Source organism: Salvia splendens, chromosome 16 (assembly GCF_004379255.2).
Source record: "Salvia splendens isolate huo1 chromosome 16, SspV2, whole genome shotgun sequence".
Lineage (NCBI taxonomy): Eukaryota > Viridiplantae > Streptophyta > Magnoliopsida > Lamiales > Lamiaceae > Salvia > Salvia splendens.
The window spans coordinates 12852696-12996874 of NC_056047.1; the positions used below are offsets into that span (position 1 = coordinate 12852696).

Below are 144179 nucleotides of genomic sequence, written 5' to 3' on the forward strand. Positions count from 1 at the left end.
TAGCTTCTAGGCATGCGATCGACGCCAGGATATGTTCCAAGGCGAGCGACGACGTGTCCACAACCCCACTCGGCGATGACTGTGAGTCCAAGCCGCCGTTGATGCAGGCCGACGTTGCCACCATCGGTTCCGTTCGATTACCCACGCGATTCACCATGAATGACTGAGTACGTCAATGAAGGCACCAGTTGTTAAGGATGAATTTCTTAACTCGATTCAATTCCTCCGTGAAGTCGCGAGAATCTTTGCCCGTCGATCAACCATGATAAGAATTACGTTTGCGTGGAGAAGAAGACAGAAAATTAGCGTAAAAATATCTTATTTCATTAAGAGTGAAATAAAATACACACCTATTTATACTAGGACCCTAGGATTGATTCAACCTACGATCCCGAAAAGAATCAACGAAGAAAACCCGGAAAGGAGCTTATAATTCGCTCGACGCAAAATAATTAAATAAGTCCGCAAAATACTAAATAAGTCAGAAGAATACTAAAGGCAATAAAATATGGAAAATAATAAAATAAGTACTAAACTCTTCCTCATGACTTGGATCCGTCAGCTAGGCGAGCCGGAGGTCGTCTTTGCCGACGAGTGCGATCTCTGGCGATGCTTCTCTCCGTCTCCTTGCCTCCTCTCTCTCTCGTGTCCCCAGCCAGCTCTTCTATCAACTCGTCGTTGAAGGTCTCCTCTGGTTGCTCAGACGAATGATCCGTAACATCTACCCTACAAATTTCCCATTTAATACAAATCATGAATTAAAATGATAAATTTGTTGTGAATCGTAAAAAAAATTTATGGGTATTGTGCTGGAAAAAATACAGAATTGAAATGTTGTGATGTTTATATTAAATGTTGTGATCATTTTATTTAGCTTATAAAAGACATTTTTTCAAAATTATAGAGAAATAGTAATGATTATAATATCCATTTAGTTTAAATGGCAAAGTTTGAAATATCTCAAACCTTCATTGAGACTAGATCTTTTAATGAGTCAATGCTATTATATCTAACTTCTTTCCGTTCAGATTCTATTAACTCATTTTACTAACATACATAAAAACGAGACTAACATTTCATTAATTTTTTTATTTCTTTTTTTTATAAAATTAAATAATTTCTTATAACTCGCGCTGAGTCAAAATATATCTTTAATTGGCAATAGCAGGGAGTAGGACATTGGAAACTTCAATTGAGAAATGCAAAACTTGCATAAAAAATGATGTGATGGATTGTTTCTAGATCATCCTTGTAGAAAGCACATGATACGTTTATTATTTCATATACATTTCATATCTTGCATTATTTAGTTAGACATTTAGGGAGTGCATATCTTTTTCACATCTTTTGTCTTGCTCATTAAGTTAGTATCCACTATTTACATTGTTATTCATTTCAATCAATCAAGAAATATCAATTATCCTTCTATTTTATTCTCACACCCTCTTCTCTTTTTCATCGTGCACAAACGCACAAACCCTAATTTCGACGCCGGATTGATCGACGGGCAAAAGCTCCCGCGACGTTCGATGCGAAATCTATAATTGAGGAACTTCTTCCTTAACAGCACACATATTATCTTCCAATCCCATTATCCAAATATGTAGATCGTTGTTCCTTAGTATTTAATCTGTCCTGCAAGACAAACCAAACAAGGAGTTATGCATGTGATCAGACATTTTTCTCCTAGTCACTTGCAAATATCATCGTCCAAGTTACGAGTCACTTGCAAATATCATTATGTATTTTTTTAATCACTAACTAGTTTTGAATTGTGAGATTTTGAATCTCACGAAAATATTAAATTTTATTTATAAAAAAAGCATAATTTAAACAAGCGAAAATTTTACTCCCTTCATTCCATTTAAAATGTCCACGTTCTTAAATGTCACGGAATATTAGGTGGACTAGTTGGGTATAATAAAGTAAAGTAATGAAAGTGATTAAATATTTTAATGATGAGAGATGAGACAATAATATGTTTCAAATATTCTTGTTGGACATATTAGGTGGACTAGTTGGACATCTTGAATAGAACGGATGTTATGAAAGTATGCAAAGGATCGATGATGACAACAACCATGCGAAAAAGAAAGAACACTAGAGTTTTACGTGGTTCGATCGTAAGATCTACGTCCACGGCCAAAGGCAATATGATTCAGTATATTGAGAAATATGCAGAGATTTACAATCACTCAAGAACTCTCTCCAAGAACTCAACACCTCTAATCTAATTCTAAACCAAGAACTAATCAAGTGATAGTTTGGAGACTCTTTTCTTGAATATCGAAGTAGCTGATTAACTATTTCAGATGCAGCCTTCGTCTGCTTTATATCAGTCCCTTCATCCTCCAACGGCTCTCTTGAGATGTTAGTTAACAAACCAGTTATAACTGTTCCAACGGCTACTTCCCGTTTCTTGGTTTGCATCAACATGCCGAAGTGCTGCATAATGCCGAGCTCAGTAAAATGCCGAGCTCAATGAAATGCCGAGCTCAATAAAACGCCGAGCTCAATAAAACGCCGAGCTCAATAAAACGCCGAGCTCAATAAAACGCCGAGCTCAACCTCTAACAAATCTGCAGCTGTTGAGAATGACATTGATTTTAGCTTGCTGCATCCAACGGTGATTGTGAGATTATACTCCAACAAACTCCACCTTAATCTCAGAATCAACAATGAATCATAATCCTCTGACAAAACCTCAAACTCATCACTCCACAAGTCCCACCAGCCCCAAGCAGTATTTAAACTTCATGGCTGGCAACGGCTTTGTCAACATATCAGCCGCATTATGCTCAGTAGATATTTTCACCATCTTGACTTCACCTCTCTGTATTTCATCCCTTATGAAGTGCATCCGCACATCTATGTGCTTACTTCTTTCGTGAAACACTTGGTGTTTGGCAAGGCATAAGGCGCTGCTGCTGTCACAGTTTATCTCCACTGTGTCTTGCTTCTCCCCAAAATCTTCTAGGATTCCCTTCAGCCATATTGCTTCTTTCACAGCCTCTGTCATTGCCATGTACTCAGCTTCCGTAGTAGATAAAGCAACCACATGTTGTAATCCAGATTTCCAGCTTATAGCAGTGCCATTTAGGGTGAACACATATCCAGTTTGAGATCTCCTATTATCTCTATTTGATGCATAATCAGAATCGCAAAACCCCACCAGTGCTCCACCTTGATCCTTACAATCTGCCTTGTACAACAGACCATAATCTGAAGCACCCTTCAAGTATCTGAGCAACCACTTCAATGCTATCCAATGCTCTCTCCCATGGTCTGACATAAATCGGCTAGTAACACTTATAGCCTGAGCCAAATCTGGTCTTGTGCATAGCATTGTGTACATTATGCTTCCTATGATGTTTGCATAAGGTATCTTGCTCAGCTCTTTCCTCTCTGAGTCATTCTTTGGTTTCTGATCCATGCTCAACTTAAAGTGAGCAGCCAATGGTGTAGAGACAGGTTTGAAGTCATCAGCCTGAAATTTCTTCAAAACTCTCTGGATGTAATTCCTCTGCAACAACCTGAGCTCTCTCTTTGGCCTATCCCTCAGTATATCCATGCCAAGGATTCTCCTTGCATTTCCAAGATCCTTCATTTCAAACTTGGATTCCAGTTCAGCTTTGATTCTCTCAATCACTCCCAGATCTGCTCCTGCCACAAGCATATCATCAACATACAAAAGTAGAAAAGCAATTGGTACACCATTCCTTTCTCTGATGTAAACACAGCTATCATACTGCGATTTTCTGAAACCAATACTCATCATATGCTCATCAAACTTGAGATACCACTGCCTACTACTTTGCTTCAATCCATACAAACTTCTCTTGAGCAAACACACTTTGTCTTCATTCCCAGCCTCCATGAACCCCTCGGGTTGATGCATATATATTGTTTCTTCAAGTTCACCATGCAAGAAGGCTGTCTTGACATCGAGTTGGTGTAACTCCCAATCATACTTTGCAACAAGAGCAAGCAATATCCTGATGGAACTGTGTTTTACAACCGGAGAGAACACATCATTATAATCAATCCCCTCTTCTTGAGTGAATCCTCTAGCAACAAGCCGTGCCTTAAATCTGACACTCTCAACTTCACCAACTTCAATCTTCATCTTGAAGATCCATTTGCAGCTAATAAGCTTTTGGGTCCCTGGATTCTTCACCAAAATCCAAGTATGGTTTTTGAGTAGTGACTGGATCTCTTCTCTCATAGCTGCAAGCCATTTCTCCTTTTCCTTACTCGACATAGCTTCAGCATAGGTGGATGGCTCTAAGCACTCCAATACCTCAGCAACACAGAGAGCAAAAAAACTCATCTCATAATCACTGAACCTGGCTGGCTTTCTGATCTCTCTTCTATTTCTGTCCCTGGCTATAATATGTGATCTCTGACCATCATCAATCTGATCTCGTTGCTGGGGTTGCTGTGGACTTGAAGCTTTATGGGAGCTTGAAGCTCCACCTCCATTCTGATCATCTGGATCACTAGGTGGTGGCTGGCCATGCTGAACTTCTTGATCAATAGATACTCTTTCACCCATCTGATCCTCAGTCTTCAAGAATGGCATATGATGCTCATGGAAGACCACATCTCGGCTCACAATTATCTTCTTGTTCCCCTCTTCAGTGCACCACAACCTGTACCCTTTTACTCCATGTTGGTACCCAACCATCACACATTTCTGAGCCCTTGCATCAAGCTTTCCCTGCTTGCAGTGGGCATATGCTCTACAACCGAACACCTTGAACTGATTGTACTCTCTATCTCCACCATACCATCTGACATCTGGGATTTCATTTCCTATAGCTGATGATGGAGAACTGTTAATTAGCACTGCAGCAGTACACACTGCCTCCCCCCAGAACATCTTTGGCAAGCCTGATGATAAAAGCATGCATCTGACTCTATCGAGGAGTGTTCGGTTCATTCTTTCAGCAACTCCGTTTTGTTGCGGATTGGCCGGGACTGTCCTATGCCTTTGTATCCCATTTGATTTGCAGAAAGACTCAAAATCTTCAGATAAGAACTCCAGCCCGTTATCAGTCCTCAAGCACTTGAGAGTGGTGGATTTCTTCAGCTTCATCTCTGTGCACCATTCTCTGAATTTTTCAAATGCTTGTGACTTCTGCTTTAGGATGTATATCCAGACTTTTCTGCTATAATCATCTATTATCGACATGAAATACCTGCCTCCTCCCATAGAAGCAGGCTGAGCTGGACCCCATAAATCACAATGCGCATAGTCAAGAGGTAATTTGGAGGTGTGTTTACCAGCCTTGTATGGTAGCTTCTTGCTCTTTCCCTATTGTATGGTAGCTTCTTGCTCTTTCCCAGAGCACAGTGTTCACATTCCTTGAACCTCTGATCACTTCCAGCCGGAATGACCCCTTTCTGGATCAGTTCTCTCATCCCACTTTCTCCAAGATGGCCGAGCCTCTTGTGCCACAGACTCATATCAGAGTCCTCTGCAAGATTCACTGAAGCAACAACAGTTTCTGCTACTAGATAGTATAAACTGTTTCTTCTCTCAGCAATCAGCAAGATTTTTCCATTAAGTGAGACATTCATATAGCCTTTCTCAGAAGAAAACCTGAAACCTCTAGATTCAAGCATGCCAAGTGAAATCAAATTCCTCTTAATCTCAGGAATGTACCTGACTTGAGTAAGCAGTTTTGTTGATCCATCATGAGCTCTCAATCTGATATCTCCAATGCCTTTGATGTAGCACATCTGATCATTCCCCAACATTACTGACCCGGTTGCCTCAGAAAGGTTTTCAAACCAAGCTTTGTTGGAACAAATATGGAAGCTGCACCCGGAGTCCATTATCCAAGAACTCTCTATCCCACCACTCACCACGTTCATGATCTGGGGTGGATCTGTGTCTTCTGCAAGATCAGCCTGATTTTGGGTAGCCTTCTCTTCGTTTTGCTTCCTTTTCCACGAGTAGCAATCCCTTTTGAGATGCCCAGGTTTCTTGCAGTAATGACAGCTTCGCTTCTCCTCATTTTGCTTCTGATACTTAGGCTTTTGATTCTGATTGAATTTCTTTTTCTTGCCTTTGAAAGCCTTTACATTCAAGGCTTGACTGCCACTTCCTTCATTTGTCGTCGAAGAGTTCTTTTCCAGCTCCTTTGATCGAAGAGCACACTGAACTTCTTCATATGTGATGCCAGATTCTGCATTCCGGCCAAACAGCATTGCATCTTTAAGATGCTGGAATGTTTTGGGAAGAGCATTCAAGAGCAAGATGGCCTTGTCTTCATTCTTCATGGGGCCATCTACATTCTCCAAATCATCCAGATTCTTGCTGAAATCATCAATCTGCTCTGCGAAGGGTCGGTCTTCAAGAATCTTGTATGAAAAGAGGCGCTGCTTCATGTATAGGCGATTAGCAAGCGACTTGGTCATGTACAGCGCTTCGAGCTTCGTCCATACCCCATGCGCTGTGGTTTCCTTCGCAACCTCGCGTAACACCTTGTCCGTGAGATTGAGAATAATGGCGCTATGGGCTTTCTTGGCAATCTCAGCCTTCTTCCTCACGCTCTTCTCATCGAGATCTTCTTTTTCTTTCCCCTTCGGATCAATTGGCTCGATTGCTTCATCGAGCCCTTGCTGGATCAACAGAGCCTTCATCTTGATCTGCCACAGACCAAAGTCATTCTTCCCCGAGAATTTCTCCGCTTCGAACCTCGTCGTCATCGATATCTACTCCGATTGCGCTTCCCACAGACGGCGCCACTTGTTATGAAAGTATGCAAAGGATCGATGATGACAACAACCATGCGAAAAAGAAAGAACACTAGAGTTTTACGTGGTTCGATCGTAAGATCTACGTCCACGGCCAAAGGCAATATGATTCAGTATATTGAGAAATATGCAGAGATTTACAATCACTCAAGAACTCTCTCCAAGAACTCAACACCTCTAATCTAATTCTAAACCAAGAACTAATCAAGTGATAGTTTGGAGACTCTTTTCTTGAATATCGAAGTAGCTGATTAACTATTTCAGATGCAGCCTTCGTCTGCTTTATATCAGTCCCTTCATCCTCCAACGGCTCTCTTGAGATGTTAGTTAACAAACCAGTTATAACTGTTCCAACGGCTACTTCCCGTTTCTTGGTTTGCATCAACATGCCGAAGTGCTGCATAATGCCGAGCTCAGTAAAATGCCGAGCTCAATGAAATGCCGAGCTCAATAAAACGCCGAGCTCAATAAAACGCCGAGCTCAATAAAACGCCGAGCTCAATAAAACGCCGAGCTCAATAAAACGCCGAGCTCAACCTCTAACAAATCTGCAGCTGTTGAGAATGACATTGATTTTAGCTTGCTGCATCCAACGGTGATTGTGAGATTATACTCCAACAACGGAGGACCTCTTGAGTGGGGCGGAGGGAGTATATTAAAAGCATGTTTTAGAATTCGTTTAAATATCGAATTCGTTGTCAAATAATACAAAAATTAGACAAGTTAGAGCATCTCCAATGGCGGCGAGCGGACAGGCTAGCCGATTCCTGGCGCTGGCCGGTCCGCTCACGCCGAACCATTGGAACCGGCGAGCGCCATTTCGGCGAAAAAATCGGCGACCCGACGCCGATTTTCGGGTGCTGGCCGATCCGCTCGCCGGTCGGCTGGCATCCATTGTAGGCTCCCGATCGGCGAGCGATCGGCCAGCTCAATTTTTTTTAAAATTTTTTGAAACACTATATATACGCGGTTTGCATGTTATTTTCATTCGCACCACTTGTTTTAACGAGTTTTCTCTCCATCTTAATTTCTGTACAAGAGGGAGTACCTCACGATGAAGTAGGCTGACTCAAGGCACATGCCGATATGCGCCAAGTGGATGCTCATATTCGACTCCAAAAGGATTTAATTGAAGAGTTGTGGGCGCGGAGGACAGCATCTCCAAAAGTAGTAGAATTGTGACTTGGATGCGTCGAATGTTCGTTGTAATGACTAAGATAACTTTATTGATTAATTATACTCTCGCCGTCTCACTATAAGTGAGGCGTTTCTTTTCAGCCGTTGTGTTTGCAAAAATGATATACTAAATAATTAAAGTGGATAGAAAGTAAAGTAAGTAAGAAAGTAATGTAGATATGACTCTCTTCAATACTATTCTTTTTCTTACTTTATTTTCTAGTATTTAGTATCATCTTCGCAAATTAACTGCCAAAAAAAACATCTCACCTATAGTGGGAAGTATGGAAAATTCCAGATGATAAGGGCACCCGCAACGCTGTGCCGTTGCGGTTCCTATGCCGTTCCGTCGGAACGATTCCGCGGCGGCACGCGTTGCAGCCTACGTCCCGTCGCCATTCCGTGCCGCCCCCGTTCCTATGCCGTGCCGCGTTCCGTTCCGGAGGAACGCGGAACGAAACGTTCCGCCATGCGCCTAGGCGACGTGGCGGCCTCCCATTCGACGCGTGAAGCCCACTCGCTGCCCCGCGAGTGGGCTTCGTCCCGGTGACGCAATAATTCATTTTTTTTAAAAAAAATACGAATTTAATAATTTTTTTTTGCAACGGTAATGTGACCGTTTTTTTATATCCGTTTTATATATTTTATTTATTTATTTATTTACTCTATAAATACTCCTATTTCATACTCATTTCAATCACAAACACACATCTATTCTGTGACATCCCTAACCCGAAACATGCATTATTTTGCATATTATCATATTATATTGTCATTTCATATTAAATTATCATTTTTACTACATAGATATTAAGTGTGTGTCATAGATGATATATTTAGTGTTACGATCAATCAGTATAGTCGAATAAATAGAGAGTTTCGATTCACGAGAATTTTATTTAATAGATAAATGAATATTTTATATAATTATAAATTATGTTGGTATATATATTAAATATATAATATATATGTGGGTGTGTATGTTGAATGTATGTATGTGTTGTAACGTGTGCATGTGTGAATGGGATTATATAGTACTATTGCATGATATATTTTTTTGTACTTATCTTCACTTCACAATTAGAGATGTAGGACATGCCACTTGGTTTAATTACTTTCCATTTGTTTGGTTGAGTCGGCAAAGTAGCCGACATACATATTTATGTACAAATATATATACTATATAGTTTATCAGTTTTGGAAGAAAAAAAAAAGAGGAAAGGGTTTGAGAAAGATTAGAGGAAAAACAAAAGTAATGAGAAAAGTTTCGGATCGAGAGTCATAAATCAAGGGTTGGAATCAGGAACTCAATAAGTTTACCTATCGTGATAAGGTGTGTATAAATTACACTTTTAATTTTACATGTGTTATGTGGTTGATTGTTATATGTTGAATTGGAGTGAATTATTGTATTATATGGTGTGAAATTGATATGATCATGAATTATTTGATTTTGATGGTCGAATATGATATGAATATTTGATTGCTGAATTGGACATGTTTGTTTAGATATATTGGATAATTTGATGGAATATGATATGGATATGTTATGGGTGCAAAGGATATGTTTATGATACCGATTATGTGAACCATTGGATTAAAGAGGATCTGTGACAGTTTTGCCCTGGATCTGAAATCACAGTGGGACCTTCGGGTCAATCATATTGGGACCTTCGGGTCAATCATATTGGGACCTTCGGGTCAAACATATTGGGGACCTTCGGGTCAAATTACAGTGGGACCTTCGAGTCAAATCATATTGGGACCTATGGGTCAATCATATTGGAAATCCCGGGTATATACCAGGCTTGACTGTTACAGAATAATAAACTGAATAGAGTGGCATATGCATATGAATAGGAGACGGTTTGTTTTTAGATTATGTTATATATTGTTTCTGATTATATGTATTGACAAAAGAATATGCTTGTTGTTGTATCATGTGAGATTAAAGGTGGAAATTTATACATACTGAGTTGTGGCTCATATAAACCACTAAATTTTTCAGGAATAAGATAGCAGTAAAGTTTTGACTAACGTGGGTCATTGGAACTCCACGTGTTATCAGGTTTGGCGGCTGACGCATATTGACAACCTTCTCCTCCTCATCATTTTGCATGTAGATAAATGTATAGTATATAGAGTGGTGAGAGGGTTTCACTTCTGTGTAGAATGTTTTGAAATATGTACTTGATAAATATTGAATTTTAAAATTTTATAATATGTGTGTTCTATGAATTAGACACGTGTATTGATTGCTTTTATGATAAAGATTTATTCATAGTAAGTGCATATGTCAGAAGGGTTGGGGTGTGTCAGTTTAGGTGGTATCAGAGCAGGGATTAGGATCCCGCTGGGACATTGCATCCATGCATTGCATATGATACGTAGTGGTTATAAGTTGCATTTGCATTTGAATTATCAGGAACATGGACATTCCTGAACATATGTCATCGAGGAGAGAAGGGTCAGCCGCCCCGCATAATTCATTTACTGCAGAAGCATCTCATACACCTGTTGCATCATCTGGGGGTAGCCAACCAATACATAGGCAGGTTGAACAAGAAGTACAGGGGCTAGAAATGAGACCAATGGGTAGAAATTTTAAAGAACTACGAAAGATGGGAGCCGTTGACTTTGTTGGGACTACTGATCCTGCCGAGGCTGAGATATGGTTGAAGAGGACAGAGCGGGTGTTTAATCAGATGGGTTGTATTGCAGAAGAACGTTTTGATTACGCAGTGTCTCTTCTTCAGGGCGATGCTTACTATTGGTGGGAGACTGTCCCACGAGCTATAATACATCCTCCAGTACTCAGTTGGGATGACTTCTTGAGAGAGTTCAGTGATAAGTATATGCCACCAGTGTATCGCGATGAGAAGCAAAGAGAGTTTTTGTCCCTTAAACAAGGATCTATGTCAGTTGCAGATTATGAAGTGAAGTTTACTCAGCTTTCTCGTTATGCATCGGCATTGCTACCTACAGAACAAGATAAGTGTAGACGTTTTGAAGAAGGATTGATATATGAGATAAGAAGCAAAATCACACCTTCAGACCTTCGTACTTATAATGATTCCATTGGGTCAAAGAGGCGGACGTGCACCACCTTTCAGTTATGAGTGGGGACGAGGATCTGGTATGACAGCACGTGCACGACCTTTATGCGTGCACTGTGGACGACCACATATAGAGGAATGTCGAACAATTACAGGAGGTTGTTTTCACTGCGGACAACAAGGACACTATTATAGGGAATGCCCACTGCGGTCTAACATGATATCAAGTGGAGGAGCAATGACGGAACCAACAGTACAGAATGTGCGACCCACAGCATCGAGTGCAAGCATTAATCGAGGTCGCGGAAGAGGACAAGCTATGAGTGCACCTATGGGACGAGGGCGAGGACAGTCAGAGGCACATGGATCTACACCCCAGGGACATGCTCGTGTCTTTGCTATGACACAGGATGAGGCATCTAGAGCACCAGAGGTCATTACTGGTACACTTTATTTAGTTGATACTATGATATATACCTTGATAGATCCAGGATCTACTCATTCATTTATATCACCTGTCATCACATCACATATGCATAAAGAACCTGAACCTCTAGATCACAGACTAGGTGTACACACACCCTTGGGTGAAGTTATTTCAGTATATACGTTATATCGAGATTGTGCGGTGAGAATCAATTCAGTAGAACTATTGGCAGATTTGATTCCCTTGTTCATACATGAGTTTGATGTTATCTTGGGTATGGATTGGTTGTCACGTCACCGGGCTAAGATAGACTGTTATGCTAAAGAAGTGGTAATAGAGTCACCAGGACGAGATCGAGTGATATTCTACGGTAATCGACAGATTGTTCCCTCCTGTCTAATATCCGCTACAACGGCTTTTCAACTGATTCAAAGTGGATGTGAAGCATATCTTGCCCATGTTGTAGATTGTGCTACGGTTAATGATCAAGTTAAGGAAATTTCCGTTGTTAAAGAATTTCCTGACGTCTTTCCTGAAGATTTACCTGGACTGCCACCTGATCGAGAAACAGAGTTCACTATTGAGTTGTTACCAGGTACTGCACCTATTTCAATTCCTCCTTATCGAATATCGCCGATGGAGTTACAAGAGTTGAAGAAACAGTTACAAGAGTTGTTGGATAAGGGATTTATACGGCCCAGTGTTTCACCTTGGGGAGCGCCAGTGTTGTTTGTGAAAAAGAAAGACGGTACATTGCGACTTTGTATAGACTATCGAAAACTGAATCAAGCGACGGTGAAGAATAAATATCCATTGCCGAGAATAGAAGATTTGTTTGATCAACTTCAGGGTGCACAAGTGTTTTCAAAAATAGATCTCCGATCAGGGTACCATCAGTTGAAGATTGCTAAAGATGATATTCCGAAAACAGCCTTTCGAACTCGATACGGCCATTATGAGTTTTTGGTTATGCCTTTTGGATTGACGAATGCACCTGCAGCTTTTATGGCACTGATGAATAAAGTATTTCAACCATTTATGGATCAGTTTGTGATTGTTTTTATCGATGACATATTGGTCTACTCGCGAAGTACAGAGGATCATGTTAATCACTTACAGTCAGTATTACAAGTTCTACGAGATAAACAGCTTTATGCAAAGTTGAGTAAATGTGAATTTTGGTTAGATCATGTGGTATTTTTGGGACACGTGGTGTCAGGTCGAGGAATAGAAGTGGATCCACAGAAAATTGAAGCAATTGTCAACTGGAAAGTGCCAACTACAGTCACAGAGGTTCGAAGCTTCCTGGGTATGGCTGGATACTATAGACGTTTTGTGGAAGGGTTCTCGATTATTGCGGGATCAATGACAAAATTGTTACGGAAGAATGCCCCTTTCATATGGAGTGAAGAATGTCAGAAGAGTTTTGATGAGTTGAAGCATCGATTGACTACAACACCCATATTGACTATTCCGACAGGTATATGAGGATTCGTTGTGTACAGTGATGCTTCTAGGCAGGGACTTGGTTGTGTTTTGATGCAAAATGGAAAGGTTGTTGCTTATGCGTCACGACAGCTAAGAGTACATGAAGTTTCATATCCTGTTCATGATCTGGAATTGGCAGCTGTTGTTTTTGCTTTAAAGATTTGGCCTCATCATTTATATGGAGAAACTTTTCGAATCTTGACCGATCACAAGAGTTTAAAATATTCAATGAGTTAGAAAGAGTTGAATATGAGACAAAGACGGTGGATGGAGTTGCTTAAAGATTATGATTGTACCATTGAATACCATCCGGGAAAGGCAAACGTCGTTGCAGACGCGTTAAGTCGGAAGTCAAGTAGTATGGTAGCACACATGCAGATGACCCCATTATCAGAGTTGATTGCTCTTCGAAGTTTGAATGTAAGATTACATCTAGATACGAGTGAAGGGTTAATAGCGACTCTTGAAATCCGACCAGTGTTGAGACAACGAATTCAAGATGCTCAAATGAAAGATGAAAAGTTTGTAGAGTTGATTAATGAGGTACGAAAAGGTAAAGAAACACCGTTCATTCTACAAAATGATACATTGATGTTTGGCACTAGATTGTGTGTACCAGATGTTGATAATCTGCGGAGAGAGATTCTATATGAAGCACATAATGCTCCTTATGCAATGCATCCAGGAACAACAAAAATGTATCACACTATGAGGCAACATTATTGGTGGCCAAAGATGAAGAAAGAAGTGGCAGAATTTGTTTCAAAGTGTTTGACGTGTCAACAGGTAAAAGCAGAACATCAAGCACCTGTCGGTTTATTGAAACCTTTATCTATTCCAGTTTGGAAATGGGAGCGTATCACGATGGATTTTGTAACGGGTTTACCGAGGACACAGAAAGGGAATGATGCTAGTTGGATTATTGTAGACAGATTAACTAAATCAGCACATTTCTTGCCTATCCGATGGGGTTGTTCGTTAGACCAGTTGGCTGAAATGTACGTGAGGGAAGTAGTACGCTTGCATGGTATTCCGATATCCATTGTATCAGACAGAGATCCGCGATTCACATCCCGATTTTGGGAAAGTTTTCAGACAGCCATGGGAACCTGGCTACATTTTAGTACTGCTTTTCATCCCCAGACAGATGGTCAGTCAGAAAGAACTATTCAGACGTTAGAACAAATGCTTCGTGCTTGTGTTATTGATTTTCAGGGTTCATGGGATAAGTATATTCCGCTGATGGAGTTTGCTTACAACAACCAATATCACAGCAGTATTGGAATGGCACCGTATGAAGCATTGTATGGCAGAAAATGCAGGAGTCCGGTATATTGGGACAAAGAAGGCTTGGAGATTCTAGAAGGACCAGAAATTATTCAGGAAACTGATTCTAAGATTGATATCATTAAAAGCAGATTGAAGGCGACACAAGACAGACAGAAGAGTTATTATGATCAGCATCGGAAAGAGATGGAATATGAGGTTGGAGATAAAGTTTTCTTGCGAGTCTCACCTTGGAAAGGAGTAATGCGATTTGGACATAAAGGTAAGCTGAGTCCTCGTTATATTGGGCCATATGATATTGTCGAAAGAGTTGGACCGTTAGCCTACAGGTTAGCATTACCTCCAGAGTTAGAGCAGATTCATAATGTTTTCCACGTCAGTATGCTTCGACGTTATCGATCTGATCCTTCCCATGTTCTGAAAGATCCTGATATACAGATTTCTGAGAATCTGAGTTACATAGAGGAACCAATTAATATTGTAGACCGACAGGTTAAACAATTGCGAAGAAAAGAAATCCCGATGGTTAAAGTTAGTTGGCGGAATCACGGGGTCGAAGAGGCTACTTGGGAAACAGAGGAAAAAATGAGAAAGAACTATCCACATCTGTTTACGGGTTAGCAATTTTATTACGCACAACAAATTAGAAAGAAATGAATTTTGCGGACAAAATTCTTAAAGATGGGAAGAGTTGTGACATCCCTAACCCGAAACATGCATTATTTTGCATATTATCATATTATATTGTCATTTCATATTAAATTATCATTTTTACTACATAGATATTAAGTGTGTGTCATAGATGATATATTTAGTGTTACGATCAATCAGTATAGTCGAATAAATAGAGAGTTTCGATTCACGAGAATTTTATTTAATAGATAAATGAATATTTTATATAATTATAAATTATGTTGGTATATATATTAAATATATAATATATATGTGGGTGTGTATGTTGAATGTATGTATGTGTTGTAACGTGTGCATGTGTGAATGGGATTATATAGTACTATTGCATGATATATTTTTTTTGTACTTATCTTCACTTCACAATTAGAGATGTAGGACATGCCACTTGGTTTAATTACTTTCCATTTGTTTGGTTGAGTCGGCAAAGTAGCCGACATACATATTTATGTACAAATATATATACTATATAGTTTATCAGTTTTGGAAGAAAAAAAAAAGAGGAAAGGGTTTGAGAAAGATTAGAGGAAAAACAAAAGTAATGAGAAAAGTTTCGGATCGAGAGTCATAAATCAAGGGTTGGAATCAGGAGCTCAATAAGTTTACCTATCGTGATAAGGTGTGTATAAATTACACTTTTAATTTTACATGTGTTATGTGGTTGATTGTTATATGTTGAATTGGAGATAATTATTGTATTATATGGTGTGAAATTGATATGATCATGAATTATTTGATTTTGATGGTCGAATATGATATGAATATTTGATTGCTGAATTGGACGTGTTTGTTTAGATATATTGGATAATTTGATGGAATATGATATGGATATGTTATGGGTGCAAAGGATATGTTTATGATACCGATTATGTGAACCATTGGATTAAAGAGGATCTGTGACAGTTTTGCCCTGGATCTGAAATCACAGTGGGACCTTCGGGTCAATCATATTGGGACCTTCGGGTCAATCATATTGGGACCTTCGGGTCAAACATATTGGGGACCTTCGGGTCAAATTACAGTGGGACCTTCGAGTCAAATCATATTGGGACCTATGGGTCAATCATATTGGAAATCCCGGGTATATACCAGGCTTGACTGTTACAGAATAATAAACTGAATAGAGTGTCATATGCATATGAATAGGAGATGGTTTGTTTTTAGATTATGTTATATATTGTTTCTGATTGTATGTATTGACAAAAGAATATGCTTGTTGTTGTATCATGTGAGATTAAAGGTGGAAATTTATACATACTGAGTTGTGGCTCATATAAACCACTAAATTTTTCAGGAATAAGATAGCAGTAAAGTTTTGACTAACGTGGGTCATTGGAACTCCACGTGTTATCAGGTTCGGCGGCTGACGCATATTGGCAACCTTCTCCTCCTCATCATTTTGCATGTAGATAAATGTATAGTATATAGAGTGGTGAGAGGGTTCCACTTCTGTGTAGAATGTTTTGAAATATGTACTTGATAAATATTGAATTTTAAAATTTTATAATATGTGTGTTCTATGAATTAGACACGTGTATTGATTGCTTTTATGATAAAGATTTATTCATAGTAAATGCATACGTCAGAAGGGTTGGGGTGTGACATATTCCTCTCTATTTCCACCCCAATTTCATCTCAAATCAACTAGCGTTTCCTTCTCCCAAATTTAATCAAACTAATGGATCCTTTTAAACAAATGCGTCAAATATTGCAACAATCACTTGAAGAAGATCGACGACGGGAGGCCGAAGAAGCCGCGCCGCCCCAACGACGCTCTCGTACGTACATCCATCGCCGCTGCAAGGTTAGTACGCGACTACTTCTGCGATATCATGTATACGTGCATAATCTTGCACAACATGATTGTCCAAGACGAAGGACCCGAGGCGGGAAATTGGTTCGACGACGAATCCCCCGGAAGCTCAACCGCAAGTAGTCCGCCTCGAAGTGGAGCGCATCCGTCTATACAAGAACGGTTATCTATTCGTGCAAGGACACGCGACTCTAGTGCCCACACCCAACTCCAACAGGATCTAATTGAGCACATTTGGGCAAATTTTGGCGGATGAAATTATTAAAATTGTGTACTTTTATTTTTTTAGGATTTTAATTGTGTGCTTTTTATTTTTTTAAGTTTAAGTTGTAATTTTTTTTAATGTTGTGTGTTTTTTAATAAAGTGTGTTTGTTTTTTAATAAAGTGTGTTTATTTAAATTGAATTGGGTTGGAAATAAAAAAAATGAAATTGAATGAATAGTAATTTAAGGAACGGTTAAGGAACGAAGGGTTGCAGGTTCCGTTCCTTAGTTAAGGAATGGAGTAAAAAAGTACAGTGGGGCCCTCAAATAGTGGTTTAAAGAACGGTATAGGAACATCGTTGTGGATGGCCTAATGACACTTTAGATTCAATTCCAAATGATATATATACTCCTAAATTATTTCATAAGCCAGTCCTAAAGCACGTGGTATCTACGTGAATACTGCTATCTCACCCCAATTTAAAAACTAAAATACCCAAATTCGTTTGTTTGATAGTGGTTGAAAATTTCGAAGTCGGCAAGAATGGAAGATATGAAAATAGACGAGACTTGAGAGAGTGGAGCTCCATGTAGCTTGGAAGGGAGAGCGAATGATTACCCAAATAAAATAAAATAAAATAAAATAAAATAAAATAAAATAAAATAAAATAAAATAAAATAAAATAAAATAAAATAAAATAAAAGTACTGGGAGTATAATTTTTGGATGAGATAGACAAATCACACATAGAATCAAATGTGCTACACTATGCTTACAATTCGGGGCCCACTAATCCAAAAGGATAAGCAAACAAGAAAGGGGATGTCCATCCATCTCTATCCATTTCCTGCAATAGCATTGCCAACTTCACCTTCTTTAATAAAATATCCAAATGTTAGCTATTTAGAATTTAGTTGTAGTAGTATCATAGATTCGTAGTATCAGAATGGGTGAGATGGGCAACGAAAATGCCTATTTCTACCACTATAGCATATATTCATGGAAGTGTGATGAGTTCTTATCTGAAAATGAAGATGTTAACTCATTTCAATTTGACTAATAATTATAGAATGAATAAATTTAGAATGTTTCAAATTGCGATTGTCCATTTTGCCATTGACATGAATTTAAACTTAATCCTCATTAATGGTAATTAAGTTTTATATTTACCTATGATTATGTCATCGTGATTATTCAAGCTTATAGTGATCACTATTATTGATCCAAAAACATTATTCAAATTTAATTTGGATAAACTAGTGGATTTTAATTAGATTAATCCAGATAGGAAAATATTATCAACACACATTGAATTCCAAATTAACATTAACTAAATTTAATTTGGATAAATTTTTATATAATTATATATGTGTCAAACTTTGATAGAAGCTTTCAATTTGAATGGGAAAATTATTAAAGAAATTATGAAGCTTGGTTAAAATTTGATATGTTCACAACTTTAAAAAGTAATCAGAAAAACTATAGTTATAATAATAATAAAAATTATTAGAAAAATTATAGGTATAATAAAAATAATAATTTATTATTAGTATTAAATTTGTTTTATATACATCTAAAAACATGTAAATATTTATAATAATAATTTCTAAAAATATATTATATATTTATATATAAACTAAAGATTTAAAAATATAGGTAATGGGAGATTTGAATTCTTAAAATATCAATGAATTTAGATTAAATAAGCTCTCAAGGAATTAGGAACAAATTGAGAAAAAATAAGTTTAGAAGGACCTAAAATGTGATTAACCATTTTTCAGATTTATGCGGTGATATTTTTCAAGTTTAGGGACCTAAAACGTGCGAACGTTCATTTTAGGGGCTAATTTTAGAGTTCACTTTAAAAATAATTCACAAACTACAGTACATTTTATTAAACCTCAATTGATGGTGAGATGGTTTTCCATTAAAGTAGAATGTTAAAAAAAGAATGTTTAATTTGGTCAATTTTTTTAAAATAAAAAAAATATATTCATATTTGGTGGTTTAAAATTTAATAGTATAAAACACGTGCTTCATTTTATTTCCATAATATAGCATTGTTGACCAAATAATGACATAGATATATCATCACAGCATCAACATCTGTGACATCTGATCATCTACATATGCATATGCTTCACGTTGCACCCAATCATTCTTTATGCAATTATTGTCTCTCTCAAAATAGTAAATAGAAAACGAAATTTGCAATAAAAAGAAGTTTTTTTCAACAATAAAAAAAGAAAGTATCAAGAAGGCAGGATTACGTTTTACTTATTCAAATTTAAACATAATTTTTCCTTATTCAAATTCATGTAACGTGATTTTATACTTTAAAGAGACCAAAAGATGCATCACGTCACGCTGATAAATGCATAACAAACTTTTACAAAATTAAAAAAAGAAAATGTTCCATTTAGGAAGACGATTTATCTAAATTTTGCTATTTTTAAGACACAAGAGGATCCACTCTTCAAATGGGTAGCACACCATAGGCCCAAGGGTTCGAGTTAGGGAGTGTTGGGCCAAACCCAAGTGCTGTCGATTTGAATCTAAAATATCCTGTAGCTATAGTTTTCAGTCGTTTTATTTCAGTTGCGCTGGTATGAGCTCAATAGCTTTGGTTGATAGTAATGAATTATGGTATGAAATCGCCATCTACTTCAACTCCAGCTCATCGTGCGAACCCGTCCAATTTTAAAAAATCCTACTTTCGCCGGACAGTGAGCATTTTTGCTGAGTTTCTCAATTTTAATTTTACACTTGTTTTCTTGTTGTAGTATGTTGTTTATACTCTCTCTATATCCGATTGAAGGTGTGTTTGGCGGATTGGTGGTTGGTTAACTCCGAAAATGAGGTCCAAGGAAGGCGACTCGCCGTTGGAGGGCTTACCGACCAGGGGTATGTTGCTTCTTTTTGCGTTCTTCATATCTTCAACAACATAGGCTTTTCAAATGCTCTTGAAATAGTTGGTTTGTTGTGGGGATAACTCAAGAACATATTTTGCTCATGTGATTATTTCTGAAGGGTTACAATCAATTGTTTTTACTTAAATTCTGGTTCCCCTTCGCCCAGCGTTCTCCCTAAACATTTCTAGCAGCTGTTTTTGGTTCCCCTTTGTATATTTTATAAAGAAACTTAGTTGCCTCAAAATAACAGTATTAATAATGCAGCTTGCTCGGCTTTCTATTCGAGGTTGTTTGCTCAGGTTGCTTTTCTATGAAATATATTTGCCAAGATTATGTGTGAGAGCTTCTATAGCATGAAGGTTTGAGTCCATGAAAAGTGACTATAAACTGCAAATGCTGACTGATTGCTAATCCATCAGCTCATAGTACCTAATTGCTTATGACCTTCAAGTATGTAAATGAGTTTTATTTTTATCTAATGTGGGAAAAGGCTAGCTCTAAATTGCCCAGTTTCATGAAATGGGTTTTATTGTTCTTTAGATTTCACCGTGAAACGAGCTTTGCTTGTGGGAAATACTTGACGGGTTGTGTGTTTTAATGGGCAAAGGATTTTATCGTTTTACACATCTATCACCTCTTAATAAGTGTGTAGCAAACAAGCTCTCAACATACTTGTTTTGCAGAATTCATGGTTCAGTGGGACTGTGGGAGCTTTATCTTATCTTCTTTCCTGATATGTCATTCTATGGCACCCTCGTGATCTAATAATGGTATTATTGTGGACATTTGACATGCTATGCAACTTTGCTTTGTTAGGTGGAATTCTAATAAGTTGATGATTTACATGATTTCTTCTCTTAAGAATTCCATCTGATTTAGTGCCATAGGAAACAAGCCAGGCGAGAGTTTACATCAGCACCGATCCTCAAAAGTTATGATGACTTCACTATTGAAACCGCTGATGGGATTTGTGTTATGCTTAAGGGCTTCATAAACAAAGATCGCACATTGGAACATGGGTTTCCATCTGATGTAAATTCCCATTGCTTTTCATGTCTTTTGAGAGGCATCATTGCCGTATCACATAACACAATGATTGTTATAAATCTGGTATCCACTTATTTTATTGTTATTCAACACAAGGATGAACTTTGTGTTACTAATGTGAATTCAGGAACATTATTTTGCACTTAAAACTTATAGCTGCTGTATCATCACATGCACATGTAAAATGCTGAAAGCTCAAGATAGAAGTTAATGATTCAGTTTAATTTCCCATATTTTCATGCTAGAATATGCTTAAACCTCTAAAAACATTCATATTTTGGTTGTCTTTATTTTAATTAGATAAGCATTTTGGGTTTGTAAATATAAGTTATTAATCTTTCATCATTCAATACTTTACAGGTTTTCAACCATTTTGTTTTTGGGTTTCCACTTTACTGGAAGGAGTATGATGAAAAGTTTTTGTGTAAAGAGCCTCCCTCCAAGGGCATTGTGACAGACAAATTCTCTGAGCAACTCTCGCAGGGACTTGGATGTATGTCTACCAGCTTATTTTTTTGAGTGCTGTGCAAATTGCAGAGAAATTTTTTATTTGATCATTGGAAAAAGTGAACTTTTGCACCCAAACTTCTCGACTGCAACTTGCCTACCCAATTTAGCAAGTTTTGGCAAGATGCCACATGGCCACACTGTTTCTGCTGGAAATCCACCGTGACTGGCATGCATAAAAATTTGAGGGCATGTTTTCTCTTTTGCATCTACACTAGTTGACGAAATAGTCCAAATAACATAAGTTAAACAGTTTTTGGTGTCGGTAGAAGAATATATGTTCAGTTCTAATTCATTTCCTACCTGAGATATTAATCCTTTTGTTTGGAAAAAAAACAGGCTCAAAAACCACCATGTATGTTTCATGAGAGTGAGCCGAAAAGTGTATTCTAGCTAAAAGTTTTACCTGCTGCAGCTTTAGTGGTAAAAAAATTTTGTGAAAATTAGTTTGTGTGTTTCAATTGGAAAAAATCTAGATGCATAGACCATTGTTCAATGGCAAAATTGTACTTGTTCCCGTTTAATCTTTATCCTTACTGTTTTCTGCTACTAATTGTTAAGCAATAGGAGGTGCACACCCACAATTAGACTGTCATGAAAAGGACTTGGGGTCACAAAGAAGAATTGAAGCCAAGGGTAGGTGGAAAGGCAAGCAAGATAAATCTTTGGGTGTTCAATTCCTTCGTAAACATATTGTTAGTGGTCTTCAGGACGAATCATATTGTGGAGACACCTGTGTTGAAGGCCATACTGCTCCTTATCTACCTGCGAATTGTCTTGAGAACAAGGTAAAATCATCTTCAGATTTAAGTTGCGATGGAATCATCAAGGTATCTGCCGATTATTCTCAACTCAGTGATAAAGGAGGAACACTGCTTGCATGTCACTTACGTAATAAGAAGATAAAACGGGGAGCTGATAACTCAAGGAAGATGGATGGCAAAAAAGCAAATACCAACTCTGACTGGGATATGAGCTCATCAGAGAAAATTCCGAGCCTTAATGAAGTAAGAGTCGTGACACCTTCAAAAAGAAAGTTCAGAGTGAAAGAGATGAAAAATCAAAGATCAACTGGAATATCAGATTGTGAGAAAATCAGGTTTAACTCTATTTCATCAGTCGGCTTCGGGGAACTAGAATCAGAACTAGTTGTTGACAAAGAACCAGTGAGTAGCAACAACTGTAATTCTGAGGTTAGTGGTCTCTACAAAACTGCATATATATAATAATATTTGGTTTGGCAGATGCACTGTTTCTAAATACATGGATCTGACCAATTCCTGATACTTGTGATTAGGACAAGGGTATCAGAGAAATTAAAACTAGAAGCAGCACCCGTATGGCCAAAACTAATGCTACAGAGTTACCTTCTACACCTGCTGTTTCATCCAAGTCACATGACTCACATCATACTCCAGCTTCCGCAGACAATCATAGGGGTACTTTAACTAATGGGAAAAGTAGTCTGTCGGAGAAGGCTAAGGCTTTGGGCAAGGCGACCAGACAAAAATCCATGCCTGTTAGTAAGGTTGGCGTCTATGTTAAACTTATTCCCTAAGTGGTGGTGTTTACATTGAGTGAGGATATATTATTTTCATTAATCCATCTCATCACTCCAGGCGCAACAAACACATTAGGTATATATGGTCCCAGGGATTGGGGGAGGGGAAGAACTAAAACATGATGTAATACACTCTAGTTTGTGTGTGGTTTCTTTCACATATATCTCCAATCATTCTTCCCTTTTTGCATTTACGATCATCAGAAAAGTTAATCTTTGTTGAGTCGGCAGATTTTCTGCTTGGGCGGGAAATTTCTTCCTGATCAGCGCTTGGTACTTGGGGCATGTCCATTTTGGCTTCTAGAGCATAAAATTTTATTGTCTATGCATTTGTATCAGATATCATTAGAGACTGGATACTAGCTATATGATGACCTTTATCTCTCTCTCCCTTTTTTATCACATACATGTTTGTTAAATTTAGTAGATCTCAATCTTGACTACTCAACATAACTCTTCTGTTTTAGTGTAGCCTGATCTGTAGTACTTGGTTTCTGTTACACAAAAGTAAACCATTTATTTTTCATCTACTTTTTGATCAGGAAACTCCAAAAACGGAAAAGGAAAAGGGTTGGAATGCATCACCCCAGTCATGTAGTTTCCGCAGATCTCGATCAGGTGAGTATATCTTCCATATCTTGAGTCGTAATAGACCTATACTATCACTCTATCAGTAGGAATAATTATTCCGGTTTTCTTCATATCTTAGCTTCACATTTATGAATTAATTGGTATTACTGTTTAATGCTTCTTCAAGCACTCTAAACCTATTCAATCATCTAGAGGGAAGTTTGATCTTCTAATGATGTTGGAAATCTTACAGGGAGATTGCTGATGCCTACCTTGGAATTTTGGCGCAATCAGAGGGCTATTTATGACACGGTTTGTTTTAACTTTTGTGATATACTTATGATATGGTTTGTCTTACCTTTTGTGATATACTTGCTACTTGTCCTGATTTATGAATCTCTGCGATGACTTGGTATAGAGTATTTATTAAATTCGTGAGCTTACTTGGTCATACATCAAAGATTTGTAGAGTTTTGAGAACACTGAGCAATCCAGTAATAGAGGGTCTACTTGCTTATAGTATGTTATTTGATCAATTTGGTAATATACTAATATTTGATGTAAGAGAAAAATTTGCATCCTCTATAGAAGAAGTATTTGACTTCTTTACTTGCTTCACATTAACATAGTATACTAATCTGTTTCCAAATTATAGTGTGTTATCGTTGGTTGTAAATTTATCCTTCGAAAATGAGAAGTAAGAAACTTATCTCCCTTCAAATTCCTCTTTTCCTTTTTTCTATCGATAAGAATTTGACCCCTTCATCATTTTCACTTCAACAAGGGATAATATTATCATGAGGTATTGGGGTGATAATATTATCCCTCACTGGAGTGAAAATGATCAATAAGAAATGGTAAATTCTTTTTATATAATAGGATGGAAATGAAAGGAGGAATTTAAGGGGTGATAAATTTACAACCAAACAGAGCACACCAATAATGGTCCAATTGTGAATATACAAACCTAATTGTGAAAGCTGATTAATGTTCCTACTTACTGAAGATGATAAATGACTGTCACGCCGCTGTTAGTTAACCTCTGAACTGGAAAAAGGTTATAGTATTGGCATAAACCACTTATACATCATTTCAGTAGCTAGCTATCTCTATTTTTTTGGGGTGTAGTGTATGTGTGTACAACTTTGTGCATTGTACGGATCTTTTACTCTTGTTTACATCACCATGCAATGCCTTCTGTTCACATTAGAAACCCCGACTGTTGGACTAATGTCAAAAATTAAAACATACATCAGGATCGAACAATCACTGGATTTGAGGAAGGCGTGCAGCCCTAACAGCTTAGAAATGGTATGTTGCTATAAAATCATCATATATGAGAACGTGGACCTGTTTTCTAAGCATTTTTTGTGGCAATATTCTGCGAATTCATGGAAGTTAGTATCTTGTAATAAATGGATAAATGTTGAAATATAGATATTTTCCTCACAGGAACATAATGTAGGAAGCAGTCCATTCTCAACGGAACTTCAGGGCTGATTGTGTTGATCCTTTCAACTGCAGTTGCTCTGGTCATCATGTTGATAAGCTGTATTAAGGTATGTATATGTAATCAGTAATTATGCATCAGCTGTAAATGCAATTTAGTTTAAAACTAGAGCTGTACCCTAATGAAATGCATTGTGGCCATAGGAGTATTTTGGACAGAGATACTAGTAGGTATGGTTTGGTGCCGATGTGTATTAATTTAGATATTGTGTCAAAACGATGTCGTTTTGGCTACTTGACTTCGACTTTTCTTCTCAAGAGCTAATGAAGCAAATAGAGTTTAAGTCGAAAGAATCTATAAATCAGAACTAACGTTAAGGTGTCAATTTTTAAAATTTGGTAAACGATGATAAAATTTTATCAATTGATAACGAAAAATAGTAATTAAACAAAATCAATAATACCTAGTCATGTGCATTCAAGCTAGTTGAGAAATTTTGAAATATTCATTTAAAAATTTTTATGGCTTTGAACATATAATTAAATACTCCATATGAAGCTAGTGCATAATAATATGATATAGCATCTAGATTCATGCGACTCCATTTAATATGGCGTATGACCAAAGCCAGAAGCATGCATGTGCACCTTTGCATCAATTTTGATACCTTGTCTCCCCATCTTCTCTACACCTTAACTTTTGTATTTACCCCTTTTATTTTATCTTTTGGTGATAAGAAAATGTATTTAAAAATGAATTTGAGCATGGTATATTTATCATTCCAACTATTGAATTTGGAAGTATTCTTACATATGCACGTTTGAGTCAGAGGTCTCCATTTCATTGCAGCAATATAGGGACTATTCTATGATTGAACTTTATAATTTTTTAATATTGAAATCATCCAATATAGATAGGTCTCCAGTCAATCTAGCAATCTCGGGACTGCGCTATGATTTCGACTTTATATTTTTTAATTTCAATATTGACTTGGCTTATAGCAACTCCATATGTTACTTTATTTTAGAGTTAACTATGTTTACCCTATCCTAATTAAAAATTTTCGTATTGCAATAATTGAGAACTATTTTAAGATCTACAAATGATGAATCTCCCTTGCTTGTTGAATGTAACCAGGGTTCATATCCATGAGGGGCGAAAAATTGTGTTTGTACATTTAATTTTTACTGCAAATGTAATTATTTTGAACGTTGAGTACAAAGAGAAGTGTGTTTTCATTACGCTCAACCTTTTTAAAGAGACGTGATTATCTCGGTAAATTTGATGAGTAACCTTAAAGTACTTTAATAACCGAAGTTAATTGAAATTCAGCGACATAAAATGGAGTATATATGGGACATATCAACTTGAATATTGTAAAAGTTTTGTGCAGATCTCATCATCGTAGTGAAGCACACTTTGTAATTATAACTCCAAACACTAAACCTAGCTTTTAGGGAAAGGGCAATAAACATTTGGTATGCAGATCCGACAGCATCGACACGATTCGACAGTAAGAGGAGACAAGATCTTGTAATGCCGCTAAACATTAAAAATCATATGAAAACTTTTTATCCCGCTTTACCAAAGTGATGCACAACTTTATAAAAGTGGATTATATGAGAATCGAGCTAGTATTGCTTTGGGAAATATGATGCCTCACATCAATAGGATATTTTATAGTAGTATTAGATTAAGTTATCTTTTAAAAATTGTCCTAAAAGGCGTAATTCATCCATGAGATACTAGTATTAATTAAGATTCTCCCTACACATGAATTAATAACGATAATCGACAAAATATACAATGACATTGAAATTTAAATAACGTAGGCATAAGATGGGGGATAACTAATTAAACCCCTCTTTTTTTAATTGAATGCACACATTTAGAGAGAGTGACAAACAAAATTCATTCTTAACCGATTAAATATTATGGTCCGTCCATTCAACTATTTTGCCTACTAATCGAAACTCGAACATCCTCATGGCAATGCTGGCATGATTTAGACACAAATCACAGGCACAGTTTCTATTTATCTAAATCAATGCAAATGCGATTCCAACACAAGATTTTATGCATATTTTGTTAATTAAGTAGTAAAATAAATAAAATTAGAGAAATAGAGAAAATTCTCTTTTCTAAATCAATATCAATGTAATACTCCCATCCTCATCATGTTTAATGCGAAATATTTCATTTTCAACACGATATTTTCTGCATAATTTTTATGAGTTAAGTATATAGAAAATAAAATTAGAGAAATACTCATAGAATAGAAAAAAAATAACATTTCAATTTTATGTAACATGTTATTAATGGGATATCTCAATAAAAATAATTAGATCACTTCAAATAGGATGGAAGGAATATAAAATTTAATCGAGTTTGCCAAATTTATTTAATTTTAGAGTGTTCGTTAATAACCTTCTTTTTTTCATACTCCATGAAATTTATTTATCATTGTACTTACTTACTCTTCATGAACATCTTTATATTTAAGATTATGTTACATTTAATTTTTTTTATATACTGATAAATACATGAAAAAATCACTGAAATATCATTTACACAACTCTACGTCCGGACATAATCATGAATAGAATAAATTGAAAAATACATTTAAAAAGTTTTGGAAAATGCATTTATGATAAAAATGGGAGGAAAATGGTAGAGTTGAAAAAAATGAGTAGTATTAAATATTAATGGCAGGATAACTATCTCTCATTTAATAGGAATATTATATCTAAGTTATAATTCCATGGGAGATGCCCTCAAAAAGCAAGAGGCAGTGATGATGGAAAAAAGGGTGCGTTTCTGAGTTTGGTGATGGTGTTGAGGACCTCGGGAGTGAGAAGGCGCCAGGGGATAATACTAATTTCTCAGGTGCTTACAACGCTGACGTCGGCGGCAGCTGCCCTCTTGTTCATGCCCGAGATCTTTCTCGGCGGTTATGATCAGAGCAGGATCTATTTTTTCGCGGAGGCCAACAGCGGCTCCGGCGGAGGGGGAAACGTCCTCATTCCCTCCTCTTTCAATGTCGGAATAGCCATCGCTGTCACGGCCATGGCCGGTCTCGCGCTCGCCGCTACCCTCGTCTACTCCTCCCGTAGGTAAAGACGAACACAAATCAAATCAATCATTACTTTTCATCATCCTTAGCTGTAACCCTAGCAGACGGATTTGGGAGATTTTTTTTTGTTATAGGTTTGAATTAGATCAAGTAATCAGATAATTAGGTTTATCATAAATGTTGGTACAAAAACAACCATTGATGAAGGCGCTGAGGCGGAGCCACATCTTTCTGGGGTCGAATAATAAGACGCCGTCTTCGTCATCTTCTTCGTGGAGTCATTTGAGATCGGTTTTGTTAGTCGTTGCTTCTTCATCATCATCCTCGTCTTCCTCACTGGTTTCTTCTAATCGGTTAGTTTTTTTTTCACTCTACTCCTTTCTTCTTCTTCTTCTTCTTCTTCTTCAGACTTTCGGGGTCTTGATCCTTTGTTTTTTTTCATCCATTGTCTAAAAATTTCTTTTTTTTCCGTATCTTTTTAGTTCCCTCTCCTAGCGTTTCCTTCCTCATTTCTCAATCCCGGAGGCTCTTGTCTAATACTAGTAGTGTAGTATAATCAAAGCCTATTTGTCTGTACTGACTATTGATATGGTGAATTAGAAGATTTCTGGTGACCAAAAGGTACCTGTGGCGATCAGAAAGTTGTTAGAATTGGGACTTTCTTACTAATATCTGGAAGGTGATAATCAAATTCCTAGAGTTAAGAGACAAATTAATTAGCATTTTGAATTCAGTAGAGGATAAAAAATGTAGCTTTTGCTATACCCTTCGGTTCGTACAGGTCTAATTTCTTACACTGACTCAAGATGTCATTCGAGCTACCTTCTAGGGAATAGTCAGGATTGTGCATAGTTGATGTGAAGATTATGTAGTTCCCATTCACCTTTTATTCATCTGCATTCTACTTACTGTTTCTTTTTCTTGCGATGGAATGTTATATTTTTTGATCAATTCTTTACAGCAGAAGCCTTACATCTCCTTGGTCTAGAAGGAGAAGGAAACATGCTCTCTTGGCCAAACAATGGAAGGGTTTGTTTGATGCTGATGGGAGACTTTCAGATGGAGGAGTCAAATTTTTGAAGAAAATCCGTACTGGGGTATGCTCCTAGTTTAGGAAAAAATTGTGTTACAACCTCAATGCAATTTTCTCAGGATCTTATTCTGTAGTATATTATTATTATTTACTAACTTCAATTAATTATCTAATTTGTTGCAGGGTGTTGAGCCTAGCATACGGATGGAGGTTTGGCCCTTCCTTCTTGGAATGTAAGCTTCCTCAGTTGTTGTTTTCACCGTTTTATTGCAACTTTGATTATCATTCAATTTGAGAAGTTCCAATTGATTTAGATCCATCATCCCTTGCACAAGCAATCTTTATAAGCTTATGATCTCGCTCTCAACATGCTGGCTGTAATTATTTATATTATATATAGCTTATGACAAGAACTGTTCAATGACATAATGATATGCACTTCACAGTTTTCTGATAAAAGATTGTGGATATTCTTTTGCCATGGCATTGTTTTCATATTCAGTCTGACAATTCACGTTCTTAAAGCTTTTAATGGTTTCTTTATGAGTCTACTTGGTGTTTACACTTCCTTTGTAATGAAAAGATAGAGCCTTCATTGGTCACTAGCTAAAAACTTCAGTTACTATATGACTCTAGATTGTAACCTAAAAAGAACCCCTCCCCCTCCCACCAAAAAAGAGAAAAAAATTCTAGGTTCTATGCTTGACGTTAATGAAGAGGGTGGTGAGCATGCTTGTTTTAAGACTAAATTGTAATTTTATTGATAATTGCTCTTGGGATGCGAAGATTATGTGCCGTTATTCATTATGAAACAATTATGCATTCCCAAAAGAAGAGTATATTCTTGCTGCATCTTATGGTAGTGCATTTTTCCCCTTTTCTGTCTCTCACCGTGATTTTGCATGCTAATTTTTATTAATTGGGCTGTTTGTCATCACAGGTATGATGTGAGAAGCTCAAAGAGTGAGAGAGATGCCACTAAAGCTCAAAAGAGGTACCCTCTCTGTCACATTATGAGTGATCTATTTGATTTGGGCATGTATATTAAGAAAGTTGTGTTTTTTTTGTGTGTAAAAAATTCCTTTTTTCCACTTATAAGTTGTATACAAGCCTCCTATGGGATGGAGGGAGTATGTTTTACTCTCACATGGTCCTATTTTGGTTGGAGCTGGAAAGGAGAATACCCCTGCAACCCACCCCTTAAAAAGCTAAATGTAAAGGAACCAATATTCTTGTATTGTTTTCTGGGAAGCTATTCTTTGTTTATGTTATGTCTTTATGCAGCTCTTTCACTGAGATCAGTAGGTAGATTCAAATGAGGTTAGGTCAAGCTAGGATCAATTTTTCTAAGTACTTGACATGCAAGGTTGATTAAAACAGTGAGTGAATGGCCTTTCTTCTTTTGTTTTTCATAATCACTAGATGCATCCTTAAAATCTGGTTTATGTAGGAATCGTTGGTTTGAAATTTGAACATCTGCATAAATGGCAAAGCTGTTTTTCAATCTTAATATTAGGTGATAATATTTTCATGTCTTTTTCTGTCACCGTGCCAGACACATGCCAAGGGTGTTGATGCAAAATGGGTCTGGTTTATTTTCTTTGATTTCCAAATTCCAACAAATGCATGTTTGCTCAAAACCTTCCATTATGATTCATCTTTTTTTTTCTCTTGCAACTTATTTATATTCATTGTATTACCACAGGAAAGAATATGCAGAGCTACGGAAACAGTGTCGTCAAATTTCCAAACGTGGTGAACAGAGTTTTAAATTAAAGGATACATCTGGAAACAATAGCGAAGAAGAAGATGGGGAAGATACCAGTCAAGTTTTTGATTCTTCAAGTCTGGATGAAGCTACAAGTACCAGACCTTCTCAATTGACAGAGGTTACTAGTTCGTCTGTTGAGGTGCGTGGACACAGGGAGTTAGTGGAGCAGGAAGAAGACAATGGTGAAATTACTAATGAAAACATCTCTGAAGCTGAAACGGACCCATTGGATTCTGATTCCTCTGATGATCTGGAGGACACCAAACCTCTTATCACATCAATGGAAATTGAAGATGATAATCTTTATGAGCCTGTGTATTCAGCTCTTGGCAATCTAATCACGAGGCCAGTCTCTTATAAAGTTGGAGATTTTGCAACATGGCAGCGGATCATACGCCTTGATGCTATACGGGCTAATGCTGAATGGGTAATTTATTCTCCTTGTCAAGCTTCAGTATCAAAAGACAAGGCCTGGCAACTAGCAGAGAGTGTTGGATTGAAGGACTATGATCATCTTGAGCCATCTAGAGTTTATCACGCAGGTCGCCTTGTCGCTATCCTAGAAGCTTATGCTTTGTACGATTCTGAGATCGGTTATTGTCAGGGTATGAGTGATTTGCTGTCTCCAATCGTATCCGTGATAGAGGAAGACTATGTGGCATTTTGGTGCTTTGTGGGTTTCATGCGGAGAGCTAGGCATAACTTCCGTCTTGATGAAATTGGAATCAGGAGACAGCTGAACATTGTTTCAAAAATCATAAAATGCAAGGATTCACATCTGTACAGGCACTTGGAGAATCTTCAAGCGGAAGACTGTTTTTTTGTTTATAGAATGGTGGTAGTGTTGTTTAGAAGGGAGCTAACGTTTGAGCAGACGCTTTGCCTGTGGGAAGTGATGTGGGCAGATCAAGCAGCAATTCGAGCAGGAATGATCAAATCTGCATGGCGACAAATGAGGCTAAAGGCTCCACCAACGGAGGATCTGCTACTGTATGCAATAGCTGCTTGTGTGCTTCAAAAGCGGAGGTTGATCATAGACAATTATAGCAGCATGGATGAAATCATGAAGGAGTGCAACAGCATGGCTGGTCATCTTGATGTTTGGAAACTCTTGGACGACGCACATGATTTGGTAGTCACCCTCCATGACAAGATTTAGCCCCATAGCTTTTTCTTTTTTACTTTTCTTTCTTTCATCCACACACAAAAAAGCACAACTTGTATCTTTTGCCTTATTTATGAATTTCACTCTGTATTATTGCCCGCGCTGTGGACTCCCTAGTGAAGTGGCAACATGCTCTTACAAGGAAATCATTTGAGTCGAGGTTGTGCTTTGAGTTTACGCAGACATATACATATACGGAGTAGTTGATTTCCAGAACATCAAAATGAAAGTAAGCTATTAACCTCATACTCCTTCCGTAGAAGTCTATGAATAGGAGTCTCATTTCTTTCCAGCGCGGATTTTAAGAAATGTTAAAAAAAAGTAGGCGGAAGAAAGTTGGTGGAACAGGGGTTCCACTTATATATATTAGTATAAAATGATATGTGAATGTAATGAGTTAGTAGAATGTGTATCTCTTTACCATTTATAGTAATTATGAACTGAGATTTTTATTTTCGGATGAACCAAAATGAAAAATGAGACTCTTATTCGCGGATGGAGGAGTATAAAACACTGTACTAGATTTTTTTTGGAAATGCAGCGATTAGCCATTTGATCTGTGTTCTTAATATCAATACTTTACTTGGACACTACAAAAATTAAGTTGCTTGCTTCTACTTTATATACATATATATATTTCCCTTTGTATTTTTTTTTTATGTAAATTCACAACCTTTGTCTTTGGTGCACGTCAATATAAAGTTAAGTCGTAGTAATAAAAAACGTTAGTAGTAGTAGTAAAATGCTAGACAAATGGGCCTTTTACTGCGAATGGGGCTAGGCCCGTATTGTTTAACCAACAAAGATCGAAAAAAGGAAAGAAATGATCAATTTTGTTGTGTCAGTGAAAAATAAATCTGGAATAATAGAATAGAATTTCACTACAATTAGTCGTTGCATAATTTGCATTTCAGTGTTGAGAGAGAGAGAGACAGAGACGGAGAGAGATCTCTGTTCCCTCTCCCGGTTCCCATATCTCAATCTTTACTGCCATCGCTATGTCTACGAATCCCGACCACTCCGAATTACAAAACGGATCACCCGAACCATTAGCTGCTGAAGCCGCCGCGCCACCGACCCAAGCTGTTACAGAGAGCCCACTGATTCAGGCCCAAGATCTATCAGCTGAAGAAACGGAACAAGCAGCTGCAATTAGGAATCCAATCGGAGGCCCGATAGCAGAAGCCCATTGTCGTGAAGCCCGTGCTGGAAAACAACCCACATATTTGAAGGATTACGTGTTGAGTTTGGAAACTGCCACACATGATTGAACGTGTCCTCTGATGGTTAATTAGTTGGTTTTTCATAGTATTGCATTTTCCCATTTCCTAGTAGTGGATAGTATAGCACGTTTCCATTTCTTAGTTGGTTATTGCATTTCCCATTTCCTTGTAGTGGCTAGATAGCACGTCTCCCTTCCATAGTAGCGGTTAGTTGTAGCTCCTTATAAATTATGTACTCCTCATTGAGGAAAGGAGAGAAGAAAACAACTAATCTCAGTTTTTTTTTGTGTTCCCTTTCGTTAAATCCTTCTTGAGCTTTGGTTAAGGAGTAAGATCCTACTCCAAAGGATCTATTCTGTAACAATTTGGTGCTTTCATTGAGTCACAATGCATTCAAAATCAACTCCCCCACCTACAACATCCACCGTGGTCAATACCTCAGCAAATACCAACCACACACCCAACACTCCCACTCCTCACTCGGAGCAATTCCCGTCTCTTCCCCTTCCAATTCAACACCACTTTGATCGCCTACAACTCTCCACCAACACACAAATTGAATCGCTCGCGTCGACATTCACGCAACGCCTCGATCAGTTAATGGCTCTATATCACTCCTCACTTCAGCCACCTCCCTTTTCCTATGCTTCATCACCTCAAAATGTTCGGCCTCCCCCGACATCTTTTACCCCACACCAACACACTCCTTCCCTTTCCACTACACAAATATGTCCCACCCTTCCTGACTTTAGCTCAATTCACCACCCCCATACCTCAGTCACACTCCCTCAAATCATGCACCATCCATTCCACCCTGCTCATCCCACCTTTCCTCAAAACACTACACCAACAGCCTTCCGCGGCTCCCAGCTTCGCCTCGAAGCCCCTAAATTCGATGGCCAAGACCCCACTGGCTGGCTTTTCCGTATATCAGAATATTTCGACTTTTATGCAACAGCCCCAACTGAGCGCCTTCGCTTGGTCGGTCTACTCCTCGAGGGCCCGGCATCTGAATGGTTTCAATGGGTTCGTAACAACATCATCCTTTCTTCTTGGGATGATTTTGTGGCTCAAGTCCGCCTCCGCTTTGACCCTGGCCACTTTGAAGATTATTTTGGGGCTCTCTCCAAACTGCAACAAACCTCCACCGTCCTCGCCTATCAAACAGAGTTCGAACGGTTGCTCAACAAGATTAGCGGTGTTGCCGAGCCAGCTTTGGTCTCAGTATTTATTGCGGGCCTCAAACCTCTCCTGCGCCGCGACCTTACTCTTCGTCGGCCGACTTCTCTAGCGGCGGCTTTTGCCTTGGCTCGTGAGCTCTCTGCTCAATATGTGGATACCATTTCTGCAGCCACTACTCCCCAACGCCGACAATGGTCTTCTCCAACTAGCTCCACTCCTTCACTATCCTCAACACCACCACCTACATCCAGCACCAATCTGCCACTGTCTTCCACTCGATCTGACCGCCCTATTCGGCGCCTCACCACTGCCGAAAAGTTAGCTAAAGATGCTCAAGGCTTGTGCTACTGGTGCGATAAAAAATGGCACCGAAATCATCGTTGTCAATCACGGTTGCTCTTGTTTGTTGGTGACGATGATGAGTCCCTGGACTCCTCTACTCCGCTGGACCCTTCCGCAGATGATATTCCAATCGCCGATGTGTCCACCTTGCAAAGTCTCTCGGCCTCTTCCAGTCCACGTTCGCTCCGCCTCACCGGCACTGTTATTGGCTCTCCAGTGCAAGTTCTTATTGATGGCGGAAGTACGCACAATTTTGTCCATCCTAATATTGTGGAGAAACTCCAACTACATGTGCAGCCCACTACCCCATTTCGGGTCTATGTAGGAAATGGAGATTCTTTATCTTGCACCAACCAATGCCTCGAGGTCCGCCTCCATATTCAAGGGTACGAGTTTCTGGTGGATTTATTTATACTACCCATTCATGGGCCAGATATTGTGCTCGGAGTTCAGTGGCTTCAATTGCTCAGGAGAGTGACTCATGACTATGCCTCTCTAACCATGGAATTCACTTGGCACGACTCCCCAGTTTTGCTGCGTGGTGATACATCTCCTCTGCGTCAGATTTCGATGAATCATTTATTTTCATTAGCAGATGCGGAGTCCCTATCGGCCTGCTATGAAATTGTTGTGCTTCCTCGGTCAGCACCGCAACTGTTGCAGCCTTCAGATCCCCCCTCTGATCTCCATCCCTCCGTTCGTGAGGTATTGCTTGCACACGCCCCAGTTTTCAGTCCTCCTCAAGGATTACCGCCGCGACGCCTATTTGATCATAGGGTATTTCTTAAAACTGGTACCTCCCCGGTTCATGTACGGCCATATAGATATCCTCATTTTCAGAAGTGTGAAATAGAGAAAATGGTTCAAGAAATGCTAGACCAAGGGCTTATTCGTCCTAGCCGCAGCCCATTCTCCTCACCCGTTCTGCTCGTTAAAAAAAAGGATGGCACATTTCGCTTCTGTGTGGATTATAGAGCCCTTAATGCAGTCACCGTACCAGACCACTTTCCAATACCTACGGCTGATGAACTCTTTGATGAACTTGGTGCGGTGCAGTATTTTACAAAGCTCGATCTTCGTTCAGGTTACCATCAAATTCGAATGCATGATCGTGACTCTCATAAGACTGCTTTTCGAACCCACGAAGGCCACTATGAGTTTCTTGTCATGCCCTTCGGATTGACGAATGCCCCATCAACATTCCAAGCTTGCATGAACCGTCTGTTTCGGCCATTCCTTCGGCAGTTTATAATCGTCTTCTTTGACGATATATTAATTTACAGCACCTCCCTTGATCTTCATCTCCGACATCTGGAAGCGACATTATCTCTTTTATTGGAGAATCATTTTTATGTCAAGCTTTCAAAGTGCTCATTTGGTAAAACTATGGTTGATTATCTTGGTCACCAAATTTCTGCCGGATGCCTTCATGCTGATCCCGCTAAGATTGAGGCAATGACTTCTTGGCCTACTCCAACAACGGTGCGACAATTGCGGGGTTTTTTAGGCCTCACGGGATACTATCGGAGGTTTATTGCCCATTATTCTCATATTGCGGCTCCGCTCACTGACCTATTAAAGTCCAACTCTTTCAAATGGACCGATGCTGCTACATCGGCCTTCACGGCGCTCAAGGTCGCAATGACTTCAGCCCCGGTTCTACATCTGCCTAACTTTTCGAAACCATTTATTATTGAAACAGATGCTTCAGCCACCGGCATTGGCGCTGTCCTTCTCCAAGATGATCACCCTATTGCTTTTTTTAGCAAGAAGCTTGGTCCCCGTCGCTTATCTGCTTCGACGTATCACCGCGAGCTATACGCTATTGTGGAAGCTATTCAAAAATGGCGTCAATATCTATTGGGTCGCACCTTTACTATTCGGACGGATCAACGGAGCTTGCGAGAATTATTGCACCAGATAATTCAAACTCCCGAGCAGCATTTCTTCATCCGTAAACTTATGGGGTATCAGTTTACTATTGAGTACAAGCAAGGCTCATCCAACCGTGTTGCTGATGCTCTCTCTCGGCGCAACGAAGTTGACGAACCGGCCCTTCTGCTGGAAACTTATTGTCAGCCTCCACCAGAGCTGATATCTACCCTCCGTAGGGAGAACAAGACACTGCCCGAATTACTTCAGCATCATGAGCTTGCAGCCCAAGGCAATCTTCAGCCTCCTTTTTCAATTCACGACGGGTTGGTGTTCTATAACCATCGTCTTTGCTTAAGTGCCAGTTCAAGTTTGATTAAATCCATCATTGAGGAATGCCATGCCACCCCTTCGGCCGGTCACCCGGGAGTTGATCATACCTTCCGAAGAGTTGCCACTTCCTTTTATTGGCCTCGGATGAGAGCTGATATCCGTCGCTTTGTTATGGCATGCATCACTTGTCAAACAACGAAGTACTCAACTAAGCCTCCGGCGGGCTTACTTCAACCACTGCCCATTCCTACTCAAGTTTGGGATGAGGTGACTATGGATTTCATCACGGGATTGCCTCCCTCCCGCGGCCTTGGCACAATTATGGTGGTCGTCGACCGTCTCACCAAGTTTGCCCATTTCGGAGCATTGCCTTCTTCCTTTGATGCACACCGCGTTGCTGCTTTATTCGTGGATGTGGTCATCAAGCTTCACGGATTTCCGGTGTCTATTGTCTCTGATCGTGACCCTATATTTCTTAGCAACTTCTGGACCGAGCTCTTTCGCCTCAGCGGCACTTCTCTTAAGCGGAGCACTGCCTATCATCCTCAAACAGACGGGCAATCCGAAGTTAAGAATCGTGGATTAGAACAATATCTTCGGGCCTTCGCTCATGCACGTCCCACACGTTGGACAATACTTCTTCCATGGGCTGAATTTGCATTGAATACTACCTTCCACGATGGGCTAAAAATGAGTCCGTTTCAAGCTTTGTATGGTAGACTTCCACCTTCTATTATACCATATACACCTCGATCCAGCACTCTACCAGCCGTAGATGACGTTTTATCTGAACGTGATGAACTTATGCGTCAGTTACGTCGCAATCTTGGCATCGCTCAGCAGCGCATGAGGGAGTCCGCCAATCGTCATCGCCGTGAGCTTACTTTTCAAATCGGTGACTTGGTTCTATTGAAATTACAACCTTACCGACAGTGCTCTGTGGCCCGAAAGCTCTCGGCTAAGATCAGCAAGCGTTTTTATGGACCATTCAAGGTTATTGAACGAGTAGGCGAAGTTGCTTATCGCCTCGAGCTTCCGGAGTCAGCTCGTATCCACCCGGTTTTCCATGTGTCTCTGCTCCGACCATACATTGCTTCGTCAACCCAACCTGTGGTTCAGTCACTCCCGGCAGACTTTATTGGGGATCGACCCCTCTCTATTCCTATTGCCGCAGTTCGAGAACGCACTATTTTGAAGAACGGAAAACATGAGCGACAATGGTTAATTCAGTGGTCCGATGGATCGCTCGATGATGCCTCCTGGGAGCCCGTTCAGCAATTGCTCATTCAATTTCCCGATCTTCACCTTGAGGACAAGGTGGTTCTTCAACCAGAGGGGGATGTTACAGAGAGCCCACTGATTCAGGCCCAAGATCTATCAGCTGAAGAAACGGAACAAGCAGCTGCAATTAGGAATCCAATCGGAGGCCCGATAGCAGAAGCCCATCGCCGTGAAGCCCGTGCTGGAAAACAACCCACATATTTGAAGGATTACGTGTTGAGTTTGGAAACTGCCACACATGATTGAACGTGTCCTCTGATGGTTAATTAGTTGGTTTTTCATAGTATTGCATTTTCCCATTTCCTAGTAGTGGATAGTATAGCACGTTTCCATTTCTTAGTTGGTTATTGCATTTCCCATTTCCTTGTAGTGGCTAGATAGCACGTCTCCCTTCCATAGTAGCGGTTAGTTGTAGCTCCTTATAAATTATGTACTCCTCGTTGAGGAAAGGAGAGAAGAAAACAACTAATCTCAGTTTTTTTTTGTGTTCCCTTTCGTTAAATCCTTCTTGAGCTTTGGTTAAGGAGTAAGATCCTACTCCAAAGGATCTATTCTGTAACACAAGCTCCAGATCTCCAGAAGCCTGATCCCAGTGATACTGATGGACAATCACCGGATGCTGAGAGATCGGGAGAAGTGCGGCCGGAGAATACCGAGGCGTCGAATTCTGCTCCGGAAGGAGAAATCTCGACAGAATTAAGTGATGCGGATTCAAGCGTGGCGCAGTCGCACCAAGACGTGGAGAGAGATTCGAAGGCGGTGGAAAACGCGGAGGGGAATCGGACATTTACTATGAGAGAGCTGCTCAATGAATTGAAGAATGGAGATGCGAGTGTCAACGACGCCGGAGAGTCCGGTACTCCTTATAGGTTAGTCAATTGCAGTGTTAATGTTCTAGGATTCATACTTAATATAAATAATATCTTAAATATGCGCAACTGATTGTAATGCGGTCAGATATCGGATCTAGGTGTGCTCAGTCTCTGAGTCCAACGGCATAAAGTTATCTAGCGATGATAGTTGATGCTCGACTAGTGGGAATCTGATAATTGCTGCATTTTCTGTTGCTTAGATTAAATCTCATTGAACTTAAGTTGTAGGTATATATTTTCTGAAATCTTTTGGTGTATAAGTGATTTAAATTTGAAATTAGTGAAACTTGGAAGGATTCTGGTGCTCAAGTGTCTAAACGTAAAACGTTAGAAGTCCTCAGAACTGAGTGCGATACTTATTCCTTTCATAGAGAGATCAAAGTTGAGCAACACAGAAATAATTAAGTTCAAAACTATTAAATGTCTTGAATTGGTTTTTGGTCAGGAAACAATTAAAACTGTAGGTGACTGATATTCAATTGTATGGATAGTGTAATACTGATTTCTTTTCCAAGAGTAATTCTTGGAAGCAGTGTTAAGTAACATGATCCGGAACACAATTTATTTAAGTACTGTATATGTTTAAGGCAAAGGAACATAATCCACTCTGATCTATTATTTTAAATTATTTATGATAGATCTAAACTTTTGGTTGGAATTTTGATGTTATTACAGCCAACAAAACTCGGAACTTCATATCGAGCAGAATAATGCTGCGATGGAGTTGATTAATAGCGTCACAGGTCTTGATGAGGAAGGTAGATCTCGTCAAAGGATTCTTACATTTGCTGCCAGGAGGTAATAATTTTATCTTTAGCATATATATGATGTAACTACTACTACATATATTTGTTCAATTTTTTTTCCCTTTTGTTTGTTATGGTTAATAGTAAATTAGTAATTCATCATGCCACAAATCCCCAAGTGTGTTTTCTAATTGCCACTTTTGAGTGACATATATATGAATACCGATTCCCGGTGCAAAACTTTTTGAATACCTTGCAGAAGCTTCCTACACGAACATTGCATTAGTTAATCTCATCTTTTTTGCGTTGATTTGCAGATATGCAACTGCTTTAGAAAGAAATCCAGAGGATTATGATGCACTGTACAATTGGGCCCTTGTTCTTCAGGTCTGAGTGGTTTAATGTGATGAGACTTTATAAATGTTTTTTTCATTTTTTTACTTACACTTTGAACTTCATTTTGGTACCTTGAGGTTTTCTCCTGAAGCCAGCTACTAAGCAATGAAAGTGTTGTATGGTATTAAAAGTTAAGACTGGATATGTTGTGCTTAACATGGCTTCTGGATACCCAAGTTACTATTATCAGTAACTGATGTAGTCAACCTATATATTATATCCTTGAAGTTGCATTTTTCTCGAATGCTGTAAGGTTATCTGAGATTTGCACTATGCATGCAGGAAAGTGCAGATAATGTAAGTCCAGAATCTAGTTCTCCTTCTAAGGATGCTTTGCTTGAAGAAGCATGCAAGAAGTATGAGGAGGCTACTTGCCTTTGCCCCACACTTAATGATGTACGTGTCACTGATACGTGTGTTTATTTTTGGAGACGAAAGAATTCTTGCTTTTACACATATTTACTTTGTAACAGTTAAATAGTTTCTATTATTCAAATGGAGATTTGTGATATTTTTCTTCCTATGTCAGGCTTACTATAATTCGGCTATAGCAATATCTGACCGGGCTAAAATGCGTGGTCGGACAAAGGAAGCATAGGAGTTTTGGAAACAGGTCGGTTGTGTTGGCGTTCTTTCTATTTATGAGCAGAATCCTTGTGTTTACTGTAATATCTTTCTTGATTTCTTGATCACTTCGTCCATTCTTTTGGTTCAGATCTGGTGACCTTTTATTTTTTATTTTTTAAATGAGAGCTAGTGACATTGAACTTTATGGTCCTAAAGCTCTCCTGTTGAAGCATTGATTTAGTTAAATCCAGCTGGAAACTTAAGAAAAATGTAGAAGTTAAAAGAGGTAGAACATTATTCCATCCCATTTTAAGCTCTGTGCATATTAGTTTGGTTAGGAGTTATTGATCTTTTATCAGTTTTTTCATACTATTGCACATGGATGTTAGATTATTATTTTCTTCTGCTGATTAGAAGCCTCTTTAGAGATGATTATTAATAGTGACAGCAGTTGATGGTTATAAGTAGTGGTGCTCTCTATATCCATAAGTGTATTAACTATGTCAACTTCTCCTGTTACTTTCATTCTTAGTCTAGAATGACAGATAGTCAGATACACATATAACACTAAGTGTGCATGATGTATGTTCTCATTGAAGTTATATATTCAATTGAAGTATAGAACTGTTAGTAAAAAAGTTCTGATTTCTCATTTTTTGATGTGGTATTTGTTCTTCTATATGTTGGCACATGACTTCTTAGTATTTAGATTTCCAGTGTTATTCCTGTAACATGGTTAAGCACATGAATGTCTTTCATGATTTTGTAAAGGTTTTGTATAGTAGTGTTGTTTCATACTGTTGTTCTCTTATTTGCAGGCTACAAAGAATTATGAAAAGGCTGTCCAACTCAACTGGAACAGTCAGGTAGATATTTTCATTCAGTCTGGCAAAAGTGAACAACCCTTTGTATTACACTACAAATGCTGAATAGAGGAATTACGTTCATGAACATTTTATTTCAAATATTTTTCAATTCATTCCTTCGCATAGGGAACTCTCTACTGTTATTCTACTTTTTTTCTTGATATTTTCTAATGTTAACATGAATTTACAGGCGCTTAACAATTGGGGACTTGCTCTACATGTTCGTTTAATAGTATCTAATCTATAGAAACCATTTTTTTCCTTTCTAGTCAATTCTGACTGTAATAAGATGATAATGTTATGTTTTAGCAGTATACCCTTTATGCATGTACTATCTGGAGACTTTACTTTCTTTGTCCTGTGCTCCTATTGATGTTTCAGGAACTCAGTGCAATTGTTCCTGCTCGTGAGAAACAGACAATAGTCAAAACTGCTATAGGCAAGGTGTTTATTTGCCTACAGTTTCGTGTAGCAATACAGTTGCAGTTTGATTTCCATAGGGCAATTTACAATCTTGGAACTGTACTGGTTAGTTTGACACTAGTCTTGCTCTTTCATAATTTTACTACGTACTATTTTTACATGCTATGGTAGCATAAGTAAAACCGGGGATTAGAAAAGGGATGTCATGCATTGGTCTTATTAACCCAATTTGCAGTATGGCTTAGCAGAGGACATATCAAGAACTGGGGGATATGTAACTGCAAAGGAGGTATCACCTGATGAGTTGTACAGCCAGTCTGCAATATATATTGCAGCTGCACATGCATTAAAGCCCAATTACTCAGTAAGCACACTGTTGTTTGATCATTATCTATTATTCTTTATATTTCTCTGTTACATCTTCTCTTGTTTTTCATTTTTTATGAAAATACCCTAGAATGATCACACTACTCCTTCTACATCACTGCAATAGGCAACCTGAATTATTTTTTTTCTGCTAAAATTAATTTACCTGGTATTGTAAATATGATATTCGTCCTATTTTCCTTGCAGTTAATTACAAGGAAACTATATAACAATTTTAAACCAACATTTTTAACAAGGTTTTTTTTCAGTAAATGATAATTGACGTTTTTGACAGGGAAAGTGCTATGTTATATGGGTGAGATGAATATGGAAAATAAGTCGACCTTTGTGGGATGAACCTGGTAGATTATAGGCCAGACATTTGATATCTCTGACTATATAATTTATTCTTTTTTAAGTAAAATCCCGACATCACACTTATTTTGCTGTGCGCTCTTATTTTCTTTCATGTCTATTATTTTATTCGTTCTTATTCTGTCAGTTCGATCATTGCATAATTTTTCTGTTCCACTGGACAGCTTTCTCTTTCTCTATTTACTAAAAAATATTCTGCTATCCGAATTCTGAAATAGAAATCTTGAGAGACAACCTCATTTGTTTAATGCTTGTGGTTCAGGTTTACAGTAGTGCTTTGAAGCTTGTACGGTCTATGGTGAGTATTCACTTCTTCAACATTATTTCATACTTAATCCAGAGGATGTGCAATTATATGGAAGTTCTCAAAATGCTATACCAACTGTTTTTTTATCTTGCACCCTCATACTCATAAAGATGTCAGATCTCTTAATTTACACTTGAATCCACTTCACATCTATTATTTAGTTTGGTCGAATTCATTGTTGTATGATAAACACTTAGGTTTATTCAGCGATTGGAGAACATCCCCTAGACTAGACACCCCCATTCCACTTACCAATACTATACTTTAAACTGTCATTGGATGATAAGTGCTTGAAATTTGGAAATTTGGAAGTTGACCTTGTGATAATACTATTTATAAAATACCTGTAACTCCTCCAGGCCACAGGGTATGGCCAATAACGATACAGTGACACAAAAAGCTCTGATATAGCAAGTTAGCAACTACTTGATCAATACTATTGTTATAACTAACCTTGAATGTTAAGAGCTTGGAATTGGGTGTTTGACAGTTGATCTTGGAACATTACAGTTTATAAAATACCTGTAATTCCCCCAGGCCACGGGGTAGGCCCCAATAGATATACAGCGGCACAACAAGCTGGTAGTGACTACTTGATATTTACCCTTGCTTTGTCAATATAGTTAACCGAAGTTGCTAACAATATATAAACATTTGGAGCATGGGCGTTGTATCTGATGTGGGACGTGACTGTACGAAACCTTTCAACAGCATTGAACTATGCAGCGTAGTTTATAAGATAAATAGTGGTACCTGTACCTGCTCGTGAGAAACAGACAATAGTGAAAACTGCTATAGGCAAGGTGTCGGGTTCATGCTTCCCATTAAAGGCCTTGGACATTTAATTGAGATTTGAGCCTATGTATGGAAATTATTTCTGCCCTGATAAACGCCCAACCCTTATTTCTGCCCTGGTAACACCCTTATCTGTCTAAAAGTTTACACAAAAACTACACATTACTCAAAATGAAATTTTATAAAATAGCGTACTCATTTCAGTTAAACTTTTAGTCTGGCTATAATTAAAATAATACTTTTATAATAAAAGACTTTAAAGGATAACCTTCATATTTTATGCAAAATTTTATTGAAAATTGAACATCAAGTGTTTGACATAAAACCAACATGAATTCTGTATGTTAAATTTTCTGTATTTAGACATTCTTGGCTAGGGCCCATTGCATACCATAGGGTAAGATCATTGCATATTATAGTAAGTCCATTGTTACCCAAAGATATGCTTATCTGAAGGTGAATCAATGACAACCTCGCGAAAGTTAGTCCACGGCATAGATGTAGTACACATTTGCAATCATGACTAATTGTAAGGATGATTTGAAATATGGAAACAGGTTACTGTTTTTCAGCTGACTTGTTTGAACCTGGTTAATAGCTCGTGATAGGATATTTTGTCCCATGTCCTAGCACGCATGGCCTAAAAGTAATGTACTCATATGGTAATGTGCCATTCATCTGTTCATATTTGCTGTATCTTCTCCTTGTTCTGACAGCAGGATAAGACATAAGATAGACATTCGTTCATATTTGCACTTTAAGATATCTTCTTTAAACTAGTTAATAATTGAGGCCATCTTTTCTCAAAATAATTACATCTGAACAAATTTGTACTTTTTCAGCTTCCGTTGCCATATCTAAAGGTTGGATATCTTACAGCACCGCCTGTTGGGAACCCAGTTGCACCTCACAGTGATTGGAAAAGTTCTCAATTTGTACCGAGTCATGAAGGGCTTCAACAGGTAGGAAGTCTCTGCTTATGCTTAAAAAGAAGGATTATCACTACTGTGCTTTGTCTGAAAAGTATTGAGCTGCCAGCAATCATCAAATCAATTGTATTAAGCAAATTAAAAATGCAAAGTGCCATATGGAGCAGTAATGTAATCATCTGATAACCTGCTATCTTCAAATTTCAGTTACATTGGTACTTACGGATTAAATTCAGAACCCTATTCCTATGAACTTTGTTAACTTTTCAGAAAGCCTTGTTTTTCCATTGGTCTCTTTACCCTTTATGACCATTTTTACTTAAAAAAGTCCAAAATTTGAAATTTTTTCTATGGACTTCTTACTAGGGTTACTTGTCTGCTACTCCATATTTCATGAAATTCTTCAAGCACATATCCTTTTCTGTGTCATAATACTACTTTCTCGAATGAAACTTAAGAATCATTTTCATGCAGATTAGCAAAGCTGAACAGAGATATGCATCCCTGAGCCTTTCATCGAGATCGGTGGATTCGCCAACCAGTATACCGGCCATCAGAGTCTTTGTTGCTGATATCGTTTCTGTATCAGCATGTGCTGATCTTACGCTACCACCTGGTGCTGGCCTGTGCATTGACTGATTGACACAACTCATGGACCTGTTTTCTTGGTAAGATATTTATGCTTACCAAGCCTATCATCTTGTATTTAAAAATCAACTTCATGCTCTCTTCTTCAGCTTTTGATGTCATGTCATTGGTCACTGCAGGTTGCTGAATCTTGGGAATCTTTGGATGGGTGGCTTGATGCCATTCGATTAGTTTATACCATTTTTGCGCGGGGTAATTGCCTAATTTTGTACCTGTATATTATGATGATTGGTGGTATTGCAAATATTCTTCTGGAGGAGGCCTACTGTTACTCTGTTTGTTTAAGAACCATTAAAGGTTTGTTGTTCATGTAGGCTTTGTAAATTAGCCAATTATTGCTATAAATATGAGGCAGCGTTTATATTTTTGCAACTATTACTACCGCCAATTATAAAGATGCATCTAATTGGAATGTCACATTTACGAGAAAATTATACTAGTTTACAAGAAATATAAGAGGATCTACAGAGTTTTGCAGCTCCGCAATTTTAGCAATTGAGTGAAGTTTATTCTAAAGATCAAATTAAATTCATGCGTATATTTAGATTTTTAAATGGCATTTAAGTCGTCTTTTAAAAAAATCTTAACAAATCATAGTAATCACAGCATGTGAAGCTGAAACAACTCCCTTTCGTGAATGTTGAAATTTTTGTTCTTCGATCCTTCCCGTCTTTCAAATTTCTTTAAATTCAAAGAATTCACTTGTGTACGCTACTGCTAGTCAGTCTGTTGGCCCACTCATGGAAACTCAAGGTTCCATTAAAACTCAATTTAAGCCACAATGATTACTTTGTGGAGAATTTAAAGAAGAATAGGTGAGTGCTAAAGGCAAGACAGATTTTGAGAGATACAGAGGGGGAGAAGGGACCTTTTCCTGCTGCCAAGCGGGAGGTGTAGTTGTTAATGCTAACATTTAAACTAGTTCTAAATTATTACATCAAATCTATAAAAGGTTTCAATTATATCTTTCTAATCTAGTTGTGCGAATTTAAATTTTAAATTTTAAATTTAGACTAGCTCAAATGAATTGATAATTTTAAAGCCAATTGTTAAATTGTCTTATTAAAAATTGTCATTATCCTAATATTTTACTAGGACTAAATATCAATCGCATCTCGTTTGTAAACTAACAATAGTAAAAGTTGTGATTATACTATTGAATTCTTTTGGAAATTATCACAATTTCAGATCCGGAGTCTGGGCATCCCCTCAAAAAATTAAAGAAAAAACACGGTTGTCACTGACACACGTATGTAAACATGTGGCCATAAGTATATTTTGTAGTAAGATTATTCAAAAATAGTAGAAAGGCATAGTTTTTCAATTAGTCACCTAACAAATCTATTTTACACCGGTCTTTAAAAACATACTATCTCGTATTCCTCTTATCAATGATATAACAGTATATATTTCTTCTTATACACAGATCATAGACTTATAGGAAATGGGTAGATTTTATAATTACCCAACCTAACAAACTTCTATTCATTCTTACATTACTACTACTACTACTAACAAACTAACCGGCCAAGAATTTCATGCAAATCGGTGGCTTCACTTTGGCCAAAGCCAAAATCGAGGCCGGAAGTATCCACAGCCCCTCCCCACATATCAAACGGCGCCGTCTTGGACCTGAACCTATGCCACAGATACACAACCAGCGTCCCCACACACATATCCACCGCAAAGTACCCTCCAATCAGAAACGGCACCGCCATCGCCGTCGGCAGCGGCATCCACTTCCCCATCCTCGCCGGCGACATATTGATAGAACCTTGTTCTATCGGGATTGAGCACACACGTTTGTAACAAGAACAAAAGGAAGATAAACCCTAGTTGAGGTGCTAGGGGGTGATTTCCGCCAGAACCGGAATGAGAACAAGTTTATACTTTATTTCTCAATGAATCAAAATACTAGAGAATTCTATAATTTATAGAATTCTAAAGCCTAAACCTATCTTGCTAATCAAGCAAGATAATTAAAATAAAAGATTACAAATGATACGGAAAATAACTAACTAAAATAAAATATACTAAATCAAATAAAGTACTCCCTTCGTTCCTTTTTAATAGAGGCATTTCTTTTCGGCACGGAGTTTAAGAATAGTGTGTTAAATGGATGGTGAAAAAAGTAAGAGAGAGTAAAGTAAGAGAGATGCAGAGAGAATAAAGTAAAAAGAAGAATTACTTTTTGCTAAAAATAGAAATGACTCAATTAACTTGGAACTTCCCAAAATAGAAAAATGACTCTATTAACATGGAACGGAGGGAGGACATGTTCATGTCGGTGAGGCCGGCGCCGTACGCGTTGCAGAAGGCGAGGCCCGGCGTCACCACGTAGGCCATCACGACCAGATACCATTTCAGGTCGGGGAAGATGAAGGGGATTGCGATCACGGAGACAGCTGCGAAGATGAGGTAGCCCAGTGCTGCTATCCAGAAGGGGAGGCTTTGGCTAACGAACACCTCGTCCTGAGTGGGATTAACTGCGGTCGAGTTAGGATGAGTGGAGTTCTGATTGAGCCTCCGGTTGTGGATGTTGATGAATGTGATGCCTAGTATCTTGACGAAGTTGTAGAGGCCGTCGCCGAGGAGGAGGGCGATGGGGATGAAGGCCTTGTAGCCTGTGAGGCTTTTCATGCTGGATTCCGGGATATCGGCTGGAAACCAGTCTCCTTTGCGCTGGTGGATGAGCGGCCACATTAGCCCGTACGAAACGACCGCGCCGAGCAGCAACGACAGGTTAACGGCGTGGGAGCAGATCATGCCAGTGCCCACATATGTCAAGCTGAAATCGAAATAAAATCTGCCCAAACGTGTACACAATTTATCATTACTAATTTTCATAACTCATAACAACAGTGGATAGTTTTTATATATGTTGGTTTTTATACGTTTGTTTCTTTGCTTGGAGGCCGAAAGTGGGGAACTGAGAGAAGCCGCAGTTGTCTTTTGCGGTGTAGAACCACTGGAAGAAACCCCACACGAAGCTGCCGGCCGGCGAAGCTCTTGATGAATCCATTCACTTGCTTCCTACAAAATTCATCAATCTTGTCAATAAACATTTCACTAAATTAGTTAAAGAAATACAAATACTATTACTTAGCCATTTTGTCTCCTCTGCCGTGAAAGCCATTGATTAGTACTGCAGTAGCCAATCCACTAGGAAATGTCAATTTGTAGTCGATGATCAATATCTACACGTTATTGAAAACCAAGTCATTAGATAAAGTAGGATGGTGATAACTCCAATCAACACTAGTTTAGTTGAAAATACACTCACTTTTCGAAGAGGAATCAAGACGAATAGGCCTACAAAACAAACTAAAAACAGGAAAGCAGTCATCCAACCGGTACTCGGACTGTTCCCTGCCACGCTCAACACCCCCCGATAACTCGAACATTTTCCTGTTCATCGCCAGCAGATACGACGCAAATCCTCCTAAATCAGAGTATTTCTCAACATCAATTAACAAAACTAAAAGTATTCAAATTTTATGCTGCAATTACAAAAAAAAATAATAATAAAAATAAAAACGAACCTCCAAGCGCAATACTGTAGCATGCAACAGAGCAAGTCTGAATCATGGTGTTTTCCTGCTTGGTGAAAGGAGCAGAAGAGATCCCCAGTTTGGCAAGCACCTTTGTCCATGTCAAAGTTATCTTCATCGCGATAATGCTGAATATTGACCCGATCACCACGCTGGCTACAAGCCCGCGCAGCGTTAGCTGCTCGTGCCATGGCTGCACAAGTTCCCTCTCCTTCGACTCGTCCACGCCATCGTCCACGGTTGAAGACATTTATTCGTGGACGGAAGAAGTAGTTCTTTAAGAAAAATAAGTGAGGTGAGTTATTTATAATTGGTGTTAGCTAGAGGAACTGTGCTGGTTTGATTTCGACGTTTATGGTTGAATCAAGTTGGATGAAATTAAAGTCAAGTGGTATTAATCACTTGGAATATCGAGGAAACAAACAACCAATCATGTATGCTACATGTTACATTGGTTGTACAATAATTTAAATGAATAGTGGGTAAAAGAGAAGCTTCTCCACAAGTATCTGCAGAAAGGTTGTGTGAATATTTCTCTTTGGAGAATCAATTATTAACATTCATTTATCTGTCCTACTCCTAGGCTTCATGCTATACTATACTCCATTTACAATAATATAGTCACGTTTACTTATAATTAAAGGTCACATATAATATCATCTCTTGTTCAATTTTTCTCGAAAACTTGAACTGTGACAATATATCTTGGCCCCTTTCCAATATATTGTACTCCCTCCGTGACCGTGATTCCGTCCCATTAAATGTGAAACATTTGGGAATCAGCACGAGATTTTATGTAGTGTTGCTTTGTGAGTTAACGAAGACAGAGTAAATTAAGAGAGATGAGAAGTAGAAATAGAGTTATTTCTATTTTAAGAAATGTTTCATTTTTAATAGGACAGTTCAAAAATGAAAACGTTTCATTTTTAATTGTTTGTCTCATATTGTATCTCACTATAATCTTGTCTAATGACTCGAACATCACATACGGTTATTTGTTATCTATCTTACACTTTTTTCAATCCTTTAAATTATAGGATTAATAATTCAAGATAATTGTGTGTTAGATGTAAGGGTTTTTTACCTACTTTGACTCAGTGTTTTAAGTTTTTTTTATATTGTTGCAAACTGGTAATGACAGTATTTTATGTCGATTTGTTGCTAGACACTTCTAAAGAATTTCGATGGTGAAAATATGATATTGCGTGAATATTTAAATGAATCTTAGTTAGACCATGAATGCTACCATAGAAAAATATAAAGCCACATCCGATTTCTAATCTTGAATATTTAATTATACTTATTTTAGAGCAGTGGAAATTGATACTCTGACCTTTCTACTTATATAGAGAATGATGTTAGTACGTTACCACACTTGGACAATCTTTAAAAATTTTAGAGCGTCTGTTTTGCAACATTGGAGTAACAATAGTACTCCGTATTATTGTAGCGATTTTTAAATTAATTAAAAACCTAAAATTGGGGAACGTTGGTAACTACTATCTTAGAGCATCCGCAACGGCGGCCGTCCCGGCGAACGTCCGACAGGCATGCAGGAAGTCCGCGCGGGACGTTCGCCTTTAGGCAGCAGGGAGGCGGACGCGGACGTGCGTTGTGGACACCGGAGTTCCGCGGCATTCTGGGGACGTCCGTCGTGACGTCCGCCATTGCAGTGCCACGATGGACGTCCCGGCGGACGTCCCGATTTTTAATTTTTTTTTAAAAAAAAACTCTATATATACGGCTCGTTGAACATCATTTCATTCGCACCACTTGTTTTAACGAGTTTCTCTTTCTCTCTAAGTTTCTTTTATATATCCAAAATAGCTAGTGGTAGTGGTAGTGGTGCGGGTGCTAATGACGTACGCCGGCGAATTAAAGAACAGTTGCGGGCCGTTACGTCCAGGGAGATAAATCGCACGATACAAGCGGTCTTGCAGCAGCAGCAGCCGGCGATACCTCGACCCATCCATTGTCGAACTATAGTACCCGGGATCACATCGCTGCACACCGTCGGTTATATGAGGACTACTTTGCTCCGGAGCCGCGGTTTGGGGAGAACATGTTCCGGCAACGTTTTAGGATGCATCGTCCGCTATTTCTGCGTATCGTGGGCGCTTTAGAGCGTCGATACGAGTATTACAGGATGAGGGAGGATGCGGTTGGCAAACCCGGCCACACGCCCATACAGAAGTGCACTGCCGCAATCAGACAGCTGGCATACCGAGGTGCGGCCGACATATTCGATGAGTACCTCCACATCGGCGAGACGACTGCCCGCGAATGTCTGAAGTATTTTTGTGAGGGCGTTAGGGAGATATTCAGGGATAGGTATCTTCGGAAGCCTACCCTCGAAGATTGCCAGGCTCTGATGGATATGCACGGGAGTCAGCACGGGTTTCCGGGAATGTTGGTCAGCATAGATTGTATGCATTGGGAGTGGAAGAACTGCCCCACCGCCTGGAAAGGGGTGTTCACTACCGGTTTCAAGGGCAAGAATCCCACGATGATCCTTGAAGCGGTAGCTGACTACCGGCTGTGGATTTGGCATGCATATTTTGTAGTAGCCGGGTCGAACAACGACATCAACGTCCTCCAATCGTCGCCCCTTTTCAACGACCAGTGCATGGCCGTTGGTCCGGCCGTCAGTTTCGTCGCCAACGGCAACCAGCAAAATATGGGCTATTATTTGGCGGATGAGATATACACTATGTGGCCCGTCTTTGTGAAGACGATCAGATGCGCAACAAACGAAAAGAAGATCTATTTTGCGGGTCGTCAGGAGGCAGCGCGCAAGGATGTGGAGCGGCATTTGGTGTGCTCCAAGCTCGATGGGCGGCAGTGAAGGGTCCATCACGGCTGTGGTATATTGACAGCATCGCTGATATCATGTACGTGTGTATTATCATGCACAACATGATTGTCGAGGATGAATGTCCATCACTGACTGATTGGGCCAATGACGATGTTGATGCTGCCGGTCCAAGCCACGGCGTGACCACCGCCAATGTACGTATGGGGATACCCCATGAAGAGGCCGATCGAGTCCGTGCATTTTCCGACATACGCCAACGACAAGCTCATATTCGACTCCAGAACGATATAATTGAATAGCTATGGACGCGGAGGGGTCGTCGTTGATATTTATAATGTAATTTATTTAGACTTTTTTTGTTGAAATGTACTTTTTATATATTTTTTATTTAATGAAATTATCATTGCACTTTCTCCATCCGTATTCGTATCGAAATTTTAATTCCGTAAATTGTTTAATTCCTTTAATTGTTTAATTTGGTGAATTTGTGAATTTTTATTATTGTGGATGTCCGTCGAGATGTCCTTGAGAATGTCCGCTATTGTGCAATGGGATGTCCTTATGACATGGCAGGAGGTGTTTTTGGGAAGTCCGCCGGGACATCCGTCCAAGTGAGGATGCTCTTAATAATTAACCTTAGAGCATCCACAACCGTGCTCTTGCCAGCGGCACGGTTGTGGGCCCGACCCCACTTTTTCTGTCTGCTCTCTGGCAAGAGCACAACACCCACAGTTGTGCTCTTCCGCAAGGACGAGCACAATTAATTTAAAATTCAATTACACAAAAACATTTCCATAATACTAAAATTCATTAAAAAACCACAATAAATATTACAAATTACAAATAAAATAAAAAAGACATAATTAAAATCCTAAAAATTAAAAATTACATAATTAAAATCCTAAAAATTAAAAATTACACAATTATTGGCTAATATTACCCGAGGAAGACTACGCATCCGGCGGCACCAACCCCAATTGTTTTTGGAGACCCAATATCATGGTCTCGTGCGTTTGAAGTTGTGTGGGGGTCATAGATGACCTATCGGCCATATTGAGTTGGGCCAAAAGGGCCCACAACGAGTTTTTCGGGGGTGGAGGTAGAACATAGGGTGCGGGTTCGGGAGCGGGGGCAGATGGAGTCGCGGCGCGACGGCGTTCGGCCGCCGCCTTCTTCCTTCCTTGCGGTCGGCGTCGGGAACCGCTTGGTCCGGCGTCAGGGCTACCCAAGTTAGCTTCGGCGAGTTGGCTAGCCACTTCTTCGCCGGCGTCGGATAGGGATGCCGACCGTGACCGTTTGGAAGAGCCGCTAGAGGAGGATGTTACGCCTCCCAGATACTTCGGGTGCGTCCTCGTTTCGTGCCAAACATTTAGGTACTTGAACGACTTACCGTTCATGGATTGGTAGGTGCTCAACGCCGCAGTGATGATGTCGACCTCGCTCCGGCCGCTCCTGGCATTCCGCGACTCCTGGAGGAAATAGCCATTGAACTTGCCAATTTCGTCGTTGGCTCGGCCGATGTAGTTGCGCACCATACTCTCGTTGCGCTCAATCGTTCCCGGCGGCCGGTTTGCATTGTACCGCCGAGAGACGCGCCACCAAAAGTGGTCGCCGGATTGGTTCGTGCCAACCACCGCATCTTCGGATATTTCCAAGTACGCCTTGAACAATCTATCCATCTCCGCCGGTGAGTACGGTGTGCGGACATCGGCGCGAGATGGAGGAGTCGGAGTTTGGGAAGGGACGGGAGGCCTAGGCTCCGGAGTCCACCCGTATCGCCCATCGGAGCCACCTTGGTCGTCGACCGGGTATGGCCGGTAGCCACCCGGAACGCCCGAATCTTGGGTGAGAGGAGGTGCCGAATAGTCCGTTTCCGGACTAGGAAACGGTTGTGAACAAAACCATTCGTGGTTCCAATCGTGGGAGCCGCTTGGGTTATCGTCGTGACTGGACATAGTGGTGTTGTAGGGTGTGAGAGAATGAAGATGAAAATGTGTATGAGAGATTGAAGATGAGAATGGGGATTAGAGAATGATGATGGAATTGTGTAGTTTGATGTGAATTTTTGGGAGTGAAATTGGGGGTATTTATAGATGAAAGTGTGTATTTTTGGGGTAAAAAAAATAAAAAAAAAAAACAAAAAGTGGGAAAAAATGGTTATAAACGGATATAATTTTTTTGGGAAGTGAAAAAAATTTTTTATCGGTTTTTTTAATTAAAAACCGATTTTTTTAAAAAAAATAATTTAAACACAACCGCTATGCCGTTGACGAATGAGGGCGCGCCACGTCAGCTGCTCGATGCATCGAGCAGCACCGTGCTAGCGGCGCGAGCGCAGCGGCGGCGGGTGGCGTCCGTGCCAGCGGCGCAGACCGCCGTGGCGACGGACGCCACCGTTGTGGATGCTCTTAGATTCTTATCGAGCAGCGTCGTGCCAGCGGCGCGGACCGCCGTGGCGACGGACGCTACCGTTGTGGATGCTCTTAGATTCTTACATAGATTTCAGAACTTGAGAATTGTACGGCATCTAATTATTAGTCACTGCTTACGTGTCATGCCAGAGTTGGCTTCACTCGAAATGTGAGGAAATTGTTTTGGAACCTTGAGATATCAAATTTTATTTCGAGGGCATACTTATGAATATTTTTTTATTATTTTAGTAGTACTATTAGTTACTCTTTAGGTCCAGGTGTATCTGGGGTAGAATTAACTCTTATTAAAATTTACTATATATGGACTTTATTATATTGATTTAAAACTGTTGTATCGATTAGTTCAGTTAATCTCGATCTTCATTTGAGTAATTAGTATTATATGTGCATCCATAAAATAATTCTATATCATGTCAGATTAAGATCCTGTACTTTTAACTTTTAAATGCCATTATTTCTTATTTGGAGACATCAAAGTCAGCAACTTCCAGATAATTCTTAAAACTAGATCGTCAGCAAGATCCATCCTGAAGAAGTTCTTTTAAGGCATCCGCATCTCTGTCTCTTAACCGTCTCATCTCTTCACTATTCATGGGCCCACTATACTTTTCACTCCATCTCTTAACTAAGAGACAGCACTTGCATCCCTCCATCTCTTAAATGTCTCTTAACCATCTCATCCCTTAACTATTCATTTTTTATTTTTATTTCTAACAAATTCAATTAATAAAAACACACTTCATTAAATAAAATAAAATTCCAACTTAAAATTCTAAAAAAAATAAAAAACCACATTAATAAAATCCTAAAAAAATAAAAAATACATAATTTAAAACTCAACAGAAGTAGGTCTCTCCCCATACCGGGTTCTCACAGAAGTAATCGTGTACCAACCTTGTGGTGGCTTCCTCCCGGTTACGATGGATGTAAATCCGAGATCGCCTTTGAGGCGGCGCTGCTTCCTCCTCCTCCCTGCATCGATCTTCTTTTAGCGATTCTTCTATTATTCGACGCATTTGCTCAAATGGATCCATGAATTGATTAAATATGGGAGAAAAATAATGTTTTGAGATGAAGAATGTAGAGTGTTTGAGTGAGAATAGAGAGTTTTTTTTATGGTGGATTAATTTGTGGGAATGATTTGATATTTATAGAAGTGATTGGGGCTTTAAAAAATTAAAAATTTGCAAAAAACGGTTATAAACGGCTAGTATATTTTTTGAGATTTTTTTATTTTTCGAATTTTTCCTGAATTTAAAAAAAACAAAAAAACATTTTTTTGGATAAAAACGACGCCCACTCGCGGGCCGGCGAGTGGGCGTCACGGACGAACCGGAGCTCGCCACGTGGCCAACGCGCGTGGCGAGCTGTCTCGCGGGGCGCCTCTCCTCGGCGAGATAGAGGACGGGATGGGGACGGGCTGGGGACGAGACGGAGCCCGCATCGCTGTCTCGATGCGGGCTCGTCTCTCCGAGACGAGATAGAGACAACATCGAGACGCGATGCGAATAGTCTGGGTCCAAATTATATCTATCAAGCTATTCTTACCATAAAATAGAGTACATCGATCAACTTAAAATTTTAATAAATAAAAGTACGAAAAGCATTCATGGAAAATTACATTATCACAACCATAATACCTTATCAATAAATTCTACCTCTATCAGCATACATTCACTGCTTTGAGATATTTTCAATGGACGACCTTTACTTATATAGTCTTCACTTTAGTCCCTGTCAACTATACCACTCGGTGTGGATACTAACTTCAAATTTTCAAATGTAAATTTTGGCATTTTGCTATCAGGAAAATTTGCCAATTTAAAATTTAGCATCTATATATTCTACGCAGGTCATTCTTTCTTTTAAGACTGATAAACATAAATTTAAAGGTCATGTCATGATAGGCTTGAACCCAAAATATTTATATACCACACTACTATTAGACTAACTAAAGTGAAAAAAATACCCACAAATAAGCAAGATTAGCCAAAGACCTCTCACTAAAAGAATCTTATAGTATCTCAACTTGGTCATTTAAGGGTTGGGTAGAGTGTTATTATTAGAGAAATGATAATATTGTAGAAAGAGGATATATTGTTTGATTAGTTGATTTTTTGGTCTCTAAATTTTGATAATTCCTCTAATTTAATGCGGTCTCGATAACTTTTTACCAAATTTATTTAAATTGGGGATTCTGGGACTATAGGAACAGGGGTGAGGGTGACCGGCCTACCAATTCTTTGGGAGGATAGTCAACTGAATTTAATTTGTAGGGTTGAACACGAGGGCTGACCCAAGCCATATCATAAATTGCGACAGTTGGAGTGGAGTACTTGGATTTCTAAGGCATCCATATCCGTGTCTCAATATTGTCTCTTAACCGTCTCATTCTTTCACTATTCATGGACTACACTATACTTTTTACCCCATCTCTTAACTAAGAGACATCACCTACTTCCATCCATCTCATAAACATCTCATCCCTTAACTATTCATTCAATTTCATTTTTTATTTTTATTTCCAACAAATTCAATTAATATTTCATTGAAATATTAAATTAATACTAATAATTCATAAAATCATTAAAAATCACGAAAATTACAGCATCCGAAAATACGAAAAATACATAATTGAAATCCTAATATTACAATTTATTGAAATCCACATAATCATGTAAAGTGATGCGGTGATCGTCTAACGGTTGCCAAATTTTGCCCAAATGTGCTCCATTAGATCCTCCTAGAGTTTGGTGTAGGCCATAGAATCACGTGTCCTTTCCCGAACACATATTCGCTCTTGCAAAGAAGAATGCACTCCACTGCGAGGCGGACTATTTGCGGAAGAGCTTCTCGCGGTTTCAGGGTCGAACCAATTTCCTGCATTAGGTCATTCGTCGGTTACAATCATGTTGTGCAAGATTATGCGCGTATACATGATGTCGACCATATTCTCCATAAACCACGTACGGGCCGGGGATTTGATAATGTTGAATCGAGCTTGTAGAACCCCGAACGCTCTCTCCACATCCTTGCAAGCAGCCTCTTGCTTCTGCGCAAAAAGAGCCTGTTTTTCGTTTATCGGCCTGTTGAACGTCTTCACGAAGGTTGGCCACTTCGGATAGATGTCGTCGGCAAGATAGTACCCCATTTTAAACTGGTGGTTGTTAGCGGAGAAGTTGATGGTCGGCACTTTACCATTCAAAACTTCGGTGAAGAGGTCGGATTGGTTGAGCAAGTTGATGTCGTTGTTCGATCCGGGGACCTCGAAAAACGCATGCCAAATCCATAACCGGTAGTCGGCAACGGCCTCGAGTATAACGGTGGGGTGGGTGCCTTTGTGGCCGCTCGTGTATGATCCCCTCCACGCCACAGGGCAATTCTTCCATTGCCAATGCATGCAATCGATGCTGCCAAGCATCTCGGGGAATCTGTGTGCTTGTTCGTGAAGTCAGAGCAGAAACTGACAATCTGCGGTGTTTGGCTTCTTCAGGAATTCGTCGGTGAAGGCTGCCCGGACGCCTTTGCAGAAATTCATCAAACACAGTCTCCCAGTGATATCCCCAATGTGCAGGTACTCGTCGAACAAATCCGTCGTTTGTCCAGTAGCAAGCTGACGGATTGCTGCAGTACATTTCTGGAGCGTCGTGAGACTGGGACGGCCAGTAGCGTCGAACCCTTCTTGGAAGTACTCTTCCCTGGCCGCAATGTATTTGCGATATGCAGAAATAGCTCCCGCCGCATGCGGAAACGGCGACGGAAGTAGGTATCTCCCCATACTGGATTCTCACAAAAGTAATCTCATACTAACCTTGGGGTGGCTTCCTCTCGGTCACGATGGATGTATTTCTGAGGTCGCCTTTGACGCGCCGCGGCCGCCTCCTCCTCCCTACATCGCTCTTCTTCTAGTGATTCTTCCATTATTCGACGCATTTGCTCAAATGGATCCATGAATGGATTAAATTTAGGAGAAGAATTGGAGAGGAAAGAAAGATGATATGATAGTGATGAGAAGAATAAAAGATGAGGGATAGTGTGTTTGTGTGTAAAATGAAAGAGTAGGAGTATTTATAGAAAAAAAAGGTAATATTACCGTTTAAAAACGGTAATATTACAGTTGAAATTTTTAAGATTTTTAATTTTTTTAAAAATATTTATTGCTGTTGGAGAAGATCTCGGAAGATCACGAGAAATCAACTCCAAATTACCGAAGATTACAGAATTATACACTACCAAGAATAAAAGATACCAAATCATTGTAAATTAATTAGCATGCCTTGTATAGCTTTTCTAGGTCTATTTAACATTACCTCTTGTACAATGATTAAAAAATAGAAACGAGAAACCCTTTCCCCAGATCAGTCCATCTTAACATGGCATCCGAGCAGGTTCTATATCGGCTCAGAGCAGTGTCATCATAGCCGAGAAATACCGATCCCGAACCTTTTGAACCAAGACCCAAAATAACCAATCCAATATCCAATCCACCAAACCTGCGGAAGAATGTCAGAAACAGACGACAAAAAACCGAATCCAGAATCAACAAACTTGAAGAACAGCAAGAATGTCACTGTGGCATTCAAGCTTAATGGAAAGAACTACCCGATATGGTCGAGACTTATGAAAGTCAAGATAGGCGGCCGTGGTGCATACTCACACATACGGAAAGAACCCCCAGAACCAGGGAGCAAGGGGTTCGATGAATGGGAAGAAGACGATCTAGTGGTATTCTCATGGATCGTCGACAACATCGAAGACGAGATCATTGCTGATTTCGCCCACCATCAAACATCCAAGGCACTATGGGATAGCCTTGCAGTGACGTTCGAGAACAAGGCGGACAAATATTTAATCTACGACCTGGAAGAAAAGATCATCGCAATTAAACAGGGCAACATGGATTTGGAAACGTATTACCGGAGAATCCATGGATTATGGATCAATGTTGACCGCTGCCAGAAGCAACCAATCACGTGCTGCGACAAAGGAGTCGGGCAATACCGAACCCATTCGAACGAGAAACGATTGTTCAAGTTCCTTGTGGGACTTAATCCAGAGTACGACCCGATCAAGAGGGACATCCTCAAGGAGGATTCCTACCCGTCAGTAGAGTCGGCGTATGGGTGGGTGAAGACGGAGGCGGCTCGACGACACATCATGCCACCGGCATCGTCTCTCCCCACCCTTGAAGCCGTCGGCATAAATACCGGAGATACATCATCTGGAGAAGGAATCGGAAGTGGACTCGCTGCACAGAGTCACAAACCGATACACCGGGGTGGAGGACCGCCGCGTCCCGCTGGAGCTACCGGCCGACCGGGAAACAGACCGGATAAATCGGGACTATGGTGCACTCATTGCCAGAAACCCAAACACACCTACGAGACATGCTTTAAGCGGTTGGGTTATCCCGAATGGTGGGAGGAGAGGCAGCGGACAAGGGCGGCGAAGATGGCTGTCGGAGTGACAGAGGAAGAACAGCCACGAAATCAAACCAGCGGTCGTGGGGGAACAACCAACCAGGGACCGGCGATGAATCCGGAGGCATCAACCGGCGGCGGCAGCATCAGGGGAGCCGGCAATTTCGCCGGACGAGAGGAAGCGGCGCCGATCTGGAAAGGAGGTATTGGGTTTGGTTTAAAACCAAACCCTAGATTTTTTGATAAATCAGATAATGCCCCTAGCAATTTTCGAAAAATAGACTTTCCCCCCACAGATTTTCGGAAATTAGAAAAAAGACCCCATTTTTTGCATGGCAGACCCCCAGATTATTTGATCTCCGATTTTGACCCCTATGCTTCTCAATTCTCGGAAAATAGCCCCCAAATTTCTGATTATGTGACAAAAAACCCGTTTGCTATTTTAGAAGATCTACCCACTGCATTTCATGTACATAGGGGAACGAATATGACAAAAGGGTGGATTTTTGACTGTGGGGCCACTGATACTATGACCCCAAATATAGATGATTTTATTAGCATGAGTAAAATGACTAAAACCTACATTAAGACTGCTAGTGGGGAATTGATTGCTGTTGAAGGGTCGGGTACTATAGAAATTTCGCCCACACTCCGCCTCCAAAATTGTTTATATGTCCCGACATTATCTCAGCGGTTGATGTCAATTAGTCATGTAACGAAGGAATTGAACTGCACTCTGCTAATGCACCCTACCTTCTGCATTTTACAGGATATTCGGACGAAGAGGATACTTGGGCGTGGTACTGAGCACCGTGGACTTTACTACGTGGACGAGATAGCTCAACATGGTAGTGCGATGCTGGCTCACGGATCCACGAGACAAGAAATTTGGCTATGGCACCGAAGACTAGGACATCTTTCTCCTGGTTACTTTAAACTACTTTTTCCGAACCTTTCAATCCCGTCTGATTTTTTTTGTGAAACATGTGTTTTGGCAAAAAGCCACAGACAATCGTTTAAACTTTCAAACAATCGTATGCAGTCTATGTTTTCATTAGTCCACTCTGATGTGTGGGGTCCCGCACCTTTTGCCGGGGGGAATGGTTTTCGATACTTTGTTATATTTGTTGATGACTGCACACGAATGACCTGGATTTATTTTATGAAACATAAGTCTGAGGTTATGGATAAGTTTAGTTTGTTTGTCAAAATGGTTCAAACCCAATTTCATGTTTCGATTAAAACTCTTAGATCTGATAACGGGAGGGAATTCATTAATAGCCCCATGACCAAATTCTTTCAAAACCATGGAATGATCCATCAAACCTCTTGTGCTTATACACCCGAACAGAATGGGGTAGCTGAACGGAAAAATAGAACCATCCTAGAAATTGCCCGAGCCCTAATGATTGAGTCGAAAGTCCCACAACATTTCTGGCCCGAGGCTATAGCCACCTCTGTATACCTAATGAACCGTTTACCCACTAAAATCTTAAACAAAAAGACCCCCCTTGATGTCCTATCCTCAATGTCTAAAATTCCCCAACACATGAACCTCCAACCCAAAGTTTTCGGCTGCACTGTATATATCCACATTGCCAAACATGAAAGAACCAAACTATCTCCCTGTGCTACCAAGTGTGTTTTTGTGGGATATGGGGTAAACCAAAAGGGATACCGCTGCTTTGATCCTCTGACCAAGAAAATCACTACTACCATAAACTGCAACTTCCTCGAAACCGAGTTTTTCTATCACACCCACCTTAGTAGTCAGGGGGAGAATGATCCGGATAGTTCAGTGGACTACCTAAGTTGGGTGGTGCCATTTCCAACTTCTTCGATTGAGGATCCACCAGAACCAGTTGTCACTACCGCCGGGCATGCCTCGCCTACGGACAGTGAGTCATCTCACCCACCCCTCGATCCTCCTTCACCGATATCCAAGGTAATTACTGAACCGAATCTCAATACGGTTGCTACTGATCCAATAAGTGCAGAACCTTCAGAGGAAGACAACACAGTCGACAGCGACACTGGGAGGTATATTCTTCCTCCCCGAAGCACAAGAGGAGTTCCACCGAAAAAATATTCACCTGAAAAGATTGGGAAGAAAAGCCGGTACGGGGTGGCAAATTTCGTGCAAGGAAATTTGGCAAAGATGGCTAGGGCGTTTGCAGCTGCCCTATACGAAGAAGAAGATATTCCACAATCAGCTGAGGAAGCAATGAAGCATAAGCACTGGAGGGAGGCTATGCTCACTGAAATGAAGGCACTGATGAGAAACCACACCTGGACCAAGTATAAGCTACCAGAAGGGGGAAGAACTGTTGGGTGCCGTTGGGTGTTCACAATCAAAAGGAGGCCAGACGGCACAATAGAAAGGTATAAAGCCAGACTTGTGGCAAAGGGGTACACTCAGACATACGGCGTCGACTATGCTGAAACTTTTTCACCCGTAGCGAAGATTAATACGGTGAGAGTGTTGTTCTCGATTGCGGCTAACCGGGATTGGCCACTCCATCAGTTCGATGTGACGAATGCCTTTCTACATGGAGAGCTACCAAAGCCAGTGTTTATGGAACCCCCACCCGGGTTCACCGATGAGTTTCAAGCAGGAGAGGTGTGTAAGCTGCAGAGGACGTTATATGGACTAAAACAGTCCCCGAGAGCTTGGTTTGGAAGATTCACAGAAGTCATGAAGAAGTATGGGTATAAGCAGAGTAACTCCGACCACACACTGTTTATCAAGAAGCGAGAAGGTAAAATCACCTGCTTAATCATATATGTAGATGACATGATCCTTACAGGAGATGACACGGAAGAGATGGCTGAACTAAGGAAGAACTTGTTTAGCGAGTTCGAGATGAAAGACTTGGGACCGCTGAAGTATTTCCTGGGTATCGAAGTTCTCAGGTCGAAGAAGGGAATTTTTATTAACCAGAAGAAATATGTGTTGGATCTACTGGCCGAAGTAGGAATGATAGATTGCAAGCCTGCCGATACTCCGATGATTCAAAATCATGGATTACAGATGAAAGAAGGGGACTCACAAACTGATCGAGGAAGGTACCAGCGGTTGGTTGGAAGGTTGATTTATCTATCACATACGAGACCAGACATTGCCTATGCTGTGGGGGTGGTGAGTCAATTTATGCATGCACCCCAGGAAGAGCACTGGGAGGCGGTCCTCCGAATTGTTCGCTACCTGAAAGGGACCGCCGAACATGGACTTCTATTTGAAAAACATGGACACTTGCAGATACATGGATTTACCGATGCTGATTGGGCCGGGAACCCAAATGATAGGAAGTCCACCGCGGGGTACTTCACCTTTGTAGGGGGAAATCTCGTAACATGGAGGAGTAAGAAACAGAAAGTGGTTGCACTATCCAGCGCGGAAGCGGAATTTCGAGGCATTAAGAGTGGATTGACCGAACTGTTATGGCTGCGGAAGCTGATGAGGGAATTAGAGATGTTCTCATCCCAAACATGTAAGTTATTCTGTGATAATAAGGCGGCCATAAGTATCTCAGAGAATCCGGTTCAACATGATCGTACCAAGCATGTGGAAGTTGATAGGCATTTTATCAAGGATAATATTGAAGCAAAGGTGGTTGAGATGCCGTATGTCAAATCCGAGGACCAGTTGGCAGATATATTGACCAAGGCGGTGAACTCGAAGTCATTCCGAGAAGTGTTGTGCAAGTTAAGCATCGGGAATCCCGTTACTTAACTTGAGGGGGAGTGTTGGAGAAGATCTCGGAAGATCACGAGAAATCAACTCCAAATTACCGAAGATTACAAAATTATACACTACCAAGAATAGAAGATACCAAATCATTGTAAATTAATTAGCATGCCTTGTATAGCTTTTCTAGGTCTATTTAACATTACCTCTTGTACAATGATTAAAAAATAGAAACGAGAAACCCTTTCCCCAGATCAGTCCATCTTAACAATTGCGTCAGCAATGACGACGCCCACTCGCGGGCACTCGGCGCGCCAGAGCTCGCCACGTGGCACTGGCGCATGGTGAGATGGCCCGCCGACCCACCCCCCCCCCCCCCCCCCCCGAGCTAAGCGACGAGACCGAGCACCCGCAGCGGCAGCTCGTTGCTGTCTCGTCTCGCCGAGACGAGACTGAGACAGCAACGAGCTGCCGCTGCGGATGCCCTAATTCAAGATACAACTTCATATACTATACGTAGTTCAGAAAAACAAAATACCTAATTAGCAACTTAGGAACTCCAATTTGAATTAATTCAATTAATTTGCACATTTCATATTTTATATTTAAGCCTCCTGTACTGAAAGCATGCAATAAACATATACTCCTACAAGCAAAAGAACATATATAGCGTTAAGTAATGTTCCAAGTGCAAATATACGTCGAGAAAACTATAAAAGCTCATGACATGATAAAACTTTCTCTAATTCTTTTTTAGTTTTTAGCTATAATTGATGAGTGGTTAATTACATAAAAATCTTGAGTATTAGTGTGGTCGTGTAAGTTGATTCATCAGGGAAGTTTTCGATATTTTTATGTATAGTTTAATTTGTTGATTCAGGGATGTTTCGATATTTTTATGTATAATTTAATTTCTTTCAAAAAATTGACCACTATTTATATATTCATTTACATGTACCAAACCCGTTTTTGGACCAATTATTATCTCATATCCTTGAATTGAAGTATACCATAAGATAAATACTCCCTCCGTCCCATCTTAATTGTCACTCTTTTCCATTTCGGTCCGCCTCATCTTAATTGTCACTCTTTTCCATTTCGGTCCGTCTCATCTTAATTGTCACTCCAACTTAATTGTCACACTTTCATTTTTACTATAAATGGTACTCCCTCCGTTCCGCGTTAGGTCTCACATTCCACTAACTCACTCTACTAACATTTTATTATAAAATTAATATAAAAAAGTGAGTCTCACATTCCACAAACTTTTCTAACCAATTTTTCTTTATTTTTCTTAATACTCTTACCCACTCCAAGAGTGACAATTAAGTTGGGACGGAGGGAGTATACGACTATTTCCCAAATTTTTGTTAAATACTGGTAAAACTTAACGTAAGTGTGGAGAATAATTAAATTTAAATGGAATGTAAACCTTCTTGTGTCGTGCGTACCGAGGTTTCACAACCTTTCCCATCATAAAACCTCTACTTTGCTATAAATTTCCCACTTTAATAGTATATGCAATAAATAATATACTTCAAATTTCAATATATTAATAAGTGGTGATTAGGCGCTTGGCTCAACTTCAACTTCTATACTTCAAATTTATATATGTTAACAATAAAAAACTTGTTTTTTAAGGATATATAAACCGTGACATAATTACTAGATTGAAAATTTTTAAAAATAGAAAAAGAAAGTGTTCATCATTTGATGACAAATTATTTTAATCTTTTATCTTTTAAGGACGCTTTTAGTTGTGTTTCACAATTTTAATTTAGACACCAAATAAAGACACTTTATGAAGTATGAGTAGTATAATCAGACAAACAAATTACCATCTTTAATAACATAAAAAAGTGTCTTTATTGTTTCTTTTTATAGAATAGTAAGTGGGGATTAGACGTTTGGCTCAACTTCAACAATATTTTTCTTTTTTCAGCTCTACAATTTTCAATTAAAAACACACCCTCTACAAAATTTGGAACACGCCTCTGACAGATACACATACTGTATGATAATCACACTTCACAAACACTTTTATGAACATTACGTACAAAGTAAAGGAGGAAATAAATTTTCCCACTTTAATTTCTTGCGAAGCAAGTTAATTTATCTAGTACAGTATTATTATTATTATTATTTAAATTATTCTATTTCATAGTATAACTTTTCTATCTCCTTTTCTTTGTTTTGAATCCAAATTTTATGTTTTATTTAAGAGATAATCGCTTGTAAATACACGAATTGTGCAGTTTATCTGAAATTGCACACACTCAAAAATCATCTTAAGAATGCAGGAATGAAAAAATTGCCTGATTTTGAACACCAAATTGAATTCCTCCAAATCAAATTGGGCTGGGCTGGGCTGGGCTGGGATTGTCAGTCAAAATATTGTTTTGATAGCCACTTTACCCATTTACACATTCAAATCCAGTAGATGTAGGGCTTGTGAGGGTGCAAAAAAAGGCCATTCACACACTCAAACAGATATTTTTTGGTGTTGAGGGGTTTGTATAATTGTATTCTACCTCAACGGATAAACGATGAAAATGAGCGAGTTATTAGATTTCATGGTGATGAAATATTGAAATTGGAGTGTTTATATCAAATTAATTAAACTCTAGTCTGTAATAGTTGCGTTGTTTAGTGTAGTAAAGGAATATGCAGAAAGCAGAACGAATGTGATTATGAGATTGTAAATGGACAAATACACCCTTCCAGGGCATGAAAGGAAGAATTGTAAAAAGTGGGATGGATTTTGGGATTTTTAATACTCCCTCTGGGCTCCGTCCCAGAAATTTTATCACATTTTTCCATTTCCGTCCGTCCTATAAAATTTGTTACATTTCACCTTTTACCATTTTTGGTAGTGGACTTCATATTCCATTAATTTATTCTCACTTACATTTTATTATAAAACCAGTACTTTAAAAGTAGGATCCACATACTACCAACTTTTTCAACTCACTTTTCATTACATTACTTAAAACCCGTGTCCGGTCAAACTGTGACAAAATGTGGGGGACGAAGAGAGTAATTTTTTACTGAACATGTAATTTTCTAAAAGTTAGGTATTAAAAATTGTGCAAACTCTGTGTACTAATTTACTCTTTTACTAAAGAAAGAAAAGCATTGCATGCTACTTATGAAGGTGGTGTTTGTGCTGGGTTAGACTAGATAAATTGAATTTTACAACCAACGCATCTTACTTGAGTAAGTTTTAAGAGTTGAAGGAGAGAATCAATTGGAAATTTTTTGTAGAACTAGTAGTATATATTTTCCCCTCTGATAAATAATTTCTTTCATAATTGTGCAATGTATTCAAAATCCAAGCAACACGGTTGATGTGGAGAGCCCAGTAGGCTGGAATTTTGGTTTTGTTGAACCATTATTCAATAATTTCAATTCACTGAAGCCATTCACGTAGCTTATTAGTATTATAACTTACCTTGCTTGCTATGAAGAAGCCGATGAAGAAGTTCTAATAAGCATGTACCAAAAGGTGGAAAGTCAAAAGCATATACCAAAATTTAATTAATCAAGTTAACATTCGAATTATGAAGCGTGGAAAATGGCACAAACAGGTGGAAAGTCAAAAGTCATGATGTGCATGGAAGTTATGTTAGAAATTTGAAATTTAAGATAGTCAAAACTGTGTGACAGCATAAGGAGGAATAAAATCCTACTCCTATCAATCATGCTAATATTTGCCTTTTGGATTTTATTTTTCAAAATTGGTAAGCCTTAACCGTTATCTATTTAAATCCTTCCGATCAGTGATCCTTTTATTCTGGTTCGGTGTAAAGAGCAACCGTCTTAGGCAGATCGTGTCATAATCTTTAGATCTCTTCATCAGAGTGATGATCTCCAAGGCATTTCAGTTGACTGGAGGTGGCTCAAAACACCGACACTACAAACAATCAAATTTTGTACGATCAAAAAAAGTTATACTCCTACTATTAGTAATTTGATGTATTAATTATATATTAAAATAATAAATGTAGTTAGTGGATAAGTTAAAAGGACTTGATTAGTCTTCAGCCTCATTTTTAATTTTTTTTTTATATTTGAATTGCATCTATATTCTTTTTTCAAATTTGAATTAAAGTATGCATTAATTACATTTATGGTTATGAAAAAGTAAAACATTTATACATAAATCATTAATATATGATCACAATATTATGCACATGCTATGCACTATATATGCGCCCATATATTTTAATTAAATGTATAAATAAACTGATTTTTTCTCAAGTAAATTAGTTTTTGGTTGTACAAAATTTGGCCACATAGATTTATTGACAAAAAAAACTTGAATTACTCTCTCTGTCTGCGAATAGGAGTCCTATTTTGCCATTTTCGTCCATACGTAAATAGAAATCCCGGTTCATTACTATATTGGTAAGATGCCCCACATTCAACCAACTTATTCCATTCATATATCATTTAAAACTAATATTATATACACGTGTTATCCATATTCCACTACCTTTCTTCCATCCATTTTTCTTAATATTTCTTAAAACACGTACTGAAAAGAAATGGGACTCTTATTCGCGGACGAAGGAAATATCTTTTAAGAATACAAAAATTGAGACGCACTAAAATATTGAAGCAAATCTCAATTAATAAGACGTTTATCCACAATAAATTATTTAAGTAATCAAAAAATAAATGGATATGTCAGAAATTTGAGTGATTATAGGATAAATAGAGAATCTTTATTAATACTCTTTACAAAAAAAATAACTACATAAATGAGACTGATATGATAAGAGATCAGTCAAGTGATCTTAAATCTCCAATCTGCGGCGCAGTTTCATTTCCAAGCAAACCGAAACCATTGGCTATAAAATATCATCTAATTACTTATGACTCTACATCTTTTGTATTGGCACGCAAGCATACGTTAATACGTACGGTAACGGATAGTAAAAATTACACACAAAATAGTTACTACTACTACAATAAAGAAGTGAAATGGAGAAAATATTATTCAGTGACAGACAGGATACAGCCTAGCCAATTATCACCTCACTCTTCGAAAAATGTGATATAAATGAATTTACCAATATTTTAATAACATATGAGCAAATTCAAAATATAAATTAAGGGCATCCGCAGTGGTGCGGATGTCCCGGCGGACATCCTAAAAATACCTCCTGCCACATCATACAGACTTCCCACTATGGATGCCACGTCATTACGGACATCCCATTGCACAGTGGCAGACATCCCGACAGACTTCCCACATTAATAAAAATTCACAAATTCACAAATTAAACAATTTACGGATTTAAACAATTTACGGAATTAAAAATTCGACACAAATACGGAGATCTTACAACCACTTTATTAAAAAAAAATACATAATTATTAAAAAAATATACATAGTAATTAAAAAAATTACATAGATAAAAAAAACCGCTGGCTCACTCCTCGGATTCCCCGCCGCTAGTACCCTCGTCGTCGCCGCTGCCGCCACCCCCCTCGTCGTCACTCCCCGACATGTCTCCGAACCCCAAATTGCGTTGCATACTGTTGATGAGGGGTTCAAGCGACCGCTTGTAATAGGGGTCGGTCGATTGGCCTCATTCAACCATCGCACGTAACAAGGTTTCATGTGCTGTGATGCGGGCGAAGGAGGGGTTCTCGGGATTGTTTTGGGTGGGCGCTGCCGATTGGGCCTCGACGGATCCGCTGGCGCTTCCCCTCGCAGTCCGCGCCGCCGCCTTTTGCCCAACCGGGCGATGGCGGCGGTTCGACGATATGGGTGTCGGGAATTCTGCCTCGGCGGGGGGGGGGGGGGAGTTCGTGGGAACCAGCACTGCTATTGTACTCCCCGGAGGCGCTGATCTTCGTCAGCTTCGGCCAGCCAGATTCAACGCCCGCAGTGAACTTGGGCGAAGACTGCACCACAAGATAGACCTCCCAATATTTAAATTCCCCGAACCCCTTTTCACTGTCGGGGAACTGCTGGTGCGCCAGAAGCTTCACATCCTCGGAAGACATGCCGCTGGTTGCCGAGCGGAGGTTGTTTGTGTAAATGCCGGCAAATCGGCTGAGCTGCCTCCTTAGCCGCTCCAACTGTTTCCGGCATTGCTCTCCGTTGTGAGGCTTCCCCCCTGGCGGTTTGAACTGGAGGTAGCTTTGGCTAATGCGCCACCACATCCTGTCGATGTGCTGGTTCGCCCCGACGTAGGGATCCTCCACTACACTGATCCACGCCTTCTACAGCGCAATGCACTCCTCCATGCTCCAGGCGGTCCTCTTGTTCCCGCTGGACCCCTCCCCCGCCTCACCACCGTACATCGGGATGCGCGAGGTATTGCCCCGTCCACTGCCCCTCACTCTCCCTGTCCCCCCCTCCCTATCGCCGTTGGTGCGTCTGTGGGAGAATCCAAGATCGGAGATAGCCTCAACTCCTCCATCGAGAACGTGTCGATGCCAGTGATCTGAGTCTCGAGAGGAGTACTCGGGGGGTTGTCCGGTGATAGTAAATCCATATAGGGCCGGTAGACGTTGTCCACCGGTGATTGGGGGACCCCCTGCCTACTCCCCCCCTCCCTCGCAGCTGCCGACGACCCCTTCATCATCCCCGACATCATCATACCGAGCATCTTGGGCATCATCCCCGGCATTCCAGGCATCATTCCCGGCATTCCCGGCATCATCCCTGGCATTTGGGGCATTCCGGCACTCGCCCCGGGCATCTGGGACATTTGGGGCATCATACTATACCACTGCGGGTACATGTTGTAGTACTCGGGCATCATTCCCGCCGCCATTTGAGGTTGGAGCATCATCCCCGGCATTTGGGGCATTGCAGCGGACACCGGCGTACTCCCGCCGCCGGGAAAATAAGGCGACTGTGACTCGCTCGTAGCGGGGGAATCGCTATCGTGATGCTCCATTGTTATTCGAAAGAAAAGTATTTTATAGAGAGATACTCGTTAATACAAGTCGTGCGAATGAAATGAAGTGCAACGAGACGTATTTATAGAATTAAAAAAAAATAATGCAATAATCGGGACGTCCGCGCTGACGTCCGTGAGAGTCAACGCAATGACAGACGTCCGCACGAACGTCAGCAGAAGGCTGCGGAACTGTGGTGTCTGCAGCGGATGTCCTTATCCGCGTCACATGCACACAATGGCAGACGTCCCGCGCGGACGTCCGGCACGTCGGGACGTCCGCCACTGCGGATGCTCTTAGGGCGTCCGTTAATTTTGTATGAGGTGGGTATGCCTTGCCGTGTGGCGGCTACGTGTCCGCCCACCTTTATTGGCCCTGCCAGTCGCCATGCAAATTCCACTAACGACAAAAAAAAACCCTTCACTTGCTTAAAACCGTGTGCTACCTTTCTATCAAACTCCACCAGTCCACCCCTTGATTTCCCTTCCAAACCATTTCCTCCCACCTTTCTTTATACTTATACCACGATCCAATTTCAAATTCAACTAAAATCAATATGTGTCGAGGGTTTGTAGAGAACGAGAGAGAGAATCTGAAGATCAAAGCTTTCTACACTCAGCTAACAGTCTCCCGCGCCAAAAACGCCTCCGTCCTCCCGCCGGATTTCCTAACCCTGCATTTCCTCCCCCGCATCAGCGGCGGCCGCCTCGAGATAAACGGGTCCAGCATCCGGCCCGACTCGCCCGCCTTCCTCACCCTCCACCGGGCTGTCTCCGAGGAAGCGGGCCGCGGGTTCAGCTACGGGAGCAGGGAGCGGGTCACGGTGTGCGAGGGCGCGAGGTTCGAGATCTACGTGGGGGATGTGAGGGTGCTGAAGGGCGTTTTCAGGAAATTCGACGATGGCGATGACTGGAACATGGAGTGCAAGTGCGTGGTGTCGGCCGCCGTGAGTGGGGTCGGCGGCGCTGAGGTGGCTGTGGAGGCGGAGGGGCTGGGGAAGGTGATGAGGCAGAAGGTGGAGATGGTGGCGGAGGTGAGGCGGCGGAGGAGGGGGAGGGGGTGTTGCGAGCTGGAGGAGATTCCGGAGGTGAGGGAGGAGGAGGCGGGATCGGGTGCCTGCTGCTGCAGCGAATGCGGAGGGGAGGAGAGCGTCGGAGATGGGGAGATGGAGATGGATGTGGAGGCGGTCAATTGGGCGGTGGATGTTGGGATTTGGGTGGTTTGTTTGGGGGTTGGTTACATGGTTTCAGCTTCTTCATTCAGGAAACTTAGAAGAAACAGATTATTCCATTAGTTTCCTTTCTTTGTATATTACTAGTACTTATAGTTCATTAAGAGAAAATATATACAAGTATATATAGTACTGTATCATTTTCATAATTGTAACTTTCTTAAGATGTAGATGTGTAAGGTCGAAACTGTAGTTATTGATGATGGGGTTTCTTTCTAAATTGTTGTTTTGTTTTTTGGTGGAATTTGGGTGATCTCACTTTTTTATATGACAATTTCTTTTTTATAACCAAATTCAAAAGATGGCGATGCGACATCATCTTCTTCGTTTAGGAATTGAGGTTAAGAAGCGAAATCTCATTGTCCCCCATCTTGAATTATGCTCCGTCGTGAAATTATACTCCCTTTCAAGTAGAAAGGGAGCACCTACAACATTTGCTAAACATCTCTTAAAACACTTGGTCACCACTATAAAGTGGAGTAAAGTGAATCCTATTTGGAAAAATCAAACCCTTTCTCAACACATCTCTCCTTTTCAATTACTTGGGTCGTATTTTTTGGTCTATCCTTTTTTGTCTATCTTAAGCTAATCGAGTTAGTTTGGCAAAAACATTTGTTCACTCTCCTTCGTATTTTTATATTTATTCTCTCTTCTATTTAAATCTCTCTTTTTCTAACTTTTAAATACTACGTAATTCTCTAATTTAACTGATTTTTTCGTAAAATATACATTAAATTAAAGATAATTTTATAATGATTCTAACGAGATCTCAGTTGTAGATGTTCCGACAATGATAGGATGACGAAATTTTATATCCCTCGATTTATAATAAAAATGAACTAAGACTCGAAATGCCGAATGGACTAAAATGTTAAACTGTGACTTCTAATGGCGAACAAAGAGAGTACTATTATTGAAATTTGTGATATTTAATCTCATACACTCATTTTAACATCTAATTGTGTAGGATTGGTTTTAGTTATGTATTGAAGTACATCTATGGTGTAGGATTGGTCTTAGTTATGCATTTTAACTCATATAATACACAAACTCTCTTCATTCTCGAAAAATAGACAAACTTGTAAATGACACTTGTCTTAACGTACAATTGGTAAGTAAGAGAAATGAGAAAAGACAGTAGAAGAAGTGTTAGTCGATTGTGGGGTCCATATAAATGATGTGTAAAATTATTATTTGTTGAAAACCTTCTATATTTAAACGTGGTTTGATTTTGAGGGATAACCCACTAGCTTATTATTTTAGGACGGAAAACGTATATTAATACATGAATGAAGATTAAGCAGAAAAAAAATTCCACAACAATTTAAAAAGCTTCTCATACCCTTTATTTTTTATAAAAAAAATGCTTAAGTCTAAAAAGAGGCGAATCGAAATCTAATACAGAGAAAAGTGTAAAACAAACTCAAACGGACAATCAGCTAAAAAGGAAAGACACAACCTAGCTAAAAAACAATCCAAGCCTCCTAGCTCAACTGGTTGAGAAGGGAGGCAAGGATACCGCTCATCCAGGAGGTCATGAGTTCGAATCCTGGATGACACAACTTGGGATTCATTTTCCCTGTGGGCCTTTGGGCTTGGCAAGCTTGCAGACCACGACCCGCTTGATGGCGAGAATTTACGGTCCCGACCTCGGCTTCCCCGGACCCGTCGAACGGGGGCTAGAGAACGAGCCTGAGGAGGGGCTTGCTCACAGGCTGGTGCGCGGCTGCGTGTGTCAGGGCTAGTCTTCGAGCCATGAGGGGCAGTGTGTCAGGGTTAGCTCACTTGCCGAATGTATCACAAACTCCGATGTGTGTGTCTATGTGTAAAAAAAAAACCTAGCTAAAATACAAAACAATGCAATCCAAGAAAATAGTCTTAACGAAAACTTACAAAAACGAACCATCAAGACAATACCAACACAAAATTATACAACTCACTCATAAATAAGGCCGCCAAATTTGAAAATCAATCCCCAATTCATCCGAAAGAACCAAAATGCCTTTAAAATATCACAACGAACATCGAGTTATGATTTTATTCTTTTTTTGAATATTTTTCTTAAATCATTTAATTTTTAGAAAGCTTGTTTTGAAGGAAACGAAAAATCATAACAACAACTCTGAATCCACGGCCAAATGCCCAAAGAAGTTTTATCATGGATATTCTCAATATACAACGATTCTCCTACCTTCAAAACGAAAACATTGTACTACAACTTCGTCAATTTGGCAATTTCTTGTTTGAAATAAAATCATTGTAGTAAGCTGGCATTGGCAAGGCTTAGTTGAAGGTACAACCAGGCTATGCATTGGTCACAGGAAACACAATGCACATCGTTTCAGACGATTCTGCCCTCAGCGTTGCAGTCAACAGGTGCATAATTCAGCTTATACGAATAATTACTAGTACCATATGATTACAAGAATAAAAATAAATACACCATAACTTATTTAGTAAGTATGCTATATATCGATACGTAAAATTAAGCAGCAATAAATAAGAGTATTAACATTTTAACACAGTGGACTAGAAAGAGGAGAGAGAGAGGCACAAAAGTAGAACATTTCTGCAGACTTCAACCCAGTCCATATCTATAGACTCTCACTGCATCTCTGGATTCTCTCATAATTCAGTATCAAAGAATCGAAAAGACCAAGAGAAATCATAATTAAAAGCTAACTTGTTTTCTAATTTTGGTGGAATCGAAGCTGGAAGATTTCGATTGATTGATGGTTTCGTCAGCGGCAGCGTGAGAGAAATGGGGAAGTCTTACTCGGCGAATTCGAATGATTACAATCTTCTAGAAGAGGTCGGATACGGCGCCAGTGCTACTGTTTTCAGAGCGATCTATTTGCCTTACAATGAAGTGGTGGCGGTTAAGTGCTTGGATCTCGATCGATGCCATAGCAATCTGGTTTGTTCAATATATTCTTTTCCTCTATTTGTATTACGCTTCTGTCAATTTGCTTTGAATCCGCGTGACTTGGGGATTTAACTTCATTGGTTTTGTGTAAGGTGACTTCTGATCTAGTTGGGGTGCATTTTCGTTGTTGCTTGGAAAATTTCAATGCGTCTGCAGTTTGAGATCTCGGTGCATTGAGTGATGGTGTGAAATTGTTTAAATGGAGCTAGATAGAGTTTAGAGGGCGAATCTTTGAAATTTGAAGCTTTGAATTGGTTCGAATTTGAATTCTGTTGTGCAATTTGGCTTCTTTATGTTTATAGGTTAAGTGAGTTAGCGGCTTATCATCAAATATGTGATTTTAAGCACTTTTATTGATTCCTAGAGAACACGATCAGGTCTTGTTGTGTACTGCTTTGGGATTAACTGTTATCATAATGCAAATTGCATTGACTTCGAAGGAAATACAGTGCAACGAAGGGTAGCTTTATCAGCTAGGTTTAGTTTGAGCAGCATCAAATAAGATTGTTCTTTGATTTGAGACACTGTTGCTGAGTTAACTTATAAGAACGAATTAATGAAATGAATATTCAGATATCGAGAATTTTGAGGAATGGCTTATTGAGAAAGAGTGCATCTAACCCGACTGGGAAAATCCTTAATGATAATCAGCTAGTGTTAATGGATTGTTTACGTATAACTGGTAGAATGACTAATTAATTTCCCCAAGAATGTAGTCATACTATTTACTCTAGAACTTATTGATAAATATATGATCATAAAGCTACTGTTTGGTGTTGTTTTATTAGTATCAAACTATCAATACAAATATGTTGGCTTATTAGCATCAATACAAATATGTTGTCTTTCTGCTAAACCTTCTTTGTTCAAAATTAAGCCTCATTTTTCTCATTTCAATGTGCTATTAGGTTGACATAAATGCTACAGCTTCAGATTGTGTCCCTGTTAGATATAGCATACTTCCTATGTCTTACATAATTGGCAATCGTTATTTAACTTATTTCTCTCTCTTTTTGGGTCCATTTAAGATATCTTAACCCCTAGAATGTGATAAAAACTCAAGAATATATCAGCAAAAGATCAATTATCTGGATCTACTGTTGGTCATCTGCTACCTTTTTATAATGTAGAGGCATTGAATACCTTATGGCACAATGTAAGAATTATTAATGCCCCTTTCTCAAAATGTATGAAAGGAATCTGTATAATTATCTTTTGTCGATGACTTGACACTTCAGAGATTTGTTGCCTTGTAGGAGTTTACTACCAGCGATGAATTGCATGCAGAGAAATTTAATCTAACTATCTTGGTTGACTCAGATTTTATATGGTTACTCTTGATATCTTACCTGTAAGCTCTTTTTTATTATTAGCCAAGAAGATTGCAATGAGTTCAGTGCGATACCTTCTGAACTCCTTGATAATCACAAGTTATTTCTTTCTAGTTACCCTGTTTGGCTTTATGACACATGTTATGGGGAAGTAGTTGTTAACTGGTTTTATTTATGTTTATTTTTTTTGTTTTTTTCGACATCAGGATTGATAGTGTTATGCAACTTGTGGTATTCCTGTGAATTGTAGCTTTCTTTGGTAGAAAGTTCTTTCCTTGGATACTGGTTTCAAAGCATAAGAATATTTCAACCAATTAATTTAGCTTATTTGTTCTGTTATGATTAGTGGATGTGGTTGGGCTGGACATTCAGTTGAATAGTGTTATCTTACCTGCAGGATGATATTCGCAGGGAAGCTCAAACAATGAGTTTAATAGATCATCCTAATGTCATAAAAGCTTTTTGTTCATTTGTTGTTGACCGCAACCTTTGGGTGGTAATGCCTTTTATGGCTGAGGGTTCTTGCCTGCATCTCATGAAGATAGCATATCAAGAAGGATTTGAAGAATCTGCCATTGGATCTATCCTGAAAGAAACTTTGAAAGCTTTGGAGTACCTTCATCATCACGGCCATATTCACCGTGACGTTAAGGTTAATTGATGTTGCATGTTTAAAACTAGATAGATCAGACACTGGACTTGTCCCCGGACAGTATGCATTAAGTAAATTACTTTATTTTCTGTTTAACGTCTCTATACAGGCTGGAAATATATTGATGGATACTGATGGTGAGGTGAAGCTTGCTGATTTTGGTGTTTCAGCCTGCATGTTTGACAGAGGTGATAGACAACGTTCAAGGAATACCTTTGTAGGCACTCCATGCTGGTGCGTCTCTCTCTCTCTCTCTCACACACACACATTGAAACACACATACCAAACTATCACCATCAGTATCCAATATCCATTTACATTTTACTATACATATCTTTCACTTCTCACCCACACTCTCTTTTGATACCAACTGCTTTAATCCGTCACTTTTAATTCATTTTGCAGGATGGCCCCGGAAGTGTTGCAGCCAGGAACTGGATATGATTTCAAGTGGGTTACTTCATATTCTTGTACTGTCTTGTGGTTCTATAATAAGAAGTGTTTTGTGCATGCATACAATTTGCTGGCATACAAAGGGTGTTTGTGAATGCATCATATAAGTTTATTATAGTCTCATAGATTGCGATTTGGATATTTATTATTGATATCTTCTAGACGCTATACTGGGAAATTAGTTTTTTTTATCTGAGGTATAGGTAAGCTACGCTGGTGTGATCATCACTGCATGATTTTGATATGGCATCTGAAGTCTGAAAATGTCTATTCGAAGGGCTAAAGTTGAATTGAAACTCTAGTTAATCTATTCCTCTAAGAACATTACTCACTTTAGATGTCACTCAAACTCCAAGTAATTTTATCATTTTATGTCCATGCTTACCTTGTATTCACATTTCTCAGTTCCCCATCATAGTTGCTAGCAGTTATAGATGCTGATTCTTTTTGTGCATGATTCATAGTATTCTTAAACGTACAGGGCTGACATTTGGTCATTTGGAATAACTGCACTGGAGTTGGCCCATGGACATGCACCATTTTCCAAATATCCCCCAATGAAGGTACATGTCTACATAAGAGCACTTTTTCTGGATATACTGTCCTAAACACTTCATGATATTTGCCTCCACTCTCCAATAGGTTTTGTTGATGACCATACAAAATGCACCACCTGGACTTGATTACGATCGTGATAAGAGGTTCTCTAAGGTATTCATGATATTTCCAGGTGTACCATGTTCACTGAACACTGTCTGGCCTCTAAATTATTATTACCAATGTTCATTATTAGTTTCATTTGGTTTTTGATAGTCCTTCAAAGAAATGGTTGCTATGTGCTTGGTGAAAGATCAAACAAAGAGACCAACTGCAGAAAAGTTGTTAAAACACTCCTTTTTCAAGAATGCAAAGCCTCCTGAACTCATTGTTAAAAAGTTGTTTGTTGACCTGCCACCACTATGGAAGCGTGTGAAAGATCTCCAGGTATAACCTGTTCGTGGAAACCAGCAGGGTTCAGAAGTAACTTTTTTGTAGAAATGCTGATATTGTTTTGAATTGCTCGTAGATCAAAGATGCTGCACAACTTGCTCTGAAAAAAATGCCTTCAGCTGAACAGGAAGCTATATCTCAGGTTTGAAATGCACCAGATCCTATAGTTCTTCTATTTCATTTTCTGTTTTATGCTAGCGAAAGATTTACTGCTATGCGACACTTCTCTTTTCTCCTGTTGATCTAATGCTTCTAATGCTGTTTGCCTTTAACAAGGCCAACATGTGAAAGATTATAGAGAACTTCTATACCCCCGTTGCTCATTAAAAAAAATAGGGTCCATTCGTATTGTCTACTTAGACGTATACCTAAATGCCGGCTGCTGCACTTTTTCTTTCATTAGCATTTTCATCTTTGATGGGAAGTTGCTAACTATGGGGTCCCATCTTTATTTGTTTCTTTATTTTAGTACTGTTGGAAATGCAGAATTTTCTGTTTAAACACATTGCTCAGGATTATAAAAATATATACCACATTCCCTGTGTTTTGTGATGTGTGCATTTGTTCTTGTTGTAGTTTTTCTTCCCTTGGTTGAATAGATTTGATTCTCTTTCAGAGTGAGTACCAGCGAGGAGTAAGTGCTTGGAACTTTGATGTTGAAGATTTGAAGTTTCAAGCATCTTTGGTATGTTGAGAGAAGTTTTATTTATGCTCGATCATCAGTATGGAATAATTGTGAACAGTGGAAGTGATCCTATGGGCTGTTTTATTCTTGGCAGTTGCAAGACGAGGATGAAATAAAAGAAATCCGAGAAGAAGACTGTATAAAATTTAATATGAACCAAAAGGTTGTTTTAATAATTGTTTACTTTTTATGGAGACCTGTCATTGTTTTCAATATTTCTGTTTCTGTTGTATACATGTAGCTATACTTAATTCTTTAGCTACAAAGTGAAGAAAGTATGTAACAAAATTCTTATTGCTTGTTCGTAGAGTGCATCTGATTCTGTACCAAAACCAGTAGTCCACAATATTGGCAGGTAACCTAGAAAAAATTTGTTCCATCTTTATGCAACACAATTATAGTTGTTGCCTTGTATTTGTCTGCAATTTTTTGTTTCTGTTTTGATGTGTATGAAGAAATGCTTTGACTATATTATGAACTTATGCCCCTATTAGTCTAAATGATTTTCATGCTGTGTCTCCTTTCATCTCCAGTGAGAGGATAAATGGTGATGAGGTGCTTATAGTTGAGAGCCAGACAAATAAGGGACAGACATCTGAAAGTGACATGAAAGAGTTTGACAACAATGCAAAAACTGATACAAAGAAGAGTGAATCAAAATCTGAACTTCCAGCATCACTGGTAGAGAAAGGAGTGCAAGCTAAGACTAGAAATCAGACAGGCAGAGCCCGTCAAACTCAAAGTGGACCACTTGTGCCTGGTATGGTGCTAAGTAATTCACAATCAGAAAGAGCTCGCAACTTTGAAAGGTTTATATAATTTTTTTCTGCCTCATCTTACTCTTGCTATGCTTGTGCAGCAAATTGTGTGTTATCTAAACTTGATGAGATATTGATGAGTGATTATCACCTTAATTCTTTCTAGTCTAGTTAGAACATCATGGCTAGCTTGATACTTAAACTACTTAAATGCTCTTTACATGAATTTGATATCTATTCTCATTCTTTACTGTGACTGGCCATTCTAGTTGTAGCTGTGAAGTTGATAGTTTGATCTCTATACACCTGCAGTCTGTTGTCTTTGATGGTTCTTCCTTCTGTTTTACTATGTCGGTAAAATGAACATTTCATTTGTCTTCATCCGCATGATCTCCTTTCATACTAATTGTACTAATAAAATTGGGAATGCTCTCTGAGTAACTTGACTGTGTGCTGTCTCTGGATAACTTTATTGGACCATTTTCTGTTTGAATTTCTTATCTGTCGAGATATAGTTTCAACTACTTTAACTTGACGAATGGCTTCTTACTTCTTGATGTTGGGATAAATACATTAAGAACTTTGCACATTGTTTAGTAAATGCATTTTCTAGTGTAATGCTATAAATCATGCTGTGAAGAGCATGCAGAACATGGATTAATTTACTCATGATATTTACTCACTGAGCAAATTAAATTTATATATTTTCCCTGTGCAAATTATGAAAGCTGTGTTGTATCTGTATAGTTATTTCCTAGCGTCTGGCCGTCTGCAATTCAGCACGAGAATTCCCCCACCTTAATTTCATTGGTAAATGCAAAATGTGTTCATTAGGTATGAGAATGATAACCACCTAGTGGCTGAGAAGTCTCAGCAAGTGCGAAGAGCACCCAGTTTTAGTGGTCCACTAAACCTTCCAAACCGAGCTTCAGCAAACAGTTTATCAGCTCCAATCAAATCTTCAGGAGGTACATTTAAGTAGCATGCATAATTTCATATAGCTATGCTTGGATAGATTTCTTGGAAGGACATTACATCGTCTTCTTTGTTTCCAGGGTTCAAAGACACGTTGGAGGACAAATCAAAAACGAACTTGGTACAAATAAAAGGGCGGTTCTCCGTAACCTCCGAAAATGTAGATCTTGTGAAGGTATAGCTCATTTAAGTAGTAGATTCGTTTTCATGACTCTTACTAAATTGTTTCTCATGATTGTCTCTAACCTAACACAATTACTAGGATATTCCGTTATCCACAGTCTCTCGACGAAATTCTCAGGTGAGAAAGGACAGAGCCACCTTGGTTCTTTTAAAAGATGGTGGTGGTTTTTCATCATATAACTCGCTGTTCATGTGATTCTCAGGGGTCACCACTAAGGAAGTCTGCTAGCGTAGGAAACTGGATATTTGATTCCAAACAAATGGTGTGTATGCTTCTTGTATCTATTGATATATAAAGTACTGCATCTAACTGAATATTTGATTCCAAACTAACGGTCTTTCTAATGTTCTTTCCATTCAGCCCCAAAGCCAGCCACCCAAAGAAATCAGTAACAGTAATGGACTTGCCTCAGTTCTGATACATCACCTTCAAAATCTCTTCCAACAAACATCAGTTCAGCAGGTATGATAGTTTTCAAAATTCATTCATCATGGATTACATCAGCAAGATGGCAACCTCCTTTGTTTTTTTATTTTTTATAACTTGGATCTCATTTCTCTATCTCAATTCCAGGATCTTATCGTGAATTTGTTAAGTAGCTTGCAAACAGTGGATGTTGAAAATGGTGCGTTGTTTCTGTATTTTAGCATATGGCTGAATGGTCATGTATTTATTTGGTTGAAATTTCCTTTTCCAGCTCCTCAAAATGGGAAACTACCTCCTTTACCTCGTGCTGCAGATACTAATGGCAGTGTAAGTACACTTGCTGATAATTTTTATCATTTGGCCGAACTTTTCATCTTATCATGAATTTGTAAAGTATTCCTAAATTGGTTAAGATTGTGCACGAAGAACTGTAGGCAATATCTGTCTTTGTTTTTCAGGATATGTTGACTTCCTTCTAGAATAGTAGAATGAAAATGTTTTTGTGAAATCATTTTCCAGGGACCTACCTATATCTGCAGGATATAACTATATGCCAATATATTGCACTGTAAAAAAATCATTAATCTATTCATTAGTTTGTTGTTTGACCTAGAAGACTTTCTTGCTTTGTTTTTTGAATAGTATATTACAAAAGGAGGTTGCCGTGGTTTGGAGTATCGTTGCTTGTTTTCACATGAAATTCTAATATAGATAAATGTCTACAACATGTTGATATGAGTTTGTACTGGTGCGTACTTCTGATACTTATCACAATTTTTACAGGCTGAATCTATAGTTTCTGAAAGGGAAAAAATGCTGCTGATGAAGATATCTGAACTTCAAGCTAGGTTTGTTGTAACTTAACTCATATAGAGCTACAATGATCATCTTTTGGGTGGGGGTGGTTACTTGGCTTGTGAATGTGAGTGACTCATGAGAGTGATGGTAGTGGGGGAATCACCCTCACACTTGAAAACAGTCGAAGGAATCAATCTGTACTACCAAGCAAATTTTCTAACCAATCACCCCTTACATTTCAAGACACTCAAAACACTCTTTCTGTTCACCTGCAGGATGAATAGCTTGACGGATGAATTAACTTTGGAAAGGCTTAAATACATGCAAGTGAGTTATTCTTGCACGCAGAGATAGTGCTATGTCTTGCAACTTTAGAGTATTAGACTTCAGAGTCTCGCTACGGCATTTAATTTGATGGCTGTGCTTTTTCACTGCTTGCAGTTGCAACAAAGACTAAATGCAGTGCCAACACACGAAGAGGATGAAGATAGACGGGGAGGAGATTCATGATTTTGGGAATGTATATTAATGTTTTTGTTCATTCATCGCACCTTGAGAATTCAGGTAAACGTAAAATTTGAGATGATAATGATTTACGGGGTCACGTAAGTGCTTCTGTAATGTAAGCATTGGCTTGATTTCAGGGTGAAAATGTAGAAGCAAACGCAAGATGTTGTTGGGTGTATCTGGAATGATGGGTTGTGTGTTGAATAAGAGAGTTAAAAAAGATTCCAGCACCTTGTTTGATTGAGGATTAAAAGAGAATAATGAGAAGGTAATGAGTTGAGTTGATTTATTTGGTTGGTGGGAATGGAAAGTAGGTGGTGGTGTGTTGAAGCCAATGTGTATTATTTGAGATTAGAAGAAAAACCAGAGGTGCATTTACTGTAATTCTGTGAATATATAATTTGTAACATTATATGCTGGTATATATAGAGAGAGAGCTATTTGCACTCCACCAACACACCCCATTTCTTCTCTTTATTTTCATCCTCTACAACACCCCATATACGTGCTTCTGAGCTTGTCTTGCTATGATGAATCTAAATAATAACTAGCAATATTGTATCTTATCGTACTAAGTTATTTCTCTTTTGTCTTTGGTACTAGCTAAATGTTAGTAAATCGGATACATACATACAAGTTATATTTAACATGATTATGAAGAATTTAGGTGTAAAAGGATATTTATATCACTGGATAGTTTCGGAAGGAGATTCAAGGTCGGTGCAAAATAATACTAGTAGGAAATTAGGAAGGGTACTCACTAGTCACTTTAGTTAATGTATTAAAATCATATCTAGTTAATCCGAAACTATCCAGTGAATTAAAATGAAGACCATTGAAATTAAAGGTTACACCTTTTGGTTTCGTCCTAGTTAAATCTTGCATCATAAAAGATAAGCTTGTCGGTTGTCGCACATATTTATGAATTCATGTTATACTTGCATATGCAGAGTGAATAAGTGACAGAATATAATGACCAATTCTGTCTGCAATATGAATATGTGCTAGGCATGTTAAGATGCATCTAGTTTCTCCAACATCCAACTGTACCACGTGCCAGCTCTTTTTCAAATAATTGACTTATATTTCTCCTCCACCACTTGAAAAATTAAGATTCTCCTCCAAAATTAATAAAACGAATGTAAAACCACTTGTGTTTTATCCTTTCCTCTGTAACATTTACTTACGAATTGGACAAGACAAAAATGCTCTTTGAAGATCTAACTACAGTCATTTCATGTTTTAAGGGCTATTACAGTCAATTCACCATTACCCCTTTTGCCTATTTACAGTCAAATTCCATCTGGCAGCCTACATTTATATACTCCTACTATATCATCTTCTTATTAGATTTGTCTGAAACTCAAGATTTGAGAGAGGAAAAAGCATGGCCTCTCCAAAATCAAATCTTTTTTGCACCCTCATTGTGCTCTTCCTCTCAATCCAATCCAAAGTACTTTGCAGCATTTACCAAGTTGGAGGCTTAGCTGCTTGGAGCATTCCCTCTTCCTCCAACCCCAAACTCTACATCAACTGGGCCACCAAGTACCATGGACTCAAGATTGGAGACTCTATCTGTAAGCACACATACATCATACATACATATAACTCTCTCTCAACTCAATTCTAGATGTGATGTGTTTAATGATTGTGCAGTTTTCTTGTACCCACCAAGCCAAGATTCGGTGATCCAAGTGACAAAGGCTTCATACGAGAGCTGCAACCTCAAAGATCCGATCTTGTACATGAATAATGGCAACTCCCTTTTCAACATTACCAGAGCCGGAAATTTCTACTTCACGAGCGGCGCCGATGGCCACTGTGCTAAATCTCAGAAGCTTCATATATTTGTTTCTGGGAATGGATCCTTTGTGGAGGACGATGAGCCGGCTTCCGGTCCGGCCGCTTCGGCGCCCGCCTATCCAACGGTTTTCGGCGCCATTCCGGTCCAAGGCGCTTCGGCCGCCGCCCCGTTGCTTCAGATTCCGGCTTTGATGATGGCTGCCGTTTTGTTGCCTGCTGTCATTGCGCTTATTATGTAGAGAGGATATAATTTTACTAGTTTACAGTACTGATTTTTCTGTTTATTATGTTTATAATTCAATTTTTGGTGATGTAATTTGATTCTGTTTTTACTCTGTATGAAACGGATCGATTCTTTCAAAAGGGTTGAGCTTGAGAGAGTTGTCGGCACACGACTTTGTTTTGTGTGTATATTTTAAACTTTATTGGATAAATGAAAAGGATACATTTTTTACTATTATTTTTATGTTTCAAATTCTTCATATCGAAAAAAATGTGTCGCTTTTTATTTAGTAGGAGTACTAATATTTCTTTTCTTTTTTTCGTTTCTTTAAAGTTTACTATTTTATACTACTAATAAATTTTGTAAAGTTCTACATTAATGATGGCCTGGGACACCAGAAACTATTGACAAAGGAAACACAGTTTATATATATCTTTTACTTACAAAATGGAATTTTTATAGCATTGGCAATGAGAGCCGATCGCAAGGGCAGAGCAATCGGCTCCCCCATCGGCTCTTGAGAGGCCTCTATTGTGGAGCAAGGGCCTTTCTCCACTTATCATGAGCTCCTCCCAAAGATCGATAGATCGGCGTAGCCAATCTATTCCTTTTATTTTTTTATTTTTTAACTTTATTCATTTTTTATTTCTTATATGTACCTAATTCCCCACCAATTATTCACATTTATCCTATTTTATTTTATCGCACTGTACATTTTACTTCTCTATAGTCTCAATGTTTACAATATTTTTATCAATGTTTTAATTTGTTTTGTTCTATAATTTTTTTAGACGTAAGATGTTTTCTTTTTAGAGTGAACTGCAACAAAAGGCCCTAACTTTTCGCTGTATAACAGCAGATGCCCCTAACTTTTAAAAATCTCACCAGATGGATCTAACAAAATATGTAATCACAAAACGTGTATATTTTGTCATTTTTCGGACGAAAATGCCCAAATAGGTTGAAGGGCAGTTTAGACCTTTTACGTACTACACTTGCTCCCTATGCCTGCACATAGTCTGCATGTGCAGGGGCTGTCTTGTCAAACAGTATAGTCTTCATAATTCCATTCTCCTAATTGATGTAGCCGTTTGGTATAAATGCAAACGTACTGTGGCTTTTACATTGGAGGAAGTTAGGTAATGATGTAGTACTCCATATAGAATTAATGGCTCTGAATTTCGATTATGTTAAATAAACTCTGTGCGGTCCTTTCTCATCGAGAAAATAACATGGGCTTGTTATCAATTTATTTTGCAAATTAAACAACGGACATAACCAAGATAAATACTTATTCCAATTTCTAAAAAATAAAGAATTTGGAAGACGTGTGCTGTAAGTTCTAATGTGAAATTTATAATATGGGACAGATATGAAAAAAAGTGTGAGTGAAGTATTACTCTGGAAAATGGTCAATTGGTAAAAGAAAGAAAATTATCAAAAATAGAAATACATAATTAAAAAAATAAAATAAAATATAAAAGTGAACTACTTTTATTGGAGCAAACAAATGTGCCCAGCAGAAGAATAGGATTTTAGTCACGTATGAAGATGAAAGTCCGATGGGATGTTGTGCCACAGTATCCCTTTTAATTTTTATAAAAATTGATTTGGATTCATAATATTTATATTTTTAATGCTGCAATTCCCATGTTAAAATAGTAAGTATATATTCAAAAAGTTATTTGTGCTTTTAAAAGCTACTAGTACTACATTAAAGTGGAAAACGTACCATTTAATAAAAAATGTAAATAAGGACAAATGCTTATTTTATTTTTATTACTATGATTTATTTAAATTTCATTAGTCAACTTTATTATACTGTACCATATTAATAGATGATCTTATCCTAACAATTTGTCAACAACAATGCCATATAACATTAAAAAGGGAATTGAATAATCAATGGTTTCGAAAATAATTGAACTGAGTCAAATAAATATGAAATGAAAACAAAAAATTGCGGGTGAAATGAAACTAAACTTCGGCTTAATAAATTACAATGCAGGTCTGAGCTTGGGAAAATAATAGGGGACAAGAACCATGCTTTGCTGTCACATCAATTACTTTCGCAGGTCCCATCAACAGTGCATGCAGCAGTGGCGGCCATACAAAAGGGCGGTTTTGCCCTTCCAAGCCCTGAGGTTGTTATGGTCCGAAAAAACACGATTTGTGATTACATATTTTGTTAGATCCCTCTGGTGGGATTTTTAAAAGTTAGGGGCCTCTGCTGTTACACAGCGAAAAGTTAGGGCCTTTTGATGCAGTTCACTCTTCTTTTTAATGAAATTTGTTTTTTACTGAGTTTTCTCCATTTCTTGTTATTCTATATTATTTTATATCACACTAAATTAAAAGTGAAAAATATAAAATAGTAAGGATATGGAAAAAATATGGGCTCTGAGATAGGCTATGAGATCTCTCATTGCAGGGAGATATGCTTTGAGCTGAGCCTGCTGACGTGGCAGAAAAAAATGAAGATAGACTCTAAGATAGGTCACCGTTGCTAGTGCTCTCAACAACAATGACAAATAGTCAAATACGCATATAATAATTTGCATTTTTTCTGTAAAAGAGCATATTAATCTACATTTTTGCTTACTTTAAGTTAACACACTTACAAAATAATTAAATGCTGGTGTATAAAATACTATTTTAATTCCCCGCGACTTAATTGGTGATATAAATTTGACAATACTACCGAATTATTGATAACGTGAGTTCCACTATATTCCATCACTCAGTAATTCTAACTCTCTTCTATTAAATCTTCTACCAGTAAAATTATGCACGGGTCGTTAGGGATGCTTTTATTAGGTTAATCATTTATATATCCAGCACCGACAGCAATAGATTTTGAAGGTAATGCAATATAAAATCAAACTATCAAATTATTGCTCCGCAAAAGATTTTAAACATATTTAAAACTTTTACCTTTCGTTATTTCAATGTATACAACAGAGCATCACCGAGATTTGAGATTTACATGTAATTTTTACCCCAGAAAGACAAAAATGAGAATTTAACATAACATTAACATGTGTATAGTAGTGAGTCCAGACCATAATAATACATTGAACTTGAATTAAGTACTACTCCATTAAACAGTGTGTTGGCGCGCGTTAATGATGCGATTATTGGTATAGTTACTTTACATATTTTCTTGTCATTATTTATCCATATCCAACTATGCCTGTGGAAATACAGCTAAAACTAGATTATTTCTCAGTTGCTATAAAATTAGTTTTGTTTTTCCTTTTAGGAGAATATAAGATTTAGATTCCCATAATGAGATTTTTTTTATCTGTCACAAATGAAACAGTACAAGATTAATTAGCCTGATGCAAGAACTGAAGATGGTAACCAATTCAATTTCATTCAAATATCATCATGTAACATTACCCTACCTCGTGCGGGAAGCTCAACGAATGAAGCAATATGAACAAGAACAACCACCGTTCATATTTGGTTGTACAAAATAACTGATGAATTGTTGATCCACGGCTAGGACACAACAGGACAACCTTGTACAATAACCCCGGGAGCCGTAGAGGCAGCCGTCGAGGTTATTCCCTCACCACTCTATCCCAACATCCTCCAGCCCCAAACACAGATACAACAACACCCCCATGAACGCCAGCCCCGCGTCCAATGGTTTTGTTTCTGGTTTTTCTGACTCAGATTGGGCCTTGGATTTAGATGACAGATGATCTGTCAGTGGAATCTGCACACATTATGGAAAGAATCTGATCTCTTGGTGTGTCAAAAAGCAAGGTGTTGTGGCAAGATCAAGCACTGGGGCTGAGTACAGAAGCCTTGCATTGGCTGCTTCAGAAGTGACAAGGTTGAGTTCATTACTTGATGAGTTGAAAATCAAGAGAAATAATAGTCTAGTGATTGGATATTCATTTTGTGAGAGATAAAGTGCTTGCAAAGGAACTGGATTTAAGACATGTTCCAACTGCAGACCAGATAGCCGACATATTCACAAAGCCTTTAAGTAAGCAATCCTTTGTGAAGCTTAGAACCAAACTTGGAGTGGTTTCCTTAGCCTCACTCGGATTGAGGGGAGATGTTAGAGAACCTAGCAAGGAAGAAACCAAAGATGTTGCTAAGGTTTCATGCAACGTTCAAATGCATGAATTGAATGCAGCTGGTGATCACGTGAGATCAACTGGAGCACGAGAGATGATCGGCTCAGTACATATGCCAGCTAGCATTGATGAAGGATCCGCTGCTCTTTCACCAGGCAAGATTGAGGACCACAAAGACTCATGAAGAGACGTGGCATTGAGAGGAATTATGAAGAAGAAAGATTAATGAATTCTGTTATGATTAAGAGCTGTGATAGGATTGTACAATAGATTAGGAATGGATTCTAGATCCTTCTTAGTCTAGCTATATAATCAGTTTGTATTGACATTACAAGATAAGTAATGAAACAGTAAAAATCTTCAGCTCGATATTTATGGAATTCTCCAACTTTGCTTTCTTCTTCATGAGCTCTCTTGTTCGTTTTCAAGTAAGTGTGTGTGACATTCCCGACAAGAATGCACCAAAACCACGACTCTGGTACTTGTCTGTATTTGCTCATCAGCTTCGTGTGTATGTCTTTTTCCTTCTCATTGAAACTCGATTTGCTCTGTTCCCATATTTCCCTGCACCATCCGAAATCAATCTTGAGATGGTCTAAATAGGTGCTTACTGTTAAAGATTAGTCGAAATAGGTAATAGATAAAATAATAATAGTAGTACTAATTTTGGTCAGTTCCGGGCTTCAAAAATTGAATCTTGAAAGAAGAAAATTTCAGAATTATCTCATCCGTCTCATTTCTGGTGAAATACGCGATAATGTGTTGGTCAATTTTAAATGTATCACTCTAAATAAGTGAGTTAACATACTCATAACACTTCCACCTGCTTAAAACCGGTTAATTACCACGCCATCACATATTTTCACAAAAACGAGGTGGAAGGGATAATTGCAAAATTTTCATCTTTTCGTGATTTCAATTTAAGATTTTGAAAAGCATGAGACGGATTTCAATTTAAGATTTTGAAAAGCAAAGCATGAGACGTGCCAGAATTTGGCTATCTAAACGTACCTTCTGTGGAAGAGAATGACGTGGACGATGGTGGCGCTGAGAGCGGCGAAGCCAACGCCGTAAGTCATGACGAAGAACGTGCTGAGATGGAGGTGGCCCTGGCGCTGGTAGGCGTCGTTGTCGAAGTGGAAATTGGAGTCGATGATGGAGGAGATGTTGTAGATCTGGCCGGAGTCGGTGAAGAGGTCGTTGGAGAAGATGGGGAAGACCTTGGCGTGGTAGATGTTGCACCAGTAGCTGATGGGAGTGACGACGTACATGATGATGAAGAAGCAGGCGGCGACGTTGGCGGTGGCGAACCAGGGGCGGGCGAGGTAGGAGGAGATTCTGGACCAGTCCAGGCCCACGGCGGCGATGCCGAGGCCGGAGCCCAGCTGCTGAACGAAGACGGACTGGGGGAAGATCCAGAGATGGAGGTGAGCATTTGGAAGATATAGCCGGGGAAAATGTAGTAGGCGAAGCTGCAGATGAAAGCGATCACGAAGAACTGAGTGCGGCTCACTCCGCCTTTCTCAGGGTTTTTTCTTTTTTTGTTCTAGAATAGAACTTAGATTCCGTGTTTGTACTGAACTTTTTTTTTGTTCCGGGTTTGGGAGAGACGCATGACCCTCATGCGTCTCCTTTTAATGAAACGCATGACGGAAATGCGTCTTTTATAAAGACGCACGAGGGACATGCGTCGTTAAATTTTTAATTTTTTTTCTTTATTTTTTTTGAAAGACACATAAGCGTCATGCGTCACAGGCAAAGACGCATGAGGATCATGCGTCTTTCATTTTTTATTTTTATTTTTATTTTTATTTTATTTTACTATTAAAAATAATTAAAATAAAATAAATAAAATAAATAAAAAAATGAAAGACACATGACCCTTATGCGTCTTTGCTTGTGACGCATGGCGCTTATGCGTCTTTCAAAAAAAATAATGAAAAAAATTAAAAATTTAACGACGCATGTCTCTCATGCGTCTCTATAAAAGACGCATCTCCGTCATGCGTTTCATTAAAAGGAGACGCATGAGGGTCATGCGTCTCTCCCAAACCCGGAACAAAAAAAAAGTTCAGTACACTTGAGGAATGTTAAGTGTGTTCTAGAACAAAAGAAGAAAAAACCCCTTTCTCACGTTCGTCTTTCTCGTGCAGTGCCCTGTTGTACATGTATACATGCATCACCCTACTTGTACGTGTTTTAGAGTTACGGTCACAATATGAATCTTGTTTTTTTACTCATAAATTTTTCCAACTGCAAAGACACGTTTCTTTAAATAATAGTACTCCGAAAAACTACAAAGTTTGGTCAATTTTGAGCAATGCTATAAATTTAAAAAAAATTGTCAAACTATAATATAACTTTATCATATTTCTCTACTGTTCAGTTCCGAAAAATTCTAGCATCCTGATTGTTTGAGTTTATTGATGCCATATCACTTACATGTGTAAAAATTAAAGATATAATTTACTATTAAATGACATCGTTTGAGTTGCTAAATGTTGTTTATATCGTATTATATCTTCCACGTCTTACACAATATTACCCATGATTGACCATAAAAATGTGTCCACGTCACTAACAAAGATTGTGACATTTTGTGATGGGTAATTATTGTGCATATCATAAAAATAGAAACTTACCCAACATTTACTTACATATTTTTATATGCAATAAAAGTACTTATAAATGTGGGAATCTGAGGTGTAACTAAATTTGGTGACACATTTCTCAATGTCACTAAAACTATATTTAGACGAGTTTGTTGTTATATTTGGCATTAACGTTAATAATTTAGAATAAGATGGCTAAAAAGATATCTTGTCTGCTAGCTAACTATGATCCTGGAAGAAAACAATTCCTCCATCATTTTGGGGGTTGAATGCTTGAAGTCATTACACTAAGGTAAAAAGTCCTAAATATTCATGTTTTAATTATTTTACAACTTTTCTAACATTTGGGATCGTTCATGTAAAAATATCACTCGAAATGAATGTTTTAAAAATAGGATATATATGGATTCCGTGCTTGGTCTTGTGAAATCATCATTTTATTATTTTTAATTATATATAAAGTTCTTTAAAATTTAATACAGTATTAGTATATCATATTTTAATACCTAACCAATAAAATTTGATCTAATAGTTATAGTAAAAAAAATTACACAAAATAAACAAAATGTTCACTAGCTTGGCAAAAAATAAAAGTTAATTTGGGAGAAAAATATCTGCCTAGCTATCATAATGTATGTATATTCATATGGTGATCCGTGCATATCTCTATGAATATTCCATCTACCCTATTATTTAGTTAGTTATTAATTTGCATATCTTTCCAATATAATTAGTTTCTTATTCCCTAAGTCAGGGTATTTAGCATTATAAATAAGGACTTTGTTATTCATTTCAATCATTCAAGAAATATCAAATTATCTTATTTTCCTTTTATCGTGTTTTACTTTCTTTTGCAATCCTAAATCTTGATTTGATCAACGGGCAAAGCTCCCGCGACTACCGTTTATCGTGTTAAGGGAACTTCACCCTTAACAATTGGTGCTTTCATTTCGTGCTCATCCTCCATCTTCATCCTTCATCCATGACTCCCAATGAGGAAACCATTTTGTCTTCACTATGTGACCGAATAATGGCTTTCTGCAACATATTAAACAAGAGATTGGACAAGCTTGATGAACAACAACATGCCCATCACCAATACGACCTCCATCAGCCCGTGCAGCCATTCCATCCCTACCCGCAACCACCGCTGCCCTACACGTTTCTGCAGGCAAACCCAAATTCTTGTTGGGACCCACCATGGACGCACTAGCCCACTGCGCCGCTGCAATATCAGGCACCGTGGCAAACAACGGTTGAACCCTGCTTCGACAACCAGCCACAACCCTACTTCCACAACACTGACCCCAACAGGCAGCCGACGTCCCAGACCTACACCGATCCATGGCAGCAGGAGCAGCTCGTCTACAGACAGCCACCGCAGCACTACTTCCACACTCAGCCCCTGCCGTCACACGACTACCACCAGCCACCACAACTTTCCTCACAGCAGTCGCTGCTAACAGCAGCCCTACCACACCAAAATTATCCGCAGGTGCCTCATCCAAATACCTACCAGCCGCCGTTGATTCCTGATTCTGATCGAGTAGAGGAAGGCTTTGCTGATTCTACCGAGAAGATTCCCGATTCTTCTGTTGGTTTTGGTGGAGTTGGAAAGGTTGAGCAAATGGAGAAGTCCGGTCCGGATTCCACGCGCAATGAGAAACCGGTTCAAGGTTGCATCGAGATTCAGTGCTCGCGACAATTGAATGCTTCTCGAATCAACTAGATTGATTTTGGTAGTTCCGTTGTGGACAACGCATCGCTGAAATTATTGAGTGATTCGTCTCATGTCAGGGATATCGCAGGTATGAACCATCGATCAACATCGCTCGACGCCGATGCACGATTGATCCATCTGCAAAACAACACGTCGTGGTTGGGCATTCATAGACGCCTTGACAAACTCCAAATTGATCGATTACTTAATCTAGTTCAAATTGAGGAGGAAGAGGCATTGTTGGACTGCGAAAGAGATTATGGATCGAAGCTCCTATTCGTCATGGACTTTGATAACTCTCCACTTGGTGGAAATTTGGAAGCACGGAAAGATGATATTGCGAGAGAATTGAAATCTGTAGGGGAAGAGAAGTCAATTTTGATTATAAAAGATAAATCTGTGCATATGTGTGTTGAAGAAGATGAAGCTCCACCTGATCATGGAGTTTTGACTCCCCTGAAGAACTGGCTCAAGCCACTACCTGGTGGGAGGTTACCAAGCATCAACGTCCGTGCTGCAATTATGAGGATTTTCTTTGATCTTCCAATTAGCTTGGATCAGTCTGGTCAAAGAGAACAATTGAAGAAAAATGACCTTGGAAAGGATATTATGTTTTTGTCTAAGCCGGATGAGGAGACTAGAAGCAACCGGAAAATTGCTCAAGAATTGGTTAACAAATGGAGCCGTCTAATTTTCAACAAGAGTCATCCATCAGTGTATTTTTATGGGAATAATGAAGGGAGACCTTCAACTATTCAGTATGCGTTTGATCCAGGAGGAGATATCTCGCCTAAGTTGTTGTTTTCGACTCTCTTCATTGTGTCGTGGTTTCCACTTTGAGGACAAGGTGGATTTCAACCGTGGGGAAGTTGATACGAGCATATCTCTATGAATATTCCCTCTACCTTATTATTTAGTTTGTTATTGATTTGCATATCTTTCCCATATAATTAGTTTCTTATTCCCTAAGTCAGGGTATTTAGCATTATAAATAGGGACTTTGTTATTCCTTTCCATCATTCAAGAAATATCAAATTATCTTATTTTCCTTTTATCGTGTTTTACTTTCTTTTGCAATCCTAACCGCGACTACCGGTTATCGTGTTAAGGGAACTTCACCCTTAACATATAGCGTACAAAAAAAACATTCAAAACCTTGCGTCTATCTATCTATCTATTAATTTTGTCACATGACAGCATATAATACCAAAAAACAATGATATCAAAACAAGACTATATATGCGTCAAGGTGAGAAAACAATTATACATATTGGCGGGCACACATTGAGGATAACTGTTTTCTGATATTTAATAGTAGTATGAAATAATGCAATAACTCATCATATCATCACAAAAAGTATACTTATATAGAGTACTGATCTAGGGAAAGCACTACTTAAATGCATAACTAGAGATCACGGATTTAGTTCACTATAAGAGCGACTTAGTTCACTATGAGAGTGATATAGTTCAATACAGGAAGGAGTGAACCAAAATTCCTTTACAGTGAACTAAATCCTTCACTATAATGGTGTTTTGATTCACTCATTCCTGTAGTGAACTAAATCACTCTTATATTTAACTAAATCACTCATATAGTGAACAAGATCATTTTGATCTAATGGCTGAGATTTGTTCCCTAGTTATACGCTTAATATTAGTTATACTTTGATCATCTCCCTACTTATATATGTGTAAATTATTTTTTAAAATTTTCAAATTCAAAATTTAGAATAGATAGCTCTTATCAAAATTAAATTCATGTCCACATTCAAATATCAATAGAGTTATTAATCCGACCCCAAAATAAAATTACTACGAATTTTGAGGGTCACACCTAGCTAGCTATAATGCATAGATATTATTAAAAATAAAACTTGCCTGAAGAGAGAGACTTGGACCAAGTTTGCCGGCCACCACATTGCCCCTGGTTCCACCAGATATCTTCTGTATATGCCAGCCTATCCAAACCCCAAAACCTACCACTCAAACCCAATCATCAATCCAATTAAACCAACACTCAATAGATTTCAACAATTAATTCAATTACTATTTTTTTTCTCTTTCATACTATTTGAATTTGATTGGTTATTGGGTGTAAGTACCTGGGTGGTGATGACAACGATGAGCGAAATGGAGAAACTGATGTGCTTCTGGTAGAACACCTTCACCGCGGTGACGATATGGATGGCGTAGACCGTTCCGGCGCCGGAGTTGGCGAAGATGGTGACGAGTGTTGGAAGGAAAGATCTTGCGCAATCAAATGGAAGATCCTACATAATCAAGATTGGAAGAATTAGTAATTGATTGATATCTTTTCATACCTTGTATAGAATTAGGTATAGCAATTAGTGGCTTACCATATGTGGAGAATAGTGAGGCCTATATGAGGCGTGTAAATCTTTGTAGTTTCTTAACTGATAATGAAATCAATTCCCTCAAAACCTATGTTTATCATGGTACTAGAGCAGGCTATGAATTAGGGCTCAGAAAAATTTCATCACCGCCCATACCAATCCCGACCAAAAACAAAGAAACAAGTGAGAAAACCAAATCCTAAATCAATCCCAAATGACCGACGAAAAACCAACCATAGAATCGTCAAGCAGCAAGATACGAGCAAGCAAGAATGTAACTGTTGCATTCAAACTCAACGGAGAAAATTACCCACTGTGGTCGCGTCTGATGAGAGTCGCAATTGGGAGTAGAGGAGGCTACTCCCACATAACTGGAAAACCAGCCCGGAGTACGAGGATTGGGAGGAGACCGATCTCATCGTCTTCTCCTGGATCGTGGACAATATCGAAACCAATATCATTGTAGATTTCGCCCATCACCAAACAGCCCAGGCATTCTGGGAGAGTCTAGCCGTCACATATGAGAGTGAGGCAGACCTTTACCTCGTGTACGACCTGGAGGATAAGGCAAACCCGATTAAATAAGGAGATATGGACCTGGAGACATATTACCGAAAGATCCATGGAATGTGGATCAATATCGATCGGTGTCAAAAGCAGTCGATCGACTGCTGTGACAAAGGGGTGAGCCAATTCAGAGCGTACTCAAACACCAAACGAGTACTTCGTTTTCTCGCAGGTGTGAACGAGGAGTATGAAGGTATCCGCCGTGACATTCTCAAAGAGGTGTCACCACCCCCAATAGAAACCGTCTATAGTTGGGTGAAGAAGGAGGCGGCTCGACACAGGAACGGACAACCGAGTTCCTTCAACAATAACAACGAAGGCAGTCATGGGGGCACCGATCACACATCTGGTGGAATCGGCCATGGCCTCGCAGCGAAAGGACAGAGGCAACCCCATCGGAGCAGAAACCCACGATCGACAGCCACTGCCCACTGCCCGGGAAGAAAACCGGCGGACAAGTCAAAATTGTGGTGTTCCCATTGCGGAATGCAAAAGCACACGCGGGAGACATGTTTTCAACTGGTAGGATACCCCGATTGGTGGGAGGAGAAGCAAACGGCGAGGGCCAAGATGGCAGTAGGCTTCACCGTCGGAAATGAGACAGGAAAGCCAAATCCCGAAAAATGGGAAGCGTCGAATGGACGAGGGAAGCAGAAAGAGGGGGGACCAGAAGCCTCCGGCGAAGGCGGATGCGTCATCGGAGCCAGCAATTTTGTTGAGAGAAAGAATTGGAACGAAGGAAGAGGCGGCGCATCAAATGGAGGTAAAGGGTTGGGGATTCACAACCCTAACCCTGTTTTTTGTTATGTTTTTACACCCCAGTTTTTTTGAAAATTATACAAAACACCCCATGCTTTGCAAAAAAAACCCCTACTTATGATGACTTGCATGACGACCTAAAACTTATGGATTATTGTGAAAAGCCCCCTGATCTCTCTGAAAATATCCAAATTTGCCCTATTGACCTTAAAAATCGATTTGAGGCCCTAGACCGAATTTCCGCTGCATATATTGTGAAACATGGAATTAAGGGGGAGAAAAAGGGATGGATTTTTTATTGTGGGGCCACAGACACCATGACCCAAAATAAGGATGATTTTATTAGTTTTAGTAATATTACTAAGACATATATACAGACTGCTAGTGGGGAATTAATCATTGTAGCCGGGGCGGGCACTATTGAAATATCCCCAACCTTGAAACTTTCAAATTGCCTTTATGTCCCTACCTTGTCCCAAAGATTGATGTCTATAAGTCATGTGATGAAGGAGTTAAATTGTACATTACTGATGCATCCCGACTTTTGTATTTTGCAGGATATTCGGACGAGGAGGATACTTGGGCGTGGCACTGAGAGCCAAGGACTCTACTACGTGGACGAGATAGCTCAACAAGGAAGTGTGATGCTGTCTCACGGGTCCACGATAAGGGAGATTTGGCTTTGGCACCAACGACTGGGATACCCCTCCCCTGGTTATTTTAGTTTACTTTTTCCTAAACTCTCTATTCCGAAAGATTTTACTTGTGAGACTTGTGTTTTGGCCAAAAGCCACAGACAATCGTTTAAACCTACAAATACTCATATGAATTCCATTTTTTCCCTTGTTCACACTGATGTTTGGGGTCCTACACCCGTTGTTGGTGGGAATGGTTTTAGATACTTTGTAATATTTGTAGACGATTGCACTAGGATGACATGGATATACTTTCTAAAGCACAAATCCGAAGTACTTGAAAAATTCATCCTTTTCTTTAAACTTGTTCAAACCCAGTTCCAGACCACTATAAAAACTCTTCGGTCCGACAATGGGGGGAATTTGTTAACAAAAAAATGACTGATTTCTTTACCGAAAACGGCCTTATCCATCAAACTTCCTGCCCATATACACCCGAACAGAATGTGGTAGCCGAGAGGAAAAACCGAACCATCCTTGAAATCACCCGAGCCTTGATGATTGAGTCCCAAGTCCCTAAATCTTTCTGGCCAGAAGTGTTTGCCAACCTCGATTTTCCTCATTAATCGACTTCCCACAAAAATTCTGAACAAGAAAACACCTCTTGATACCTTGACCAAGCTCACTAAAATTCCCAAACATTTGAACCTTCAGCCCACAGTTTTTGGATGTACAGTGTATGTCCATATCCCAAAACACGAGAGAACCAAATTATCACCGTGTGCCACCAAATGCGTCTTTGTAGGTTATGGGATTAATCAAAGAGGGTATAGATACTATGACCCAAGCACACGAAAAGTCGTACCCACAATGAACTGTAATTTTTTGGAAACAGAATTCTTTTACCACGCCAACTTTAGTAGTCAGGGGGTGAGTGAGTCAGAAAACACTGTTGACTACCTAAGTTGGTTTTTGCCTCGATCAAATCACTCCAACGAGGACTCAACAGAAAAGGTTAGCACGGCCACCGAGCACGTCTCTACCGCAGAGTCCTCTCAACCACCACCTGATGATCCTCCTCAACCGGTATCCGAGGTAACTTCTGATCCTCCCCAAGAAAATACTCTTCCTAACTCACTTGATACAGAGACTTCTCTAGATAAGAGCACCGGGAGGTATATACTTCCTCCACGGAGCACTCGGGGAATTCCCCCAAAACGATACTCCCCTGAGAATATAGGAAGAATGAGTCAGTATGCTGTTGCAAATTTCGCACAGGCAAACCTAACTAAGATGGCGAGGGCCTTTGAGGCTGCCCTCTATGAGGAGGAAGAAATTCCTTATACAGCTGGAGAGGCTTGGCAGAAAAAACATTGGAGGGATGCAATGCTTGTGGAGATGGATGCGCTATTGAAAAATAAAACTTGGGAAGTCAGCAAACTACCCAAATGAGCAGCAACTGTGGGGTGTAGATGGGTGTTCACTATCAAGAGGAGACCAGGTGGGTCTATTGATCGATACAAAGCCAAGCTAGTAGTGAAAGAGTACACCCAAACTTACAGTGTGGATTATGCTGAAACCTCCTCGCCAGTAGCCAAAATCAACACAATAAGGGTGCTATTTTCTATTGCAACCAACCGAGACTGGCCCCTTCATCAATTTGATGTAACAAATGCATTTCTACATGGCGAGTTGACCAAGCATGTCTACATGGAACCTCCCCCAGGCTTCGAAGGAGATTTTTTGAATGGGGATGTTTGCAAACTCAAGAAGACCTTATATGGTTTGAAACAATCTCCGAGAGCTTGGTTTGGAAGATTTACTGAAGTGATGAAAAAGTATGAATACCGACAAAGCAACTCGGACCACACCTTATTCCTCAACAAGAGAAATGGTAAGATTACTTGTCTTATTATTTATGTTGATGACATGATTATTACCGGGGATGACTAAGAGGAGATAAGTCAGTTGAAGAGAAATTTGTTCAAAGAATTCGAGATGAAAGACCTTGGTGCCTTGAAATACTTCTTGGGCATCGAGGTGAAGAGATCAAAACAGGGTATCTTCATCAATCAAAGAAAGTTATGTGCTTGATATCCTCGCAGAGACAGGAATGATAGACTGTAAACCAGCGGACACTCCAATGGTTCAGAATCACGGATTACAGATCCGAGAAGGAGCTAAACGGGCTGATCGAGGGAAATATCAAAGACAAGTGGGAAAGCTCATTTATCTATCCCACAGTAGGCCGGATTTGGCCTATGCCGTCGGAGTGGTAAGCCAGTTCATGCATGCACCTCAGGAAGAACATTGGGAGGCTGTTTTGAGAATAGTGTGATACTTGAAGGGCACACCAGGACATGGAGTGTTATTCAAGAAGCATAACCACTTAGAGGTAAATGGATATACGGATGCAGATTGGGCAGGAAATTCAAATGATCTGAAGTCAACAGCCGGGTATTTTACCTTTGTAGGAGGCAATCTTGTGACATGGATGAGTAAGAAGCAGAAAGTAGTAGCTCTGTCTAGTGTGGAGGCAGAATTTCAGGGAATCAAGAGTGGATTAACCGAAGTACTATGCTTAGGAGACTCATGACTGAGTTGGAACTCAAATCGGCCCAACCATATGCCGATTACTGTGTGATAACAAGGCCGCCATTAGTATCTTTGAGAATCCAGTTCAACATGATCGAACGAAGCATGTGGAAGTGGACAGACACTTTATAAAAGATACACTTGATGCAAAGATCGTGGAACTACCATATGTCAAATCAGAAGATCAACTGGTAGATATCTTGACGAAAGCTGTGAACTCTCAATCTTTCCACAGAGTATTGGACAAGTTAAGCATCGGTGATCCCGTCACTTAACTTGAGGGGGAGTGTTGGAAGGAAAGATCCTGTATAGAATTAGGTATAGCAATTAGTGGCTTACCATATGTGGAGAATATTGAGGCCTATATGAGGCGTGTAAATCTTTATAGTTCCTTAACTGATAATGAAATCAATTCCCTCAAAACCTATGTGTATCAATGAGCACATGCTCCTTGACATTAAAGGGCCTCGGGTTGAACGTGAACTCCCACCGCCTCCCCTTAAAGAAGACACGGTCCGTGATCTTGGCTGCCATCAGCTGCCCCAGCGGCACCACCGCGATCTGCACGGAGATGGCGGTGATGGAGAGGGGCTCCATCCTGTACCAGAAGAACTGGTTCAGGAAGGAGAGGAGCACACACGACAGCGTCCCCAGCAACCACATTTTGGACGTCAGCACGGGGCAGACTCGGGTCATCCGAGGTCGACACCGTCAGCGCCACCTGCTTGATCGGTGAGTTCTCCACCTCCACTTCATCACTCTGCCTCACTAATAGTATAATTAAACACAAGATTCAATTTCAGATTCAGATTCAGATTCAGTTATGAGGAGATCAACTTACATAGAGGGGATGTGATTTGATCATCGGATGAATAATCTGCTTCCATGTTTATATTATATCCAACCCAATTGCTATATTTAAATCAAACTATATCTTTAACACTTATTCTCTTTTTTATTTTTAAAAATTAGTATGACTTTTGATTGGTAATAGCCTTCGATTTCATATTTTAGACAAATAAGATCACAAGTGTTTACCATAACTAGCAATTGATGTTTGTAAATCAAGACCAACAATAATCACACATTTATCAATTTCAGTTTCGCCTGAATTTACTAACAAATGTTATATTTTCTTCGGCATCCTATTATTTTTCCCAATACGGTATGATAAAAGTTAATTGTAGTATGAAGTCTTTAGTTATAAACTTATAACATAACATAACTAAAGTTGATAAATGCATAATTGTAACTTTTACTTGGTTGAAGGAAAATAAGTAGTACTACTAAAAACATTGCTAGAAGGGCCACAAGGAATGTAGTTTGGGCCTAGGGGCTTTATGGGTCACTCTCGCAACTAACTGAAGCCCAATTTCAAAAGATTTGAAAATCTTAATTAATAATTACCATTAAGATGATTCTGATAAGTAGAACTTGAAAACTTTAATGGTGCTAGAACAAAAAAGAGTACTCCCTCCGTTTATTCATAGTTGAGACAAAACTTTCGACACGGAGTTTACGAAAGGGACGTTGTATATGTTAAATAAATAGATAAAAAGTAAAGAGAATAAAGTAGAAAGTGAATAAAGTAGAGAGAATGGAGGAGGGGAGAGTAAAGTAAGAAAGAGAAAAAAGATACTATATAGGAAAATGACTCAACTATGAAGGAACTTCCCAAAATGAAAAAATGACTCAAGGAGCCACACAATTAATTCATTTATTTATATATAAAAAAACTGAAATGCAACATCACAATTCAGAAATTAAGCTATAAACAAGCACTAAATTTGTCAGCTTCAAAATGAGCCTACCCTCAAGAAACATCTAAAAAGGAAGCCTTAGTTGGAGTGGAGAAGACAAGCATTCTTCTCCTCTTAACAAATTCCCCTTCATACATTATACCACACGCAACTCCTACCAAGAAAACAAAATTATTATATATATACCCCAACACTCCATTTCTCACTTCATCTAAGAGACTAAGACTATGAGCCTTTGTATCAGTTTACTCATCAAACTCAATGAGACATTGTCACAAGTTTGCACATTGAAGGGCATCACCAAAGTTGAGAGGAAATGAAGTGGAAGGTTGAAAGCTATTGAAGGCTGAGATACCGACATTTCCATAACCCCCGCTCTCTCTGGCTGCACCCTGCCCCGTCATCTGCAAGAGATGAATGAGAGACGAGAACATCTCATGACGTGTAACACAACGCGTCCCCTGCAAACAACAACTTACGTAAGCAACAACGAAGATTTGATAAAATGGCATAAGCCATGTCTTTTCCACTACTTGTTTAGATTTTTACCTCAGCCTCCACCATGAAATGAGCCCATATCTTCTTCGTCTCACGAGCTTCCATCTCCCCCTTCAAGATGGTCAACCCAAAACCTCGAATGATCTGTACAATCTCCAAGAAGAAGCCCTGTTCTTCACATAGGATCTGCAAACAATGTCTAGAATTGCTTAGTTTTCTTGTTGATGGATAAGCTTCTAATTGAAATCTTGAAAGTTTATTGGTATATATAGATCAGCTGATTACCTCTATAAGCATCTGACCGGATTTGCTAAGGTCCTCGATTATTAGTGGACAAACCATAGCATCATTGCCAACTTCATACGCCCATGTAACTCCACCATCACCACCATTGTTGGACTGATTTTGACAGACCTCCATGGACTGTAATGTTATAAAACAGTTGGAATTAGTACTTACGCACATGCTAAGGGCTTGTAAAAAGGCAAAGATGGAAGATTCAGAGTCACATATAACTAAAGAATCTAACTTTTACCTTTGGCTTAGCAATCTCTTTTAGACTTGCAGCATGTTTGCTGAGACTCTGCATGAAGTTCAAGTGTCTGATGGTTCGTTCCAACAAACGATCAATGCTCATCTGTTGTATAAGCAACAAACTATGTCAAGAAGGAAATTCTATAATTATATGTGGATAGATAGATATGGTAAATTTATGTTAATTTCTAACCTTTTCTCCGTTGGGAATGAGCTCCCTCAACTCTCCAAGCCGGTCTTGGATCATCTGTCGGTCTTTTGGCCTTGGTTTGCTCCCCGGTTTAGCCTTCTTCTTCTTGGTTTTCACCTGTTCCTCATGCCTCCTTGAAGTACTAGCATCCATTGAACAACTATCATCAACACATGAATGCGGCTCCTTGCTAACTTGACTATTCTTTGCCTCGGGGTCGTATGGCTTCAGTATCCCATCAAGTTTCACTTGGCTTTGGCTCCATGAGAAGTTGCCGGTTCTTCTTCTCTTAGCAGCAGACGATGGCTGATCCTCAAACGAACAAGGGCTGCTAGTATCCAAAAGATGGTCAAGGCCTAACTGGGAGAACAAACTGTTGGACTTGCTCCCAACAACATTCTGTGAGATACATTCAGATCCAGTCCACACCACCGGGTTTTTCTCAACACGTTCGACCCCCATTGAACACTTATCATCATCATTTGATCTCAAGGCATAAGTCACTGAACTTTGTAATGAATTGGCTGGTAGAGAAGTTGTGGTTGTTCCACTCAAACTCGACCCCTTCATTAGTCCACTAGAATGTGGAGAACTCAACTGTGAGAAGCCATAATACTCCTCCACAGTTAGTAAGCCAGAGAGTTTCTCGGTGGGAGTTATGACAGACGAACTAAGATCCTGGGCGTTGGAAATGTGTTTTGAAAGGATAAGAGGGGCGTTCGAGCTTGAATCTTTGCAAGATTGTTCGTCTCTTGCCTCGGACAAGGGCGTTGGATGAGGCCAAGAAGAGGTCAGCATTGAACAATCACCATAAGCAGAGCAATCAAGGAAATTGGTAGAATCTAATAGCAGATCTGCTCCCATCAAATTCTCAGAATGGAAAATGCCACTCGAAAACGATGAATCAAGATGCAAAGAACCAGAATCAAAGAAATGGCTATCTAAATGAGTCCCATTTCTTAAAGCTTCAATCCCATTCATTTCTCTGAAAACTTGCTGCACTTGATCCACAAAATCTTTCATCTCAGGATTCTGCAACCACAAAATATTGCAAATTGGTTAAAAAAGAGTCCAGAAATCGACTTTGTTTCGTAAATAGTGTTGATAGAGTAGAGAAACACTAGTAACCTTGTGAGTTGATCCAAGCTCCACAACTCCCCACGGTTCCACTGAGATCACAGCAATAGTCTGCAACACAAAATTGAATTAATTCCCATTTGGAGAAGATGATGATATCTAATTTTGTTTCAAAAAAGTAAACAAGCATCATTCATTTTGAAAGCACACACCTTTATCCCCATAGAGAATTGGCAAAAGAACTCAGAATCATTCTGTGCCAACAAAATCATTTTTCAAGTTAGAAGAAATATCACATTAAGAGGAAAAAACAAAACTTTAATGACCAATAAGTACCTGGAAAATGTCAAGACTATCAAATGAAACTGCACAATTTCTCCCTTCATAAAAAGCATCTAAATCCAACCATAGATGGTTTTTCGCAAATGCAGTTTGGCCAATTACCCTGCATAATAATTTGCATTAGATTTCCTATTCAAGAACCAAATGTGGGGTGATTAACAAAAATTAAAGAACCATAAATAGCTTACCCTCCTCCAACAACATGTGCTTGCATAAGCATAGATTCAATCAGCGCTCCCATTTGTTCTTCATAGTAGCAATCTTTCAATGTCAATAGTCTAAATCGCCCACAAAAAGTTCCAATAATTGCTAAGTTAGTCAAGGTTAAAACAAGATAAGAAAAGAAAAAGTTCAAAACTTGAAATCTAGATAGAATTAGTCTGTCTTTAGCAAGATTGCAACCTGTGTTATATAGTAGCATTAGAAATTATAACCAAAAAAATTAGTGGAACACAGCTAATCATCAATCTAGTAGTTACAGTATCCATTTCGACAAAAATTTTGTTTTCGAAGAAAGGTAAGTAATTAGTAAAGGTGGTTACTTTTTTTAGACAAACAGAAAAAGGAAAAAACTTGCTTCATTTAAAAAATTTGTGGTACAATAAAAGTTCTAAACAGAAGCAACGAAACCATTTTACACATTTGAAAACACATGCAAAGGGAGGGGAGAGAGAGAGAGAGAGAGAGGATTACAATGAATTTGTCTGATCAAAACCCCAGAAAAGTCCATAACACCATCCATAACTAGAGCAAAGATTTTTGAGGGTTTTCTTCATCATTGAATCAAACATTTCTGCAGGCATGTTTCGAAGAATGAAAATGCAAGAACGCCAAGTAAATCTCTATCAATCAACTGCAAACCTCCAAAGATTTCTCCTTTTCTATATTTATTTCCTTTGTTTTCTTTATTAGTGGCGAAAAAAAATTGGAAGCTGAGATCACAGAAAAATCAAGAAACACAAACAAATGCAGTCTTTTTGGAGGGATGATTGATTAAAAACACAGGTGAAAATGAAAAAGCAAACTCTGGTGGAATTGAAAGTGGTTTTGGATGGGGGTTCAGATTAGGGTAGAAAAAGCAATCAGAGAGATTTTAGAGGAAAGAATGAATGGTTGTGACGTGAGAATGGTGGTTTTTGAAGAGTAGAGAAACAGCAAGTGTAATAGTAATAGGAAGATGAAGGTTGCATGTCTGTCTCTCAAGCTCTGAACCAAATGTCCAAAAGCTTAAAAAGAAGCCATCATAATGAGAGAAAAAAAAACACAAAAACAGCAAATGCAGATTTTGTAAAAACTGTGTAGCTAAAAGTGGATTTAATACAAAGACCTATAGATATATGTGTGTGTGTTTTGTGTGTGTGAGAGGAATTGGGGGTTGGGAGGGGGAGGAAGAAATCAAGAAAAAACCAAAATCAGATAAAACTTTAATTTCCAAGGGAGTAAAGATTTCCTCATTTATGTAAATGCATTTATGGAATCTTTATATCTGTCTTTAATGCCGGCCGGAATATGTTTGTGAAAGTCTGAAAGATATTCAGATGGGAATTGATTATATTTTGCAAATTCTTTTTGTGACGTATGCCATACTATTTTTGGTGCCAAATGAATTCTTTATTTGGTTGGGGATTTGAGATAAGAAATAACGATGAGTGATGTCGTAGTAGTACTTGAGGTAGGTGAAATACTATTAATTGATTAAAACTCGTAATTTATTCATAATGGAAAATGCACAAGAAAATGACCCAAATTGAATATAGATCTTAGTTAGTTTGACTAATTATGGATGGCTACAATGGCTATATAGTTACTTTCAGAAATGTATAGTACTATATTGTATAGCTACTTTCAGAAATGTATAGTACTATATTGTATTGTATGTAGAATGAGATCAATTGTCTATACTTTATCATATATATCCCGTTTCTTGTGCTACTTACATTTTCACGTATTTTAATATTATAATTTTCTTTAATTTCATTTTTGTTTGATTTATTTGAATTTTGTATTATCAACAGTTTTTTGTACCAAATTAGGGCTTATAAATAGTATTATTTATAATCTATTGTCATTTTTATTATTTTAGTTGGTAAATTTAGGATACATAATTTAAAAATTCTATTTTTTTCTTCAAATATGTCTATTACTTATGATAGATTTAATAAGTTTTATTTAATAAATTTTATTTTCTCGCTATTAAATAACTTCGGAGAATTAGAAAACAATAGTACACCAGATCTCATTCAATGTATCGTTGTGTTTCCACAATAGTAATAGATGTCGTTATTTTAATTTTATTTTTAGTTATGGTGATTATTTTAGTTTGTACTCAGAGAATTATAATGACGATAAAATATTCAGCATATAAAGGATATATGAAATTTAAATTTAAAACAAGTAAAAAAAGTATACATGAAACACAGAAAACCTAAGTTGCTAAAATTATACCCACCAAAAAAGAGTTTTGGTTACAAAAATTTATATGCTTAATTATTTACACACTCTCCTTATTATTTGGTGTATCTGATTTAGAGATAAAAGTGTATGTAATACTATGATATTATAAAAAAACTGTGAATAATTCATACAAACTCTTATACCACTAGTATTCTTAAAATTTTAAAGAATAATTGTGATTTAATATTATATAGATTAAGTATAATTTTTTATAAATAAAATATATTTGGGTTTTTTTTATATTGTGATAAAAAAAACCTACTCCCTCAGTCTCACAATAGGAGTCACTGTTATTGTGGGCACGAGTTTTAAGAAATGTAAAGAATATTAGGTTGGAAAAGTTAGTAGAATATGAGATTTAATTTTTTATATTGGTTTTATAATAAAATGTGAGTAAAGTGAGTTAGTATAATATGGGGCCTATTTATCGTATATGATAAAAATATTGTGGGATGAACCAAATTGTTAAAGTGTGACTTTTATTGTGCGACAGAGGGATTACATTTTATCTTTATTTATCTATCTATTATTTAATCTAAATATATATGAGGAATTAGTGTACCCAATAATCTAAATATAAATTCCCCCCCCCCCCCCAAAAAAAAATGAAGAAGCAAGAGATTATTACGTAGTTTCTTATGAATTATAATCATACTTGTAAACTTAAGGTTGACTTTTGAAGAATTTGGAGGGCTACGAAAAGCATGAATGATGAAATTTATCAATATTATGGTAATATTAAAAGCAAATCCCCAACATCTCAGCACCAATGTTATTATGTCCCTTTCAAAAGTTCTCAACAAAGGATCCTTCAAATTTTAGTAGTGGCCAGAATATTATGGCAAATGTCCATTTCATCAATTATTACATTTAGAAAAGGAAATTTACTAACAAGTTGAAAAACATAGAGAGCGCAGACCAGATAATTATGACAATCATATTTATTTATAATTAAATAAATTTAAATTGCTAAGCAAATGAGTGTGATCTTTCGATTCTTTGGAATTATTAAAAAATTATTCTCTTCAATAACTATCATTAAAAAGGATATCGTCTTTCTCTTCAGGAATTTAATACGGCCAATATCCATTATTAAAGTTTATTTAAGGCTTTTTTATAGGCAATGGTGCTCATCAAAATTAACTTAAATTTTTTCCTCAATGTTTCTTCGTTGCTTAAAACTTAAAAGTGAATGTCAAGTTTCTCGATAACGTAATAGGTGTAGTTTACTAACTAAAATAAAGAAACAAGCTACAATCTTATTTATTTCTCTTTTCTGTAATAATTTACTACTCCATAAAAGAAAAAAACAAGCTTCAACTCATTTCGTTACTCTTTTATGATTCCCTTAATGTTGGGTTCTAGCAGCATCTATTAATCTAATTTACCATATTATCATATTATGAATCTAATTCATAAGATAGCATAATTAATATAGGAAAATGCTTATATATCAACTATAAATTAATCAGGACGGAAAATTAATAAAAATAATGTCATTATCACATCAAATTAAAAACTTGATAAATTGGAGTACTATTGGATGAAATAAAATTATGGAAATAGAATTTCCTCATTTTCACTAGTGTAAAACCACTTTCACCCACACTTACCAAAAATGGCACTCGGTGTGACCCACTTCGAGTATGTCTACGTAAATGTTACAACAATTGTGTTGGATGACGAGATTTTACCAACCGTACACATAAACAGGATTTCCGAAGTAGATGTGTGTTTCTTGTTTCTACTTGTTTTTATTGATGACAAATTTGCAGTTCATTCATGTTCTTGAATTCAAAATTGATAGAGTTCAAATTCAAGGGTGGATACAAAATATTACTATTAGAGTAGAAGGTGTATATTCTAAAATTTTGTACTACTTCTATCTCAACTAAGATGACACATTTTCTTTTTTAGTTTGTCCGAAATAAGATGACATATTCTTATTTTTGGTAACTTTCTCTCCAACTAATACATCCAACTACTTTTTCTCACTTCAATTAAAACAATTAAAATATTCAGTCTCTTTATCTTTCTATTTAATATTTACATATATATTTTCTCTCTCTGATTAAACACATTAACTAACAACTCCTAAAATCTTGTGCTAACTAAAAAATATGTCATCTTAGCCTGGATGGAGGAATACTATATAAGATAGATTCGCTCTGTCCCATAAAAATATAAGCATTTTGAAATGATATAGGAATTAATGCACAATTGGTGAAGTAAGGGAGAAGCAATGAATGGTAGTTAAAGTAATGCTGGTGGATAGTGAGACTCCTATTATTATTAGTGTTTAATGAGTTGTAATAGTAGATCATAGTGGTATAAGTTGTAAATAAATTGATGTATATAAATAATAAGTTGGGGACAACATTCCATAAATAGAAATGCTCATACATAAATAGAAAGTGCATATATATTTTATGGGACGAAGGAAGTAATAATTTTGCATAATTCCCATGTCATTTCAAATTTACATATTTTATTGAAAAATGGAGCATATGGATTATTGTTTAATAGAGGTTTTCCATATAAATTCACGTAAAATTTTAACAAATGGAGTACTTAGTATTAAATGTTATACAACTAGATTTTTTTTTTATTCTTTTAAACGATCATTTGGGAGAGGCTAGCTTAACTTGACTACTTGAGCATATATGTATCTCTGCCATTGGTTCAAATCCATCTCTCACTTTTAAGTTTCTAAACAAAAAATCAGTTATTAAAATAAAAAAAATAAGGTGCTACTTCATACTATACTCCATCCATCTATTATTAATATTTTTATAGTGAATGATGCAAGTAATGCAATTTATAAAGCAAATTTTTGTGGAATCCAAAATTAAAAAAAAAAGCAAAAAATATTGATTGTGGACGAGAGAGTATATACAATACTTCATCTATTTCTTACTAGTTGCACGATTAATTGAATTTTATCAAAGGGTTCGATACACCTATAGTTAAACCAAAAGAATAATAATAAGGCCCAGATTCTATCTATACAATGTCAAATGAATATAACATCAACACAAAGTATACTGCAAACATGCAAACAAGTATGGAGCCATGAATTCTCCTTAGAAGGGGTAAAATTATTGTACATGAGAAAAATTAGAGTTATTGAAAGGGGCATTTATAAAGAAGTATGAATACAGTTGCAAATTTATCAAAGAAAATATAGTACATGTAGGGGGTGTTCGGTTGCCAAGATTAAATCCCATTATTAAATATGTATCATGTTTGGTTCATAAGATTGAACCCTACAACTTAATCCTAGATGGATAGTCTCATGATAATTAGTCATAGCCTCCTCCTCCAACTAAAATAATCCCACAACTTAATCCTAGATGGATAGTCTCATGATATTAGTCATGGCAACCAAACGCCACCGTAAAAGTTTGAGATGGGGCAAATGCCCACCTGGAGACCATGTGGCTCCACCCCTGATTGCAAAAATTTATAATTGCATCAAAATACCGGTATACAGTTCTTTTTATTCAGAAAGATTTTATTTTTAACTTTTTTTTAGTTGTATTTTTATTTCGTAAGAAAGATTTTGTTATGATTGTGGTACGTCTTATCCCACACCCCCATTATTTTGTTGTTGTAGTATGAAAAGAATAAGTTTATCTTTTCGATGATTTAATTATCTTCATATTTGATAGTAGTGGAGTAGATAATTTAACACATTTACATAAGTTTGAGTGCATAGAGTATCTCTGATTATTTAGATCTAATTCAAATTTATTTTAGTGTAAATTTATTTAATAATGATTTTATTCTGATTATTCGATACAAAACTAACTTAAATACAATTTTTTTATATTCACAAAATTTGAAAACCTAATAGGTTATATTAGTGTAATAAAAATAGATACTCCTATATTTTATTTAAAAATCTAAAATGGGATGAATTTAGAGTACCATTAAAACTAATTACTGCTCTATTTTTAGTTTAAGAGAACCATCTGCAAATAGCCTCCGTTTTATAAAGATTAAAATATTCGGTATAATACGACTTTTAATGCATTAGTAAAATAAATGATAAAGGGAAAGAAAAGTTGTTGAAATATGTTACTGGAATTAATCAAAATAAAAATGAACTATTTTTTATAGGACGAATTAAAATAAAAAAGATTCTAGATTTTGTTGAACCGGAGAGTATTTTTCACCAAAGGATAATGGTTCCACATAATACATCCTATATGTATAAATACATTTGATTTGAAATCCGTATATATGCATCCTGAAGTGAGAAACATAATCTTGAAATGAAGATGAAATATGAAGATATGAGAATAAAGTTGAGTGGAAATGGTGAGAAATAGAAATAGGGAATATTCCGGCGGGCGGTGGAGCACGAGGCCGCCCCGCCACCTTGGGAAGTGAGAATGCTTTTGACAGCAATTGTTATTACTGTCGTCTCTGACTTTGGTGGGGTTTTATGGGATCATTTTCTGCCCCACTCTATACTATGACTAGCCCTAGCCCCCCTCCTCCATTCCTCATCATTCTTTTCTCACTCTTTTTATTAATATCATACTCAATTTATGGAGTAGTATTATAGTACTCCCTCTGTCCCGAGCTACTCGCTCATTTCTTTTTCGGCACGGAGATTAAGGAATGAGTGTATAGGAAAGTCAAAAATGACGGCTATAGGTGAAAATTTTTACTAAAAATGGAAAGAGTGCAAGTAACTTGGGACGCTCAAAAAGGAAATACGTGCGAGTAGTGCGGGACGGAGGGAGTACTATTCATTAGTAAGTGCATACGATTATCTAATAAAATTGTTTTTTTTATAAATTGCATATACATTCGCATATGGTTTTTGAAAAAAATTGAACTATCTTTAATACAAATTTTTTACTTATAACTAATCTCTTTTTGCAATAACCAATTATAGAATTAATAAATCACCCACGGGCTTTTTTAATATGCGATTTTAAACTGCAATTAATGAACACTAATTCTGTACAATTAATAGATGTAATGGATTTAATCTCCACTGCTATGCTTGCTCCAACCTAAAAGCGCAAATTACACGCTATGGGAAAAAATTAAGGGTGACTGGCAGTTTATAATCTCAAATTTTCTCATTTCATCCAGAGCACCTAATTATATCTTCAAAATTTCAGCTTATTTGAAATCATGTGGCAATTTTCTTGGCCCATTTTTCGACGGAGGTAATCCAGCTTCAATAGTCTATAGATTTTCTTGCAACCTTTATTCGATCTGAAAGTTGTTACCTCAAATCAGGGTATGTTTTCTTGTCAAGGGAACCATAGTATGACCAATGATTTGATGTATGATAAATTTAAATTCGGCGAATAAATGAAGCATCTTTCGTTCACGATTTGATGTATGAAAATTTTAAATTAGGTGCATATATGAAACATTTTTCGTCCATGTAGTGGTACAATGTCACTTTTTAAAAAAGGTAATTTAACTCTACATTCCTAAATTTTCGTCAATTCAAAATTTATACGTACATCACCTTTAATAATCATCTGTAAATTAAAAAAATATTGATTTATTCTTAATTTACAAACAATTAAGCTTTTGACACTGACGTAGTTTGATTACTTAAGTTACAATGTCAATCAAAATGACGTCACATTTTATTAGGCATCGAATAATATAACATTATACTAAATTAAATAATTTCATTTGTTGAATTATTTATATTAAGCAACACAAAACTCTTGATTGAATGCAAAATTAGGACAACTCAATAATTTGATAATCTCATATAGATTTCAAACCTAGAATACAAAATCACAATTTGAAAAAAGTCTATAAATTTACAAGGAAATGCACCTTTAAAATAGTACTCCTCCATATAGATTCATGCAACGACTCTACTGTATGACAGTATATATGGGATACACAAGCGAGAGTTATTAGCTTTTCATAAGAAGAAACTCACACAGTAGACAACAACAAAATGTAATCAAGGGAAATGTTTGATTTATTATTGTATTCCATTTTACAGTACATTAAATTTCAATAAGAAGTTAATAAACTTGGGATTATGAAGTACTCCATCTATAAATATAATATTTTATCTAAAACCATTAGAAAAAATATTCAGACCAAAGCACCAAAAACAAATATTCACACCGAAGCACCAAAAAACGGCAGCAACTCTACGCTAGTTTATGGCCGAACCCTGTACCCGAATTTTTGTTCCAATTAGTAAAGTTAGAGTTAAAATCTACATAAATTTCATTTTTAAGAAAAAGGAGACAATAATGGATCCATACTACGGCAAGTTAATTACCAGAGTATTCAAAATTTAGAGTTTATTAACTAATCACGAGCAATAATTTTTACATTGGGATTTTATAATGGACTAAATTAAAAACAAAGTCACCAACAAACATACATACTAAAAGTGAAATATAAAAGCTGCCAATTTTATGCAAGTTTGATGGTGTAGGGTATCCGAGGTCCATTGTCTAAATCGGTGAGGAACATCAATTATTTGTCATGATATATACATATGTACTGTATATGGGAATGGGACTATAGGAGATGGGATGCACCTCAATCTAGCATGAAAATTTTGACTTGCCCACTCTAATAAGGTTTTGCCTCCTCAATATCTAATCATTTTGTTTACCGCATTAATCAATTTAAATAGTTTATATACACTAATATTGTTTTTCCCCCCTTTCCAACTCAACATTATATAAAACCGTAACACCATTGATTGACTTTTGTTTCTTTTCTTTCTTTTCCCCTTTATCTCGTCTTGTATATATCCTAATCAATCTGCATATCCCTTTTATCAAATGATGCCTGCTTTTCCAAGTAATCCCTAATCAAGAAAGGCCCACTTAACATTATTCGGTGTAACAATTTAATTGGTAGCTTAATCATTTTGATTTTGTATAGGAGGTGATGTGATAAGTACTGAAATTCAAGATTACAAAAACCAAATTGTGGCATCTCATGTAATGTCCAATTCTTTGATTTAATAATTAATTAAGATAGGGATATCTCTAATGCATGCTTTTTTATTTAAAGGCTAATACATGAATTAATACTAATATATATATTTGTAAATTGAAATAATCCCATCTAGAAACTTTTTTAGGGTTTGTTTAATTTCTTAGGATGCTTTGTGTTCATTAAAAGTAATGATTCTTTTGTAGATGTGAAACTACAGTATGAGATGCCACACCACACATAACATGAACATAGTTGTTAATTCTGCGGCCTTTAATTTAAGTATACCCCACGCTTCATCATAACTGTTGTGTATTATTAAGTCAACCGCATTCTACTACTAAAGACGATCTTTTTTAGGATTCTCAGCTTTTCTCTTGTCAAATTCAATCAAAAAAAGGAAACTGGCTGTGTTTTTTTATCCATAATTTAATTTGATGGATCCTCTTCTGCCAATTAGTTAGCATCCACTAACTACTCTCATTTACAACCCTAAAGGTAGAAAAATATTTAATATTACTATATTGAAAATTAGCACACATTGACACTAATGACCAATTTTAGTACATTATTAATACCTTACGAGTATAGACATGTCTTTTTACTTTTATCTAGACCACAATCCAGATAATTATTTCATCTTTCAAACAATAATAATATAAATTATTTATCTTGTTTGCATTTAAACTTCGGCCCGTATTTCGTATCACAGAGTTATATTTCTTGTTATATCCTATCCGAGCAATTAAACAGGTCCTATATATATAGCACCCTTAAATATTGGGAGAAAATTATAGTGGGAGGGAGCAGTGCCCTGAAATATTGGGAGAAAAATGGAAAAGAGACATCGAGTAAGACAAGCCGTAGGTAGCGAGTATAGTGGCATTTATTAGCAAAAGGAGGTTAAAACAAAGCTTGTTTGAATGACTTAATCATTGAAGGAAGAGAATTGCAAGTTTCAAGGCCGTCAACCTCAAAATCTCCACATCCAATTGCCTGCCCTATAACATCATTAGCAATAGCACCCCACCCTAATCCTACTCCTACAACTGTTGCCCCCATAAATAAATAAATTAGGACCTCAGCCTCAATCTCAACGTTATTCTAGATGCTACATATCGTGATTAGTAAAACGAAGTACGTAATGTGTTTCTCTTTCTAAGATTTCTAACCGCATCTCCAACCAAGAAAAGGTAAATGAAAAAGATATACTCCCTCCGTCCCACCGAAGATGACTCACTTTCCTTTTTAGTTTGTCCCACCCAAGATGACCCATTACTAAAAATAGAAATCCATTTATCTCTACTTTATTCCATCTCTCTTACTTTACTCTCTCCACCTAACACACAAAATAAAAGTGCATAAAATCTCGTGTCGCCCAAGGAAGGGGTCATCTTCCTTGGGACGGAGGGAGTATCATCTATTTACCCTTTTAAAAAATAAAATATATTCTTTTAAAAAAATAACACATTACAAAGGAAAAATATATATAGAAAGGTAAATCATTTTTTAAAATACAATAATACAAAATGCATAAAAATATATAAAGTGCAATACTTTCTCAAACACATTCCCCTTGGAAAAAATGGTTTTCCATGAAAAGAAGACAAATATGGTAATTATAAAATTTTACCTCTCCATTGATGGAGAGGTAAAGATACCTATTCAAAATGAGAAAAAGTATAATACTTTCTCAAATACCTCTTCCCTTGGAGAATGATTTTTCAGGGAAAAAATGTAAATATGGTAGTTATATGACTTTACATCTCCATTTATCTCTCCCCTTGAAGATGCTCTAAGGTAATTCGTTCTCGTTATTTTTCTTAGATAATTGCTAAAATTCATATATCCATAGTAGTACTAACTTATAAATCTAGTATCCCACTTGATTTTGAGTATATTCGCTCCTCGAGTAAAAATTGGTGTTTTGCACCTTTCCAAAGTGAAATTAAGAAGTACCAGAGGAAAAATATCTAATTTAGGTTGAAAGTGTTTAATTTTATCAATATTATCATATCATTTTTTCTGTAAACTCATAGATCGATTTTGGTTAATCATTGTTATTTCAAAATAATGAAACTTTTGAAACCTTATAGCTACAAGCCTACAATGATGGATCCAAGAAAATATATTTCCCTATTGGACAATATTATTTAAGAATATTGTTTTATTTTTTCACCAATATTGTTCCCCCATTTTGAGGGTATAGTGTTGAATGGATATTATGCTTCAATCCAAAAAATGGGTTATACAATTGAAAGACAAAAGAGAACAAAAATTCCATAGTTGAGAAGCTTCGGTTTCCAGTCTAGAAATTTGCACAAAGAGAATATGTCTACATCATTTTAGGCTTTTCCTTTTTCTTTTGTCTTCTTTTTTTTTTAACATTTTCTTCTTGTATTTTAGGTTCCTCTTTATCTCTGTTTTTGTTTTATTGTTTTTAGAAAGAAAAAAAACTCCAAGATGGATAGTCTGCCCCCACTCTACACTTTTCATTCTTAGATAGCACGCTAGTTGCAAGAGTAATCTATACATAACTTACTAAGGGACAATTATCTGTATAATAATTAGCAGCCAGTAATGTTCAAATTGTAACAGAATTCAATAAATTACTGATGGAATGTGAACTGATAACCCTAGAGTTGTCCCAAATTATAAGGGATGGCATTAGGTTGGCTTAATTAATTCAACTATAAGTATTTCAAATTGGATCATATTTCAAATTTTATATTTATATTTGTCCAACCCCATTTACAAAATGTAATTTTACTATTGACATATGCCTCAAATTAACAGTATATTAACATTCGTTAATTGTTCCCACTTTTTATTGAACCCATTCAAATTTATAAATTATATTGATGATATAGTTATATACTTATAAGTTTGTCTTGCGTCTAAGATACAAAATAAAAAGAATAAACTTGATATCTAGTAAGTCATTATGGTTTGACTGATCTGCACTTCACGTATTAGATACGCTTCAATGAATCGGATCATACTTAGTCCAATAAAAATTGGCATAGTAATGGAGAAGATTTCATACTCTAACCAAATGCACCGTCGAAGATAATAAAACATATGTGATCTTGTTTAGATATTAATAAATAAATCAGCATATGAATTATCTCCCACTAAAAATACATAGTCAATCATTTTTCTCATCCTCAACTAATTTGAAAATATAATCTTACTATAATATGGCTGATCTTCCTTCTAAGTGCACATTAATAAGTGATAGAGTATATACATAAAAGAACGTAGTATATGACAAATTATGTTGTTTTCCTTTGTAAGTATTTAGTTTGGTTATTAAAAAGACTCCTGCACGTTGAGATTTAGTAGGAGTAAATAATTTAGGAAAGTAAATTTAACCCAAACCAATTTTACCCAAACCAATTCTATACTCCTCCTTTACACGTACATCTCTCTGCATTGTAGTCGTCATCATTTGAAGCTTTAATCAATTAACCTTTTGGGTTCTTTAAATTTCAAAAGTATGGATATAATTTTTTCAGCTTTTTAATCTTGAAATTTGAAAAGAATGAACTGAGGTAGCAAAACGGGAAAAGAAGAAAGTCGAATAAAGTAAAATAAAAAAATAAACTTAGCGGCTTACACTTCGACCATGTATTAAATTTGCTCTACTCTGATGGAAATTTGAAAATCTTAAAATGTGCGAATATGTGTTAAAATCATAACAATCAAAATTCAGCCCAATCCAACAAATTTGTTATATTATATTCAAATTGTAGATAAATTTATATGAGGGTTATATGCTCGAGTTTTTCTAATCCCAATAATTTGTTATTGGGTGACAGAATCCTAGAAGAGCGAGCCGTGCGATGGAGTTGAATCTGACGGTGTTGATTACAAGGGAAGGGAACATCGTGTCGGTAACTAGGGCGGCAAATTGATGATGCGGCCCCCCCTGAAGAAGCCTTGTTCCGCCACGTCATCCGCTTTCGGCAAGTGGGCTGAAGAATGATTTTTTCTTGTATGCGCGTGACCTCTGCTCTGCTCCTATCAATGCTATCTATTGCTGTGTCCAAACAAATTTACCTCAACAACAAATTTACCTCTACTCTTTTCTTTTTGCCCACTAATTCCCCATTAATTACATCTGGATAATTAACCTTATTATATATTATGATATGAACTTACCAATATATTATCAGTTGATTTCGTGTTTCTAGACAATAGAACTGTTAAATGGCTAGTAAAGAAGGTTTTTGGTGTAGTGCTTGATGATATTCATTACTGTCATACGTCCCCTTTAAATAGGGTTTCTACATTGTTTACATGGTAAGGAATAAATGAGAATAAATCACTCTACATAGAATATTGCCACAATCCCTAATTTAGGGAATTGCTGATTTCTTGACTAATTGATTTCTTCCTTCTTTAACACTCCCCTTCAAATTGAGTAATGGGATCGCCGATACTCAATTTGCCGAGAACTCCTTCGAAGCTTCGTGAGCTAACTGCCTTTGTCAATATATCAGCCAACTGATCTTCCGAGCGTACAAACGGCAACTCAACAATGCCAGTTTCAATCTTCTCCTTGATAAAATGCCTATCTACCTCCACATGCTTTGTTCTGTCATGCTGAACTGGATTTTCTGAAATACTTATCGCAGCTTTGTTATCACAGTATAGTTGGCATCTTCCTGGAGGGAGATTGATCTCCGTTAGTAGTTTTCTCAACCACAAAATCTCGGTCAAACCACTTTTGATTCCTCTGAACTCTGCTTCTGCACTTGACAATGCAACCACTTTCTGTTTCTTGCTCTTCCATGTTACCAGATTTCCTCCAACAAATGTGAAGTACCCTGAAGTGGACCTTCTATCCACTGGATTGCCTGCCCAGTCAGCATCCGTATATCCATGTACCTCTAAGTTTCCATTTTTCTTGAACACTACTCCATGTCCAACTGTCCCCTTCAGATATCTGACTATCCGCAGCGCTGCTTCCAAATGCTCAGTCTGAGGTTGGTGCATGAATTGACTTACAACTCCTACAGCATAGGCAATATCAGGTCTCGTGTGGGAAAGATAGATGAGTTTCCCAACTAGACGTTGATATCGTTCACGGTCTGCTGGCTCAGCTCCTTCTCGTATTTGCAATCCATGGTTCACCATGATCGGTGTATCAGCTGGTTTGCACTCAAGTAGACCCGTCTCTGCCAGAATGTCTAAGATGTACTTTTTCTGCCTCAAAAATATTCCTCGTGGTGATCGAAGAACTTCAATACCCAGAAAATACTTAAGATTGCCCAAGTCCTTCATTTCGAATTCCTTGAAGAGATTCTCCTTCAAGTTCTTGATTTCCTCTCCATCATCGCCTGTAATAATCATGTCGTCAACATACACTATAAGACAAGTAATCTTCCCTCCTCGCTTCTTTAAGAACAAGGTATGATCTGAGTTACTCTGTTGGTATCCATAACTCTTCATTGCATCGGAAAACCTTCCAAACCAGACTCTTGGAGACTGTTTTAGACCATACAAGGTCTTCTTCAATCTACATCCTTCTCCTATCTTAAACTCACTTGAAAAACCAGGCGGTGCCTCCATGTAAATCTCCTTTTTCAGTTCACCGTGAAGGAAGGCATTTGTGACGTCGAATTGATATAGTGGCCAGTCTCGGTTGGCTGCAATCGACAGAAGAACTCGAACAGTATCCATCTTGGCTACTGGGGAGAATGTCTCTGAGTAGTCTACCCCATATGTCTGGGTATATCCTTTTGCCACTAGTCGGGCTTTATATCGCTCAATCGATCCATCAGGTCTCCTTTTGATTGTGAATACCCATCTGCACCCAACTGGTTTCTTCCCTTCAGGTAGCATACACTTCTCCCAAGTTTGATTTCGGAGTAAAGCATCAATCTCTTTTTGCATAGCTTCCCTCCAATGTTTGTGTTTCGTGGCTTCATCTGCCGAGTATGGAATTTCCTCCTCATCATAGAGTGCTTCCTCAAAAGCTGTTGCCATTTCTGTCAGATGTCCTTTCACCAGATTTGCAACAGAGTATCGTGCTTTCCGGTTAATTCTTTCCGGAGTATATCTCTTAGGTGGAACTCCCCTGTTTGTCCTGGGGGGTAATATATACCCTCCAGTGTCTGGATCGATTCCTTCCACCTCGACTATATGTGCATCGTCTGTCTGTTCATCACCTGTTTCTTGTCTTTCACCTTCAGCATTAGTTTCTATAGTCATATTCACAAGGGAAGGAGGACTTACATCAGATATCAGAAGCGGAGAAGTAACAGGGGATATGTCACTGTCTGCGTCGGTTTGCACTATATCAGAGACTTGCTCAGCGGAACTGCGTACTGCGTAACAGGGGATATGTCACTGTCTGCAACAGAGTATCGTGCTTTCCGGTTAATTCTTTCCGGAGTATATCTCTTAGGTGGAACTCCCCTGTTTGTCCTGGGGGGTAATATATACCCTCCAGTGTCTGGATCGATTCCTTCCACCTCGACTATATGTGCATCGTCTGTCTGTTCATCACCTGTTTCTTGTCTTTCACCTTCAGCATTAGTTTCTATAGTCATATTCACAAGGGAAGGAGGACTTACATCAGATATCAGAAGCGGAGAAGTAACAGGGGATATGTCACTGTCTGCGTCGGTTTGCACTATATCAGAGACTTGCTCAGCGGAACTGCGTACTGCTTTCTCTGGTAGGTCCGCTTCTGGTACACTTGGCATTGACACCCAGCTTAGTGGGTCACTAACATTACTCCTAATGTCACTCTCACTCTCCCCCTGACCGCTAAGGTGGGCATAGAAATATTCAGACTCGAGGAAATCACAATTCATCGTGGTGTACATGCGATTAGTTTTAGGATCAAAGCACCGATACCCTTTCTGGTTCACCCCATAGCCGACAAACACACATTTAATAGCACAAGGAGAAAATTTTGTTCTTTCATGTTTGGGTATATGAACAAAAACAGAACAACCAAAGACACGTGGTTCTAGGGATAGATGTTGTGGGATATTGGTATGCAAGGCTAGGGCATCAAGTGGTGTTTGAAATTTTAGTATATGAGTGGGTAATCGGTTTAGAAGGTAAGTGGAAGTGGCGAGGGCTTCGGGCCAGAATGTTTTTGGTACTTTTGATTCAATGAGGATGGCACGAGTCATTTCTAATAAGATTCTGTTTTTTCGTTCTGCTACTACTCCGTTTTGTTCTGGAGTATGGGCACAGGTTGATTGATGTATCATTCCTTTTTCTAGTACAAACTGTTTCATTTTGGAATTGACAAATTCTCCCCCATTATCTGAGCGAAGGATTCGGATTGGTTTCTGGAATTGGGTTTGGACAAGGCTATAAAAATGGACAAAGTGGTCAAAAACTTCAGACTTATGTTTCATAAAATAGACCCAAGTCATACGAGAACAATCATCAATGAAAATGAGAAAGTATTTAAGACCTTGTCCCCCAGTTACTGGTGCGGGTCCCCACACATCAGAATGTACTAAGGCAAATAAGGTTTCAGTACGAGAATCACTCAAATGATAAGAATTTCGATGGCTTTTAGCAAAAACACAAGTCTCACAGTACATGCTAGATTTTGGAATAATATTAGGAAATAACATTTGTAAATAACCCGGAGATGGATGGCCTAAACGTCGGTGCCAAAGCCAAGCTTCCCTATCGGCAGTCCCGTGAGTCAGCATGGCAGCCCCTTTTTGAGCTATCTCATCCACATAGTACAACCCGTCATTTTCAGTGCCACGCCCAATAATCTCTCCGGTCCTGATATCCTGTAACAAACAAAAATTTGGCTGCATTAGCAATGTACAGTTCAATTCTCGAGTCACATGACTAATTGATAGTAACTTGTGAGAAAGCGAGGGAACGTGCAAACAATTTGATAGTTCTAATGTGGGAGAAATTTTCACAGTCCCCGCCCCCTTGACAGCTGTAAATTCCCCACTAGCAGTTTGGATATGTGATAAGGGAGGTTTGTGCGGTTTGGTTATATCTGACGCATCATACGTCATGGTATCCGTCGCCCCACAATCAAAAATCCACCTATTATTTTTTTTCAACTCTGGAGATACACTACAGGCTGTTCCATAATTTTCTAGGACTTGGAAACGATTTTTAATTTTAATTGGGGAAATTTTCGAATTTTCTAAAAGTTTTGGGGTCCCCTTGTAATCTTTAAATGGCTGTGGGATAGAATCTTTAATACTTTCAATATGGGGTAAATAATGAAAATAAGGGAGATTTGGAGGATTGGACATAAAAGGGACAAATCCCAATCCTAATCCCCGTTTACCTCCCACTGCCGCTACTTCATCCAACTCGCCTGGATCCGTTTTAACGGCGCCGGCGAATTGCGCTGCTCCGACGGCCTTGGGTAGTGCACCGACCGAATGTTCGTTGCCCCGAGCGTAAGCGGCCAACTCACGGTTGCCCTCGGTGGCGACGACAGCCGCTGCTCCTCCATCTGTCCCGACGGCTACCGCGGCGTTGCCTCTGCTCCACGGTGGCCGGTTAGACCCCGGTTTGTGCTTAGACTCCCACCAGTCTGGATACCCCACCAATTCAAAGCACTGCTCTCTTGTGTGCTTCCGTTTTCCACAGTTCGTGCACACTAATTTAGACCGATCTTCCTCCGTTCTCCGTTCGTCGGCGCGTCGCTGGTTCCACCCTCCATTGCCACCGCCGCCGCCGCCTCGCGGAGCATTGGAGTGGTTCGGCCTCCCCTTGTCTCTAGCCGAGAACAGCCCTGCTCCGATCCCCTCTCCTGAGGATTTTCCGTCTGTAGCGCGGAGGATTCCCGATCGAACATCCTCCCGCTTCACTATGTTGTATGCCTGCTCAGTTGAGGGAAGTGGATCCATCTTTAACACCTCTTTCTTCACATGTTCATACCCATCGTCTAGTGCAGTAAGGAATTGATAGAGTCTATCTTGTTGTGTTTCCTCATTGTATATTTGGATATCTTCAGGATACTTCATCCGATTTGGTCTCTTATGATCTATGGCCGTCCAGATTTCGTTGAGATCTGTCCATACCTCCTCTAGCGTGCTGCTCCCCTGCTTCAATGTGCTCGCCCTACGGTGGAGATCGTACACTTGTAACCTATCTCCGCCGCTCGCATAAGTTACCGCCAAGCTATCCCATATGTGCTTTGCGGTGGGCTGTTGAGCCACCCGACTAACCAGCTTGGTTTCGATATTCAGGACCAGCCATGTAAACACACAGTGGTCGGCTTCCTGCCACTGTGGAAACGATGGATCTATCCTCGGCGGTGGGGATGGGACTCCAGTGATGTGAGAAATCATCCCCCGGCCGCTGATTGAATTGTACATAACGATGGACCATACCGGATAATTATCTCCGTTGAGCTTGAACCCTATCGTCAAGGGTTGAGAATCGGTTTTGTATGTGGTTGTTTTTGGCTTGGTTTCGGTTATTTGATTATGCGCAAAACTGTTGCGCATAAAGTTTGAGAAGAGGCGTGCAAACTCATCCGCTTCGGATGTGTTATGGCCGCCAGTGATTTCTTCTTCGTTATCTGACATGATTGTGTTTGGCCGAGGGTTCGAGAAAGGGTTTACGAGCGATGATGATTCTGATTCTGAGCTCTCAGAATCGCCTGCTCTGATACCATGTTAAATGGCTAGTAAAGAAGGTTTTTGGTGTAGTGCTTGATGATATTCATTACTGTCATACGTCCCCTTTAAATAGGGTTTCTACATTGTTTACATGGTAAGGAATAAATGAGAATAAATCACTCTACATAGAATATTGCCACAATCCCTAATTTAGGGAATTGCTGATTTCTTGACTAATTGATTTCTTCCTTCTTTAACAAGAACTAGGGGTAAATATTTTCGACATTCATTTACTACTTTTTTGTAATACAAATTTAGCCAATATTACTTCTTTTGATAATAAATAAATTTAGAGAAAAAAGATCCGTCAAAGTTAAAATAATGAAGAAGATTAGTGACGCCATTGGTCATTACTGTAATTAACAAATTATATTACCTATGATAAGCATAATCAAGTTGTTGCACAAAAGCGCCCACGTTAACTAACAAAATATTGATATTTATAGGAAAGTAAAGACAAAACGAAAATAACATATTTAACATCATTATTATAATCTTTCAACACCCGACAATTAAGAGCTACTAACAATGGAGGAATTCCGAATAATGGGGGCTCGATCGATAAAAGGGAAACACAAATAAAATGAAAAAAACTATCTCTTTCTCTCGGACATCCAAACGAGTAACTTAACTTTTTTGTGTCAAAAAACAATTGAAGAGTAATTTTCCACCATCCATTTTTATAATTTACAAAATGAATAAGATACATTCAATGATTTGACTCTTTTTATTAATGTAATATTACATTCAAGGTCATTGATCAGAATCGAATTAATTTGGATCACCCAAGTAAATTAGTAATAGTGATGTGATGCGTAGTAGTTCTCACCCAGTTAACATTTTTGTTCAGTGTGCTTCTTTCAAGTGCTAATTATAAACAAATCATGGATTTATGTATATTTTGTAATTTTCATTTTATTTACAGATATTTGAAAATTAGTAAATACAATCTTTGACCTTCTAAGTATCACAATTGGGGATTTTCCAATTTTTTTTTGGCAATCGTAAAGATAACGTGAATGCCCACCTAAACTGACAAGATGGCGTGGATACCACCGTTAACTACATACTCTTCTCATCCTGCCTCAAATGATTCGGATTTTCGAATTGTTCCAACTAGAGTGATGTAATTTTTTTTGGTAAAACTAACACTTTTTTTACTTTATTATCTTTCACACTTAACACTACAGTACTTCATAAAATCTCATGTCCAAAAGAGAGACGGGACAGAGGGAGTATAATATTTGTGGAGGGAGTATAATATTTGTGGAGTTAATGATGTAATTTAATGTCCAATTAAGCACGAAATATTTATTTTAGGACCATGTGCAAGTTCAATTCATGTTGTTAGTTCCAGTAAATAGTGAATATCAGTGGTTTGAATGTGAGATCAAGATTTTAAAATAATAATCTTACACAATATAGGGCCATTAAATATAGGCCCAAATAAGGCCACAAAACTATTGTTTTACAACAACACATGGAGTGGCCCAATATCATAATAGCTTAAACCGACCATTTTGTTTTTGGATTTATTTGCAGTCCCTTTTTGCTGTATTTAAAACCTGCATATCATTTTCCAGAACACGAAATTCTCAACATAATCTAACACACGATAATATTCATTTTTTTGACATTTACAAATTAAAATAATTTCTCCAAAGATAAGTCCGTGGTTATAAATTGGGGGTGAGTGGTATATGAATGATTCAATTGCAACTCAATTTGTGAATCACTTTGAGTGAAATGTTATTCACCCCAATGATTAGTGAGTAAAGTATTATATTTGTAAAACATACTATGATGTTATTAAATATATCTCATATTTTTATTTAGACAAATTACAATAAATATTTTATTTTACTTTTACTATTATTTGTAAGTGGACTCATTTTTCATTAACTTATTCTATTCATTACTATAAAACAAGACAAAAGTAAGATTCTCACTTCATTAATTTTTTTATACTCAATTTTCTTCATAAATTTAAACAATTTCTTAAAACTCATAACAGTTAAATTGGAACATTTCATAGGGATCGGAGGTTGGAGGGAGTATAAATTTGGTTTTCTTAATATATAAACTTCAATAGTTTCCACAAATTTTAGTTCCGATCAAATTAAAGCTGATTATGTAAAAAAAATTTGATATATAGAGAAGTTATGCTTATTCCACTTTTTATGCCTATATCACTATCCACCGCTATAAGGACTATTGCTATTTGGTTATTCCTTATACATTTCCTTCACAATATTCATTTACAATTTATTCATGATCCATATAATTATTGAATTATTTACACAGTCAATATTTATTTAAAAAATCTGCCAAAAAGATTTAAACATTGCATTTTATTATACCGCCGTTTCTTAATAATCAAATTTGCCTAAACAAAAAAGAAGAAAGGAAAAATAGAGAGGAATATCAATTGGGTTGAAAGAGTAATTTGTAAATCCAATCATCAATTATTAGGAAGAGATAAACAAAAGTGTTGAGCTGAGTGGAGTGGAGTGGAGTTGCTTGGAGCGGAATTGGGAGGGGGATATGGCGAATTTGTACGTTCGGGCGGCGCCGACGACGGATCTAAACCGGAACACGGAATGGTTTACCTACCCCGGCGTCTGGAGCACCTACATCCTTATACTATTCTTCTCTTGGCTGATGGTCCTCTCCATCTTCGCCTGTTCTCCCGGCATGGCGTGGACCGTCGTTCATCTCTCTCATTTCTTCGTACGCCTCCTTCTCTTCATGCATGTCTGCTGATTCCGTTTTTAGCTAGATTTGTTGCTAGGGTTTTCTGATTTATCGATTCTGAGTCTGATCGGTTATAGGTCAGTTAATGGAGTTTGAATTTCTTTTTAATTGGTAGTTTTGCTTTATTAGGATTATTATTGTTTGTTACTGGTTTCGAATTTTGATTCATTACATGGATTAAGCTGAGCAATTAATTTTCTCCCTTCCATGCGAAATCAGAGGATTCTGAGATCCTTGCAATTTGATTTTAGCCATCGATCCCATATTTATCCTCACAGAAGATAGATTTCAGTTTTTGATTGACTATGATGAGGGTTTTGATAATCTTTGCCAAGCCATTGGAGGAGTACATTCTGAGGGATTCTTTAGAACTTGATATTCTGATAGTTAATATGTACTTATCTATTTATAATCACATGTCGCTGTAAAAAAAGATACTATCACCTACTTTCCAGTGTAACAATAATGCCAAGTGTAGAGGTTCTAATTCTTCCAGGCACTGAGGCACTTTTGTGGTTTGTGTTTAATTGGTAGTGTCATAACTTCCAGTAATTATTCTCATTGTTTGTTGGCTAAAACTGGAAATTTAATCTTTGGCGGCTTAGAACATAAAAAAGTGTATGCAATCTGGTTTCATTTCTGACTTTTAAAAGCATTGTAGTGGCGTCCATTTTTCCTTAAAGGCATATGTGCATCTTCTATGCATGAAGTTTATCTGAGGGGCTTATTTATCAGTTTGTGATGGAAAGTGTTCTATTAATCGGTTGAACTTGTAGGATGGTCTTCCATCGTCTCACAGTTGAACCGTGCTGGCATTGTTTGTTAGTTTATACAATGTTATCATGGGAAGGATATATGCATTTTTTTGATGTCGCACAATTTTCATATGCTTATATTTGAGGTCTTGTTCAGGTAACATATCAATTTTTTCACTGGAAGAAGGGGACTCCATTTGCCGAAGATCAGGGTATCTACAATAGGTTGACTTGGTGGGAGCAAATAGACAGTGGCAAACAACTTACTCGTAATAGGAAGTTCTTGACAGTTGTTCCTATAGTTTTGTAAGCCTTCTTTTGATTTCCCATTCCCCCCCTTACAGTTTTTGTCTGTAGGTACTTGCTAATTGTTCATGCCATTGCACATGTTTCTTATAGAGTGCTTTGTTGTAACTCTTTTCTGTATACGTATCATGCACTATAAAAATATGGGCGGATCAAATGGCACGAGAATTAAGAAAAAATTGGTAAAGTAAGAGAGAGGAGGAGAATGGTATGGTAAAGTGATGATGATAGTTAAAGTAGAGTTAGTGTGATAGTGGGACCTACATTATTAAACTGATATAACTTTCCAAAAATGGAATGCACATATTTTTGTGGGACGGACGAAAATGGAAAGTGCACATATTTTTATGGGACGGAGGGAGTATAACAGTATCAATATGAATATGTGAATCTCGTGTGCACACCTTCTCTCATTAAGCAACAACCCTGATGGTTATATATTCAGTATGTTGGCGTCCGTTAAGCTGAACCCTTTCTGTTCCCAGAAGGATAGAAATGAAGTTTGTGAGTACGAGGAGGTTAAGAATTGGAAGGTGATCTGGAACTGTAGTACCCTACTAAAGCACTGCGTATAACTAGATAAGAGTAATTAACCTTGATAACATATTTCGAGGATACTATTACTATGTTTTTCCTTTTTATAAGTCAACATTTTTATAGTGCATGATACGTAGAAGGTTTGTTTGATTCTCCTTCTGTACATTAGCCACAATAGAGATGTTCAGTTTTCTGTCTCCCTTGGTTAGGCTTAACACCTTCCTCCTGTCTTAAGATTTTTTTGCAGTGGCTTTTAATGCCATGACTTGGTTGAGTCACTAAGAATTAAGGAAACATTATTAGATGGTTGTTTATGAGAACTATTGCATGAATGTGGTGGTAATCATTAATCAATAATCATCACAATAATCTAATATTAAAAATCATGTAATCAATAAGTTAGAAGTTTTCTGTTGGCTTAGCAAATTCTCCATTTCAGCTAAATATATATAAGTAGACAACAAGGCTTATGTGCTTCTGATAACTTTTGTCATCCGTGTCTGTACAATTTGCTAATTACATAATTTAGTAGATTTTGGAGAAAGTTTATGCCTGTTTTAGTTTTTTTTTGTTTCCTATAAGATCTGTTGTTGATAAACTTTATTAGTTGTTTTGTGGCTTCTCTCTTTCATGGATTTCCTGCTGAGAAGTATATACTTGTACGGTCTGTGAACTGCAACAACCTGCCTCTGTTATTCTAGAACCATTTTGAGGTTTGAATCATGCATCTATCACCTGGGGGGTGTGTTCTCTTTGCTAGCAAATTTATCCTAAGAAAGTATAGATAAGAAAAGATGGGAAAATCTTATTGCATTTTATTAGTTCCCACCTTTTTCATTCCATGTCTTTTAGATGGATAACATGGGAATTTGGGGGGGAATACTATCACATCAAAAGATTGGAAAAGAGGCTGCCTGGATTTTTTTCATCCTCGGAAAATTGTCCACCCTATAGAACATGTGAAAAGAGGTTATAAGGGGTAACGATATACGTTTTCATCATTGAGAATACTCTTAGTCTAAATCTATTATAAATCCCCAAAAGTCTGCAACACCACTTTTTTGCTACTATTAACATGGAACAGTAATATGACTATCTTACCTTGTTATTCGTTTTCTTTGTGTTATTTAAAATATGGTCTAGTGATAAAAGTCCTAACAAATCATGGCGATTAACTTTTAACACAGCAATTTTAGCCCATCATCTTTTTAGTTTCTTTCAAATCAATAAACAATTTGATAGTGGCCATCCACATAGCCTCCAATATCTGGAAGGTTTCTGAAGTTTATCTTAAGCTGTAAAAATGAGTTATAGGTGATTTGTATGCATCGCTACAAACTTATTAAAAGGTGAAGGTCTTAGTGTAAATCGTCCCATTGAATAAAATTTTTTTCTTCAAATTTCCAATGATACTGTAAAAAAACAATTTTAGCTGTTGGAAGATTGGCTTGTGATTGTTGAAAAAGTATCACATTGATATAACTGGGCAGACCTGGAACATTTCCATTTCCTAAATGGGAATATTGGAAGCATTCAATTTATGCTTTGAATATCTGCTGAAGTCATGAGATATTACAAACATTCTTACGTCTGTAATGATTTTCATTTTCTTTTGTTTTCTTTTCGGCTTCTTGTGTTAGGTCTTTTTTATCTCCTGCATTACATTGGATCCAACCACTTTGCATGACATTTTCTTCTTATCTTTAAGGAGACACTTTATATTTAGGGAGTTGTTAGACTTTTGAAGAGTGCATTTTCTTTTTGTGTTATTGTGTCTTTACTTTATCTTTGTCCATAAGACTGCATTGTTTCTTTATTTTATAACTTTCTTCAGGGGGCTTCTACTCTCAAGGCTTGAGCCGATGCTGTCGACATGTAAAAAGAGGAAAACTTTATACATGAAATTCCCTTTTTTAGCTAGACAAAGCTCCATCCACTAGTATATTTTTGGTGTATTTTGGGACTGACTTGAAGTCCAAACATATATCTATATATGGAAATTTATTCGTGTTTTTGACGCGTTCTTTCTTTTGTCAGGTACTTGATAGCCTCCCATACTACTGACTATCAACATCCGATGCTCTTCTTCAACACTCTAGCTGTTTTTGTTCTGGTTGTTGCCAAGTTCCCACATATGCATAAAGTCCGCATCTTTGGAATAAATGCAGATCAATGAACTTGTGTCCATTAAGGATCTGTGTTAAGGTTCTGCTTACACTCCTACATCTATTCGATTCAGGCTTAGAGATTGCTGAAGTTGTGCAGATTGGGAAGTGGGAACTGAGAAGGATATCAGTTGAGTAGCTATTGGTAAACCCTTCAGAAGCTGGATATTCTCCATATGGAACTCTTTTATTAAGTACTGAAGTTTGCATTTCGCCTTACATTTTTATTTACATTTATATCATAGAGGCAGATGCTTGAGTACCATGTTTTGTGGAGACAAAAAGGATCACTAGTGCGTTGTTCAGTTGATTGATGTTTCCATTAATTTTTTGGTTGGTATTTAGTCTTAGGGGACAATTGTTTAGCAATTGTGCCTCTGGAGACTTTGGTTTCCACTTAAGTTTTCTGGGGTCCTACTTGTTCCATACAACAATGTTAATTTTGAATTGGGCTCTGTAATACATATATTATTGAGTAGGGAAAGGCAATACATTGCACATAATTATGTGCTTGTTTTGGTGAATCAGGATTTGGTGGAAGCTACTGGTTGATCGAGGACGTGTAGGTATGTGCTCCAACCGGTAGCATCTCTGTGTTTTCCCTCCATTGTACAAATGGCGTTTTCCTTCATCACACAAATGGTTTTATTCTGATGCTTGTCCTGCCATAGTGGTTGGTGTTATGACTGAGATTTTTTATTCTCTACTACATTTCACATTGTGATAGTACTGAAAAACTTGACGGTGTTTTCCAATTTCTGATTCCGTATCTAGTATGTTGCAGTGAAAAGGGGGTTTGAACTTTTCCAAATATACGATATGATTGATTTGATGTGCTTGTTGAGTAGAATATTGTGATATATAGTCGGCAATTGTGATTGGAGCAGAATAGGTGGCGTGGAATGATGAGGTGTTTGGATGGACAAGTAGTTGGGGTTTGGGAGTAGCTTCAAAGTGAAGACAAGAAATTTGATTCGATAATTGGTTTCATCTGCAAAATAGTAGCAGTATCTACTGTGTAGGAGTATAATATATGATGGTTTGTGGAGGAAAATAAGGTGTGAGGAATTGATGGAACCGGCCATGTTTTTGTTAGTGGCAGAGGCAGAGAGAATAGAATAGCAGTAGCGATCACACTGCACTGCACATGGGAGGCTAGTTGCATTGTCGTGTTATGTTTAGCAGTGGCCGTTATATTGCACAAACAATGGAACGTGTGCTTACAATTTGCTAAACGATAAAATAGTACGGACACATCTCTCTTCATTTCTCCATTATTTAAAGTCTGCCTAACTACAATTACAGAGAATTTTTCCTTTTACATAATCATTACAGGCAGTGTTGTTCTGACCAAATTTAACCTGGGTGATGCTGTGACTAGGGAGATAGTCCAACCAGTTTTAAATCAAGAAAAACCTTCTATCTCCTAATCACACAAGTGAGTCAAAATCATACTTTAACATTATGGGATACTGATCAGCTTAAAACGTCGGAATGCAATAGTAAATTCGAACTAATGATATTTGACTTCAATAATAAACTCCAACGCTAAAACCATCTTGTAAAGAGACTAAATTAATCAATAATATTTGGCATTCACACAAATATTTTTATTGAGGCACCTATATAGAAATAGAATTGATTTTCCTCATTTTAAACTAGCGATTACTATTAGTTATGTAATTTGATGTCTAAATTCTACCAAACGAGATAGCATTTTTAATTGGCTGGCATTATTTATGGAGAATAAACGCTAAAATAATGCTATAAATAATTATATGGCTATGTTAGCGATTGAAAAAATACTAACACATAGTTTTGGTTGAATGCACTAATCATAGGCAGAAATTTTTGAAAATAAAACGTTGAAAAATGAAGTAAGCACATCTCATGAGTTAAGTATAAAAAAATTAAAATGGAAATGATGCCAAAATAAACTCGTCCTTGAGTGGTGGCGCTTCACATTTTGGGGCGGTGATTATCCCCACACCACAGATAGTGGATTACAGCAAATTACATGATATGAATATAGTACCATATGTACACACAGTGGTATGTATACTATTATTATTTATATAGTATAAATCAATTATATTGGTGTGTAAGAAATGAAGTGTAGATCTAAGTGGGAGTGGGAGTGGGAGTGGGAGAGGGAGAGGGAGAGGGAGAGGGAGAGGGAGAGGAGCACACATGTCTAGGGGAATGTTTGTGGGGCCCATCGAATGACAAAAGTGGGTAGGGTTTTACAGATCTTTCAACGACTGAGAGAAAAGGTAAACATGGCATGGGGAACCATCATCACCACATTGAAATTCAACTTGAAACTTCATCTATTTCATGACACAGATACATTTCCATTTATATGTGTGAATCAATTGAATGAGTCTATCTCACTCTCACAGTTGGTGGCTGTTTGGATACACATTACTACACCCTAGTATGTAAATCTCCATTCCTCTTTTTTCTGATCAAGTAGCAGGTTTGTACAATCTACCACCTCTAACTAGCTAGACCAAACCCATTCCTTCATATCATCACAATTCAGCATACCCTCTTCATGAAAATCTCACCATAAATTTTAATTACACACACTATAATGCATGATAACAAAAACTTATTAGAATTGAAGAAATTGAAGATATGTGAAATTAAAGAGAGAGAGTAACTAAGACAAGATCTTCCATCACAAAAGCTGAATAAAAACTTGAGTTATACAAAATCATAATACTAGAAAAGGCAAAGAAAATGTGGCTTAATTCCATGGTGGCTCTCCTTGTGCTGATAGAAGAATAAAGTAGCAATGATGCTGCTTAATTGCCCTTCAAAAATCAAGGCCAATCTCTTCTTCTATCACTATACACCATCTCCCTTACCTGAAGCCATATCTAAAAACAAGCTTCTAACTCCAACATATACATATATATCCTTGATAATTAATAACAATAATAATAATAATAATAATAATAACTACACAACCACCATAGATACTACTATGTAGTAGTAGTAGTATAATTAATTAACCCAAGAACACAATATCCATATATAGTAGTACCAGTAGTATCATACTTATAAGTCAGTTTTTTACTTTTCATTTTTTCCAAATCAATACAAACAAAGTCACCCACCACCCCCACAAAGAAAAAAATGTAAAAAAATTAGTAAAATTTACCATGATCCACCGCCTATAACCCCATTCCAAAATCCATTGGAATTATGATCATCTCGAGTTTGATCAGCATTGTTGGGCACCTGCTTCAAATCCTCAAACGGAAAAAGAAGCTTCCCATTTGCTTCGGGAACCCCCTGGAAGCTTCCATAGCCGCTCCCGAGCCCATCCAGCGAGAAGTTGAGCGACGGCTTGAACTCCGGCATCGGAAACCCCGACGAGTATGGATCCGCCGACGCCGGCATGAAACCGCCCGACGTCGCCGCCGTGAGCAGCTCCAGCGAGGAGGAGAGATGCTGGCGCGGCGGCGACGACGGAGAAGAAGCGGCGACGGTGAATGAGGGGAATTGGATCATGTCGGTTAGGGATTTGAAATCGTGGTGGAGGGCGAATCCGAGGTTGAGATCGTGGGAATCGAGGATCTTGTTATTAGGGTTTTGGGGATCGGGGAGGTTTTTGGGGAGAGAGGGAGAGGAGCGCTTGTTCTTGCGGGAGCCGCCGCCGACGGGGATGTTGCGGAGGGAGCCGCCTTCGGTCCAGTAGCGGCGGCATGTTTTGCAGAAGTATCTGGGCTGGGAGAGGCTGTAGTTGTTGTAGTAGCAGAATTTGGTGTTGGTGGAGTTGCAGCGAGGGCACTTCACTGCTTCTTCTTTCTGTGGCCTCATCTTCCTCTCCTTTGGGCACCCACCCATCTGCTTAGTCACCTGTAATCGTTTAATTCTTTAATTAATTAGACCCTTTTTTTTATTATTTCTTTGGATGGCTTGCGCTTTTGTAAAGGATCACAAGCAGTAGAAAACAAATATGATCTTTTCGGAAAGATGGAAAGTGAAGATGAATTTCAAGGAGAAAATAATTTTATAAAATAAAGGTGAAGAATTTGTGTAGATGACCATATATACTACTACTACTACTCCTACATGCTATGTGTTTGATTTCTTTTTGATTGAGAAAAGGCTTGAATGGAGAGGGGAAAAGGTGATGGATGGATGGATGGATGGATGTACCTGAGGCTGAGGAGGCCATTGAGCAGCGGATGTATCCATGGGAAGTGGAGAAGGGAAGGAGAGAGAGATTAATGTGAAGAAGTAAAAAAGGCAGGTGCTTTAAGCTTTATTGAAATGCAAGTGGCTTAAAAAGCAGGAAAGCGAATGTCTGAAATAGTTTGTGAACGTTCTACGTGCTTTACGCGTGTAAGTGTCAGCTCCTTTGTGTTGTGTATGTATCTATACTGTATGCATTCTATTACTCTCTCAATATTTCCTGTATTTCCTACTGTGCTTAATTTATGTTTTTGGTTTGAGAAACAAGGGAATTATATTGTTATCCACTGTAAATTTCTCACTTCAATAGTTTATAGTGAGACTACAGAAAGTGAGGACGCCGTAAATTCGCGCACACCAAATCTTCAAGAAAATGTCTACAACTGAAAAAGATTGCAAATAGGATAGAAAATTTCCATGTAGGAACATTTCTGTTTCTCAGTACTTCCAATCTATTCACAATCAAAACTTTATATCGCATGTTCTTTGACCCATATTTTTTTACTGATAGTTTATAGACCATTAAGAGCACCAGCAACGCATCTCGCGGGTGTCTCTTATCTCATCCCTCCGAGACGAGACTCGCGCGGGACGCGTTGCAGCATCCCGTCTCGTCACCATCCCGCCGAGACGCCCGTCCCACCGAGACGGATGGCGCCATGCGTGACACCCACTCACCGGCCCGCGAGTGGGCTTCGTCACGCTGACGCAATTTTTTTTAAAAAAAAATCGAATTTAATAAAAAATAAAAATAAAAAATCAAACGGTAATATTACCGTTTTCGACCGTTTTTTCTTTTTTATTATTATTTTTACTCTATAAATACTCCTATTTCATCCCCATTACACACACAAACACACGTCTATTATTCCCAAATCATCTCCATTTCTTCTCCAGTTTTCATCTAACCTCTCCAATTTTCATCACAAAATGTCCGGCGACGGAAACGAGGGCGGCTCCGACGGGTTTGACATCAATGCGTTTGCCGACAGGGGGGGCATGTACAATGTATTGGGTGGTTCCGGTTCGTCGACGTCGGCGGGGTACCAACCACCTCATTTTGATGTGGATGCATACGCTCGTCCCTCCGCCCTGAGGTATTCGCAGGGATTATCTCAAATTAGGGAGGATTATCCGGCTGAACCCACTCCGGAAGGAGGACGAGGCGGTGGAAGCTCCAGGGCATTCGACGCCATGGAGGAAGAGGCGAAGGCGGAGGCGGCCGAGGAGGATGAGGATGTAGCCCGGCATCCGTACAGCCGCAAGGACACGATGGCTGTGTACAACGCCTGGATCAAAGTCTCGTACGATCCCATCGTCGGGAATCAACAAACCCGGAAGAGCTTCTGGGAAAAGGTCACCGATGCCTACAACGAGATTAAGCCGAAGGGGTCCCGCCGCCGCACATTGAAGATGCTCCGCGCTCACTTTGACCGAGTCGACAGAGAGGTCAAAAAATTCTGCGGCATCTACAAGACTGAAGCGGCTCATTACCAAAGCGGAGCCACGGGAGCCGACATTCTGAGATCGACTTTGCGAGTCTATTTCGACGACACCGGCAAAGAATTTAAACATGTCGATGTTTGGGAGGTCGTCAAAGACGAGGCAAGGTGGGTCGGCGGTGTCCAGTCCAGCACGGGCTCGACCTCGAAGCGCACGAAGCACATGGCGGGTGGCCAAGGCGGCGAAGGCTGCTAGAGGGAGGAGGGGCCGAGGCGAATCAAGCCAGGCGGGCTCCCAAGGGCCGCCCTCCTCCTTAATGTCCATGTACTTCACCGCCATGATGGCAGACCCTTCCCGCATGACTCCTGCCCAATTTCAAGCCTATCATTCCGGCATTGTGTATCTGGTGGGACAACTTGGTATTCCGCCTCCGGGGGATGATTCGCCGGCGGAGTAGTTTTTATAATTTCTATAAAATTGTATTTTAAATTATATCTTTTTTTATTTATTATGCCACGAATTTAATTATGTATTTTTTTTAGGATTTTAAGTTGTAATTTTTATTTTATTTAATGAAGTGTGTTTTTATTAATTGAATTTATTGAAAATAAAAATAAAAAATGAAATTGAATGAATAGTTAAAGGATGAGATGATTAAGAGACGGATAAGAGATGGATGGTTGCAGGTTCTGTCTCTTAGTTAAGAGATGGAGTGAAAAGTACAGTGGAGCCCATGAATAGTTAAGAGATGAGACGGATAAGAGACAGCGTTGCAAATGGCCTAACTCTATCCAAAAAAATTGTTTTAACAGTGGATTACGCATATTTTAATACAAAATTTATAAAGTAAAAAAATAAAAAGAAATGTGGTTTGAAGTAATAATAAATAAAACCCACTTTATTAGGGCTCGTTTGATTGCCATGATAGAAAATAGCAAGATAGTTATCTTAAGATAGCATTTTCGGGCCGAAAATGAGATAGTGTCTGATAGTATTTTTATGATGTTGTTTGATTGACAAGATAGTGTTTTATAGATAAGATGTAAAATGACAAAAATGTCCTTGTTACTAAATATATTTGTATGTAAATGTTTATCTCTATTTTATGATTAAGTTAAGTAAATGGGTGTTAATGATCATGCTATCAACAAAATTATTAACGATAATCAATATTGTAAGTACCAGACACAATGCGAGGTTAATACAAATCATAATTAAAATGTCCTAAGAAAAGATGAACAAATTAAAATTTCCATTGAAAATTTGAAAAAAAAGACGGATTTTGAAGAAATAACATTCTGACTTCAATTAATGAGAAGCCCAACTCTAAAAATACAATGAAAACACCACCAAAATCATTCAATAGAATGAGCTTTGAAGATTAACAAAAATTACTAAATTTGTCCACCTATTCAACATCCTGATACTGAATTTGTCCCCTGATTCCTTCAAATACGTCAGTGCTTAGGAGATCAGCCGCACCTCGCTCGTGATTTCGGTAGGGTACAGCCGAACAGCATCAAAAACGTGTTGTACTGCAGATCAGCCCCGACGACGCATATCCGAACGCGTCCTTCAATCGGAAAAACGAGTAACTAACTATCTTAGTGATCATCGGTGAGGCGACCTACGACAGAGTGGAGGTAACCGGAGATATGACGATTCTAGCGAGGCTGTGGAGGATCTCGAGCAGCGCAGCCGACTACGCGAGGATGAGAGGCTTCTCGACGCAGGCGTACACAGATTCGTGGTCGTGGCAATCGCGAAGATGCGAATGGGCAATTATTTCCACGATAGTAACAAGATTTTGCCAAGTTATTGTGGTGCGACGGCAGCCGCAGAGATCTTATAAATTCTAGATTTTAACGAAATCGGCCAAAGTGAACCATTGCTACCGCTGGTGGCAGCCGCTACCGTAGAGAGGGAGAGGAGAGAGACGGTTGAAAAATCTAGTGGGGGTGAGAGAAGAGTTGAATAAGAGAGAGAAAATGAGTAAAAGTGGGAGAGAGAGGGGGCAATAGTGACTATCATAGCGAAACAGTACACTATCGCTACTATTGGGTGGTATAGTGTATTCACAAATTTGTAGATAGTCCACCAGGCCTAGGCGGGCTTTTAGCAAATTTTCGGGCTTAGAGATAGTAGTATCATGGCAACCAAAGCGAGGCCTTTAGAGGAAGAAGCTTACATAAATAGCCAAAAATCTTTTTTAATGGACGATTATACTTGGTTTCCATAATTATTTAGATCATTCATATTTTTTATTTTTTATTTAATGGAAGTCGTGTTTAATTTTTACTTTTTCTTAAAATATATGCAAGCATCTTTGAACAATCTAATCATTTTACTGATATCATTTTTAAATTTTTCTAGTTTTTAAAACGAATAAATTTCCTAAAATTTTGAAATTTTCGTTGGATATTAATTAATTTCTACTGTATTATGTTTTATTTCATATGAGTGTTGTGTTTGTTCAGTGAGGTATGAATTGTGCAAATTCATAACATGCATACTGAATCAAGGCATACCCGACTTTGGTATTGCAGTGGGAAATTTGGCATGCATGGCCATGAATTCATACCATGCATACCGAATATTGGCGCTATCGACCTCTGCACTATGCCTGCGAATTTGGTATGGAAGATATGAATAAGACGAATTCATACCTTGCATACAGAACTTTGGCACGACCGGCCCCCGACATTGTCTGTGCATGTTTGGAATGTAAGGTATGAATTAGGCGTATTCATACCATACAGTTGGAGTTTAGACATTAATGTATGAGGTGTCGAGTTCGAGCCCTCTTGACATCAGTTGTAATTTCCTCCTTTTTATAGTATAGGAGTTTATTTGTAATTGTAATTTAGGAGTTTATTTGTAATTTCCTCCTTCATATAGAATTTAAATAAATAAAAAAAAGCAGACACCAATTTTTATACTCCTAAAGCCCAATATCTTGTAATACTAATCCAAGCACATGCCATATTTATCGTACATAAAGCCCAATATCTTAATATAACTATATAAATCGTCAATACATATTTTCGAACAGCTGTCATTATATGGACTTCAATTGTATTGGATCCGCTTATTTAATCAAGTTCAGTATATGGACAGTAGGACCCAATAAAGAACAGGCCCATTTGTCTATATTAGATTTCATTAGAGATTGTGAGAATGTAAATGGTAGTGATGGGAAAATGTCCGAAATATTCCATTTTTTCATGTATGTAGTAACGCAAGAGATATAAACATTATTTAAAAAATTAGCAGACCTATATTGAAGCCTAACTTAGGTACATGTGGGTATCATCTTCCCATGTACAATACGGTGCTCTAAATAGATATGAAAGAATAAAGAAAGCTAATGTTACATCATTTTCAAACCATATCTAAGATAGGTAGGTGCTTGGACCAATTAAAAAAATCCAATACCTAAACCTTTAAAGAATTAGGTCCTATTGTGCCAAACACCATTCAATCTTTCTACCTATGATTATATATATAGGGTTGTATTATATACCAAACTAGTTTAATCATAGGGTTGTATTATATACCAAACTAGTTTAAAACACTGAATGCCAAACAGATCATTATATAATAACGCGGAGTTCATTACAACTTTATTTGTAGTTCATTATAGGGAATTATGATATTTAAAAACAATGACATCATCATGCATAATTTAGAAATCTGAAGTTCATTATAAGTTTGTTATTAGTTCATTATAATGAACTCCAGGTTATCATATAATGATGTTGCTCGGCGTTTAAGGTTTATGAGTGGTTTGGTATTGATCACAGTCATATATATATATATATATATATATATATATATATATATATATGGTTGCGTTAAAGATAGAACCATTCTTAAGTGTAGAACCTAGAACTCTACATATTTTATTCATTGGATGAGGAAAAAATGACGGTCAAGATTAAAAATCATACATATTAGACTATGTTTTCACGACATTCCGGACTCAACAAGTGAAAAAACTCACATGTTGATGGAAGAATGAATGAAACGAAGAAGAGTCCATGCATGCTTTATTTTTTCACTTATCTGCATTCACCCATTAATAATAGTTTTGGTTGTAATGGGAAGTTGTTGTGCAAATCAACACCATTGGATTAAAAGATCTAACGACCTCCGTTTGGCATTTGTTCTACGTTTAAGAATGGTTCTACGTTTAAGAATGGTTCTATCTTGATCACAATCCTATATATATATATATATATATATATATAGGGGTGTATTATAATGATAACCTCAATTTCCGTAATAACTCTATAACTAAATCTGGACCACACATTTTTAAAATCACGTGGTCTAGATTCAAACTTAGATTTACTTCATAAAAAAAAGCGCGGGGGTAAATAAGTCATTTCGCTCATGATAAAATTTACGTATCCAAATTTCGCTCATTTTATCAGTCAGTCAAAAGTATCATTTTATCAACTCAGAGTATCATTCTATCCGGCAAAACTATCATTCTATGCAATAAACCTAACATATATCATTTTATCAGTCAGTCAAAAGTATCATTTTATCAACTCAGAGTATCATTCTATCCGGCAAAACTATCATTCTATGCAATAAACCTAACATATATCATTTTATCAGTCAGTCAAAAGTATCATTTTATCAACTCAGAGTATCATTCTATCCGGCAAAACTATCATTCTATGCAATAAACCTATCATTTTATCATTTTATCAGTCAGTCAAAAGTATCATTTTATCAACTCAGAGTATCATTCTATCCGGCAAAACTATCATTCTATGCAATATACCTAACATATATCATTTTATCAGTCAGTCAAAAGTATCATTTTATCAACTCAGAGTATCATTCTATCCGGCAAAACTATCATTCTATGCAATAAACCTATCATTTTACGTGATATTTGGCGAAATTCAGAAATTAAATGAGGGAAATGACAGTTTTACCCCACGCTTTTTTTATGAAGCAAATCTAAGTTTGAATCTCAAAACTATCATTCTATGCAATAAACCTATCATTTTATCATTTTACGTGATATTTGGCAAAATTCGAAAATTAAATGAGAGAAATGTCAGTTTTACCCCGCGTTTTTTTTATGAAGTAAATCTAAGTTTGAATCTCAACCGCATGATTAGAAATATGTGTGGTCCAGATTTGGTTATATGGTTATTACGATATTTAAGGGTTATCATATGATCACGACTTTATATATATATATATATATATATATATATAGGTTAGTGGTCAAGATATAACTAATCTTAAGTGTATAACTAGAGAACAAATCTCAGCCACACATCTTAATGAAACAAATATTATTTATTTTAATAATACAAAATATGCCAAGGGTATTTTTGAAAATTACATTATGAAATTTATAACAGGCAACGTGATTCTGTTGTGCTGGAACTCTGCTTCTGCTGAACTCAATCAACATGATGACGGTGGATGGGGGATTTGGGGCTGGGGTTTCGGGCAGTTGTTTGGGAGGAGAGGTAAATCTTACTAATATTAGCATGATTATATAAGCTGGTGATAATTCACAGAATTGAAATGCTAATATTATGCCATGAGTTTGATCTTCCATAAATTCAAGCAAAAATAATGTAGATAAACCGGAAGCAAAGCGGAGACGAGAACGCAGTTGACGATCTGTTAATCGGCAGTTTCGAAGCAAGTAGAGACGATGAGGCAGACCGTAGGTTCACTATAAAAAATTTGACAGCTGATTTTCAGCTGCCTGGTGGATTATCGAAAGAGAAATACGGAGTAATTACTAATTACCGATTAAAAATAGAAGAAATTTATACGGAAATTAAGAAAAAAATTGCAAATTTTGTTTAAGAATCATATGTAAATCGAAAACTGAGTAATTCGATTAGAATAACGACACTAGGAAAAGAAAATCGAATGAAAAATCACTAAAACATCGGGCTTCACTGTTGACAGTGCGATTCGAAGCGTGCATACGGCGGTCAATAACTCTCGCCTAACAAGAATCTCTTGTTTACAAAACACATCACTCTTATTATGATTTTACTTCACTCTTGTTTACAAAACACATCACTCTTATTATGATTTTACTTCACTGTTGTTTACAAAACACATCACTCTTAGCATGATTTTACTTCACTGTTGTTTACAAAACACATCACTCTTAGCATGATTTTACTTCACTCTTGTTTACAAAACACGTCACTCTTATTATGATTTTACTTCACTGTTGTTTACAAAACACATCACTCTTAGCATGATTTTACTTCACTGTTGTTTACAAAACACATCACTCTTAGCATGATTTTACTTCACTGTTGTTTACAAAACACATCACTCTTATTATGATTTTACTTCACTGTTGTTTACAAAACACATCACTCTTACCATGATTTTACTTCACTCTTGTTTACAAAACACATCACTCTTAGCATGATTTTACTTTACTCTTGTTTACAAAACATATCACTCTTATTATGATTTTACTTCACTGTTGTTTACAAAACACATCACTCTTAGCATGATTTTACTTTACTCTTGTTTACAAAACATATCACTCTTATTATGATTTTACTTCACTGTTGTTTACAAAACACATCACTCTTAGCATGATTTTACTTCACTCTTGTTTACAAAACACATCCCTCTTAGAATTTGGTGTAGGAATTGTAAATGCATAACTATTAACGCTTCTTTAAGAAACTAATTTATTCCATAACATAAAGTAATTTAATTTAATTTACTACGTATTTTCGTGAATTGAATAAATAGGAAGTGTTACATTAAAGTATAATTCTTCGAATAGTTAATATTATGTAAATTTAATTTATCACCATCAAAAAGGAAAAGGAGTAATTCAGAGAAGTAAACATGGACACGAATTGTCGAATTATTTTTTCTAATAATATGCGTGGAAGGTGTTTGATGATAGTTGCCCTCATCGATTGGCGCCTCTTTCGAAAGGGAGGATTGATCAGTGGGGAAGGCTGCAGTGTGTTTACCACGGCTGGTGCTTTGGCGGCGCCGGCGACTGCAAATTCATTCCTCATGCACCGCGCGACGGCCCTCCGGTGAGTTCAATGATGAGGTGATCTCTGTTGTCTAATTTTGCACTCAAAATTTTGCACTCTTGTTTACAAAACACATCACTCTTATTCTGATTTTACTTCACTCTTGTTTACAAAACACATCACCCTTATTCTTATTTTATTTCACCATTGTCTACAACACACATCACTCTTATTATGATTTTACTTCACTCTTGTTTACAAAACACATCACTCTTATTCTGATTTTACTTCACTCTTGTTTACAAAACACATCACCCTTATTCTCATTTTACTTCACTTTTGTTTACTAAACACATCACCCTTATTCTGATTTTACTTCACTCTTGTTTACAAAACACATCACCCTTATTCTGATTTTACTTCACTCTTGTTTACAAAACACATCACCCTTATTCTGATTTTACTTCACTCTTGTTTACAAAACACATCACTCTTATTCTGATTTTATTTCACTCTTGTTTACAAAACACATCACTCTTATTCTGATTTTACTTCACTCTTGTTTACAAAACACATCACTCTTATTCTGATTTTAATTCACTCTTATTTACAAAACACATCACTATTATTCTGATTTTACTTCACTCTTGTTTACAAAACACATCACTCTTTGATTTTACTTCACTCTTGTTTACAAAACACACCACTCTTATTCTGATTTTACTTCACTCTTGTTTACAAAACACATCACTCTTAGCGTGATTTTACTTCACGCATGCTTACAAAACACATCACTCTTAGCGTGATTTTACTTCACTCTTGTTTACAAAACACATCAATCTTAGCACGATTTTACTTCACTCTTGTTTACAAAACACATCACTCTTAGCATGATTTTACTTCACTCTTGTTTACAAAACATATCACTCTTAGCATGATTTTACTTCACTCTTGTTTACAAAACATATCACTCTTAGCATGATTTTACTTCACTCTTGTTCACAAAACACATCACTATTGCAAAAAACCAAAGAAACACTTAACAGAATATAAACTCATTATTTATTAATTCACATAGCATAAATGGAAAGATAAGAACGAATACATCTAAATATCAAAATGAGAATAATGTGCATCAAAAAACAAAAGAATAATAGTAGCAGTGATAATCATAGAATATTAAAGAAAAAGAGAATCGAAGCAGCAGAAACGATGAACGTGCCGACCATCAAATGAAGAGGCGATAAGAAGCTTAACGCCAATCGAAATCGCACTCGTCGGCTCATAAGCCTTCGATGCCGTGCTGTTCGAACTCAACGGAATTTTGAGATCGCAAGCGATATTCGGCTTCACTCTGGTGGATTTCACGAACACAAACTTCATCCTGATGCGCAGATACGGCGAAGGCCCCTAGACGGGTCCAGGCCCGTAAGTTGTCCACCCTCAGACGGGTACAGGCCCGTAAGTTGTCCACCCTCAGACGGGTCCAGGCCCGTAAGCTTGCAAAGCCCCAAGGCAAGCCTTGTTTAGGCTCATAGGGGAAATTAATCCCAAGTTGCGGCATTCAGGAGTCGAACTCGAGACCTCCAGGATGGCGCGGTATCCTTGCCGTCCTCCTCAACCACTTGAGCTAGGGGTTGTTAGGAGTTTAGTAAAAACCAAGGCTAAAATTCTAATAACAAGCTAAAGACAATCATTATGATTTATGAGAGAAAATAAAATTTATCTTATGCGTGTGTAGTTTCAATGTTATTTTGAATTAATGACACATATTGCTTATAATTAAGAAATTAAAAGTCTATTAAATCTCCTATCAGCCTTATCATGAATGGCAGCATTCATTCCGTTGGTAATAGTTATTACTACTATTAATTTTCACATGTCTTGTGTTGTGGTAGGATATGGGAATCGGCTATTA

At 38.1% G+C, this 144179-nt stretch overlaps 9 protein-coding genes and 3 pseudogenes across 19 annotated transcripts; 8 read left to right on the forward strand and 4 right to left on the reverse strand.

Annotated features, from left to right (window-relative positions):
* The first annotated feature begins 10370 nt into the window (after positions 1-10370).
* Positions 10371-11060, forward strand: LOC121770204. The gene has a single exon (XM_042166979.1). The coding sequence runs from the start codon at positions 10371-10373 to the stop codon at positions 11058-11060; it is 690 nt and encodes a 229-aa protein (XP_042022913.1).
* Positions 11061-19403: 8343 nt separating this feature from the next.
* Positions 19404-26207, forward strand: LOC121771129 (kinetochore-associated protein KNL-2 homolog). Of its 8 annotated transcripts, none has more exons than XM_042167919.1 (11): positions 19404-19632; positions 19725-19810; positions 20706-20928; positions 21226-21358; positions 21934-22160; positions 22275-22565; positions 22670-22900; positions 23476-23551; positions 23757-23815; positions 24760-24814; positions 24956-25303. In XM_042167919.1, exons 1-10 carry the CDS (start codon positions 19543-19545, stop codon positions 24799-24801), a joined length of 1458 nt encoding a protein of 485 aa, XP_042023853.1. In that variant the 5' UTR covers positions 19404-19542; the 3' UTR covers positions 24802-24814; positions 24956-25303. The 8 variants fall into 8 exon arrangements, 7 of the variants coding, with proteins under 7 accessions (XP_042023853.1, XP_042023851.1, XP_042023852.1 ...); XR_006043939.1 differs by adding an exon at positions 26091-26207 and having other exon boundaries at positions 19406-19632; positions 21934-22565; positions 24956-25062; XM_042167920.1 differs by adding an exon at positions 20502-20588 and having other exon boundaries at positions 19579-19632; positions 20698-20928; positions 21934-22565.
* A 1498-nt stretch (positions 26208-27705) lies between these two features.
* LOC121771128 (rab GTPase-activating protein 22-like) lies at positions 27706-32180 on the forward strand. 2 transcript variants are annotated; one of them, XM_042167914.1, is made up of 5 exons: positions 27706-28066; positions 28988-29123; positions 29243-29292; positions 30000-30053; positions 30765-32180. In XM_042167914.1, the coding sequence occupies exons 1-5, from the start codon at positions 27783-27785 to the stop codon at positions 31987-31989; spliced, it is 1749 nt and encodes a 582-aa protein (XP_042023848.1). In that variant the 5' UTR covers positions 27706-27782; the 3' UTR covers positions 31990-32180. The 2 variants fall into 2 exon arrangements, with proteins under 2 accessions (XP_042023848.1, XP_042023850.1); XM_042167916.1 differs by having other exon boundaries at positions 28991-29123.
* A 6549-nt stretch (positions 32181-38729) lies between these two features.
* On the forward strand, positions 38730-45909 carry LOC121772697 (annotated as a pseudogene).
* Positions 45910-47685: 1776 nt separating this feature from the next.
* On the reverse strand, positions 47686-49392 carry LOC121772166 (annotated as a pseudogene).
* A 21353-nt stretch (positions 49393-70745) lies between these two features.
* Positions 70746-71820, forward strand: LOC121770908 (uncharacterized protein At1g01500). The gene has a single exon (XM_042167683.1). It carries the CDS (start codon positions 70902-70904, stop codon positions 71637-71639), a length of 738 nt encoding a protein of 245 aa, XP_042023617.1. The 5' UTR covers positions 70746-70901; the 3' UTR covers positions 71640-71820.
* Positions 71821-74099: 2279 nt separating this feature from the next.
* LOC121771722 (germinal center kinase 3-like) lies at positions 74100-82712 on the forward strand. Its single transcript, XM_042168577.1, has 23 exons — positions 74100-74493; positions 76231-76485; positions 76595-76719; positions 76891-76935; positions 77420-77501; positions 77581-77649; positions 77752-77922; positions 78005-78070; positions 78545-78613; positions 78708-78776; positions 78922-78968; positions 79147-79422; positions 80206-80339; positions 80427-80521; positions 80609-80647; positions 80733-80792; positions 80891-80992; positions 81104-81155; positions 81228-81283; positions 81740-81804; positions 82030-82081; positions 82196-82318; positions 82399-82712. Exons 1-22 carry the CDS (start codon positions 74338-74340, stop codon positions 82262-82264), a joined length of 2154 nt encoding a protein of 717 aa, XP_042024511.1. The 5' UTR covers positions 74100-74337; the 3' UTR covers positions 82265-82318; positions 82399-82712.
* A 476-nt stretch (positions 82713-83188) lies between these two features.
* LOC121771724 (stellacyanin-like) lies at positions 83189-84524 on the forward strand. The gene is made up of 2 exons (XM_042168578.1): positions 83189-83838; positions 83918-84524. The coding sequence occupies exons 1-2, from the start codon at positions 83649-83651 to the stop codon at positions 84301-84303; spliced, it is 576 nt and encodes a 191-aa protein (XP_042024512.1). The 5' UTR covers positions 83189-83648; the 3' UTR covers positions 84304-84524.
* A 4104-nt stretch (positions 84525-88628) lies between these two features.
* Positions 88629-100513, reverse strand: LOC121770205 (annotated as a pseudogene).
* Positions 100514-101306: 793 nt separating this feature from the next.
* Positions 101307-105412, reverse strand: LOC121772704 (transcription factor bHLH157-like). The gene is made up of 10 exons (XM_042169900.1): positions 104721-105412; positions 104216-104305; positions 104022-104130; positions 103898-103939; positions 103737-103796; positions 102612-103640; positions 102420-102521; positions 102170-102307; positions 101936-102070; positions 101307-101847 (listed from the first exon to the last, which is right to left on the reverse strand). The coding sequence occupies exons 1-10, from the start codon at positions 104828-104830 to the stop codon at positions 101659-101661; spliced, it is 2004 nt and encodes a 667-aa protein (XP_042025834.1). The 5' UTR covers positions 104831-105412; the 3' UTR covers positions 101307-101658.
* Positions 105413-125469: 20057 nt separating this feature from the next.
* Positions 125470-130410, forward strand: LOC121771064 (ORM1-like protein 2). 2 transcript variants are annotated; one of them, XR_006043920.1, is made up of 4 exons: positions 125470-125812; positions 126749-126897; positions 129472-129744; positions 130128-130410. XR_006043920.1 is itself a non-coding variant. In XM_042167857.1 (3 exons), the coding sequence occupies exons 1-3, from the start codon at positions 125627-125629 to the stop codon at positions 129608-129610; spliced, it is 474 nt and encodes a 157-aa protein (XP_042023791.1). In that variant the 5' UTR covers positions 125470-125626; the 3' UTR covers positions 129611-130123. The 2 variants fall into 2 exon arrangements, 1 of the variants encoding a protein (XP_042023791.1); XM_042167857.1 differs by lacking the exon at positions 130128-130410 and having other exon boundaries at positions 129472-130123.
* Positions 130411-132222: 1812 nt separating this feature from the next.
* On the reverse strand, positions 132223-133925 carry LOC121772632 (dof zinc finger protein 1-like). Of its 2 annotated transcripts, XM_042169813.1 has the most exons (3): positions 133773-133925; positions 132769-133469; positions 132223-132484 (listed from the first exon to the last, which is right to left on the reverse strand). In XM_042169813.1, coding segments are annotated over exons 1-3 (741 nt in total). In that variant the 5' UTR covers positions 133812-133925; the 3' UTR covers positions 132223-132483. The 2 variants fall into 2 exon arrangements, with proteins under 2 accessions (XP_042025747.1, XP_042025746.1); XM_042169812.1 differs by having other exon boundaries at positions 132223-133469.
* Positions 133926-144179: the final 10254 nt, after the last annotated feature.

What these genes read in the sequence shown, in the direction of transcription:
- LOC121772704 (XM_042169900.1), bottom strand. Translation starts at nt 104,830, where the DNA reads ATGCCTGCAGAAATGTTTGATTCAATGATGAAGAAAACCCTCAAAAAT. An exon ending in AATTCTCTATGGGGATAAAG is followed by an intron (nt 103,797 to 103,897) that starts GTGTGTGCTTTC and finishes TTTGTGTTGCAG; the next exon opens with ACTATTGCTGTGATCTCAGT. An exon ending in AGCTTGGATCAACTCACAAG is followed by an intron (nt 103,641 to 103,736) that starts GTTACTAGTGTT and finishes TTGTGGTTGCAG; the next exon opens with AATCCTGAGATGAAAGATTT.
- LOC121771724 (XM_042168578.1), top strand. Translation starts at nt 83,649, where the DNA reads ATGGCCTCTCCAAAATCAAATCTTTTTTGCACCCTCATTGTGCTCTTC. An exon ending in CAAGATTGGAGACTCTATCT is followed by an intron (nt 83,839 to 83,917) that starts GTAAGCACACAT and finishes ATGATTGTGCAG; the next exon opens with TTTTCTTGTACCCACCAAGC.
- LOC121771722 (XM_042168577.1), top strand. Translation starts at nt 74,338, where the DNA reads ATGGGGAAGTCTTACTCGGCGAATTCGAATGATTACAATCTTCTAGAA. An exon ending in ATCGATGCCATAGCAATCTG is followed by an intron (nt 74,494 to 76,230) that starts GTTTGTTCAATA and finishes TCTTACCTGCAG; the next exon opens with GATGATATTCGCAGGGAAGC. An exon ending in AAAGGCTTAAATACATGCAA is followed by an intron (nt 82,082 to 82,195) that starts GTGAGTTATTCT and finishes CACTGCTTGCAG; the next exon opens with TTGCAACAAAGACTAAATGC.
- LOC121771064 (XM_042167857.1), top strand. Translation starts at nt 125,627, where the DNA reads ATGGCGAATTTGTACGTTCGGGCGGCGCCGACGACGGATCTAAACCGG. An exon ending in TTCATCTCTCTCATTTCTTC is followed by an intron (nt 125,813 to 126,748) that starts GTACGCCTCCTT and finishes GGTCTTGTTCAG; the next exon opens with GTAACATATCAATTTTTTCA. An exon ending in ACAGTTGTTCCTATAGTTTT is followed by an intron (nt 126,898 to 129,471) that starts GTAAGCCTTCTT and finishes TTCTTTTGTCAG; the next exon opens with GTACTTGATAGCCTCCCATA.
- LOC121770908 (XM_042167683.1), top strand. Translation starts at nt 70,902, where the DNA reads ATGTGTCGAGGGTTTGTAGAGAACGAGAGAGAGAATCTGAAGATCAAA.
- LOC121771128 (XM_042167914.1), top strand. Translation starts at nt 27,783, where the DNA reads ATGGTGTTGAGGACCTCGGGAGTGAGAAGGCGCCAGGGGATAATACTA. An exon ending in TGGCCCTTCCTTCTTGGAAT is followed by an intron (nt 29,293 to 29,999) that starts GTAAGCTTCCTC and finishes TTGTCATCACAG; the next exon opens with GTATGATGTGAGAAGCTCAA. An exon ending in GCCACTAAAGCTCAAAAGAG is followed by an intron (nt 30,054 to 30,764) that starts GTACCCTCTCTG and finishes GTATTACCACAG; the next exon opens with GAAAGAATATGCAGAGCTAC.
- LOC121771129 (XM_042167917.1), top strand. Translation starts at nt 19,543, where the DNA reads ATGAATTATGGTATGAAATCGCCATCTACTTCAACTCCAGCTCATCGT. An exon ending in AATCCTACTTTCGCCGGACA is followed by an intron (nt 19,633 to 19,724) that starts GTGAGCATTTTT and finishes ATCCGATTGAAG; the next exon opens with GTGTGTTTGGCGGATTGGTG. An exon ending in GCAACAACTGTAATTCTGAG is followed by an intron (nt 22,566 to 22,669) that starts GTTAGTGGTCTC and finishes ACTTGTGATTAG; the next exon opens with GACAAGGGTATCAGAGAAAT.
- LOC121772632 (XM_042169812.1), bottom strand. Translation starts at nt 133,811, where the DNA reads ATGGATACATCCGCTGCTCAATGGCCTCCTCAGCCTCAG. An exon ending in AATGGCCTCCTCAGCCTCAG is followed by an intron (nt 133,470 to 133,772) that starts GTACATCCATCC and finishes AAACGATTACAG; the next exon opens with GTGACTAAGCAGATGGGTGG.
- LOC121770204 (XM_042166979.1), top strand. Translation starts at nt 10,371, where the DNA reads ATGGACATTCCTGAACATATGTCATCGAGGAGAGAAGGGTCAGCCGCC.